This window comes from Rattus norvegicus, chromosome 20 (genome assembly GCF_021556685.1).
Source record: "Rattus norvegicus strain SHRSP/BbbUtx chromosome 20, alternate assembly SHRSP_T2T, whole genome shotgun sequence".
Lineage (NCBI taxonomy): Eukaryota > Metazoa > Chordata > Mammalia > Rodentia > Muridae > Rattus > Rattus norvegicus.
Genome location: NC_141553.1, coordinates 30340001 through 30455537, shown reverse-complemented (window position 1 = coordinate 30455537; position 115537 = coordinate 30340001). Strand labels below are relative to the sequence as shown.

The 115537-nt window shown below is 49.9% G+C and overlaps 3 protein-coding genes across 12 annotated transcripts in view; 1 reads left to right on the top strand and 2 right to left on the bottom strand.

Annotated features, from left to right (window-relative positions):
* The first annotated feature begins 8526 nt into the window (after positions 1-8526).
* Positions 8527-73430, top strand: Pald1 (phosphatase domain containing, paladin 1). Of its 7 annotated transcripts, none has more exons than XR_015644665.1 (21): positions 8527-8631; positions 36016-36232; positions 36829-37045; positions 39878-39980; positions 42038-42217; positions 42768-42932; positions 44614-44774; positions 44929-45004; positions 45745-45896; positions 46141-46240; positions 46434-46538; positions 49130-49225; positions 49572-49677; positions 50102-50218; positions 50302-50457; positions 50726-50908; positions 51872-52012; positions 52236-52307; positions 55387-55527; positions 69498-69653; positions 71639-73154. XR_015644665.1 is itself a non-coding variant. In XM_087597214.1 (21 exons), the coding sequence occupies exons 9-21, from the start codon at positions 45841-45843 to the stop codon at positions 71789-71791; spliced, it is 1605 nt and encodes a 534-aa protein (XP_087453340.1). In that variant the 5' UTR covers positions 8527-8631; positions 36016-36232; positions 36829-37045; positions 39878-39980; positions 42038-42217; positions 42768-42932; positions 44614-44707; positions 44929-45004; positions 45745-45840; the 3' UTR covers positions 71792-73154. The 7 variants fall into 7 exon arrangements, 5 of the variants coding, with proteins under 5 accessions (XP_087453340.1, XP_087453337.1, XP_087453339.1 ...); XM_087597214.1 differs by having other exon boundaries at positions 44614-44707; positions 49549-49677; XM_087597211.1 differs by having other exon boundaries at positions 49549-49677.
* A 17526-nt stretch (positions 73431-90956) lies between these two features.
* Prf1 (perforin 1) lies at positions 90957-97229 on the bottom strand. Of its 4 annotated transcripts, none has more exons than XM_087598249.1 (4): positions 97027-97228; positions 94732-95303; positions 92172-92886; positions 90957-92087 (listed from the first exon to the last, which is right to left on the bottom strand). In XM_087598249.1, the coding sequence occupies exons 2-4, from the start codon at positions 95265-95267 to the stop codon at positions 91758-91760; spliced, it is 1581 nt and encodes a 526-aa protein (XP_087454375.1). In that variant the 5' UTR covers positions 95268-95303; positions 97027-97228; the 3' UTR covers positions 90957-91757. The 4 variants fall into 4 exon arrangements, with proteins under 4 accessions (XP_087454375.1, XP_087454374.1, XP_087454373.1 ...); XM_087598248.1 differs by having other exon boundaries at positions 94732-95423; positions 97027-97148; XM_087598247.1 differs by having other exon boundaries at positions 90957-92886; positions 94732-95423; positions 97027-97229.
* Positions 97230-111200: 13971 nt separating this feature from the next.
* LOC147998632 (glyceraldehyde-3-phosphate dehydrogenase-like) overlaps positions 111201-115537 on the bottom strand; it is a 12390-nt gene continuing 8053 nt past the window's right edge. Inside the window, exons 2-5 of the mRNA XM_087598752.1 lie at positions 111825-112110; positions 111626-111772; positions 111417-111482; positions 111201-111359 (exon numbers count right to left, since the gene is read on the bottom strand). Of these exons, the coding sequence (XP_087454878.1) occupies positions 111201-111359; positions 111417-111482; positions 111626-111772; positions 111825-112110 (658 nt within the window). The remainder of the gene's footprint in view (positions 111360-111416; positions 111483-111625; positions 111773-111824; positions 112111-115537) is intronic.

Below are 115537 nucleotides of genomic sequence, written 5' to 3'. Positions count from 1 at the left end.
TAGTTAGGTTCAGAGGGGCTGGCATCACCTCCATTCCTGCCAGTGATTCCGACTGACACATCACGGGTGGGAGTGGGGCTTGGGGCGTGGAACTAAGTTATATTCGCTGAATATAGTCAGGAGAAGGCTCAGGGCTTTTTGGCCCAGTGGTTCTTAGTCAAACCCAATCCAACCCATCCTGGAAAAGTGTCCATGGCTTCTGCTAGAGGCTGAGGCAGGGGAAGAACTGTCTGTTGCTGCTCCTGCTTGCAACTTCCTGCAGGGTGGAGAGTGGCTGCGGAGGTCTGCTTTGAGAAGGGCTGGAGACAGCTCTCTAACAGAGCCCTGATCCCAGTCAATGGGAATGTCAGGGGGCTGCAGTATAGCTGAGGCTGTTTGGGGATGGACAGGCCTGGGATTTGTCCCTGAATCTGCGAGGTGCAAGCTAACAAGGCAGTAGAAAGCATCCATCCCTTCTAAGGAATTTAGCTTCCAGCCATTGCACTGAAGACATTGGTTTGGGCATATCAGGTATGGGGGTGGGGTGGGGCACACCTTATAGTCCCAGCATTGGAAAGTGGAGGCAGAGGGGGGTCAGGGCTTCATGGGTAAGCTTGGGTTATCTGAGACTCTATTTTAAAAGGAGAGAGAGACACAGAGAGACACAGGGAGACACAGAGAGACAGAAACAGAGACAGAGAGAGAGGGAGAGAGGGAGGGAGAGAGAGAGGGAGAAAGAGAGGGGGAGAGAGAGAGAGGGAGAGAGGGAGGGAGAGAGAGAGGGAGAAAGAGAGGGGGAGAGAGAGTGAGAGAGAGAGTGAGAGAGATATTGATTGATTTCTGATAATGATGGGACAAGCAGAACCAAGCCTAGTCTGGTGGCTGGCAGTGGAAGAACACCCCTTTAATCATAGCACTTGAGAGGTAGAGGCAGGTGGATTTCAGTGAGCTCCAAGCCAGCCTGGTCTACAGAGTGAGTTTCAGGACTGCCAGGAAAACACAGAGAAATTCCTGTCTCTAACCACTGCCTCAAAAAATGTGGGGAGATGTCACCTCTAGTCCAGGGTCAAGGTCAGGTCTGGTGGGACACACTGGCTGTCCTCTTGCACTTTGCTTCTGGAATGCTGGGTGTCATGCCCCTCACAGTCTGGTATGGGGTCTGTGAGCTAGTGTGAGACCTGCGGTTGCTTACAAACACTCCAGCAAAAACCCCAAGTCTATAATCAAGGCAAGCAGATTGCTGCAACTTTGAAGCTACATCATGAAACCTAACTCCAAAAACAGACAGACAGACAGACAAAATTCCCCCGCCACCAAACAACAAAATGAATACTCCAAGCAAATAGGGAGAGAAAAAGAAAAAATGGCAGAAAAAATCATGAGAAACTATATTTTGTGTTTGTTATGTTTTAAGACAGGGTTCTTCTGTATAGCCCCGGCTGTCCTGGAACTTGCTCTGTAGATCAAGGTTGCCTCACACTCAGAGATCTGCCTGCTTCTGCCACACTGAGTGCTGGGATTAAAGGCATGTTTATACCTTTTTTTTTTTTTTTGGTTCTTTTTTTCGGAGCTGGGGACCGAACCCAGGGCCTTGCGCTTCCTAGGTAAGCGCTCTACCACTGAGCTAAATCCCCAGCCCCATGTTTATACCTTTATGATTGTGATTATGCTTTGCTCAGAGATAAAATTAGTATATATTACAATATATAATATATATAATAGTATGGGGATGTATATGTGGCTGAGTGTATATCTGTGCACTCTGAGTGTGCAGGAGACTGCAGAGGTCAAAAGAAAGTGTCCCTTAGGCATGGGGTTAGAGGCAGTTGTGAGCTGTCCTGTGGGTGCTTTAACTACCGAGGCATCTCCCCAGCTCCAGGAGGGGAGGCTTGAGGACCAGCATATCTAGACAATAGGCTGTAGAATTAATTAATTATATTGCTTTGAATATGTGTAGATACAGAAATGGTCAAAATTTAAAATGTCTCAATAATTAGAATTTAGCATAAATCCATGAGGTAAAAATAATCCATCTGCATGAAAAGATGGGAGAAGGTAACCCTCTTCCCTGCCCCCACATGCAGCCCCTTTCTAAGGCTAAACTCTCATGACACCCACTTCCAGAGCCTTCCAAAGGTTGACCTTGTGTATGCCTTTAATTCCAGCCCTCTGTAGGCAGAGGCAGGTGAATCTCTGAGTTCAAGGCCAGCCTGGTCTACAAACTGAGCTCCAGGTCAGCCAGGGTTGTTACATAGAGAAATCTGTCTTGAATAACCAAATTAATTAATTAACTAAAAATAAAAAATAAAAATTATGGAGCAGGGTATGATGGTGTGCGACTACATGTAGCTCCAGTATTTGGAAGGTTAAGGCAGAGAGAAAATTGTAATGCAGGACTTTAAGACCAGGATGGGCAACAAAGTGAGATGTGGATTTAATTTAAAAATTCACACACACACACACACACACACACACACACACGATTCCAGGATAGCATCACAACAGTCCACACCTGGATGTCCTTACCCCTGGTCACCTCCTCCAGGCCTCATCCCCACTGGAGAGATACTTCCTACAAGCCTACATCATACATCTGCCGCCTGTTTTAAAACAGATGCATATGGGCTGGAGAGAAAGCTCAGTGGTTAGGAGTTCTTGTTGCTTTCCCAGAGGTCAGGAGTTTGGTTCCCAGCATCCACATCAGGTGACTCACAGCATCTTGTAACTCCAGTTCCAGGGGATCTGATACCCTTTTCTGGCCTCCTTAGATACCTGAACACACCCCCCCACACACACACACACCACGCTTACATATTCACACATGCATATACACCATATAAACAAACAAACGAACGAACGAACAATCTTAAAATAAAATAGCTGGGCTGGAGAGTGGCAGTGGCTCAGAACTCAGGCTTCTTTTCCAGAGGAACCGAGTTCGATTCCCAGCACCCACAGGGTGGCTCACAACTCTCTGTAACTCAAGTTCCAAGGAATTCAGCACCATCCTCTGGCCTCTGAATGCACCAGGCATGTCCGTGGTGCATGTGCACACATGCACACAAAACGCCGATACACACGGAATAAAATTTTTAAAAAATCAAAGTCAAGTCCCCAGCTCCGAAAAAAAAGAACCAAAAAAAAAAAAAAAAAATCAAAGTCAAACAGCCCCAGAAGCCCTGTGCTCCTTAGCCCATCTGCTCTCTGTCCGCTGATCTTTCTGTTTTCCAAACTTGTACCGTTGAAAACAATGACTGGCCTTGTCCGTGGCAGTTTGCGGCCACTGAGGCACATCTCTGGGACTATTTCTGAGTGGGAGTGTGAGGTCAGAGAGACTCTTCCTGTGTCATTTGTACACATACTGGCAAAAGGCTTTGCAGCATCTCCTCTAACTGGGGTTCTTTGAGACTCAGAGGCAGGCCAGAGGCCCATCCCAGGAGGTACTGAGGCTACATTGCCAGACGCTGAGCCCAGGCAACCTTCCTAAACTCCTACCTGGATTCCTGAGTGTCTGGGTTCCCAATGTCCAGGACCCACCCTGTGGCCTTCTGCCTCTGAGGCATCTTTCGGGTAAACAAGCCATTCCCCATGCCTTGATGCAGGGTGATGCCACCCACCCCAGGAGGTCTGTTTCTAGAGAAGGAGTTTATCACAAGAGGAGGCCCCTGGGAAGCTATGTCAGGCCTCCCTGGCTCTGTGACCTCGTCCAGTTCCCAGCTTCCCCTGGGATACCTTTATAAACAACACCGCCATTCTGAGACATCCTTGGAAGCCTGCAGCGGGCTGCTTGGAGACAACCAGGCAACAGAGCTGGGTTACTTAGGGGAGAGAATGGGTGGGTGGGACGGATGACAGCAGCTTATTCAGGGATGGATGGTCTCCCTGCTGCAGGGCGGTGCCCCCTCCCTGCACCCATTATTCCCAGTGTCCAGGGCCTGGGATTTTGTACTGAGTCCCAGTAGAGAGTCACTTGGAGCCTTGCCTGAGAGCAGCTGGGGCCGGGCACTTTTGCATGTTCCAAAGGACCTTGGGATATATGCTGGCTCGGGAACCCTGGAGGGGATGGGGATGAGGATGAATATCATGTCCGAGAGAGAACCTTCCAGGGCTGAAAGTAACCACCATTCTTTTTCTGTTCACTGGTGCATTGGGACAGCTGTTGCTGAAGGGATTTATACTTTCTTAACCTCAGAATGATATCAGGGTAGGTGTGGCTACTTCACAGGTGTGGAAATGACAAGATAAGCCACTTGCCTGAAGCCACACAGATAAGTGGGAGAAACCGACTGAAAACCCCGACCTGTTTTCCTGCAGACGACTGAACCCTCTCAGACTGCCAGAGCTGGCAGGGCCCTTGCAAATGACTGCTTCAATTCAAGCTGGCCTAGAAAGCTGGGTCTCCTTGCTTGGCCCAGGGCTGTCCTCTTTGCTTTTCCAGTACCCTGGTCCCACCCCTCCCTTGCAGGAACCAGTTGCTTAGGGATGACCAATCAGCTTGCTCATGTCTCTTCCACAGGTGCTGGGGTCAGGCATGAGGAAGGTGCTTGAAGAACAATGCTATAAAGTTGGCAGGGCTGCACCTCAGCTATTTAACATGGCCGGCACTCTAGGCTACAGGCGTGAAACTCTAAATTCCAGGCATGGTGACTCTTGCCTGTAATCCCAGCAATGTGGAAAAAGACTCTGGAGGACCTGGGCTTCAAGGGCATCCTAAGCTACACAGGGAGTTTGAAGCCAGCCAGGCCTCCCTAAGACCCTATCTCAAAAACAAAAGCCAAACTGAAAACAGAAAAGAAAGAGGCAGAAGAAAGTATTTAGTTTGAGTCTTGGTTTTTTGTTTTTTGTTTTTGTTTTTTGTTTTTTCTTTTTTTCGGAGCTGGGGACCGAACCCAGGGCCTTGCATTTGCTAGGCAAGCACTCTACCGCTGAGCTAAATCCCCAACCCGAGTCTTGGTTTTTAAGCGTTCTGAAGGTTTGAGGGTTTGAGTCTTGTCTCAGTTTGGGTTTTATTGCTGTGAAGAGACCATGGCGACTCTTACAAAGGAAAACATTTTCATTGGGGCTGGGTTACAGTCTCGGAGGTTCAGTCCATTATCATCATGTCAGGAAGCATGGCAGTGCGCAGGCAGACATGGTGCTGGAGAAGGAGCGGAGAGCTCTACATCTTAATCCACAGGCAGCAGAAAGAGACTGTGTATCAAATACTGGGTGTAGCTTGAGCATAGGAGACCTCAAAGCCCGCCCCCACAGTGACGCACTCCCTCCAAGGCCACTCCCACTCCAACAAGACCATATTGCCTAATAGTGCCTCACCCTATGGGCCAAGCATTGAAGCACTCAAGTCTATGGGGGTCATACCTATTCAAACCACCACAGGGCTGTACTTTAGTAGTAGGGTCTTGCTACATAAGGCCCCAGGTTCTACCTCCAACACCAGCAAAAGAAAAAAAATGGCTTGAATTTAAACTTTGAACAGTTTGAACTCGGGGGTGGGTTGTGGTGTGAGTGCGAATCCTAGAGATTCTAAGCTGTAAGTTCTTGAAAGTTCCTATGGTCTAGGGGCTGTGCTCGGGTCCCACAGCCTGACAGGGTAGGCATGAGGCAGAATCCAAGGCAGACAGTTCTGGTTAGTGTACTAGAGAGTGACCCGAGGAGAGCTGGGCTTCTAAACTCAGCCAGAGAAGCCCTCTACCCTGGCAGGTTCAGGGCTGGGTCCCCAGTGCTCTGATGGCGGCTGTCACCAGTAAGCATTGGCACCCCTTACATCCTTTAGGTGGTCCGAGGAAGCAAGAACTGCTGGGGACTTGTGGGGACAGGGAGCCACCTCTCCAGGTGGTGTGGCACACAGTAGGACTCACCTAGGGGTGGGATCCTGAGGCAAAGCAATGGGCCTGGGAGGTCAATCCAGGAGCTGGAACCCTCCGGGTTGGGAGTTAATTCTTCCAGAGGTCACCAGGCTCGGGGGAAGCTGTTGACACCCGATCTGGAGTACTGTGACAGTCCTGAAGTCACCAAGAGCAAGGCCAGGCTGTCTGCATCCTCTGTGTCCTGTGACCCCAGACTTGCGGGGCATGATGGGAGCTGAGAGGAGCTGTGAGGCCTGCGTCTTATTCCTTGTCAAGTATCATCTTTGCTTTGGATTCAGTGCCTCTGCCTTCCGGACAGTCGTTTGTGCCTGTCAGAAAATAACTTGTGGCTTGAGTGTTCCCATGAGGGAGGCCGGGTTCCCACAGCTTCTGCTGAAGGACTGGATTTGAGAGGCCTCTCTCAAGAGCACTGAAGCCTGGCTAGGGCTGAGCAGTCCTGGGACCCCACAAGCGACACGGCCAAGATGTATTTGCAGCAACAGCAGCGGCTGCGGCTGGCTAACGCTGTACTGAGGTGGGGGTGCTCTCTTTGTTCTATATGCATTTTTATTTAGGTTCATGTATACACACATACACATGTAGACACACGTGTACACATGCACACACATGCTCTCACAGTACATGCACACACAGAGGCACAGACATGCATGCACACATACCCACACTCGCACTGGAACCTTAGACACACACACAATCCCTTCCTCAGATCCCTGCAGAGGAGAACCACAAGCCTTCACTGTGCAGACATGTTCAACACAAACACATCTGTACAGGGTACCCCATTCCTTAGGCCTGTGTAGGGTACTGAAGGTGTGGGATTGCATCCTGAACACTCTGTTTTCTCAGGTTTTGTTCTGTGACCCTTGGGTCCTTTCTCAGCTGGCACTGTAGAAACTTCTACAGCATTTGAGAGGGTCCAGTCTGGCTCAGCTAGAAAAGTCGCGTCTTGATCCTTGATTTCTACTGAGACAGGGTGTCTGCTCATGGTGCTCTTGGCTGCTCTGTGGCTTCTCTCCCCGTCTCAGAAACAAGCGGGGTGACTCTGGCCCTCAGGGCCTGACATTATTAGTTCTTGTGGCTTGCAGGACTTCCCTGTCCCAGCCCAAAGCCAGGACTGCAGAGCAGGGGCTTATGTGGGCCTGAGATGTGTATCCCTGAGATGTGTATGGGCCTGAGTCTCTGTATCCCTGTTCCTGAGGCCACTTCACTGGCTGTTGGCTAGCGTTAGAAGGAGTGTGATTACAGCTGTTCTTGTGGGCCACCACAGAGGGCTTCTCTGCTGGATTCAACAATGGCAGAGATGTTCGTGAAGAGTGCATCTTCTCTCACTGAAGATGGGCCAGGCATATGCTGGGGACCAGAGACAGGTCACACATGCTCTGACCCTCCAAGCTCTGTCCTTAGTCAGGGATCCCACAGTCAGGGATCTAGTTTCTTCTGAGCAGTGCATGTTTGTGTATGTACATGTTCTGGTTTGTGTATGTGTGCATTCTATATCATGTGTTTGCACGTGCCTGGCTATGCATGCTCTGAGTGAAACCTGTCCTCAGGCCTGCAGGGGACCCATTTGGAACTTGATTGGATGGGACATGGAGCTGTGACAAAGGAGTGAGGAGGACCACTGTGCCCAAGGATAGATCCTGACAACATGCCACACACTGTACTTGGGTCTCAGGTCCCTAGCTCAGTGACTCCTCAAACAAGCCTGCCCAGATCCTGGATCCAGAGCTCCTGAGAGCCCACCACTGGAGGTGTTGGGTAGGGGTAGTAGGGTCGCTCCTCTTTTTTAAAAAAATTTATTAAGATTTATTTATCATATATAAGTACACTGTAGCTGTCTTCAGACCCACTAGAAGAGGGAATCAGTGTGAGCTACCATGTGGTTGCTGGGAATTGACCTCTGGAAGAGCAGTCAATGCTTTTAACCGCTGAGCTATCTCTCCAGGATGGGCCGCTCTCCTTAAAAAGACAGAGAGTTGCAGCTTTCCTAGGCCAAACATCGAGCTGACCACCTGCTCTTTAAGGGGCTCATCCATGGACATCTACCTGGAGAGGCTGAAGTCCGGAGGCTGCAGACCGTCTCTACCTAAGCTCAAGTGGCACAGGAGAAATCAATCCTGTTTCTGGAGTCCAGATATTCCGCTGGATCTGCAGAAGCAGAAAAGGGAAGCCCGGGGCTACAGATTTACAGTGGCCCTGGAGTAGGGGAGGGGGTGTGGCGTTTTTCTCCAGCCAAGGAGGCTGGAAGTCCTCCTAGGGTATTTTCCAGAAGTAGCCTAGCAGACAAGGGAAGGGGAACTTGCTTCTCCCGCAGGTCCCTCTATCCACGAGTTTTCCTCCGGGCGCAGGGCGAGCGGACGCAGGAAGCTGGCCCGGAACCCGGCCCTCCGGGAGCCGCGACTGAGTTGGAGGGTGGGGGTGGGAGGGTTGTGTCTATCTGACCCTGGCCGGGTGAGTGTATCTTTAAGTCCGCGCCCCCTCCCGGTGGGCGGAGGCCGAAGCTGCGGTGGGCCGGACCGGGAACCGAGTAACCGCGCCCGCTCGGGCGTGGGGCGGGGGGAATCCGGACTCGGGGCGGGGCTCCGGGGGTGATCCTGGCCTCGGTGGCCGCGGGCTGGCCGGGTCTGCACCGTCTGGACACCGCGGGAGCTGCCTCCGCCCCCGGATGGGCTGGGAGAGTGGGCGGAGCCATTTGGAGCCCGCGCGAGTCGTGCCCGCAGCCCGCCTCGGCGCCGGCAGTCCCCGGCCGCAGAGCGCGACGCTCCCCTGGAGCTGCGGCTGCCAGGTAAGCACGCGTGGGCCGCGCCGAGGAAGGATCGGGGTCCCTTGGTCTTGGGAGGAGGCGTCTGAGCCACCCAGGCCTGCCCCAGGCCGGCGCCAGCACGCTCTCTCAAAGCCGGAGCTGCGCCCGGGTCGTGCGCAGGTCGATCCCGGACTCAGCTCCTGTACTCTGGCTTCCCTCGGAGTGGGGGACAACGTGGACTGGCGACACCCGCTCTTCATTGCCAGGCCTGAGAGCCCTCCTGGCCAGCTGGGCTTCCAAAGAAGTTAGGAAACATAGCTGGGTTGCGATCCCGGCATGGGGTCCCCAGACTTATCTGAGGGGCCCTTGAGGCCCAGGGGCGAGGGAGCAAACTCAGGGGCCTGGCAGGCACAGGCTTTGATTCGCCGCTCGGTTTGGTCTCATTTGAGGCGGGGTCTCCTTGGTGTGAGCGTGGGTGTGCATGCAGCCTGTGTACATTCATGTGACTGTGGATGTGCGGTGTCTGTGTCCATTTGTCCTCTTATCAAGCTTCAGAGGACCCCCCCCCCAAAAAAAAGACATAGACTTATTAGAAAAGGTAGTGTTCAGGGGACTGACTTCCAGTTTCTTGTCGTGGCTAGGATGCTCATGTTTTGGAAATCAGACCCAACAAAAGCCTGGTTGGGGCAAGCTTGAGGTATCTCTCCTTCCAGCTAGGGCCGGTCCTTGGCTGCCCACAACCAGTGTCAGAGCACCTGTGAGATGTGGGCTCGGGGCCATGCACAGACAGTGTGGGAAGTGGGAAGATTTGGAAAGGCTCTGTCCTCATGTGGCTCCGCCCTGCAAGGGAACACAAGAGAGAAACACTTGGGCCAGTTCTCTGATAGAGAGTTTGATACCAGCCCTGGGCTGGTAGCCGGAGAAGAAAATGCCAGGAGGCTCCTCATGGGAATTGCAAAACACCGGTGTGGCAAGGGTACTGACTGGGGTGACCTGAGACTTTACAGATAGCTGTGTTTCAACGTCCCGGTGCAGGCAACCCCACCCTCCTCATTAGCATTACTAATCCGGACCCCTTTGCATCTCGCGGAGTTGGGGGTGGGGTGGGCAACATGCGTAGGAGGGCTGGCTAGGACTTCCTGCTTCTGTGTGTCCACCCCACTCCCATATTTTGTTTGCTTTGGGGGTGAGGGGAGTCCAAACACCCATTTGTTTTCTCCGGTCAGATGGAGCACAGGTCTGGGGCTGCCGACGTTTGAACTAGCCTTACTGGAGGAAGCCTTACTTCCCTTTTGAAGAGCCTCCATCGTGGGGGCTGGAGGGGAGGGGTGGGAGGCACTGGCCAGACGCGGTTTCCTGTGAGGGCAGACAGGCCTGAGGTAGCCCACTTAGCTCCGGTCACTGGTGTTGGAGTGGACAGCGTGGGGCTACTCTGACCCTACTCTGAGGCTCTGTCGTATTGGGGACTCTGCTCCGTCTCTCTCTATTGTTCCCGATACTTTGGAGGAGTTGGGAGTGTATCTTCCGTCCAAGGTTTTGGGCACTGTTCTAGTGGGAGCTAACCAGGCACAGGAGGGAGCGCCATGTGGGTGGAGCATGAGCTCATATTCAGGTGGGCAGACACAGGGAAGAACTGAACGTATTTACCTGAGAACAGGCACAGAACCGGGTGGGCTGGCATCCCAGGAGGGTAGACATGTGAGGGGACAGGTGTTTGTGAGCCTGTGAAAGAGGACTAGAGCAGCCACAGACACTTATAGACAGGCTTGTGTTCCTGGCATTGCAGTTCGCTTGGGCGGCAGGTGTGTAAGTGGGCAGACAGGTGGACTCACAGAACAGACATGCATATAAACTGACACCGGGTCTCATGGTTCTCAAGTACTAGATAGCCGTGGAGCCAGTTGTGCCCCGCCTCTGGTGGGTGGGGCACAAATACTGGTTAGAGGCACCTGCCAGTCAAGGCTAGGGTCTGGATAGCTGTGGATGCTGAGACACAGTCCCAGGTGAATGTTGCTGTGGTTACCGCAGCTGAGCCAGACACCGTCTTGTTCAGCGTGGAGGGACAGGTACTCGGTATGGCTTCCTTCCTTCCTCATGTATCCCAGGCTAGCTTTGAACTTACTAGGTAGCCAAGGGATAGCCTTAGACTCCCGATGCTCCTGTCTCTACCTCCTGGGTACTAAGGTTACAAGCACGCTCCACCACACCCAGTTTATAGGGTACTGGGGATAGAACCCAGACCTCATGGATGTTGGCAAACACTCTACCAACAGTAGCCCCAGCCCCAATGTATTTCTAGTCCATGTTGGGGATGATTAAGAGGGTCCCAGAGAGCTCGGCGGTCTGTTTTAGTCTGAAGGCATGCAATCTCCTGCCCTCTCTGTTACTGGGCTGAGTGTCTGCCTGGGGCGCCAGCAGAAGCTTCTTCAGCCTTTGATGCCATCCTTTTGTGTCCCCAGGACTTCTGTGAACCCTCATGCCACTTTGTGCCACTGTGCGCACACTGCTCGGCTCTGAAGTTTCCTGCTGAACTTCCCTAAGCCCTTGAGCCTTAGGTACTTGTCTCTGTATACCAGCGGGAGGTATCTGGGATGAGAGCTATCTCCCTCTGGCGTGGACAGAGCAGAGTCTCCCACATTCTGGCTGTGCTCATGTCGCCTCTGCCCAGCCTGGCACCTTTGGAGCCAACCCTGACCCTGATACAGCTTGACACCAAATGCTCTTGTGACCTTCCACAGTCGTCACTGTAGCAGTTACCTCATTCTTAACCCCAGCTCCCTGGAGGGTTAAATGGAAGACAGTTCATATCAAGTTAGTGACTTTCCAACAGTCCGCAGGGCTGCGACCAGGACGGCCCGGAGTCTCTTTGGCAGCCAGGTGTTTGGCTGGGATCCTGGGCAAATCGGAACATGTAGACACCATACATCTCTTTGTTGGGAGTGACAGCCCCCTCTGTCCTCTCTCTCTCTGCCCGGAGCCCCTCCTTGTCCTGGGGTCCTCTGAAAGGGTCAGGAAGTGGCAGGCAGGGCGTGTGGAAGCTTGGGCTTTCTGCCTGCTGGGCCTCTGGGAGGGGAGCCAGTGGTTCGCTAAGAATAGCCCCAAATCATGGCTCTGGCCTCCCGGTGGGCAGCGCTGCCTCTCCCTGCCTCTCCCACAGCAAGGCATTTGGAGACAGGCTTTGCATATTTCCTGTGGCCAGCATGGCATGGGGATGGGCCTGGGACCTGGGAGCTAGCTGCAGGGTCTTGACTGCAGCTGGCTTGGCGACATTGTCCAGTCAGGCCTTTGTCTGGGACTTGGTAAAGAAAAAGTGAGCAGCATCCTTGTTGGAGGAGAGCTTCCCCCATGGCGTGTCCTGACCGCTCCACCCCTGTTCGGCTACTGTAGCAGACCCTCAGATCTGTATTCCTGTCCTAGCTCTGTGACCCTCCTTAACATCTCTGTGCCTTATTTTCCTATGTAACAGGGTAGGGAGAAGGATTCCCCTGTAAGAGTGTCCAAGAACGAAAGGCCAGTGTGTATGGAGATGGCTGGGGACTGTCTAGCTCACAGGATGTTCTAGGGAGACAGTGGGTGCCACAGCCATCTTTAGGATTTCATTCTAGTGATTGTGTTATGTTGAATGGGGACGAGGACCCAATGGCATTTTGATTTGGGTTCTTCTGTGCGGGTTCCATCCAAAGCACAGAGGCTGCAGCAGTCAGATATGTGGCTCAGTTGGTAAAGTTGGGTCTCATGCAAGCACATGCGTGAGTTCCATCACTAAAACCCACCAAAGAGGGGCTGGAGAGATGGCTCAGCGGTTAAGAGCACTGACTGCTCTTCCAAAGGTCCTGAGTTCAATTCCCAGCAACCACATGGTGGCTCACAACCATCTGTAATGAGATCTGGGGTCATCTTCTGGCCTTCAGGCACATATGCAGACAGAAAGCTGTATGATGTATACATAATAAATAAATAAGTTAAAAAAAAACCCACCAAAGAGCTGACACAGTCTTGCGTAGTGCTGGGGAGAAGGAGCCGAGAATTCTGAGGCTCCCTGGTCAGAATGAGAACCAGGTTTAGCGAGACACAGTCTCCCAAAAAAAAAACACAAATAGGAAGTGATTCAGGAAGACACTGGTGTCAACCTCCAGCCTCCACGCCTGGCCATGCATGTATATACACTCACGTGCACACACACCGATGTGCACACACATCAGATAGGAAGCAAGCAAGACACAACCATGAATTACGCTGCACTCCCCCGTGTGCTGCCTGGGGTTGGAGCTGGAGGACTTAAGTAGGCTTGGCAAAGGTTAGGTGATTTATCCCAGCACAGGGGCTGGTGGGGCAGAGGTGGGGTAGCCCCAGATCTTTATATGTTTCCTGTGGACTTTTCTGTGGCACAAGCGTCCAGTCTGGCCTGGAGCTAGGGCAACTCTGCAGCAGACATGTGGTGTCTGGGCTCCCTGTGTGCCTGTGGCCTTTGGGAACTGGGTAGGCCACTGGAGAGACTCTGGGCTTCCAGCAGTTCCTAAAGAAGAGAGGACTGGGGAATGGATGGCCTGGAGTCTTGGAGAAATGGGTCTCTAGAGGCAGAATGGTGAGTGTCCTGAAGTGGCCTGCGACTCGTGTTCTGTTCACCCCGCCCCCCCACCTGCCTCCGCTTCCCTTCCTCAGTAGAGGACAGGGACACCGGGTGTTTTGGAAGATTCTCTTTGGAAAGCGCCGAGGGGAATTTCCTCTATTTTTCCTTTCCCTGGACTTAGAGTCTCCGCTCCCCCACAACTGAGTTAACTCAGTTCTGCTGGTCACTAAGTAGCTCTTAAATTAACACTCGTAGTAGCAGAGCCCTTGGACCGTTCTGCCTCCTTCCCAGGGTTGGTCCCCCACCAGTGCCTTGCTCTGGTGGTGGGACCTGGAAGACCTTCAAACCAGCCATGGTTGGGCTATACGGGCTAGCCTTGGCTTGCTCTGCCTTCCAGGTTCTGTGCCTGTCCTGGTACCCATGGGGTCGGGAGCAGGGGCTCCTGGGTCTTTGCAACTTCCTGTGTGTGTGGCTCAGCCTGACTCCCCCACGGCTTGTCAGTAAACAAGCATCCATGGCAGAGGGCTATCTCGGGACATCAGTTCCTGGGCTGTAGAGAAGTGTAAATCAGACCTCGCCTCGGTGGGCTCTGATGGGCTTCAGCTTGGGTGTGGTCTGGTTGTTTGCCACCTGCACTGTAGAATGAGTGAATCGTTTTTCTCTGCCGGCCAGCACACATACACGCACACACGCATGTGTCACTGTACAGGGGCACGCATGTCGAGTTCAGGAAGTAACCTCGGATGCTGTTCTTGGGGTGTTCTTCCCCAGGCTGCACCCACCTTGGTATTTCTGTTGTTTTTGTTTTTCGAGACAGTGTTTCAGCTGTGGCTGTCTTGGACTCCCTTTGTAGACCACACTGACCTCAAACTCACAGAGATCCACCTGCCTCTGTCTCTCTAGTGCTGGGATTAAAGGCATGCATGGAGTTTCCCAAGACAGGTGACTGGTCAGTGAGCCCCAGGAATCTAGGGGTAAACACCACACACCACCAAGCTCCGCTTTTTACCTGGCTTCTGAGGCTCCAACTCAGTTCCCGTGCTTGTAAGGAAAGAGCTTTACTGGTGAGCTCTCTCTCTCTGTTCTTGCCTTTTGTGTTTATATCTGTAGTCTCCACCCCGCTCACATCACATCGAGTGTGTGCGTGTGCGTGTGCGAGAGAGAGAGAGAGACAGAGACAGAGACAGAGACAGAGACAGAGAGAATGAGAATCAGAGGAAAACCATGGGTGTTGTTGGTCTTTGGATTCTGCTCTGTTTGAGGCAGGGTCTCTTTGTTGAGTAGCAGGTGCCCTCCTCTCAGGAGGGCTGGAATTACAGATACACATTGCTCTGTCTGGCTTTTGCGTGGTTCTGGGGATTCAAACTCAGGCCCTCATGCCTACGGGCCAACCACTTTACCATTTGAGCTATCCCTCTAGCCTCTGTTTCGTCTGTTTGTTTTTGTCTTGTTCATTTGTTTTTGTTTTGTTTGTTTGTTTGTGTTTTTGAGGCAGAGTCTCACTTACTAGTTCCAGCTTGGAACTCAATAGCTGCCCAGACTGACTGTTCCTGCCTGGGCAATCCTCCTGTCTCATTCTTCCAAGTCCTGGGATTATAGGCATTTGCTACCATGCCAGCCAAGTGTGTGTGTGTGTGTGTGTGTGTGTGTGTGTGTGTGTGTGTATGTATGTTTGTGTGTATGTGTGTGTATGTATGTGTGGTGTGTGTGTGTATGTGTGTATGTGTGTGTATGTGTGTATGTGTTTGTATGTGTGTATGTGTATGTGTGTATGTTTATGTGTATGTATATGTTTGTGTGTATGTGTGTGTATGTGTGTGTGTATGTGTGTATGTGTTTGTATGTGTGTATGTGTATCTGTGTATGTTTATGTGTATGTATATGTTTGTGTGTATGTGTGTATGTATATATGTGTGTATGTGTGTATGTTTATGTGTATGTATATGTTTGTATGCTTGTGTGTATGTATTGTGTGTATGTTTGTATATATGTGTGTATGTGTGTATGTTTATGTGTATGTATATGTTTGTATGCTTGTGTGTATGTATTGTGTGTATGTGTGTATGTTTGTGTATATATGTGTGTGTATATGTGTGTGTATGTGTGTATGTTTGTGTGTGTATATATGTGTGTGTGTGTGTATGTGTGTGTGTTATTATTATTTTTTGGTGATAATCGAGATGGCACAGGGGTAAAGGTGCTTGTTTCAAGCCTGACTGAGCATTAGAATATTAGAATAGGGATTGGGGATTTAGCTCAGCGGTAGAGTGCTTGCCTAGCGAGCGCAAGGCCCTGGGTTCGGTCCCCAGCTCCGAAAAAAAGAAAAAAAAAGAATATTAGAATAGAAGCCTGTAAACACTGCTTGGTGGTGAACCCTGCCTGCCCTTTGTCTGTGAAGTATTACTAGAAGGAATACAGCTCTGCAGAGGGCAACTAGTTGGGTATACGGAAGAGCCTTGTGGTCTGCAAGGAGGAAGAGCAGGTGTGGGGTCTGTGAGGAGGAGGAGGAGGAGCAGGTGTGGGGTCTGTGGGGAGGAGGAGCAGGTGTGAGGTCTGTGGGGAGGAGGAGCAGCTGTGGGGTCTGTGGGGAGGAGGAGCAGCTGTGGGGTCTGTGGGGAGGAGGAGCAGGTGTGGGATCTGTGGGGAGGAGGAGCAGGTGTGGGGTCTGCAGGGAGGAGGAGCAGGTGCGGGAGGTTTTCTGGAAACCCCAGAAACTGCTTAGCCAGCTCTTCTAGGAGTGCTTGGTTGGGGCATCCACAGTGCAGGAATGCTCTCTGGCATGTGTGTGGGTGGAGGGCTGGGCCTGCCTGCACCTCTGTAGGAAGGGGCCCTGCTGGCATAGATGTCACTACCAAATCTCTGACAGTCAGTTCTGGGCACTCGGAAGCTCAATGGTCTCTTCCTCCATGATGATATCTTACATAGTAAACACAGCCCTTGCCCTTCCGACTGTGCATGCTTCTCCTAATTTAATAATTCAGTTTAGTGTCTTTTTTTTTTTTTCTTTTCTTTTCTTTTTTTCGGAGCTGGGGACCGAACCCAGCAGTTTAGTGTCTTAATGCTATCGGGTGAAGTACTTTTCAACCCTGATTGGGGGTTTGGAATGACCGTCCAGGTACCGCCACCTGCTTAATCACTGCCTGCTTATATGGGGTTGACTTGTAATTTAGGGACACCAAATGGGAATGGGAGGGAACTGTCACTGAGGAACCCACAGCCTGGCCCTGCTTAACCTACAGTTTTGAGATAGAACCCTTCCTTCCCTCCCTTCTTCCCTTCCTCCTCTGTCTGCCTGTCTGCCTGCCTGCCTGCCTTCCTTCCTTCCTTCCTTCCTTCCCTCCTTCCTTCCTTCCTTCCTTTGTTTCCATAAGCTCAGGCTGGCCCAAAACTTACTGTGACCCTCCTATCTCCAAGTGCTGAGATCCTAGGCATGTGCTGCCACACCGGGCCTGAGGCTGATTCACACAGTTCAGCAGCTTCTGTTTAATATTCCCAGATGGCGTACCTGTCACCGGGGTCTAATCATGTAGCATTTTCATGAACCCTCAAAGACACCCTGTACTATTAATAGTGTCTACAGCCCGGTCCATGAGTCCATTCTCCGTCTTTATAGATCTCCTGATTGTGGACACTTCGTATATCAGCAGACATACCATCTGTGTGTTTTTGTAGATTGATACCCCGTCCCCCCTCAGGACAGAGTCAGGGGCTAGAGAGATGGCTCAGCGGTTAAGATCAAATCCCAGCAACCACTGGTAGCTCACAACCATCTGTAATGGGATCTGATGCCCTCTTCTGGTGTGTCTGAAGACAGCGACAGTGCACTCATTTAAATATAATAATACATAAATCTCTTTAAAAAAGACAGTGTGTATATCAGGCTGGCTTTGGTTTAGTATGTAGCGGAGGGTGACTCCTTATTCTCCAGCCTCAACCTTTCAGGAGCTGGGCTTACAGGCCAGGACCACCTTGTTCAGTTTATGCTGCCCCGGAGACCAACCCGGGGCTTCATGTCTGCAAAGTAAACATTCTACCGACCGAGCTCCAGCAGCCCAGCCCCAGATTTCCTTTCAAAGAGAGAGAAGAGCACTTGCTGGTTAGCGTTACTCATATTAAAGTGTAACTTACTCATGCATAATAAATCTAAACACTTCAGAATCCAGGCCTTTCTTAACCAGGAGGCACACATGAGAAGCTTTGAGTAGGGCTGGTTGGTAGAGCACTTGCATGCACCAAGCCTTGGGTTCCATCCCAAGCACACATCTAAGAAAGCAGGACTCCAAAGGAAGCCAGCCGTGGGCAGCGAGCCCTGATGCTGTGGTGTAGTAGGGTCAGTCCCAGAGGTTCCCCATGCTGGGCGGAGGCAGAGCCCTGGGGTCCTGGCCTCTCCAGCTACACTGCTTCTACCTATACCGTGGGCAGATGGTGTATATCAGTGGCTTGGGGCTGGGTGTATGGATGTGGTATCCAGACCTCCCAGTTAAGCCCGGTTGCCTGTGAGTGAGTCCGCATGTCTGTCTCAGTAGGTCACCCTTGCCTCCTGGCAGGCTGCTTTGTTGGCTTGCCGATAAGGGCAGAAGAAAGGCGCTATTGAAGTTGTGTGTAGTGGCTCTTCAGCCTACTTCTTGTGGGAGTCAGGACTTGGCACGGCAGCAATGGGCTTAGCCCAGGACATACAGATGTTCTCCGCCCCACCGTGGTCCAGTCTGTTTGGAAACTCGACCTTCCCAGTCAGGCACAGCCATGCTCCTGTGGGGGTGTGGTGGCTTAGTTCTCCCTCCTCACTTGGAGCCACAGTCTTCCTTTGTGCTGCGTGCGATGCTGTGGCCTTCCTGGGAAAGGAATTGAGCTGTAAACGTGGGAACAAACCCCAGCCCAGATTCCACATCAGTACAAAGTGGTCTTTTTTTTTTTTTTAAAGATTTAGTTATTTATTGTATATAAATAAGTACACTGTAGCTTCAAAAGAGGGCATCAGATCTCATTACAGACGGTTGTGAGCCACCATGTGGTTGCTAGGATTTGAACTCAGGACCTCTGGAAGAGCAGTCAGTGCTCTTAACCACTGAGCCATCCCTCCAGGGCCTCCCTCTCCTCCCCCCACTTTTTAATGTTTATGAGGGTTTACTATGCACCATGTGAGTTTCTGGAGCTCATCAAGGTCAGAAAGGGCACTGGATCCATGGAACTGTAGGTACAGAAGGTTACGAGCTGCCATGTGAGTGCTGGAAATCAAATCTGAGTCCTCTGAAAGAGTAGCCACAAACTGCGTCCCTGTGTTCCTGGGGTGGACGAGTGCCTTGTGTCTAACCTGTGGACGTTGGGATAAAGGTATCTTCTGCCTTCTAAGGACCAGAAGTGCTCACCTCTCTGTTCTCTCTGTCTGTCTGCCTAGTACCTCAGGCTGGACTCAGACTTACTCTGTAGCAGAGGCTGGCCTTGGATTCCTGATGCTCCTCCTGTCTCTAGCTGCCCAGTTCTGGATGTTACGTGGTGGTAAGAAATGACCGAAGGTTTTGTGCAGGCTAGGCAAACAGTATGCCAACTGTGCCATATCCCCAACCCTGCTGGAACAACCTCATTTTCTTGTCTATTCTTTTTTTTTTCTTTTTTTCGGAACTGGGGACTGAACCCAGGGCCTTGAGTTTGCTAGGCAAGCGCTCTACCACCGAGCTAAATCCCTAACCCCTCAACCTCATTTTCTTTACCGGAAACTCTGTGCCAACCAGACACCCTCTCTTCAGTCCCTGGAAGCCACTGTCCAGCTTCCTGGCTCTGTGATGAACTGCTTTGGGAACGACAGGGGGATGACAAGACGTAGAGCCACACAGTGCCCCTCCTCATGTTTCTGGTTTACTCAAACACCACAGTGTCCAAAGGGTGACATGTGGCAGCACCTGCCAGAATTTCCTTCTTTTCTGGGCCATAATTGTTCTCCTTGTTTTGTTTGTGAGAGAGTCTTGTTACGTAGTTCAGGCTGGCCTTGAACCAAGGACCCTCCTGTCTCCGCTGCCATGGAACTATTCTTTTAATTTTTATTTTATTTATTTATTTTTTTTGGTTCTTTTTTTCGGAGCTGGGGACGGAACCCAGGGCCTTGCGCTTCCTAGGCAAGCGCTCTACCACTGAGCTAAATCCCCAACCCCCTCAAACCCGGGTCTTAACTGCTGAGCCATGTCTCCAGCCCACGTTTCACATTTGAGTCTTTTTTTTTTTTTAAATTAATTTTTATTTACATGAGTACATTGTAGCTGTCTTCAGACACACCAGAAGAGGGCATCAGATCTCATTACAGATGGTTGTGAGCCACCATGTGGTTGCTGGAAATTGAACTCAGGACCTCTGGAAGAGCAGTCAGTGCTCTAACCACTGAGCCATCTCTGCAGCTCCACATTTGAGTCTTGAGTGAGGAGCCAGTACCAGGGAAGAGGGTGACAGCTGCCGTTACTTCCTTCCCTGTGTGCCACCCCTTCCCTGTATGCACTCTCCTGCCAGTGTCACCCAACAGGAGAGAGCCTGGTCAGAGAAGTTCATAACGCAGCCGTGGTCACACCACTGAGCACGGTTGGCCAATGGACCACATAGTTACTGACCCCAAAGCAAGCTTTTAGGTTCCTGCCTGGAGTCCTTTTTGTCACCTCTGCCATCTGTACATGGATCCTTTGGGGACCCAGGCCTGTCTTTCCAGGCCCAGGTACCCCTACTCATGCAGCTGCTGTGGAAATCCCTTCTATGCAGCCGCCTCAGCTCCAGGCAGGGGCCTGCAGGCAGACGGTCCTCAGAGCCCCCCAGCTAGCAGGGAAGCCCAGCCCAGAATGGCTGTAACGCAGGATGTCCCTCTTGGCAGGACTTTCCCTGAACAAACAGTGCCAAGAGCTTCAGGATGGTGAGGACAGATAAACAGGAAGAGGAGAAGAAACCAAATCGCCATCTTCCCATGTTGCCTGGCGCCCCTCCCTGCTGATCTCTTGGCCCAGAGTTAGGAAGGGCAGAGAGAGGCCCTGGGGAGTGGGCTTAGCCTATCAGCTGGGTATCGGTATACCTTGGAATCCTGAAGAAATAGGCTCTTACCAGTCAAAGGATGAGCCTGCCGGCAAGGGTGAGAGGAAGCAGGCAAAATGCCCACGTTTCCTTCTTTATGTCCTGTTATGCAGGCCGCCACTAGAGCGGTGGCCCAGATAGAGGGTGGAATGATCTAGTCAAGAAAACCCTCAGAGGGGTTGGGGATTTAGCTCAGTGGTAGAGCGCTTGCCTAGGAAGCGCAAGGCCCTGGGTTCGGTCCCCAGCTCCGAAAAATAGAACCAAAAAAAAAAAAAAAAAAAAAAGAAAACCCTCAGAGATGTGCCCAGCTGCTGGGGTCTTAGCGAATTCCAGGTGTAGTTAAGTTAACAGCCTGAGATAACCATCCCTGTGCATGGCTGCTTTGCCTGAATGTGTGTCTGTTGGCGGGGGTGGGCGGCCAGAAGAGAACGTGAGATCCCCTGGGACTGGAGTTACAGACTTGAGCTGATATGTGGGTGCTGGGAATCGAATCCTGGTCCCCTGGAAGAGCTGTCAGTGCTCTTAACCTCGGAGCAATCTGTCTAACCCCAGGTAGCATTATTTTTGTCTGAGAGACTCTGACCCAGAAGCACAGAGTGCTTTGGTCCAGGCTGCTAGGTGCTGATGCTGGAGTCTAGGTGCCAGACCTAGCCTAGGCTGCCGTTGCTATGGGAGTTCCTTTCTCTTTTCTTAGAGCTGATGGGGTAGGATCATGAGGGGTCAAGCCTCAGGCTCTCCATTCCAGGGAAATTTCGAATCCTTGTGAGGGCGCCTTTCCACATGCTTCCTTTGCTAACTTAGGCTGTGGCCATGCTTCCATGACACCTCACGTACAGAGTGACAGCTGACATCTTGGGTACAGAGCCCAAGGTACTTGGGGTCCCCATCCAACACCTTCTATTCTAGTCCCAGGTACCATGTGATTCCTGGGAGGTTCTAGACAATGCTGAACGTACGTGTGTGTGTGTGTGTGTGTGTGTGTGTGTGTGTGTGTGTGTGTGTGTGTGTGTGTGGTCTCCTTGGAAACAATATTTCTTTTCAGGCTCAGTTCTCTTGCCTTCTTCAGAAGCCTTCCCTGATGGGTAGTTAACATCTCCTGCAGCTCAGGGTAGCAGGAGACATGCTGGAGTCTTTGGCCCTTCTGAGCCTCTGTTTCCTCATCTGTGAATTGGGATGATTAGGTGTCAGGGAGAGGAGAAAGCCTGAACTTTCTTCCTCCAGCTTGTGTGGAGCTGGCCGGGACTTGGAGAAACTTGGCTTTCTCAGGGTTAAGTCCCTTCCGTACCAGAGACGGAAGCAAAGAGGACAGAGTGTGAAATGAAATCACTTCCCTGCCCAGGGGGCTGCCCTGTGCCTGGCTTTTGCAGTAAACCCTATTTCCTCCTCTGTTTCCATGTGTCCGCACACTCCCAGCTCCCATGACCCCATGGGTCACTAGCAGGTGGGGGCTCCCGATGGAATGCTGGCCCGTCTTTCATCCGGCGAGTTCACTTCCTTTCTGAATAAGCCGTCCACCTTTCCTGCCTGGAATTCCATCAGTGGGGTCCAAGAAGCTGTGTAACTGAGGTCCAGGCCAGTGGTGTGAGGTGAGGAAGCTTCATGGCTGCCGTGTGTCTAGTTTCTTCTGAGAAGCCCGGGCTGCCTTTGTGAACGAGAGTACTGACCTGGACGGGGCAGCGCAGAATGACCCCATTTAACCCTCATTACCCTGCAGGAAATGGGGTGCAGAGAAGTCAGGGCATGGCCAGGCCTCTGGAGCAGGACAGCGCTGGCAGGGAACCCAAATCTTGCTGACTTTCAAGGTCCTGGTTTTTCCTACAGGAAGGTGTTTATGAGCCTGTCCATGGGGTTCAAGGGCGGACCCGCTTCTGGGGGAGGTACCAGCATGTCCTTGGGTATAAAGTTGATAGTGAATTGTGGCTTCTTGTCCCCATGGCCTTACTGGATATGTGGTAGGAGAAATGGAAAAAGTAAGAAAATAAATGAAACAAAACAGAAACGCCGGGGCAGACTTTGCGTTTGAATACATGACGTCAAGTGTTCATTCCCAAGCACCACAAACCCAAACCAAACCAATTCAGCCAACCAAGTAACCCTCAAGAAAAGTCAGACATGATAAGAAGTATTTGGAAAGACGAGAAAACCACCTGGGTATCCCCGCCCCCAGATACTGCGCTCACCACGAGCGAGCATTTGCGAACTGTTTCCTCGCAGACGTGTGCTGTGTGTGTGCTCAGCTGGAGTGGCATTGTTTCAGTTTTCCAAGGCCTTTTTATGTCTGGCCCAGGGGAAGTTGGCCGGGTGTCCATTTCTGGTTTTGCATTCAGTGGGCTGTGATCTGCTGTTTGGTTCAAGTGTGTGGAGAAGGCCCATCGACCCATCAATTCCTGGGTGGAATGAGATGTGTTAGTCCACTGGGGATACTTTTCTTTGATACTAGGATATCACCAGCAGTTGATTCTATTTATTTATTTTAGATCGGGTCTCACTGTGTAGCACTGGTCGCCTGGATACGTAGACCAGCCTACATCGGCTGGAAGTCACAAGCAAGCTATGGCGTGGGCCCAGAGGTTAGAGGGTGAATTTTTGGACTTGGTTCTTTCTACCTTCTGGGTCCTGGGAACCGAACTTAGTTATCAGGTTTGGTGTCAGGTGCCTTTACCCCATGAGACCTTTCGTTGGCCCAGGAGCAGATTTTAGAAGCGAGCAGAGTGTTTGGAAACATTAGTGACCTTTCTTTGTTACTTTTTTTTTTTTTTTTTGGTTCTTTTTTTCAGAGCTGGGGACCGAACCCAGGGCCTTGCGCTTCCTAGGCAAGCGCTCTACCACTGAGCTAAATCCCCAACCCCTCTTTGTTACATTTTGAATGGCCTTTCTGTGAGTGACTTTGTAATATCAGGTGCAGGCCATTGGGGAAATCCTGGCTTTTACTAGGCAAGAAGAGCCCCTAGAAGAGAAGAACCACCCCCAGTCAGGGTTCCTCTGTTGCTTCAAACAAGAGACAGCCACCTGCTGGGATTAAAGGTCAACACTATCACATCTGGCAGATCTTGTAGCCCAGGCTGGCCTTGAATTCCCTGTGTAACCAAGAATGGCCTTGAACTTCTGATCCTCCTGGCCCCACGTTGCAAGTTCCAGACCTGTAACTTGTACCACCGTACACGATTTTCCTGGCACTGGGGATTGAACCCGGGACCTTGTGCATGCTAGGCGAGCGCACTACTGACTGAGCTAGATCCTCGCCTTTTGTATTACTGTTACTGTTGCACTTATCACTTAGATAGTCTTTATGCCTTGAGATTTTGGACCCAAAAAGCCAGTTTGACTGTGACTCCTAACCAGCCTGGTACAGCGTTCCTTCAGACCCCTCTCACACTGGGGTGGGTGGCTGAACTGGGTCGGCACAGATCCCGAAAAGCTGCAGTTCTGGGTAATTTCAGTGCCTCACTGAGGACACTCGTAGATGACTCAGGTGTGTTTTTGTCCCAGTGAGATCATGTCTACGGGGAACACAGGCTAGCCCACGTGGGACACTGCCTCACCACCTGCCATGGCTGTGACATTTTTCCCACCCTGGCTTTTGTACCACAATATACCATTCCAAAAGCATCGTGCGGTCACACGTGTCTCCGACTAGGTGACCTGGGATGAAGATGCTGGAGACCTGGGACCTTGAGCGGCAGTGCCTACAGAACTGCAGTGCTGCGGTAGCTGCAGGCCTCTGCTCAGTGTCTGTGCTATGTCGGGGACTGCAGCACATCACCTGGTCCTTTTTCTCCGCCCTTCAAGTTTACCAGTGTCCATCTCAGTACCAGTGCAGATGTTTCTTGCCTGTGCGGTGTGTCTGTGTGGAAGTCAGAGGTCAGCACTAGGTGACTGTCTTTCTCAACTGTTCTCATGGATTGAGGGCAGTCTGGCTGGCTAGCAAGCCTCAGGGATCTGTGTCTCAGTTTGTGTCCCTGGTGCCAGGATAAAAAGTGCACAGGGTTTTTTATGTGGATGCTGGGCATTGAACTCAGGTCCTCTTTTTTTTTTTTTTAAAGATTTATTTTATTTATTTCATGTATAAGAGTACACTGTCGCTCTCTTCAGACACACTAGAAGAGGACATCAGACACCATTATAGATGGTTGTGAGCCACCATGTGGTTGCTGGGAATTGAACTCAGGACCTCTGGAAGAGCAGTCAGTGCTCTTAACCACTGAGCCATCTCTCCAGTCCCAGGTCCTCTTGAGTGTTGACCCTTGAGCTGTCTCCCCAACTCATCTGTCTTATCTCGTCTCCAGCCCACCCAGCTAGACCACATTATGCTGTCTGGTGTTAAAATTTTGTTATTTGGTTACTTGGGGTGATGCAAAAATGTAATCTCAGCTTGTAGGAGGTGGAGGCAGGAAGATTGGGAGGCTAAGCCCATCTTTGGGTACATAGTATGTTCAAGGATAGCCTGGGCTACACAAGACCTTGTCTTTAAGACAAAACAGATCAGAACAAAACAAACAAACAAAAAGCCCAAAACAAAACCAGGGGCTGGAGAGATGGCTCAGTGGTTAAGAGCACTGACTGCTCTTCCAGAGGTCCTGAGTTCAATTCCCAGCAACCACATGGTGGCTCACAACCATCTGTAGTGGGATCTGATGCCCTCTTCTTGCATGCAGGTGTACATGCAGATAGAGGCTCATTTACATAAAATGAGTAAATGAATCTTAAAAACCAGTCAGGTCAGAGGAGATGATCAGCAGGTAATTAAAAGGTTTGCCATTGTAGATGTGAGGTGAGGATTTTGAGTCCCTGGCACCATTGCACCATTGTTGGGTGGCCAGACTGGCTTTTTGGAAAACAGAGTTATGGAGTCCCTGGGAAAAAATGTTGACTAAGTAGACTGGTCAAATCAAGAGCTCTGGGTTCAACTGACAGATCCTGAGCCAATGAATACACTGGAAGGTAATTGAGGAAAATAACTGATGTCAGTCAGTGTCTGCTTCAGGTCCCTGGATACACACACACACACACACACACACACACACACACACACACACACCGGAAAGATAGACACATCAGAAAAGGACATCAGATCCCATTACAGATGGTTGTGAGCCACCATGTGGTTGCTGGGAATTGAACTCAGGACCTCTGGAAGAGCAGTCAGTGCTCTTAACCGATGAGCCATCTCTCCAGCCCTTGATTGAGCTTTCAAATCCTATTGAGGGCCTCCAACATCTCTGTTGGGTATTGGATGGGGTGTGCAGGTGGAGTGGAGTTTGGGACTTGGCCATTTTTCTGGTCCCTCTGTGTGAGAGAGGGAGAGAGAGAAAGGAGAGGAGAAGAGAAGAGAAGAGAGGGAGGGGGAGGGGGAGGGGGAGGGGGCATGGCTCAGGAGAAGCCTGAGGGTCTCGGGCAAGCTGCTGGGACCCACCCATGGCTGGGGTGTGGTCTCAGAGGGAACACCTATCCCTCTTCTGTCCAGTCTCTGGACTCTGTGATCCTTCCTTTTCTGTGTGGGATCCAGGACTGAGCACACCTCTGCTTGTCCTTCCGTGGATAGTTACTCGAGGTGGGCCTCTAGTATAGGGACTGTGTTTCCCACCCCAGGCTAAAATCGTCTGGTGTTGTCCTGTTAATTCTCACGAGAGGCTCATATGAATCCAACCTTCTGTTCTGTAAAACGTTTTTCCAGCATTGTTCATTTAAGTGACCCCTTTGTGCCAAGCTCTGGTCAGGCCCTGGGATGTATCTGAAGGTCAACTAGCCCTACCCTCTGTCTACAGAGATTTGGGGGACTTTCTTGGGGAGGGCCGTAATCTTCCCTTGGTCTGGATTGGGATAGTGAGGAAGGAGCTGAGCAGGAAGCTGTGGAATGAGTGAAAGCAGGACTAAGAGTGAGGCAGGTTGGTGAGAGGCCCGAGCCTTCCAGACTACCTAGGCCTGCCAGCCGAGAGGCTGCCCACCAGTGACTAGAATTTCCAAGATTCCACTCTGGCTTTGTAGTGAGATGCTCTTCCTCTCCGTATTTCTGTTATCGATGATCCACAAAGGCGCATTGATGTTGCTGTTCCTGGGACAGTGAAGAGCGCAGTGCATTGTGGGTTCTGGGAATCATAGTCTGGAGGAGGCAGCTGGACCGGCTCCGGGACGTTCTTTTTTCTTTTTCTTTTTCTTTTTTTTCCGGAGCTGGGGACCGAACCCAGGGCCTTGTGCTTGCTAGGCAAGCGCTCTACCACTGAGCTAAATCCCCAACGGGAAGTTCTTCCTTGAGTCTCTCCCAAGTCCTTTCGATGGGGATCTGTTCTTATGACATGCCAGAAAGAGATGTGCATCTCATATCAGGGCCTTCCCTGGTCCTGGGCAAGCCAGCAGATAAGCAGAGAGGTGCAAGGGACAGGTGAGACTCTTGGTCCCATCCCAATGCCCACTGTCTGTGAATGCGGGCTGGTCTCTCGTCACCACCAGGCCTCAGTTTCCTCTTCTGTAAACAGACTAGAGTGGAATCTCTAAAGCACCTTTGGCTTCAATTCTAAGGTACATGTTGGTGTCTGGGGGTGGGGTTAGGGGAGTCTAACTCTGCTGAGGGGGCTCGACACACGTGTGTGTTTGTGCCTCTGTTAGGCATTGAGGGGCAAGGCCTGGAGAGGAAGGGTTCAAATCAAGCCCTTGCTCTAGGTATAGACCTGTAGGTATAGACCTGAAAGTGTGTATACATGTGTACACACATGTGCGAGCATGTATACACAAGTGTGAGTATGTGTACGCACGTGTGAGCAAATGTATATGCATGTGTTGTGTGCAGATGTGTGTGTGTGTGTGTGTGTGTGGACTAGAGTCAAATGTGTGTGTGTGTGTGTGTGTGTGTGTATGTGTGTGTGTGTGTGTGAGAGAGAGAGAGAGAGAGGGAGAGAGACAGAGCGAGAGAGATACAGAGAGAGAGATGGGGTGGGGAGGGAGGGACTGAACCATCTTCTCAACACTCCCTCCCCAGCCTTAAAGTTTAATGACTCCACTCCAGCCCCTTGGTCCCCCAGCAGGGGAACCCTGGAGCGTGGTGACTTCCCTGTATTTGTTCTGAAGCTGGGGCAGATGTTTCCTGCAGCTGGCCACTCACTCAGCCACTGTCCTCAAGATGGATCAGCCTATTTTTAGCTCCATTGTTAATGCCTGGGCATCTGCTTCCAGGAGCATGTGGGAGGCTGTGGCCCTGGGAAGGACACGCCCCCAGCCCGACTTGTTCTCTGCCTCCTGGCAGGACAAAGTTTAGGCTTCTCTGTGTCCTGTGAGAAGCTAAATGGCTTTTCAGAAGGGGAACTCTGCACCTCAGTTGTTCTACCCACTGAATGGGACAATAGCCCTCTTCTTCATAGGACTCTGGAGGGGCAAGAAATATGAAATTCACCCATGTCGTTCTGAAACTACATGAATCAGGGGTTCGAATCTGTGGCTGCTGTACTGATAAACAACGAATTGGCTGGGTGGGGGTTGGCTTGGGGGCTTGTTATAGGTACTGGAGTGTGGGCTGAAAGTGGCAAGGCCTTTTTCCCACTGGTGGAAGGAGAGAACCAGTCCCCACAAATTATCTTCTGACCTCCACATGAGCACCATGGCAGGAAAGGTTTTCCCCTCCCCCCAAACACACACACACACACACACACACACACACACACACACACACACACAAATAAATTTTAAAGAAATTTAGTTGGGTGTGATGACACACACTTTTGATTCCAGGTAGAGGTGGGCACAGAGCTTTGTGAGTTCAAGGCCAGCCTTGTCTGCATAGAAATTTACAGGTGAGCCGGGCAGTGGTGGCACATACTTTAATCCCAGCACTGGTGAGGCAGAGGCAGGTGGAGTTCTGAGACATCCTGCAGGACAGCCAGTGCTACACAGACAAACCTCCAAAAAAAAAAAAAAAAAAAAAAGAAAAGAAAAGAAAGAAAGAAAAGAAAAGAAAGGGGAAAAAATTTCCAGGCCGGCCAGGGCTACATAATGGGGCCCTATCTGAATTCAGTCAATCAATATTTAAAAGATAAATAAAAGCAAGTCAAGGCTGAGAAAGAAACTATGGTGCTTCTCCAGTTCTGGGGAAACTCAGTTGAGTGTGGTGTGGTTTTGCCTAGAATCTTGGACATGTATGTGTGTGTGTGTGTGTGTGTGTGTGTGTGTGTGTGTGTGTGTGTTATTACTATTATTTTTATTTATTTTTTTATTTTTGGAGATAGTCGTATGTAGCCCAAGCTGGCTTTGAACTTGGTATGTAGTGAGGATCACCCGGAACTCCTGATGTTCCTCTTAAATGCTGGGATTCCAGATGTGCACCACCACATTACTCTGTGTGGTGCTGAAGATAGAACCCAGGACCCTGGTGTGCCAAGTGGACGCTGCTCACTGGCTCAGTGCTAGAGAAGGGATTGAGGTTAGAGGCTGTGGGGTTGGGGTCCCCGCAGGGTTGGGGTCCCTTCAGGGTTGCTGGAATCGCAAGTAGAGCTTGAGCACTTGTGCAAGTTGCTGCTGGCCTTCTGAGGCCCAGGTAGCCCTCAGGAAAGCATGCAGATGGTACCCTCATGGGTCCCCAAGAGTGTCTGGGTTTCTACTGACCATGAAGAATTTAGACTGTCTTCGTCCTGCTTGCTGAGGTCTCCAACATGTTTGTTCAGGACTCGTGGGGGCTGCAGAGGACAGAAGCCAAGAGAGCAGCTGCCTCTCTGGAGTAGCCGCTGACTCTTCTGGGAAACTGTCCTGCCTACTTGGCTCTCTCTGGAGCAGACCAGCTTGCCTTGGGGCCTCTCTCTCCCTGATGACCACTTCTCGCCTGCTGGGGACTCTCATGACTTACAAGGACTCCTGGAGGGACAGAGAGGCACTTACTCTCTGGGCTCCTCTGCCTTTGGGAGCATTCAGAGGCCCGGTGGGGAAAGTGATACCTGGTTCAGAACTGGCCAGAGCCTGCAGCTGGAGGCAGAGATGATCTAATGGTAGGTTCTTGTCTGTCTTCTCAGTTGCTTGCAAGACCCTGGTGTGAGATGGGGTCGTGTGTTCTGTGACTCCCTCCACTTCATACCCTGAGAACAGACGCCGTGTACAGTGCAGCCTGTCCACCAGGAGGGAAGGTTGACATTGTCCTTACAAGAGAGAAGAAAGTTCATTCCTGTGACCATCTGGTTTGCGGTCACTGAGGGTCCAGCCTAAAAATAACAGGGTGCATTAGTCAGGATTAGATTCGTCTGCAAGTCATCGGAAAAGACAAATAACAGGAGTTTACACAAGATGGAAGTTTATTTCTCTGCCCCATCCGAGCTCTGGGCTTTGTAGATCGGCCTGCCGTGCTGGCGCTATCCCACGGTTTCCCTCAGGAACTTGGATGGCCTCGGTTCCTAGGTTGCGGCTTCACCCACTGTGGCTGCAAAATATCTGCTCTCATATGCGTGTCACAGGCCACGGAATGGGAGAACGGAGGAAAAGCTCTCCTATGGAGGATTCTGGATGTCAGCATACGGAGCTGCTGCCATCCTGTTAGCTAGAATTTAGTCACACGGCCCGAGTGTGTCCAGTAAAGATCTTGGTCCTGGCTAGTGCGTTGTGCTGTGGTGGTCATCCCTGCCCTTTCTGGGGGGAGTAAGTCATTCTGGCATTTTAAGATAATTTAAACATATTGTGTATTTATCAGAGAGGAGGTGGGGAGGAACCAGGGCACACAGAGAGCATACCTGTGGCACTGAAAGGACAACTATGAGTAGGTTCTCTTCTGTGTGGATCCTGGGGCTCAAACCCTGGTCCTCAGGCTGGGCGGCAGGCACTTTATCCATCGAGCCATCTCATTGGCCCCCACTATGGACAGTTTGACTGAACTGAAGGGTGATTCTAGGCCAAGAACCTGGGTGGGAGGGAGCCTTAGGGTCTCCTAGGGATATTTCCCAAGTCGGTCAGTCTTGCTTTTGAGGACTAGCGAGCCACATGCTCTCATGTCCCAGACCAAGAAGGAATGGCCCTCTCTCGCTGACCATGAACTTACAAGGGGTTCTTTTGTTTTGTTTTTTTTTTTTTTTTAGATTTATTTATTTTGTTTTATATATTTTGCATGCACCCCCACCCCCACCCCGCAGAGGTTGGAAGAGGCTGTTAACTCCTTTGAAACTGGAGTTGCAGATGGTCGTGTACCACCATGTGGGTGCTGGGAACTGAACCTGGGTCCTCTGTAAGAACAGCCAGTGCTCTTAACTACTGGTCAGGCTCTCTCTAGCCCCTGACCAAGAACGTTTGATTCCTTCAGCCTCCCCCTACCCCAGGCTTTGGTATCTCAGGTGTGACCCACCGTACTGGGTTTGGAATCCAGAGCTCTCAGAGGCTCTAGGCTCGACCTCAAGATCCATAAAAACACAAAAGGAAAAGACAATTAGGAAGTCGTAAAGGGGCCTCTCTCCTTCCCAACCTTCCTGATGTTTCATTTAGTTTCCTATGGATACCATCTTGGATTTAAAGAAGAAGGGGTGGGGGAAGGGAATTCAAGGGACACATTGGCCAACTCAGGTGCAGGACGGACAGGACCCTCCCTTGGCTAAGCTGAGTCACTTGGGGAGTCCCTCTGCCTGCTCCATTGTTGCTCCGGAAAGTACCTCCTGGGCTCCCATGCTGGATGCTGGAATGACCACTGTACTGTATAGCAGTGGCCTTCCGCAGGGGGATGGTCGCAGAGGGACACAGAGCTGCTAGAACTGGTGTAGTAGGGGAGACGCCATGACCTGTGACCAGACTTGAAATTCGTACTGTAACTAAACTTAAAAAAAAGTTGGGCAGGAGAGATGGCTCAGTGGTTAAGAGCCCTGACTGCTCTTCCAGAGGTCCTGAGTTCAATTCCCAGCAACCACATGGTGGCTCACAACCATCTGTAATGGGATCTGATGCCCTCCTCTGGTGTGTCTGAAGACAGCTACGGTGCACTTATATACAAGAAATAAATAAATAATTCTTTCAGAAAGGAAGTCATTCCCGAAGGGACCACGTTAGGCGTGGGACATTTAGCAGCAGTGAACAAGTATAAAGGAAAACCTGGGCTCCGCCTTCACAGTTGGTGCTGAAGCAAGACTCCAGGCTTCGTGTCTGCTCGTTGCTGAAGGCCAGCCTTGGCCAGGACAGTGCCCGCCTGGCAGGGTGGGCAGCGATGGGGAGACTTTGCCCCGCCGACTATGAGCTCATTCCCTTTGGGGTCAGTGTGGCCTTCTGCTCCTTCGAGGCAAGTAGCTGGTCCAGACTTGGGAAGGCTGCGTGGTGGCCCCTGCGGGTAACAGTGAGTGCAATCAGGGAAGCTTCCTGCAGGAGTTGGGCATCCGTTGGGCGTCTGTGTGTGTGTGTGTGTGTGTGTGTGTGTGTGTGTGTGTGTGTGTGTGTGTGTGTGTGTGTGTGTGTTGGAGCACTTCCTTCCACCTAGGGGAGTCCCTCTTTGCCTGCTCCATTGTTGCTGACCTGGCTCGTTGGACGCTGGCTGCAGGTGCTGGGTGAACGGCGCTCACTGCTTTCGAAAGTTCAGTCTCCTTTGCTAGTGTCTGCTGCCCAGCTACTGTTTTGGACAAGTCAGGGCGGCTCTGTCCTCCAAGGTGCCATGGAGGCCCCGTGCAGCCCCGGCCCCTACACCCATCCGACTTTCTCTAAGATCCTGTTCTTGCCTTTACTAGATGGCCACGTGCTGCTGTGAGGTGACAAGAGTTGGCCTTTGCTTATTTTTTTCCCCGGAGCTGGGGACCGAACCCAGGGCCTTGCGCTTGCTAGGCAAATGCTCTACCACTGAGCTAAATCCCCAACCCCAAGAGTTGGCCTTTGGAACCTGGCTTATTTCCCTTCCTATGATGTTTGTGACTGTGGTATGGGCATGTGCCCTCTGCCATGCTGCTGTTGCTGAGTGTGTCCCATGACGTAGATCCGTCGTGTTCGTTAGAAAGGTTGGTCTCAGACACTGGCCCTGAGCCCTGAGGCTCCTGAAGCTGTATAGGAGCCACGCCCCAGACTTGTTCTCTGGTAGAGCCTTTTAAGTGGAAGTGCTGAGTCATGTGACAGTCACGCACTTACCTTGGTGCAAAGCTTCAGGGCTTCTGGGCTTGGGGTACCTTATGATTATCGCCCCAGGACTTGATGTAGGGGGAGGGGATTGAGGTTACCATGGGTTTGCCTGGACCAGCCACAATACAATAAGTAGATATCAAATTAGATACCAATAAATAGATATTACAGAACAATAAATAGATATCAAACAAACAAAAAATACAGAACTGTTTTTGTTTTTGTTTTTTGACGTAAGCACACAGGGCTTCACTTGACCAGCTGTGAGAGCCTGGTAATCCCAGTCTTTAAAAATTTGTCACTAAAGACATAGTCATCTCAGTGTTGGATGTATACGAGTCCTCATGTGTTACTCATCTTTTTTTTTTTTTTTCTTCTTCTTCTTTTTTCTTTTTTTCGGAGCTGGGGACCGAACCCAGGGCCTTGTGCTTCCTAGGCAAGCGCTCTACCACTGAGCTAAATCCCCAACCCTCCCCCCCCTTTTTTTAAAGATTTATTTTATGAATATGAGAACACTTTATGTCTTCAGACACACCAGAAGGGGGCATCGGATTCCATTACAGATGGTTGTGAGCCACCATGTGGTTGCTGGGACTTGAACTCAGGACCTCTGGAAGAGCAGTTTTATCTGCCTAGCCATCCCTCCAGCCCTCTTCTGGCCCATCATGTGTGCAAACCTCATGACGCATTCCTAGCTGTCTGGAGATCCATGAATTGAATTGGTGTGTCCCTCCACCATTCTGGAAGCTTTTACAGTTCTGATGGCCCAGAAACAATGGCACCAACCCACCATTGGATGAGTCTGTAGACCAGAATGAACCTTTCTTTCCCTTCTCCAGTTGAGTACCCCTTGGGTGTTTTGTTATCCTGTCTTGTTTTGTGTTGTTTTGAGGCAGCATTTCTCTGTGCAGCCCTGGCTGTCCTGGAACTCCGTGTAGACCAGGCTGGCCTTGAACTCACAGAGATCCCCCTGCCTCTGCCTCGAGTGCTGGGACTGGCGAGCACCACCTCTCCAAGTTGTATTTTGTTATCCTAACACACAGTAGGTTGTTTACATATCTAGGCTAATGGACTACCTAAACAGCTAGCTAGCTGTGTTTCATGTCCATGCTCTGGTCCACCTCCATTACGTCCTGTTAGAGCCTCTGGAGCCTGCTCACTGCCCTGCTGCTGTGCTGACCACTACTGTCCACAATGGCATAATTACCAGTACCACCAACCTTAGGAACCTGTAGACCCTCTTGTGTAATAGAAACCCCAAGCAAGAAGCTGTCATGGGAGGAACGACCACTCTCAAGCTACAGGGCACACTGTGGCCAGGTGGAGAGGGGGTTTTGGATGAGGGCTACTCATGAGGGCCCTGGGCTTGCTCCCTTGTCTGCATGTTTTTTTTCGAGGCCCATTCTGTTTTCAAAGGATGCCGCCCACCCCAGGTGCTTGTTCTGCCAGCTGTGCACATCTGTATTGTTTGCTGGGTACCAGTCATGGTCTACGGGGAAGGCAGAGTAGAGGCAAAGGTTGGGTGGAGTGGAGCTGGCTGTGGGAATGGGTCTGGGCTTGGCCTGTGGCAGCTGTGGCCGGCAGTGGACGCATGCCTCTTGTCCCTTTCTTGGAGCTGTTGTTATTCACATTCCTTTGGCCCAGACTTCTGGGAGGAGGCCTGGGAAACCTTGGTGTGGAGCCTGGTAGCTGAAGAGGCTGCTGAAGGAGAGAGAGTGCTCTCTCTTTGGCCCCTCAGCTGAGGAGGCCCATTTTGTGAGCTACCTGCTTTTCTATCTGGGAATGTAAAAGATTCATTCTTTGTACCTCTGAGGGGTGGGAGATCGAGTGGCGAATCAAGAGCCAGGAAGATGCGCTCTTTTACATAGGTGTGGGCAGTTCACCAGGGCTGCCCTGAGGCTCCTAGGGTTTTCCAGGATGGCAAGGCTAAAGAAAAGGGGACCTCTTTCTGGTGGGGTAGGAACCATCAGTGGTTGGAGAAGGTTCTAGAAGGGCAGAGGAGATGGTCAGTTTTTCTCTGAGTGTCCAGTCCAGGAGACAGCTCTGAGGGTGGGTCCTCTGTATTTAGTGTTGGAAGGCATGGGAGAGTCAACTTGAGCGCTGTGAGCTCCAAGTCAGGTCTGGGGACTGCAGACCGACTTGGCCTCTCTTTTTGCTGACCTCATGACCCCACGGCACACATCTCTGGGTGCCACTGCAGTGAGGTGGTGTGGGTTGACAGATGGGAGTGCGTGGTCAGGAGCAGACAGGACCCATTATCCGTGATATACAGCAGGGAGAGTTGCCTTTTTTTTTTTTTTTTTTTTTGGTTCTTTTTTTCGGAGCTGGGGACCGAACCCAGGGCCTTGCTCTTCCTAGGCAAGCGCTCTACCACTGAGCTAAATCCCCAACCCCGAGTTGCTATGTTTTAGAAGGCTCCATAGTGGGCTATCTCCCAAGGGTAAAAGGGTGTGGGGCACCATCAGGATTTGACCTTCATAGTGCCATCTGTGCCGTGTGAGGCCTGTGGCCTCTTGAGTTCCTAGAAACTCCCATGATCCTCGCTGCCATGTCTGCTGCTCTCCATGTGGGACACCCAGCCTTGTTCTTAGCAGACGCCGAAGCTCTAGCAAGATTTCCATCTTCCAGCTCCTCTACTATATCCTGGATATATTCCTTTACTTGCTTTAAACAGGTTTTATCTTTAACCCCAGGCTGGCGAGATCTGTTTCCTTCAAATCCAGGGTGCCTAGTGTTCTTTGGGCAAGGAAGCTCTAACAGTCTCCGGAAGACTCATGACGCTGATCAGATGTCAGCATTGGTTTCTGGGGCAGCTGTTTTCTTTGAACGTTTCATCTGATGGGTGCATACTTAGTTTGAAGGTCTCTGGCCTCGCTGTTGGAAACTCATGGGTAGCGTGTTTTCCTGTGTGTCTGTTTTAGGGGAATGATACAGAGGAGATGACCAGGGCCTCGGTGCAAGGGACACACATGGGTCCTGCAGCCCATTCCCATCCAAGCCCTCTCTACCATGCTCTATGTCTGAGCTGCACCTCTGTCCTTCAGGCCTTCTTCCTTTTTTTTTTTTTTTTAAATATTTTTCAGAGCCTGTTCAGGTTTGTTATTTATTTTATTTTATTTTTTTTTTTGTTCTTTTTTTCGGAGCTGGGGACCGAACCCAGGGCCTTGCGCTTCCTAGGCAAGCGCTCTACCACTGAGCTAAATCCCCAACCCCTGTTATTTTTTTTAAATTTTTATTTAAATTTTTTTCCTATGTGGGTATTTTGCCTACATGCACCGGTCTGTGTACTACATGGGCATGTGGTACCTATAGAAGCCAGAAGAGGGCGTCAGGTCCCCTAGGACTGTAGTTAAACAGTTGTGAGCTGCCATTGAAAGAGCCCGAGTTGGGTCCAATCTGGGGCCAGTGGGAAATTCCCACCACAAACCTCCAAGCACGAGGACCCCTCCCTTCTCGAGATTTGGGCAGAGGGAGGACTCGGGAGCGAGAGGGGAGGAGTCAGGAGGGGAGGAGCCAGGAGGGGGAGGAGTCAGGGGAGAGAAAGGAAAGAAGTGAGGAGAGAGTTGTAGTGGGAGAAGGAGAAGCTGGAGATCTGGCAAATAAAAGGTGCAAGGGATGAGGGATTTGGGAGCTAGGAATAGGACAGTGTAGGATGGATCTGCCCAATCTAGACGCTAGATTGTTTTCATATTAATTGAGTTGCGTTTTCTTTGTACTGGCCGATTCGGGTTGGAGAGGAAACTGCAACAAACTGCAACACCCCTCCCTTCCAGGAAGAATAAAAGCTGGTTTCGTTCCTGGAACAGCTGCAAGCCAAACTGTCACACAAAGCTACCTGACTCCCAACTGAAAGTCCTGAATGGTACACTGAGTCTACACTGAGCGATCTGAAGGTTGTTTCGCTCCACCAAATGCGCACAGTACCCTGCCTGGTTACCATTGTGCAAATTCTGCCACAGTTGTTTGAATTCTGCCCCAGTTGTTTGCAAGGTATATAACTCCCTGTTAGAGTCTGCTCTGGGTCGTCTCCCCTTGAAGTGAGATGACCCCACAACGTTGGAATGATTAAACTCCTTGCTTTTGCATCAATCACTGCCTCTGTGAGTCTCATTCAGGGGACTTCAGGAAGAGGTTCAATTCAGACCTCACACTGTGTAGGTGCTAGAAATTGAACCTGGATCTTCTGGAAGATCAGCCAGTGCTCTTCACCTCTGAGCCTTCTCTCTAGGCCTTAGTGGCAAGCACAGCCTGTTTTCCCCTGCACCATCTTGGGGGTCCTGGCTTGGCTTTACAGGCCTCTTGCCTCCCTCTGCTTGGCTCTAGTCCGCTTCCATGTCCTCCTTAAAGCACACAGGGAACAGAGATAGCCCCAGGAGGCCCTGGGAGAAGCCCCTCTAAGTAGCTAGATCTGGTCCTTGTGTTTCTGTGTAGAGAACTCTCTCATGGTGTCAGCAGGACAAGGCATAAAGACAGGTGCCCTGAGAGTCTCTGTGTGGGAATTGCTTCTTCCTGGGTTCAGTGACCAGAGTCCTCCCACTTGGCTTTTTTTATCTGTCTCTCTGAACTGTGTATCATCTCACCTGCAGGTCTGAGGAACTGAAGCCCCTGGCAGACTATGGGTACAACGGCAAGCACAGCACAGCAGACAGTCTCGGCTGGTACGTCCTTGGAGGGTCTGCAGGGCAGTGGCAGCAGCATGGACGGCCAGCATTCTCTCGGTGTGCAGTCCTTTCATGCCACAAGTTTACACAACAGCAAGGCCAAGTCCATCATCCCCAACAAGGTGGCCCCTGTTGTGATCACGTGAGTATCAGAGGACATGTGATCGTGTTCTCTTTGTGGGGGAACCTGCATGCGATTACTGTGTAGACTGCTTCCAGTTTTGGAGATTAATCCTCCACCCCCAGCCTCACCCAGAAAGTCTAAGCAGTATTTCTGGAATCACACAGTGTCTTAGTTCTTAGTTAGGGTTTCCATTGCTGTGGAGAGGCATCAGGGTCAAGGCAACTCTTATAAAGCACAACATTTAATTGGTGCTGGCTTACAGGTTCAGAGGTTCAGTACATTATCATCATGGCGGGAAGCATGGCAGCATCCAGGCTGACTTAGCGCTGGAAGAGCCAAGATTTCTTTATCTTGATCCAAAGGCAGCTAGGAGCAAACTGTCTCGTCTGCAGGCACCCAGGAGGAGAATCTCTTCTGCACTGGGTGGAGCTTGAGCATGTGACCTCAAAGCCTACTGACACAGTGACACACTTCCTCCACGCATCCTAATAGTGCCACTATCCATGGTTCAATCAAATTCAAAACACCACACACAGCAAGCAGATGGTAGGGCTGGGTGTCTTCTGAGTCTCTGGGCTCATATTGCTTACCCATGTGTGGTAGCTTTAGATGGCCTAGGACTTGGCCATGTAGATGGGGCTACCACAGAGATCCACCTGCTTCTGCCTCCCATGTGCTGGGATCAAAGGTGTGCGTCATGGTACTCCATAGTAGATTTTTTTTTCAGACTGGAGAGCTGGGAGCCCCTCTTCCGTGCTCCGGTTGGGGCCTTTAGGAAACAATCTTTAGGGAGAGAGAGGTTTGTTTTTGTTAGCATCGAGGAGGGCCAGAAGGATGGGCATCTATGTGTGGCTGAAGGAATGGGTGCTTCTGAGAGCTGGAGATGGGAGAATGGAGGGACCCTGGGCCTGCCTCCTGGGGAGCTGGAGCCTTGTTCTCATCTCTGGGCCTCTCGAGAACGCAGGAAGAAGAATATGCTTCAAGCAGGGCTATGAGTTTGGCAGAGACCTGGGAGATAGAAGCCTGAGGGTGGAGTGACCCATCAGGCTGCTAGCCCTGGGACTTGGCAGGCTAGCAGTAATTACCATAAATTACTGTGCTTGGGATAAAGGCAGAAGAGCAATGTCTTGCAGAACTGACTTGACAGACATTGAAAGTCAGTCTGGGTTGCTGGGTCACCACACACTTTTAATCCCAGCACTTAGGAGGAAGTAAGTTTGAGGCCAGCTGGTTAAAAATAGTTAATTCTTGTCTGGCCAGGAATGCATAGTGAGAATGAGAGAGGGGGTGGGGAGGGAGAGAGACAGGGGGAGGGTGTGAGAATGAGAGAGAATGGAAGTTAGCAGTTTGGGCATCAAAGGCAACGTTGGGAAAAGTAGGTCTGGGGCCTGGCTTTGCCTCCTTGCTCTCTCTCTGGGTCTTAGTTTCCTCATAACCATAAGCAGAGATGGCAGGGGAAATGTGGAAGCAGGTAGTGTGACTCAGACAGTTGCTGGCCACCTGAAAATGTATGGCATGAATGGGCTGTGCTTACAGCCCTCCTTGTGTTCCTGAGTGTATGAGGTGGGAAGGACCTTACAGGGCATACAGTCAAGGCACTAGCTTACTGCATCCTGTAGGTCAAATCTGACCCACTACCTGGTGATGTAAATAAAGTTTTATTGGTTCACTGTTAGGCCCACCCACTTTTACACCACCTGTGGATACTGAGTGCTTCAGTGGCAGAATTGCTGGGTGGTAACAGAGTCTGCTTAGCCCCCCAACAAAGCAGGAAGTATTTGCTTTCAAGTCCCTTGAAGGAAAGGTTTGCAAAATGGGTTTCAGGGACAGGAGCCAGGCCCCTTGTTTGCACAGCCTTCTTCCACCCCACCCATTTAGCCTACTATTTTCTTATTGGCAGTTGTTTTGTAGGGTGTCTGAGCTGTGGCAGGTGGGTCTCGTGCATTGGTACAGTGACAGTGTGGCTTTGTGTCTGAGTACATAGCATCCTACTTCAATGATTGTACCTCACCTGGCTTACTGTCGACAGAAACCACCATGGGCTTGTTTAAGCAGCTGGTGTGTGATCAGGACTGTTGTAGTAATAGTAAGGTCTGAGGAATCGGAACACCTGTAAATAGTCAGAGTAGGGGCATACCCTTCACATCTTGTGGGATGAACCAAACTGGACTCTGGAGTTGGAAGTGTGAGGACTGTTCCAGTCACAGCCTGAGAGGTGGGCCATCCACTGGCAATTCTCAATCAGGCTTTGGGCACACAGTCAAGGCACTAGCTTACTGCATCCTGTAGGTCAAATCTGGCCCACTACCTGGTGATGTAAATAAACCATATCAAAGTATTGCCCATACAGAATGCTTGAATCAAGACAGATATTCACCTCTCATTTGGGTGTCCAGGCTGGTGTGGTAGCCCGTGACCCTCCAGGCTTGCCCAGTGTCTTGCCTCAATTCCATCAACATATGCCTCTGTCTTTTGGGATGGCTATTCTACCTCTTCCAGGGGTGGGGGAAGGCAAAAGGCAGACTAGAAGACTTTCCTTTTAAAAGTGGCCCAGAATTTGCCCCTCTTCACTCCCTTTCATATCATTGGCTAGATAGAGCTTAATAACAGGATAACTGCTAGCTGCAAGGGAGTCTGGGAAATGTGCTAGCTGCAAGGGAGGCTGGGAAATGTTCTAGCAGCGAGGGAGACAGGGAAATGTAGTTTGCAGTGGGGTAGCCCAGGTCTCAGTTTCAGCTCTGGTGTTCTAGTTATGAGGATGAAGTAGCAGCTACACGGGTCAGGCTGTGGGTTCTGGTGACAGTGTAAGGGACCAACAGAGGTTGTCTGACTCTAGTTTTCACTATGCAGGTACAACTGCAAGGAAGAGTTCCAGATCCATGATGAGCTGCTCAAGGCCCATTACAGGATGGGCCGGCTCTCAGATGCCACACCTGAGCACTACCTGGTGCAGGTGAGGGCAGTCCCCTTACCCCCGCCTTTTCTGCCTTTTCTCTACTTCCATCTTCTCCCACTCTATCTTTGTCTCTTGGCCCTTCTTTGGGACACAGGGAGTTTTTCATATGCTAGGCAAGTATTCTACACTGAGCCATGACCACAGTCCCTCACTGATGGATCCAGGCAAGCAAGTACTGCTGATCCATACCCCAGCCCCTCAGTTCTTCTTAACTACCCTTGGGTTTCAGAGAGTGTGAGGTGGAAAGGACCTTACAGATCATCCAGTCCAGACACCAGCTTACTGCACCCTGCAGGTCAGATCTGGCCCACCACTTGTTGATGTAAATAAAGTTTTATTGGTCTACTGTTAGGTGCATCCATTTAGAGACATCACTTGGTGATACCGAGTGCTTTGATGGCAGAACCACCAGGCTGTAACAGAGCAGAGCCTGCATGGCCCGCCCACAAAGCAGGACATGTTTGCTGTCAATCCCTTGCAGGAAAAGTTTGCAGATGTATGTGAGAATTGAGTTACACAGAAAAATGGGTTTCAGGGACGCAGAGGCTGGGCCACCATACTATGTATGTCAGCAGGAGCCAGACCCCACATATTCTAGGCTCCCCTCTCTCTTAGGGGTCCTGGCCCCAGATTCTTGCTCCTGTTCTCCATCCCTGCCCTGTCTAGTAGTCTCCATTTTCTTTAAGAGCAGTGGTTCTCAACCTTCCTAACGCTTCGATCCTTTATGTTGTGGTGACCCGCTCCACCAATCATGAAATTAAATTTGTTGCTACCTTTTAACCGTAGTTTTGCTGCGGTTATGAGCCGTAACATAAATTTATTTGGAGGTAGAGATTTGCCAAAGGGGTCGTGACAGGTTGAGAACCACCTGTCTAAAACAGACTCTAAAAGCGTCTAAACCCCCAAATTTTAGAGATTCAGACCTTATTTGGCTTCGCTTCTTTTTGTTTCTTTCCTTCCTTCTCCATGTCTCCTACAGGGTAAAAAGTTCACAGACCCGCTGTTCTTACATCTGTGTTGTTCACCACTGTGGCCTCATGAACAGTGGTGAGTGCCACGTAGGAATGAGAGGCTTGGGATGGCTGACTGACTGGCTGGTTGTGTGACAGTCGTTGTGGGGATTTCTGGCTTGTTTGCGAGTACAGGCCTCACTCCTTGTGTGTCAGGCAAGGGTCACAGGGGATTGATTGCCCAGGGTTATGGTTTGCCTAGGAATGAACTTTTGACCATCTTGTATTCTGGTCCTTCCACCCTCTATGGTCACCGTGTGTCGTCTCACCCAAGTCTGGAGTTATTGGAACTGGTGGGTGTTAAGGGACTTATAAATTCTAGTGATATATAGAGATAAATTCTGTATGGATAAAAGACACACAATCCAGGTGTTTTATTTACAAGGTGGAGGCCTAGGTCGGGCTGGTTTGGATCTGTTCTAACTTACATCCCAGCCATATGTCCTTGGCTGCTTGCTGTTTCTCTTGACCACTTGCTCATGGTCCATCTCCTCACATGGCGGCTTCCTCCTCTCTCCTCCTTTCTTCTCCTTCTCTACCTGTGTTCCCCAACCGAGTAACTGAAAACCCACCTACCTCTATCAATTGCCCAATCTTAGGCTTTTATTGACCAATTAACTTGGGGAGCAAGGTTTCCAAACAAAGGCTGGGTAAGGATCCACTCCATCTTGGAGCAACCAGATTTTGGGGTACATAATTTAGCATTTGATACAAGTAGCACCGGACCAACCCCCTACAGGTGGGGCTCCAGGAAGGAGCTGGCCTAATTATCTTCTAGCTCAATCTAGACATGACCTTCTTTCCAAGAGCCTAGCTTTGGCCACAGTTCCAATATCTGCTCTCTTTAAGGCTGGCTGGCCTGAAGCTTTCTCTGGTTCTCCTGAACCCAACACTGTTGCCTTCAAAGATGGCATCTTGGGGGGTGGGACTGTGCCTCCAGCCCTACCCTTATTCCTGCCTCCCCATTCCCTAGAGCCCAGGACTTAGTTCTGTCTGAGGAGAAACCCCTGAGTCCCTGATTGATTTGCTGTGGTTCTCTGTCAGGGTCGCTACTTTCTGGTGCGTGATGTCACCAAGAAGATGGACCTGCTGGGTACCTTGGAGAGCTGTGGGGCTCCTAACTTCCGACAGGTTCGGGGTGGGCTCCCTGTGTTTGGCATGGGACAGCCCAGCCTCTTGGGGTTCAGGAGGGTCCTGCAGAAACTCCAGAAGGATGCGATCAAGGTGAGCTTCGCCGGGAGTTTGGGCGTCCATGGGAAGATGTGACTTCAAGGGTCTGGGGTGGTTCCCCTTGGGTTGGGGAGGCAAGTCTGACCTGGGCTAGGCCTGGAACAGAACAGACCAGAAACTGGAGAGTGTGTATTGCATTGTCCTGTTGGGAGATGCCCAGGGTTAGAAGCCTGTGGTATACCCCACTCTCGAGAGCCTCAATGGGACGCAGAGGTGACAAGGGAGCTACTTCCCAACTCCAGAGACTGCCACATGATGGGCTAGCTCAGTCTTTAATTAGAGCTACTTTGGGCCTGTGGAAAGGACCAGAATGATTCTGCCTAAGTGATGTGTAGTCCACCAGAGAGAAAAAACAGGCCTTTGACAGATAATACTTGTTAATACGCGTGTTAATATAATACTTGTGAAAATAGTCACTGTGAGAGGAGAGTGGATAGATGCATCCTCTCCCTGGATGAGGGAGGAACTACCTGGGCAAAGACCTAGAGGTTGGACAGGGGACAGGTGTCTGTGTAGGACAGGGATAATGGCTTCTTTTTGCCAGGAGTGCATCATCTTCTGTGTACGGGAGGAGCCTGTGCTGTTCTTGCGCGCTGAGGAGGACTTTGTGTCCTACACACCTCGAGACAAGGAGAGCCTTCATGAGAACCTCAGGGACCCTGGGCCGGGGGTCAAGGCTGAGAATCTGGAGCTGGCCATCCGGAAAGAGGTGAGGGCCTGTGACTGAATGAGAGCACCTATCCCCTAGCTGGCCTCAGATATCTGAGCCAAGACTGCAGTCTGCAGCCCAATTCTCCAGACACGCCCCTAAAACCATTCTGGGTGTGGGAGCTACTCACCCTTCTCTGCCTCACACTCCCTAGCTCTTGTGCCCTGCTGGGGTGAGTAGTTGGTTACAAAGTTGACCCCTTGGTCCCAGCTAACCTATTTCTGTTCCTCTACCACCTTGCTTTTCCTTCGCTCCGCAGTCCTGGGTTAGGGAATGGCAAGAAGAAATCTAGGGTAGGAGACTGTCTTAGTTAGGGTTTCTATTGCTGTCAAGAGACATCATGACCACTGCAAGTCTTAAAAAGGACATTGGATTGGGGCTGGCTTACAGTTGTCGGAGGCTCAGTCTATCATCGGCATGGCAGCATCCAGGCTGACACGGTGTTGGAGGAGCTGAGTTCTACATCCTAATCTGCAAGCAGCGGAGGGAGAGTGTGCCACACTGGGCGAGCATAGCTCGAGCTGTGTGACCTCAAAGCTCACCCTCGCAGTGACACACTTCCTCCAGGGCCATACCTCCTAATAGTGGCCAATTCCTAGGGCCAGGTTGGGCCCTGAGGAGTCAAGTGTGCTGGGCGTGTGAGATTCTGGGCCTTCCTCGTCTCTCCCATGACACAGAGGCTTGGTGGGGGCTCTGAGACAGCGACTCACACACAGATAGGTGTTGTTGTAAAAATATAAAAATAAAAAAGGTATGGTTGTCTTTTAACCCGCTAGGTCCACACCGCGGTGTCCTAAGGTATCTGCTAGATATCTTGGTGGAAACACATCCCAACTCCTCGGCGGCCAAGTGTCTCTTGCTGCCACACATTTTCCTACACTCAAACCGTCACATAAAAGAACACACAACACAATAATCTTTGACCCAACTGGTAAGATATAACTGCTCACTTAAACATACAAAGCCTGGTACCATCCATCGCTTAGGAACATTAACAACAGCCTGTAAATACGCAGAGCAGAATCTTAACATCACCTGCCATGGCTTCTCACCCTCTCCTCTGTCTGTCTCTCTCCTTCTCCTCTAGTCTCCTCCTCTTCCTTCAAACTTCTCTCCCGCCCATCCTTCCTTCTCCTCCAATGACAGGCCTCCTTCTATCCTGTACCTGCCCCTCACCTGTATTTTACAAATTCACTGGGGAGGTTCTGGTGAAGTCACCTGATTCCTGAGTACGTGACTAAGCAGCTGTCCTTGGGGCAGTGGAATTAGCATCAACATACAGATAACTTCCGGGCAAACCACAACAGAGAAGTGTGAATGGAATTTGGGGCCCTAGTGCTTCAGACACAGATGCATGTGGGAAGGTCCAGGCCTTGCTGGGAACCAGGCTCTATCTCTCACCTCACTTCTGCTTCAGCTGGTCGACCCTGGCATTCAGGGGCCTTAGTGCATTTCTGTTACTCACTAGGCAGACCCTTCCCGTTAACTGCCATCTCTGTCCTGGTGGGCCCAGGTCTGGCTGCTCTCAAGTCTGACACCTGTAGGCAGGGCAGAAAACCTCTCAGGAAAAGACGTGCATGTGTAGCCTCTGTGTGGCCGGGTCACCAGAGCTGGTCAGGGACAATCAGGAAGGCCTAGGAAGCTCAGGTGATATGTCACTAATCCTTGCATCTCCCTCTAGATCCATGACTTTGCCCAACTGAGAGAGAACGTGTACCACGTGTATCACAACACAGAGGACCTGCATGGGGAGCCGCACACGGTGGCCATCCGAGGTGAGGATGATGTGCACGTGACCGAGGAGGTGTTTAAGCGGCCGCTGTTCCTGCAGCCCACCTACAGGTACCTGGAGCTGATGTCCTCTCTGGGCTGGCTCTCCAGCTGCTACCTCAGTTTCCCCCATCTGCACATCAGGCCTGCGCTTGGGAATGAGGTCTTGAGTTGCTGCTACTCAGGGCTATTGCCCAGCTCATGGACTGCCATCTTGTCCTGACAGATATTACCGTCTCCCCTTGCCGGAGCAAGGGGCCCCCCCAGAAGCCCAGTTTGATGCCTTTGTCAGTGTTCTTCGGGTAAGTAGGACTGAGGTGGGTTCTGGGAGTGGCAGGTAGGAAGAGGTGCTGCCATGGAGATGCTCAGGATGGGTGTGGCCTCTGGCCATCTGTGGAAAGTTTCATCCATATGGGGTCCAGTGTGTTGGGGTACGGGGTTGTGTCTGTGTCCTTATGTGTCTATATGCACTCTTTTGCAGTGTGTCTTGTGTGTGTACCTGTGCATGTGGGTACACAAGCTGCAATGCTGTCAATGCCAGAGTCCAGCACTAATGCCTGGGGACCCTGTTCTAGCCATGGCATGGCTGCATACTCACTGTGTGGTGTTGGAGACTTTCCCTCCTCTCTAGACTTCTCCTTCCTCCCTTCTTCGGTCAGATTTGAGATTCTTGTCCCAGAGATCTGTTTGCTGCTATTTACTGGGTTTCGGAGGAGGGTGGCTTTCTGTCCCAACCCCTTTCGGGATAGTGTCTCTATTTGTATTAATAATGGGGTAGGGTCAGGTCAGTCAGGGCCTGGGACCCTCTGAGTAGCTTCTACTCCAGACACCATGCCATTCCTGGCCTGTTCTCTGAGTTCCCCTGAGGTTCCTGCCCTGGGTGGGAGCAGATGGGTCAGATCTGGCTGAGTTTGACATCAGAAGCCAGGCTGTTTGTCTGACCCCAGCTTGCTGCAGATGTCATGAGCCTGACTGGGGGGCCTCAACTGCAGGGTTTTCCCATACATGGTCGTCTGATGGTCTCTCATATTCCCTTCTGCAGGAGACCCCCAGCCTTCTGCAACTCAGAGATAACCATGGGCCTCCCCCTGCTCTCCTGTTCAGCGGCCAGTCAGGTGTGGGCAGGACCAACCTAGGCATGGTCCTGGGTACCCTCGTCATGTTCCACTACAGTCGAACCACCTCACAGCTAGAGTGAGTGGCCAGGGGTCCCACCAGCTGAGGGGTTGGAAGGACAGGAGGTGAAGCAGGTGAAGCTGCTTCTGGGATGACGTCATTTGCCACAGATTGGTTTGGTGTGCTAGAGAGGCCACTGCACCCTCCGGTCTCTGTTCCTGCAGAGGAATTCAGGAGTTATCCCGTGGCCTCCTAGTGGCTGATGGGTGACCGGGGGCTGCGTGGTGGTCCCTGATTACATTCCGGATTCTCACCTTGTCAGGGCAGCCTCCCTGCTGAGCAAACCCCTGCCCATGGAGCAGTTTCAAGTGATCCAAGGCTTCATCGGCAGGGTGCCCCAGGGGAAGAAGATGGTGGAGGAGGTGAGTAAGGGGCTGGGCCAGGACATCAGGGGTCAAAATGGGGCTGTTGCTCCTGTTACTGGTGAGTGAGAGAGAGAGAGAGAGAGAGAGAGAGAGAGAGAGAGAGAGAGAGAGTATGTAGGTGTCTTCTCTAGACATCTTCTCTCTGAAAGTCCCTTCTCTCCCATTCCCTGTCGCCCTGCTGTGGTCCTAGGTGGATCGAGCCATCAGTGCCTGTGCAGAGTTACATGACCTGAAGGAAGAGCTCCTCAAAAACCAGAGGAAGCTGGAAGGTTTTAGGCCAGAGAGGCTGGAGCAGGTGAGGCCAGGAGAAGCGTACGGGACTCTTCTTGGGACCATTGTTTCTCAGCCTGATGGCTTCTCTGTCGGTACAGTGGTTTCTGGAGGGGGTGGGGGTGGGGGTGGTTGGGCAGCTGGAGCAGTGGGGAAGGACGAGGAAGAGGGAAGTTTATTTTTTCTGAGCAGGTCCCTTGGCTGCAGAATAAACAGGACGCTCAGAGGGGCCTGCTGAGACCTCTGGATTCACACGTTTCCCAGAACTTCCCATTAGTCAGCTGCACGTTAGGATAAAGAGAGACCTAAGAGTGTGAGAATCAGCTTGTAAAAAAAGGAAAGGCTAGCCAGGGGTGACACAGGCTTTTAAACCCTGCGCTGCTGCAGAGGCAGGGGGACTGAGGGTTCCGGGGCAGCCTGGGCTGGTCGGTGTGTTTCAGGTCGGTGGTGAGAGAAGAGCTAGGAAGAGAGGGAGAGAAGGAGGGAGTAAGGGAGAAGAGAGTCCTGCTCCCCACCCCCACCCCCTGTTGGGAATGCCTATGGTTCTTTCGCACTGTTCTGGTCAGCACATTATTGTGGGCATGCGTTTTGGATGATACTTCTCACATAAGGACAGAGGACAAAAAGTCAGAAAGAGGCAGCTGGCATCCCACAGTTTGGAACGCATCTCCAGTGACCCAAGAGTTCCTACTTCTTAAGGAACCTGTCACCAGGGGTCTTTGGGGGGACTGCCAGGATCCGTACAGGAGCTCTTCCTGAAAAGGAATCTTCCGGAGTTTCCATGGGCAGGGCAGGCTTTGATCATCCCAAAGCTTCAGGAGTGGGGGGCTTGGCTCACAGCCCCTGTTGAGCTCTGGGGAGGAGAGGGAGCTGACAGTGTTTGTGTATGGTGTATGGGAAGAATCAAAGCCCTTACAAACTTTACTTTAACACTTAAAAAACAAGTCCTTGAGAGCTGTGTTCCACGCTGGGAAAACAGAAACGAGAAGCAGGATAAGGCGGTGGCACCTCGTGCGGGCAGCTGCCTGTGCGCATGGCCTTCCCCTCGGCTGTGTGTGATTCTCCGCGTAGCTGCCCGAGCTTCTAGTTTTGGTGTGAACCCTTGGATTTTGTCATTGAGAAGAGTTCTTATTGGCTATGTCACTTAAACCCGGGACCAGGTCAACCTGCATGGGCCTGGTGAGTCAGAGTTGGGGGCTCCCCACCCAGCTGCCTGGTCCCTGTCCTGGTAGTCACGGGGATGAGACTTGGGCATCGGCTGTGTAGACTGCTTCACTGCCCTGTTTGTGAAGTGGGGCAGGCAATGATGAGTGTCTGTAGGATTATTGGGGACCAAGCGAGGAAAGACGGGTGGAACACTTAGAAGAGGGCGGGCTGAGTGTCACCTGCTGCTGCCACTAGACAGGCCCCGGTTGTCGACACAGGAGTTACTTCAGGGTCCTGTACTTAATTGCGTTTGTCTGGAGACGTGTCATCTCGCCTTATCCGGAATCTTCTCTTGCATCTGCAGCCCGCAGAGTCATCAAGGCCCAGGGTTATCCCTTAGTCTTCGCCAGTCAGAGGCCATCAGAGCTTGGCTCAGGGTCCAGGGCTCACACTTGTGGTTGGATCATGTGTCATTGGCAGTGCTGCCATGGCAACGCAGAGGGGCGTGACTGAGACTGTGCCCCACCCCCACCCCCAGCATGCTCACTTCCTGGCTTTGCAGCCCCTGGGGGCAGAGTCCCAAAGGTGGGGGCAGGGTGGGGCCCAGCTTTACCGTAGGCTCTGACCCTTCTCTTGGGCCAGTTCAATTCAGATCTCACTTGCCATCTAGGTTGCTGACCTGGCTGGAGAACTGTGACACTTGAGGGTCAAGGGGTGGGGCATGGGCTCTTTCTGATACTCCACTGCCCCGAGGAGGCTGGGCTAGGGTTGAGAGAGGGGGAATTCTATTGCTTGCTATCTAATTTCTCTCTGTGAATTAGACGTAGTAATAGTCCCCTGGAATATCATCTGTGCGTGCGTGCGTGTGTGTGTGTGTGTGTGTGTGTGTGTGTGTGTGTGTATGTGTGTGTGTGTGTGTGCGCGCGTGTGCATGTGTGTGTATGTGTTCCTGGATCTTAAAGGAGGGTCTCTCTCAAGAAAGAGAAAGGAACCCGGGGGTATTGGCACACACCTTTAATCCCAGCACTAGACACTAGAGAGGCAGAGGCAGGCGGATCTCTGTGAGTTCAAGGCTAGCCTGGTCTACAGAGCTAGTTCCAGGACAGGCAGAGCTAAACAGAGAAGCCCTGTTTCAACAAACAAAGTAAAGATTCAACACAGAAGAAATGGAACAAGACGAGGGGGTAGCTGTCCTGTTTTCTCCCCACTCCTGTCCCCTGTCCCAGGGCTGGGAGCTGGCCTGGAGAGGCAGCATCTGCACTAGGGCCACTCAAGCCCACTGTGGTCACCACAGGGTTCCATATTATGCATGAGCAAGTGGGATAGACACATGGAAGGACTTCAGACTGGCAGAACTGTTTCAGAGCTAGAGAGAGTGACTTCTGGAGCTCTCTATGCTTCTAGAAAAGGCTTGGGGCATGCCATGTTTAACACCCTGTTTCTTTCTCCCTTTCCCTGCCCTGTCCTCAGGAATGTGGTAGTCAGCATTCTGTCCAACAGAGGGCGCTGTGGAGCCTGGAGCTGTACTTCTATCTGATCCTGTTTAACTACTATCTGCATGAGCAGGTGGGGACCCCTCTTACCCCAGCCACAGGGACCCCATGGAACAGGGAATAGAGTGAGATTGTGTGTGTTAGTCCCTGAGAGAGGTTGGGAGGGCCAAGAACAGGTCTAGGTGAGTGTTGTTTCTGCCCCGCCTCCCGTTTCCCCTCTCCCCTCCCAACCCAGACCTAGGCTTTGTATCTTGGTTGGGGCAGAATACATCCTGTTCCTCCCTCTCCCACCCATTCTCCCCTGGGTCACAATGATACCTTTTGGGGCTAGGCAGGGAGGGCTCAGAATGGGCCCACACTCCTCAATGCCCCGTCTCTCTTGGCCTCGGGCTGCAGTACCCCCTGGCCTTTGCCCTCAGTTTCAGTCGATGGCTGTGTACGCATCCTGAGCTGTACCGTCTGCCGGTGGTGCTGAATTCAGTGGGGCCTTTGGTCCCTGGGGACCTCATCGCCCAGGGCTCCCTGGTGAGTAGCTGGGCATTTGTGGAGTGGCTGGGTTGGTTGGCCCCTGGCCCCACGGAGTTCTAGATTCCCACAGGGCTGGGGAAGTATTGTCAGGGGGGCGGCAGACTTCTCGTGTGAGCGGGATATGCTGTGCTCTGGCTGCTGTCCTGGTACCTTCTCCTCAGTCTCAAAGCCCAGAGTTTTGCCACAGAGTCAGACTAGACAGTAGGACATCTGAGCACCCTCTCTGGAGGGTGTGCACCACATCCTTGCCAGAGCATCGATAAGGCTGAAGTGTGTGCCTTGTATGCCCTATACCCAGCAGGACACCGTTTCTCCCCACCCTAACCCCACCCTTCCCACGGAGACCCGATGGGTTAAGATCCCCATCACCGTATATGACGGGTGATCATAGGCTTTAGATATGGTGTCCTCCTCCCTACAGGAAGCAGATGATCTTGTTTCCCTGGATGCGCTCAGCACTGTCAGAGAAATGGATGTAGCCAACTTCCGGCGTGTGCCTCGGATGCCTATCTATGGCACCGCCCAGCCCAGCGCCAAGGTGCCCGCTCTCAGGCCCGGAGTTCAAACGTTGGGGGTAGGGAAAGGAGAGCCCTGACCCTGACGGCCCCTCGTCCCCCCCAGGCCCTAGGCAACATCCTGGCCTACCTGTCTGATGCCAAGAGGAAGCTACGGCAGGTGGTCTGGATCAACCTGAGGGAGGAGGTTGTGCTGGACTGTGACGGTCACACACACAGCCTGTGGCTCCCCGGACCAACCCTGGCCCCCAAGCAGCTGGAGGTAAGGTCTCCGGCCTTTTGCATGGTCTGCATGGGAGGCACTTAGGGGTGAAGGAAGCCAAGGGAGAGATCCAGAAGGCCCTGTGTTCCTGTCGTATGGATGGAGGAGGCGCTGAGGCTTAGGAGGGCATGACTGTCCCCATGTCCCCATACTCCTGTGGCTTTTCTGCCTCTGGGGTGTGATTCTGACCTGAGGCTGGGGCTGTGCCAGGCTCCTGTCTCTCAGTCCTGTTTCAATGGCCTCTGCCCTCTGTCCTGCTCTTACCTAGGATTTGGAGGCCCAGCTGAAAGCCTACCTGAGTGCTCCTGTCCCCAACACCAAGAGCCCTACCACCCCCAGGTTCCAGAAGTGCCTGACCACACAAGAGGTCTTCAGCCAGCACCAGGGGGCCTGCCTTGGCCTTACCTACTGCCGCATTCCTGTGCCAGACTTCTGCGCCCCTCGGGAGGAGGTGAGGGGCCAGGTCTCTGGGCACCAGATCTCTCTTTCTCTTCTCTGGCCTGGGAAAAGCCGCTCAGCTCCATAACGGGGCAAGGGGATTGTCTAATGGGGTTCATATGAGGCCTCGGAAGCACTTTCCCATCCCTTCTATGTATGTGTGCTTATGTGCACGAGCACAGGCCTGGTCATGTGTATTCTATCTTCATAGGCTTGGGTTGTGGGGCCAGTCTGTGTGTCATATGTTGCATGTGCACCATATGTCACCGGGGAGGGCGTGTGCTCATATGGTTGTTGGAGAAACATATGATGCACAGTGCCATGGTGATGTGGGTGTAGTTCCCATTGGGGTTCATGGCATCTGTCTTGTGTTCGTGGGCTACGTGTAAATGTTACATCCACAGAGCCAGGGGTGAGCATGGAGAAAACCCTGTGTGATTGAGGGGGTGTTCATGCGGCCCTTGTAGGTCTGTGACAGCTGTATATTCACAGCCGTCTGTGTGGTTTGACTTTTGGGGTCTTGCTGGTGTATCTGTGGGCTGTGTGTGCTTGGTATCTGTGACTTGGTCACTACCATAGTTGTCAGGGCTGGTGCCTTTTGCATGGCTCTCTGTGGGCTCATAGCCAGTGGAGTGCTGCCCCCTGGTGGCTGTTCAGGCAAGGACACAGCCCCAGACTGGAAAACTTAGATGTGCATGAAGGTTGGCATACCGAGTCCCAGAAGTGTGTGGTATCTGCTTATATGACTGATCCTGGGTGCCTGGGATAGAGACAGTTATGGGTGTACACAAGAACACGGCTGTTCGCACATGCATGGTCTTGTACGTAATCTAGTGAACTGTGCACGCGCATGAACTAGGTCGTGTACACGATGAGGCATGAGGGGACAGAAATCTGGGGTTGCCATTTGGTCCCCACTGTGAGTTTGATCAGCCAGTGGCACTCCTGGATTCAGACTGTGGTCTCATCACCCCAGGACTTTGACCGGCTGCTTGAGGCCCTGCAAGCTGCCCTCACGAAGGACCCAGGCACAGGCGTGGTCTTCAGCTGCCTCAGTGGCCAGGGTCGGACCACAACTGCCATGGTGGTGGCCGTGCTGGCCTGCTGGCACATCAGGGTAGGTGTGGCCTTCTGCATGAGGTCAGAGGTCATTCCCGGCAGGGGTGGGTACTGGCTATGGTGAGTGTAGAGGGGCAGAGGTCATGTCTGATGTCATTGAGGAGATCCTTTTCCATCCATCTTGGCCAACCCTCAGTGGGGGTTCTGGGTGTGGGGGTGTGGGAGTGTGGGGGAGGAAGTAGAATAGGGAAAAGTTCCATCTCAGTTCTGTCATCCCTCAGGGCTGCCCCGAGGTGGGCGAGGAGGAGCTAGTGAGTGTGCCTGACGCCAAGTTCACCAAGGGCGAATTTCAGGTGGGTACACCTCCTCCCTCCCCTCCCCTGGCCTTCCTACCCCCAAACCCCCTCACCCCGCTGGTGCCCTGGGAATGCTGGGCAGATCAGAATTCTTGGATCCTGATGGCAGCTTGATGGGGTAGGGCTGGCTGTCTGCTTCCCGGGTGGGTAAACTGTGGCTCAAAACAGCTTGACTCTTGAGCCTCTGCCATAGTAGATGGGGTCTGGACCCTTTCCTACCAGACTGGATTATCTCAGTATCGATGATAACCACCTTATCGTGGCTTGAGACTCAGCCGTGGTTGGTGCTCTATGGAGTCCTGCAAGCTACTCTGATCTGCCGGTCCCCCTGCTTAAGCCCAGGGGCTCTATCTGGGCAGGCCATTAACATTCAGATCCAGTCCTCTGTCTCCTGTACCTGCCACCCATCATGTGACATCTCAGACCCGTGACACCTCTGCACATGTGGCCTTTAGCTGAGCAGTGGCTGTCTTCACAGTTTCTGGTCACCTGTGCCACATGCTTGCCACTTGCCCTCCTGGCACTCCTGTTTGCTGACTGAGAGGTCAAGGCTGCCAATCACGCGGGGCCTCTGGGTCCCTAGACACGCTCCTCTTTCCACGCCCCTTTTTCCTTTTATGGTTGATGATCACCCTTCTTTTTCTTTATTTAGCATGATGGAAATATGCTAACAGAAATCAAATTCTAGGCCAGCCTGATCTACATTGTAACTTTCAGGCCAGAGAGGGCTACACAGTGAATCTTGTTTCAAATAAATAAATGAATGAGTGTAGCCCAGTGGGGGAGTGTTTGCCTGGTATGTTTAAGGCCCTGGACGGGATCCCTACCGCTGTAATGGATAAGAAGAAAAAAACAAGGCAGAGGCGTGTGGGTGGCTCGGTTCTGTTGCACACACACAGAGCCCTGGGCTCAAGCCCAGCATTGAGCACCCTGAGTAGGAATGGTGGCTCAAACCTGAGATCCACTGTTTGGGTGGGAGAGGCAGGAGGATGGAGTTCAAGGTCATTCTCTACTACCTAGGGAGTTGGAGGACTGCCTGGGGCATATAAGATGTCTCAAAAAAGCTGGGGGTGAGTGGGGCAGTGAGATAGCTGGGTCAGTAAAATGCTTGTCCAACAGTAACAAAATAAGGAGTAAGACGAATCTTTGTAAGGAACCTCGCCTAGGCTTTTAATATGTGCTGAGCATTTCAAACCTGTCGGTGGTTTACTAGCATGATCTCTCTGGCTCTCCCATTGTCTCTGGCTCTCCCCGGTTCTCCTGTTGTCTCCCTGGTTCTCCTTGTCAGCACCATGTCTTCCTTCTGTTGTAGGAGCCTGGCTCTCCCAGACCCACGGTTAATGTAGAAGACTGAGAGCTCCCTTATGGTTTCACTAAACTGTGACCGTGACAGACAGAAGTGACAGCTCATAGGTTTAGTACTTGATACTCACTGTTTTAAACCCCCCCCCCCCCCCCACACACACACAGTATTTCTCTTTGTAGTTCTCACTGTCCTGTAATTCACTCTGTAGACCAGGCTGGCCTTGAACTCAGAGATTTGCCTGCCTTTGCCTCCCGAATACTAAGATTAAAGTTGTCTGCTACTACTCTGCCCAGCAAAAGATTTTGTTTTTAATTATGTGTACCTGTGTGTCTCTGTGAGGCTTATGTCCTTATGAGTGCAATGCCTGTGGAGGCCAGAAGAGGGCACTGGAGTCCCGGGAACTGGACTGTTGTAAGGCATCTGATGCACCAAACTCAGGTCCTCTCCAAAAGCAGTACACAATTACGTGCTTTTCACAACTAAGCTCTCTCTTTAACCTGACATCCTCCTTTTAAAAAGTATTTTTGTGGGGGGTTGGGGATTTAGCTCAGTGGTAGAGCGCTTGAGGCCCTGGGTTCTGTCCCCAGCTCCTAAAAAAAAGAAAAGAAAAAAAAAAGTATTTTTGTGTGCACTGAGGTGTGCAGGTCAGAATCAACCTTTGGGTGTAACCCCCTCAGGTGCTGGTCACCCATTTTTGGTTTGTCTGGTTGCCCCCCCCCCCCCCAGGCATGGTCTCTCTGTGTGTCCTTGGCTGTCCTGAAACTTATTCTGTAGACCAGGCTGGCCTCAAACTCAGAGATCCTCGAGCCTGTGTCCCTTTGAGTGTTGGGATTAAAGGTGTGCGCCACCACTGTCCAGCTGCCCCGTTTTGTTTGCTTGTTTTTGTTTTTATTTTGTTTTACTCTTTTGAGGCAGGGTCTCCTTGCCTGGGCCTCTCTGGTTCCACTAGACTAGGGCTGACTGAGGGGTCTCCTGTCACTGCTCCCTGCCTGGTCTTTCATGTGGGTGCTGGGGAGAGAACTCAGGTCTTCAGCAGCAACTACCCCACCCTGAACTGTCTCCCCAGACCCATGATGTTCTCTTAAGGACAGGAAGTCAATGAAATGACCAAAACAGATGTATAGATGTGGCTTCTTTTTTTTTTTTTTTTTTCTTTTTTTCGGAGCTGGGGACCGAACCCAGGGCCTTGCGCTTGCTAGGCAAGCGCTCTACCACTGAGCTAAATCCCCAACCCCGTAGATGTGGCTTCTTAAGATTCGTTTGTACGTACATGTACATTAAGAGTGGTGAGTCCACGTGCTTGTCCCACGAGACTGCTGAGTTTCAGCAGTCAGACCTACAGAAAAGCTGTGATCTCGTGTGGCCCATGGCTGTGTGACGCAGAGACAAGAGGATCCATGGGGCTTGCTGGAGGCCAGGTTCCTGGTCCCCCTCCACCTCCATATGTGCATGGATGGGTTCGTGCATCTGCACACACACACACACACACACACACACACACACACACACACACACACACACATTCATATGTCACTCATACATTCATACATAGCACACATAATTATACATGTCACAAGTACACACAGTACTTGTGTGTGCCTCGAACTGTGCACGCACAGACACAACACACAAAATCTTGCTGATTGAAAAGTAAACGTGGATGCGTCGCCTGGGCGATACCACACCCCCTTGCTGTCCCAAAGTGGGCAGGGGGGCGCAGGCTGAGGCTCCCCTTGCCTTTCTGTCCACTCACCGCTTATTTGGCCCCAGGTGGTGATGAAGGTGGTACAGCTGCTGCCTGACGGCCACCTCGTGAAGAAGGAGGTGGACGCGGCGTTGGACACTGTCAGCGAGACCATGACACCGATGCACTACCACCTGCGGGAGGTCATCATATCTACCTACCGACAGGCGAGTGCTGGCCCTGCGCCCCCAGCTCTGCAGGCTGGGCTGCTGTTCACGTTGGTGGAGTGGGGATGAGGAGGTCGGTGGTGTGGGCTTCAGGGGCCAGCAGGTCCTGTGGACCCTTTGGAGGTTTTAGAAACCTGCTGTGAAGAGGAAGGATACCTGAGACCTCTGTGGGATGGGATACAATGCTAGTGTGCGATCCTGGGGTCCCAGAGGCCAAGCAGAATCGGGCGGGTGGCGGTGTGTGACTCAGTCGCCAGGGGTTAAAGTCAGTGCTGTGTGGTATGGCTGCTGTACCCCAGGACAGGTTCGTCTGCGCTGTTTGGGGTCTGGGTCTGGTCCTTGTTTTTGTTTGCTCAGATGAATATTACTTTATTTTACATGTATTTACTTACCTGTGTGCGTACAGCATGAGCGTGGGGGTCAGAGACGACTCGTAGGAGCTGGTTCTTTCCTTCTACCATGTGGATTCTGGGGGAATGGATTTGGGGGGTCAGCCTTGAGGGTAGTAGTCACCTTTACCCACCAAGCCAGATTGCCAGTCCTCCAAAGTTATTTTATTCATCCATCTGTCTGTCTGTCCATCCGTCCGTCCGTCCATCCATCCATCCAGCATCTATCTGTCTGTCTGTCTGTCTGTCTGTCTGTCTATCTATCTATCTATTTTTGTTGTTTTGTTTTGTTTTGTTTTTTCTTTTGAGACAGGGTTTCTCTGTGCAGCTCTGACTGTCCTGGAACTTGCTTTGTAGACCAGGCCAGACTTGAACTCACAGAAATCCACTCGCCTCTGCCTCTGCCTCTGTCTTTAGTGTGGGAACTAAAGGCACGTGCCGCCACCACCAAGTTTTTTATTTTTTTTTTCTTTTTCTTTTTCTTTTTTTTTTTCGGAGCTGGGGACTGAACCCAGGGCCTTGCGCTTGCTAGGCAAGTGCTCTACCACTGAGCTAAATCCCCAACCCCCCAAGTTATTTTTTAATAACTCATTAAATTGTAAAAATATGGTCTCCTGAGTGGTTCAGATTTACTATAGCTATTGAGGAAGAGTGTGCCGGCGAGTCTGCCTGGGTCTCCAGTGTTCCCTTCTGCCTGACTTCCGACCTGAGGGCCGGGCAGGTGGTGGAGTTTGCAGCTTTGGGACCCGGGAGTGTGGGGATTGGGTTGGTCGTGGGCACAGAGAGCCCTGTTTCTCATCCTGGTAGCAGGTGTGTAGGGAGCGTGCTGCATGGCATTAAGAGGTGTCAGTGTATGACAGATTGGGTGACTTTCAGGGCAGCTTCTGCTGTATCATGGCAACTTGTCCAGTCTCCAGCTGGGGACACATGACCAGAATGATCCAGAACATTGGCTTGGTGTCTCGGGGTCAGATCCTGACTGGGTCAGAGGGCAGGTCCTCTTTGGAGGCAGACCAGGCATGTGGGATAAGACTGGGGAAAAGTTCAGACTCCAGGCTGCCCTACATGGGGAGGAGATGATGGACCAGGAGCTTCTGAAATGGACTTGGCACACATTGGACGACACAGCGTCCCTGTGTTAGGTTCCCTTCTCCAGGTTCCTTTGAGATTTAAACTGTCTTAGGGACGAAACTGACGAAATGCCATGACCAAAAGCAACTTGGGGAAGAAAGGGAAGCAATTTCAAGGCAGGAACCTGAAAGCAGGATCTGATTCGGAGGCCATGGAGACCTGCTGCTTACTGATTTGCTTCTCGAGGCTTGCTCAGCCTGCTTTCTTATAACAACTCAGGGCCACTTCTTCAGGGGTGTCACCACCCACAGTAGACTGGGCCCTCCCACACCAGTCATCCATCCAAAAACTGTACCACAGTCTTGCCCACGGGCCTATCTGGTGGGGGCATTGTCTCTTCTTAAGTGACATTGTTTGAGTCAAATTGGCATAAAACACGCCCACTGTCACATTTGAAATCCCCGTTCAGAGCGTGAGAGCTGAGACCTCTAGGTTCTGGCAGCTGGAGGCCCAGAGAGTGCTTAGACCTGCTCCAGAGAACATGGTCCAGGCCCTGTTAGAGCCTCCTTCTCTCCATCCCAACTCCAAAATTCACAGGCCCTCAATCCTTGTTCCTGGATGTGTGTTATGAGGAGAGATAGAGAGACAGAGAGATAGACAGAGAGAGAGAGAGCAGGAAGCATAGGGAACCTGCACTGCAGGGAGAAGCTCCAAGTTGGCCTCAAACAGCCCAAGGAGTCACTGCAGGCCTCAGGGGCTTCATGGGCAAAGGACAGGAGGCCTACAGGTTCGTAGTGGGTTTCAAAGCACCAAAGGCCACCTGGCAGCACAGTGTTGTCACCAGAAGTGAGATTGGATGGCTTTACTCCTGAGGAGTGAGGTGGCAGGGATGGGGGAGGAGGAACGGAGCTGTATTTTAGGGGCAGTAGCTCCCAGATGCCAGAAGCTAAATGCATTTACTCATCAGTGTGGCCACCAGGTGACAGTGGTGAGCTAAGTTAGCGTAAATTCCTTCCTATCACTTTCCCGTTAGACCTAGGGCCTCATTGATAATCCATAAATTAGGGGTGTGTGTGTGTGTGTGTGTGTGTGTGTTTTATTTTTTTAAGTAATTTTATTGACATTAGTGTGTGTATGATGGGAGGGCATATGAGTCACAGAGAGCATGTGGAGGTCAAGGTTCTCTCCTCCCACCTTTAATGGGAGCTAGGGATTGAACTTGGATCTCTTGCCTTTACAGCACATGCTGTTACTGACCTTGTTTTGAGATGGGTCCTTTGTTAGCTAGATGGCCCTGGGCTTCAAGACATGCTCCTGTCTCCACCCCTGCATCTTACTGTAGGAATGCTGGAATTACAGGCAAACACTACTATAGCTACCCAGGTTCTGGGATTCAAACTTGGGACCTCACACTCGTGAGCTTCCCATCTGAGCCATCTCCCCAGCCCCTAGGACAAGTTCTTTTAAAGACATATATTTAAATAAATAAACTGTTTTAATTAATATTTATAATTTATTTTATGTGCACTGGTGTTTTCCTGCACGTATGTCTGTGTGAGGGCGTCAGGTCTCCTGGAATTGGAGTTACAGACAGTTGCGAGCTGCCATGTTGAAAATTGAACCTGTGTCCTCTGAAGGAGTAGCCGGTGCTATTAACCACTGAGCGATCTCGCCAGCCCCCCAGGGCAAGTCCTTAAAGGTGCCTTAGAGTAGGAGGTCATGAGTCCCTGCTAGAATCCACCTCAGTTTGCTCTGTGTGTGTGAATCCAGCTTTGAAACTTTGTCTGGGTACATCCAGGGTGTAGTCAAGGCCATCTATAGTGACCAGTGGTCTCCCATCTCAGTACCTCAGATTCCCTTGTGGGTTTGCCAAAATGGAGATCGCTGGGACCGACCCAGAGTTTCCAGAGGCTCCACAGTGCCAAGATGCCAGCTTAGAACTGGAATAACATGGGGTCTGGGCCACCCCAGGCCTTTGCTCTGTTGCAGCCAAGCTTATGGAGATGCAATTCACATACTGCCCGATGGACTGTTTAGAGAACACTTGTCCACGGTTGCCATTGCAGTGGGGGACGTTAGAGCATGGTCAGGACCACAGACAGAAACCTCACACCCTTGGTAATCCGTCCCCGGCCACATGCAGCTCCAGGTTTCCTGTTGAGTCTCATAATAATGGAACAATGTACTTATTTTTGTGTTGTAGATTTTCTTTTATTTTTAGACAGGGACTCTTGAAGTTCTGGATGGCTTGGAAGTCACTCTGTAAACCAGCCCGGCCTTGAACTCGTAGAGATCCACTGCCTCTGCCTCCTGAGTCCTAGGATTAAAGGCCTGAGGCCATGGCACTGGTTCTTGCTTTTCATTTTTGACTCAGGGTTTTCTGTATCCTGGGCTGGCTTGGAATTTGTTGTGTATCTGAATGATGATCTTAAAGTTTGGATGCTCCTGCCTCTACCTCCTGAGTTATAGGGATGGGACCCGGGGTTTTGTGCAAGCCATGTAAGTCCACAACAAAGCCACATGCGCAGGTCCTGACTTCGGCAGTATGCTGCCATTGCGTGCGTGGGAAGCAGGGGGGGAGGAATCAAACCCAGTCTGCTCTCACATCATAACCACCCACAGAGACTATTGTTATCTCAGAAGCTGTAAGGAGAGCCAGGGGATCTCATCCCCCTTCCGTCCTCTGTGGTACCCACACACATAGCACACATGCACACGCTGGAACACACACACACACACACACACACACACACACACACACACACACAAAACTAAATCTTTAAAGAAGAGAAGTAGAAATTTTAGTCTGAACTCTCATCTGAACTGTTAACATTTCATAACAGAAGGGCTAGTTAGTGACCAGGAAGTAGAAAGTCTGTCTGTTCTACTAGAAGGTCAGTGCTGGGAAGATCTGCATTCCTGATTTCTCATGGCCCTGAGGTTTGGGGACAGCAGCTTTTGGAGACTTGGATGTTCCCTCCATTAGCAAGAAGGGCAGTCTCCTTCCTCCAAGGTCTTCTGCATGTCTCGTTGTGGAAAGGCTTGGGCTTCTGTTCTGCCTGAGATCACAGTGGACTGAGATGTCTCCTGAGCTGTTCGAGATGCTCAGCTCAGAAGCCCAGAGCTGAGGCCAGCTCTACACATGCGCAGTAGGGGCTCCAGTCAACTACACATGCGCAGTAGGGGCTCCGGTCAACTACACATGGGTGAGAGTACAGGGTTTCTGCAGAGCATTTCCAGACTGAAAAGTCACACTGTTGCTGCCCTGTGGAAACACCTGTGATCAGAGTGGACAGCGGGATCGGCTCTGTCCAGCGGCTACAGAGAGCCAAGTTCCATGGAAGGGGTGAGGAGCCAGAAGAGATCATCAGGTGGAAGACGGGGTGTAGATGTTGAAGGAGATGATTTTTCTGCCTCTGACCGTTCATGTCTTCATCTCCAGGCTGAATCATGTTCCTCCTGGGGGGCAGTGTTTGGAAGTCTTCACCCGTTATACTCATAGGGCTGGGCTCAGTGTTGGGGTTCAGGAACTCCACACAAAGCATATGAACACTGACCCAGTTGAGCAAAAATAGTTATTGAACGCACACCTCAAGACTGATAGATTAGGACCGTAAAAAGGACTGGGGAGCCTAATATTTGGTACCAGTGTGTTCTCAGGGCAGGCTTATAAATGGGGGGAAACCCCTCAAAAGCCACAATGAGCTCATACGCAGGTGCGGGAAGTGTAGCCCAATGGTCAGCTCTGACTCAGGCCATTTTAGACATAACGGTTCATATTGACCTTTAACTTGATGGGTCCCATGTAAAGCTTTGTGGGATTTCTTTAAGATTAACAAACCTCAGAACATTCAGAACATAACATGTGGTCAGCATGACCCTGCTCTGAGTCAAGTCACTTCTCTGTCTCAGTGACTGGCAGGCATGTTACAGCAACAATAAGAAAAAGCTGTCAGCAAGCATGGGGCAAAATGGCTACAGCTAGGATGGGGATGGGGGATGGAGGGGGTCAGACCTCAGCACACACCCCGCCCCCTAGAATTGATCCAGTGAATCAAATCATTGACTCAACACTTTCTCTGAGGCCAGGGGAGTAGCTAAACAAACTCTTATATTAGCCGTTGTTGGCTTAAACATTTGAAATTGTCATCTCCCTTAACAGGTGCTGTGACTCTCATGCTAGGAGGCCCTGCTGTGGCCAGTTACCGAGAGAGCTAATGTTTTACAGCCCTAATGTAGCATAAAAGTACATACCTTGTCCCCCACAATCAGGGTCTCCATTTGAGAGCCAGACATCTATCTGAAGTGAAGGGTGGCTAAACCATTTTCTGTACTCTGGGTCTGATATACAAAAAGGCCCAGAGAACGAGGCAACATAGATGTTGGCAGTCTTTGGGTGCCTATTCCATTTGGCCCAAACAATTTACCTAAGTCAAAGGTGAGGGTGGGGGAACCTTCCCCAGTAACTGGCGCTTCTATCTCCTGCCCCTAGTCTATATTTGCCTGAGCAGATTTTCACCTGGCTGACAGACTCCGTGTAGGGGTCTCACCTGTGGAGCTGCTACTGTTAATCAGTCCAGCCCATACGATCGCTCCCTGTCTTCCAGTTGGATCAGCTAAGCAGAGGGCATGGAACAAAATGGCTGTAGGCAGCAGACCTGAACACTCAGCAGAAGGGAGAGCCCTGAGGATCCATCTCTGGGACCAGTGTCCTCTAACATTGCTCAGAGTTCAAAACACCCTCAGAGTCCAGTGTGTGGTCACAGACAAGGCCGTGGGCCATGGAATGGGAAGGCAGGCCGCAGGAAGTCCCTAGTGAGTTTGTGGCAGAGCGGGCATGGGACTCATGCCCCTCTCTGGTCTATGTTGAATTTGAGCTCACGACCTCTAGATGGCCCTAGGGGAGGCTTGCTGCGGCTCTAGAATGGGGGCCATCTCTTTTCCAACTCACCCTATGAACTGACTCCTAGGAACTGGCAGTTGGGTCTTACCTTCAGTATCTTAAGGTTTAGTCAAGCCCCTGCCTTCTGGTTTTAAAGTGGAGGTCCGCAGCTGGTCTCTGCCGGCGCCTGCCAAGCTTTGCACCGAGTAAGCCAGTGGGCTCCTCGTGGGGGTCAGAGATGCTACTCAACTCCGGAAGGACATGGGCCCGGGCTCCATGGGGGGGGGATGTACCTCCTCCATCAGACTCACTGCCTGGGAATGTGCCAGTCAGCTTTCTACCCACTTCAAGTTTTCCCTCGACCTTCTGTCCATCTCAGGTTCTCCCAGCAGAACGCAACCTCAAGGCTGTAAAGATCCCAGCAGCGTGTGGCAACTTGGCTTCTGCCCCTCACCCTTCAGAGCTGGTCTTTCCCAGCCCCCTGCCTGCTTCAGCAATCCACTCACACATTAGTCGGAAGGGGTTAAGAACATGTGGTTGGCATTTGGCATTGGGATTGCTTTTGGCAATAAAGTGACCCCAGGGCCACAGAGAAGCAGGAAAATGGGAGGTCACTACTCTCTCATGGGAAGAAGTGGGAAGGAGTGGTCTGTGTGCCGCTGTGCGCCCCCCTTCCCCCCCCCCATGGATAGCTAGGAATTTTGTGCGAGGCTCGCTTGTTAGACGTGGTGTAATATAAATGGTCCAGGGGTGCAGAGCGGCTCCCAGAGTTTGCTGAGCTGGGCTGCAGTGACTTTCATTTTAGCTTCTTCATTCTGACCTTTGTACACGTGCGCTACACTTTCCTCACAGGTGGGGCAGTGTAGGCTCTAAGTACTCAGTGGGCTGTGTCTGAGGCTAGCCTCACTTGGTGTGTGCCGACACTGAGTCAGACCGAGGAGAAGGTTGTGCTAGGCTGTGTTCTAACGAGGTGAAGAGAGGCCCACAAATGCCTCAGCTCCTGAGCAGTTCACGGTGGTGGCTGAGGACAATACCACTGTGATTGGTGTTGTATGAAGTATGCCAAGTGGAAATACCTAAGTCCTTCTGGCTTATCCACATCGACCTCCACTTGCCTTAGTTTCCTGACCTTAGAGACCTAGCCCAGCCATTGTGTGTGTGTGTGTGCGCGCGCGCGTGTGTGTCCCCGTCCGCGCATGACAAGGTCTCTCTGTTAGCTTTTTTTTTTTTTTTTTTTTTTTTTTTCCGGAGCTGGGGACCGAACCCAGGGCCTTGTGCTTCCTAGGCAAGCGCTCTACCACTGAGCTAAATCCCCAACCCCTCACAGAATTTTTTTAAGAACCGCCTTAAGGGCTCAGTGAGTAAGCTCGCTTGCTACCAAGACTGGTATTTTGACTTTTATCTCCTGGACCTGCATGGTGGAAGGAGATGATAGACTCTCTGACCTGACCTCTGTACACATTCACGTGTGCCCACACTGCTCGAGGCTGACATGTTAGACTTGGCATAATATAATGGATCCTAGGGTGCAGAGGGTGCATTAGACTTAGAAAGGTCACAGGGTCAATTCCAACACACAAATAAACATTTTTTAAATACCTACCTGCCTCACACAGAAGTAGAATGGGAGAGATGGTCTCTTGACATGAGCCACTTTGTGGGGTTGGCATGGACATGAGGCAGCGGGGAGCAGTACGAGGAATCTGGGCCCTACTGAGGTATTCCAACATGGCCAGCAGCCCCCAGGTTGATCTAGCTGGTAATCGATTGTTTCCTTTTGGACTTGGAAAGGGGAAAGTATTTATGATAGAAACGTCTAAGGACACTCTGTTAGACACATTAATGCCAGCAGGCACTTTCGGAACCTGGCTTTGGCTGTCGGCAGTCGCTCTTACTCGTCTGTATTTAGAGCAGGCTGTAGCACCCTCTCTCTTCCTTGCAGAATGAGTTTGAGAACAAGCTGAGGCAAAGCTGGCTGCAGACGCCTTTGCTTTCTGAAGAATGCTTTGTGGAGACCATACCGCTTTGCCTCTCTGAGAACTTAGAAGCCTGTCTGTTCCAGATCTCAGTGAGGAGGACAGGAAGTCAGGGCAGGTTCTAGTAGACTCATTTAACTGAAGAAGAAACAGGCCTGAGGGAGATCTGTGGTAGACTGGAAGCAGGGTCAGAGCTTTATCATCCACTTGGCCTTTTACATTCCTTTCCCTCCGGGGTGGCGGACACGGGGGACAATTTCATGGTAACAGTAAGAGGATGGGCTATGGGGGAAGCCACCATAGCTCCTGTGTGCTTGTCATTCTGTGGAATAGGCCTATAGAACCCGAGAGCTGCCCGAGACAGAAAGATGAGCTCAGCGCCCCAGGAACTAAGGCTGTTTCCTAAGAAAAGCTGAAGGTCGGCTGCCTCAGGCGCTGAGCCCCTGGCTGGTCTTTCTCAGCCTCTGACAGCCAATGCTGTCCCCAGAGTCCTCATTCCAGCAGGTAATGGGTCTCCAGGGCTCAGCCACTGCAATTAGAGTAGCCTCGGAACATTGTAAACTGTCATATAAGATGTGACAGGAGGAAGGGCACTTTCCTTAGGGTCTTCATGCCTTCCTGAGGATGGACTCAGTGAATTGGTGCTGCCTACCCCCACCTCCCCCACAGCAGCTGAGTCCTCCTTTCCCTTCTGGCTGGCTGGCCTGGAGCCTTTTGGCCCTACAGGGGACTTTCCTACTGAGTCTGACCTGGTCACAGGGTCAATTCCAGCATCCCCTGGTCCTGGTATCATCTCACTGAGACCCGCCACTCTTGGGAGCAGCTAGCACTCATGTTCATTGCATAGGCCCGTTTCTACAGCCCAGCTCCCAGGACTGTGCCAGACACAGCGGGGGTCTGCAGTGCCTTATACAGTGAGTAGGAGGTGGATAGCAGGTGGAATAAATATTTGCATGAATTGGGAAATCTGCCTGTTTGCTGTCCACACTGGCTTAGTCCACTGGGACTAGTCCTCCAGGACAAGCTGTTCTTCTCTAATGAAGGAAAGGACCCTGGAGCATGGAGGTAGGCCAGGCAGGGACTTTCACTGGTGTGGGGTGGCTGGGAGCACTTGATGAGGGGAAGGGAGCCTCTGGAAACGTGTTGAAGGGGCGCCAGTAGGATTTCCTAATTGAACGTGGATCCAGAGTTTAGCTCCCATAGCTTGGTTGTCGCTCAGATGACACACTTGTAGGTCTAGCAGTTTGGGGATGGTGCTCTCAGGAAACTGTTTGGGTGATGAATGTTGGGGTACCTGAGATAACCACCGGAGTGTCCTGCAGGCACTTATGTGAAAGCGTAGGTGCAGGTTGGTGGGGGGGTCCCAGCATCTTTCTAGAGTCTAGATTTTCTAAGCTACTGGAGACTGCCTCAGGAGGAGACTGCCTGGGAGAGAGTTGCTCACTGCACCCCAAACTCTAATGCAGGTCTTTTGGGGGTGGGAGTGAGGGATAGAGAGGCAGAAAACTGATGTCAAACCCCGCCCCCAGACTTAATAGCTGTTTGGGGAAGGCCTGGCCTACCACAGTGAAGCACACAGAAACTCTGTCTTTTTTTTTTTTTTTTTTTTTTTTGGGGGGGGGGGTTCTTTTTTTCGGAGCTGGGGACTGAACCCAGGGCCTTGAGCTTCCTAGGTAAGCGCTCTACCACTGAGCTAAATCCCCAGCCCCCAGAAACTCTGTCTTAATGAAAAGGCCCAGACTTGAGAGCAGAGGAGGCCAAGGGAGGGGGGATCTTGAGGCCTAGATGCCCAGAGCAAGCTGTGGGGAGTGGGGTTTGTCCTGAGCCTGGAGGGACAAGCTGACTGTAGCCAGGCGCAGAGGAAGGCCTTCAGTGAGGGCACAGAGACTTAGATAATCTCATGTTTACTACTGGGTAGCTCAGCAAAGAGCTTCCAGACATACTGACAGAACAAGGCCTACACCCATGCTAGACGGGCCAGAGGCATGAGAAGCCTGAGGTCCCCACAGCTCCGGTGTCTCTCCTGGGCCCCTTCTATTTCAGGTTTCAGTCCCAAGGGCCCAGGAAGCCTTTGTCACCTTCATGGCAGCCTGGCCTACTGGACCACTTAAAAACAGCCTGGCTATTTCTACATGCAGGAGGTGGCTGGGTGCCCCTCCCGGAACTGTGCCAGCCTGGGATGCTTTTAAGGAAAGTGGATTGTGACAGGCAGATGGGCCATTGTCTCAAATCACAGCCCTGTGGTCAGAGGCAGGATGTGTCCATGGGGACCTCTGGGACTGGTGGGCATAATCTTCACACAGTGTCTGAATTTAGAGATAATTCTACCCTTGAAAGACTCCTCCTGCCTCCCACCGGATGTGCCTCAGACCTCGTCATCCTTGCTGGTGTCTTGGGACAGTGCTGGTGTGGTGTGGTTGTAGCTAGGTGAGAGCTGGCCACTTCTCCCTGGACCTTGGTGGAAGCAGTTTAAAATGGCTTTCCCAAGGAGCACTGGGTGACTCCTGCCCTTCTGAAAACACTCCAAGGCCCAGAAGGAGACAGGAGAGGAGAAGCAGGCTGAGGCTTGGGGGCTACTTGACCCTATAGTCGGACCAGCTCAGTATCCTGTGAGACAGTAGGACCTCACTGTGCTGGCCAAGTGGCCACTATGTGGCCATTTTTAAATTATATATACTTTAATATGCTATATATATTTATGTTATATAACTTATCAATATTAATATATTGCACATTTAAAATATTTTAACATAATATGCATCAATATTAATGACTATATAAATATGTAACATATAATAATGTGTATTTATATAACTAATATATAAAATTTAAAATTTTTTTTATATATATTCTTTTCTTTTTCCTCTTATCCGCTGCCTAGTTTCTAAGCAAAATTGATTTTTTTTTTTTTTGTTTTTTTTTGGTTCTTTTTTTTGGAGCTGGGGACTGAACCCAGGGCCTTGCGCTTCCTAGGCAAGCGCTCTACCACTGAGCTAAATCCCCAACCCCTGATTTTTTTTTGAACACATGATGTTAATTCTTTTTTTTCCGGAGTTGAGGACTGAACCCAGGGCCTTGCGCTTGCTAGGCAAGCGCTCTACCACTGAGCTAAATCCTCAACCCCTGATGTTAATTCTTGAAAGAGTATGCAGTCCTCGAGTGTCCCTGCAGGCAGCAGCCCTGGCCCTCTGTCTGTAGGACCCTCTTGTCTTAGCTTCTCCCAGGCTCTGAGTCCATCCATGCCTTAGCTTCTCTTCCTATTTCTATGATAAGAGACCCAACAAAGGCTCTTCAGGGAGAAAAGTGGCTCGAGGTTCCAGGACACAGTCTACCGCTTCAGGGAGTCAAGGCTGCAGGAATTCAAAGCAACCAGTACCGTCCCACGCACAGTCAAGACCAGAGAGAATGCGTTAATTTACAGCAGGGCTGGGCTGGCTCTCCTCATGCATTTCAGGACGTAGCCTGTGATGTGGTGCCGCTAACATTCAGGGTGGGCTTCCCCACCACCATGAACCCAACTAAGACATTTCCTCACGGGCATGCTCACAGGGCAACCTGATCTAGGCAGCTCCTCACTGAGACTCGTTTCCAGGTGATTTCCATGTTGTACCAATCAAAACTAAGCACCTGTCTTCCCTTGTTTCTAATGCAACTGTCCAACTCTGAGGACACACCCACCTCCTGACTCCAGCCTACCTCCGGTGCCCACTACCTCTTCTTCCTTATCCACCTTGAAGGTCACTTTCTCTCACTGCTTTTGGTAGTCCCTGGAGCCTCCCAGAGGGCAGGGTTGGTAGCTCTCATCTTCGTGGCTTCTGACCTGTTTAGTCAGTACTTGGGGCTGTGTGGCTCATAAGTGCCTTCTCACCAGTTCCTTGAAATGTTGAGGTTCAGAGGCTAACAGCAGAACCGCAGCCAGCTTGTGCGTCTGGCTGTCTCCCAGGGAGTTAGAGTGCTGTCCCTGTCCCCAAGCCCTTTCTGGCACAGCCTGCTGTTGCCTCAAAACCGAATTGGCGCTGTTCAGGATCTCTCCAACTGTGAGTTTTAGGCTCTGGGCCATGTCACGTCTGGGGTGGGGCGACCCTGGAGTTTTCTGAGTATGTAGACCAGCACCGTGTGTGTTCATGGAAGGGCTTCCATCTGCAGCCCAGCTGTTGGGAGAGCAGCTCTCTCTGGCTCCTTGGGGCTCACTGTGCCCTTCCCCGGATAGTGCCTTCACTTGAAGGCTCTTCCTCCCAAACCCCCACTCCCCTGTGCCACACTATTTTTCTGGATCTGGGTGGAGGCCTGAGGGTGGTGAGGGTGGTGAGGGTGGTGAGGTGAGATAGTTCAGGTCTGGGTGTGGGCAGCACATCCATGGTCGGTAGAGGAAGATACCCGGATATGGAGGCAGACCACCCTACAGGAGAGGCTGGCTGAGGGTCCAGATCCTGTGAGTGTCCCTGGCATGTTTCCCTGCCCTGGAGAACCTTGCAAGCATTTCCTCCTAAAGTCCCCTTTCTCTTGAAACACGGATCTCCTGCGGCATCTTCCTCCAACAGGCTGCTCTCACTACCAAACCTTCAATGACTTCCAATGCTGCATCCCACGGTGCCCAGCTTTGGCTCTGAGTAATCCCATTGCCTGCACCCACCCACACCCCAACCCTCTGAGACCCTCATTGGCTGCTCTGAGGTGAACCCAGGCACTTGCATTTTAAGGTGACATTCATGACATCCTTCTTTCTCCCAGGCTAGCAGGCCACAGCTCCCTCATACATTTGTCCTCATTGCTGTCCCAAGTGTGTGCACATTCTCACTGTCAAGTCCACGAGGTCCTTGCTTCCCACTCCTCCCGTCTTCCCTAGGGAGCTTCCCACTTATCAGCTTTGCCATCTTCTATTCTCTGGCATGTGACCTAGTGTGGTACCATTTCCAGAGAAGATGCCCAGGGGGAGCTCTGGTGAGAAAGGATGCCGAGACTGACAGGCCTGGGACTGATGGGCTCAAGCTCCACCCAGGCCTTGTCTTCTCTCTTATTGGTCCCCAAACTTGGGTGGACTAAGTGTCCATCCTTGCCACCTCAGATCCAGGACTATGGAGAAACAGGCAAGGAAGGCAGAGAGTGGGCAGGTTGGGTCAGATACCAAGATGGGCTTTCTCCCTTTCTAGTCAGAAAGGAGCTGGGCTGAGGAGGAGATTGTAGAGGCTGTCTCAAGTCAGAGCTCTATGTCACTGGTCCCCTGCCAGACCATGATCAGATCCTCATATGCCTTCAGAGGAATGCTAGGGGTACTGGGAGAGAGGAGACAGTCCTAGGAGACTGGGGATTATGTTGTTAGGAATTGGCAACAGGCTTCTTTCTAGAGGACCATGAGCTGGGCATCTCACCCTCTATACCTCAGATGCCCCTAGTTTTCCAGCAGACAGCCTGGCTTTGGAGCAGCATTGTCTTCAGAGAGGAAGTAGAGGCCTTTCTTCTCTGTAGGAAGTGGGTTTGAGACCCCCATGCCCTCAGGAACTGGGGGCCCTGTGGGTCTCCTCTGTGTCTAGGCCAGGCAATACCCCAGGCCCTGCCTCTGAAATCACTCTGCTTGGATGCTCAGGCTGCGAGTGAGTATGTTTGTGTTAAACAATGGATCTCCCTGATGATACCATCCTCCTTGTCCTCCAGGCAAAGGCCACCAAAGAAGCACAGGAGGCTCAGAGGTTACAGCTGAGGAGTCTGCAGTACCTGGAACGGTACATCTACCTGATCCTCTTTAATGCCTACCTTCGCCTGGAGAAAGCCAGCTCCTGGCAGAGGCCTTTCAGCACCTGGATGCGGGAGGTGAGAAAGGATGCTGAGACTGACAGGCCTGGGGTGGTGAGCTCATAAGGCCAGCTGTATCTTTTCCCTGGTCACTGAGTATGCTAAGTCCAAGATGACAGGCTCCCATATGGAATCCCCTACTTTCCTTTCCCACTTAGCTATTATGTTCCTTGCCTAGTGTCTCACTAGTTAGACAGCTTATGGCAGCTGAATAAATGAATGATGGGGGTGGGAGAGATGGGGGTGAGATGGACACCTGTAAGAGCTTGCTCTGTGTGTCTCATGGCCTGCACTGCCTGGATACCTACCTGGACACTTTGGTCTGTTATTTTTATTCAACTCCCATCTGTCCCCTATGAAGGGCAAGGTTGTTTGTCATGATCCTATGTCCTTCCAACCACGACTTTAGATATGGACAAGGTGGCCAGCCTTATAAGCAGTAGAATAGTATCAAAGGTGTTGGTGTCAAATGAGAAGGTGGTGGTGACTCTGTGATACATGTGTAATGCCTCTGCCATACCTGTCAAGAGCCAGGTATGTTTTAGGTAAGCAATCTGTGCAGAGGTTCAGGGACTTCTTTACATAGAAACTGGTTGTTGCTTCTCTTTTCTTGGGACCTCTGTGATTCTTCTTTGCTTGGACTTCCAACCCAACCTAGAACCTGCCAGTCAAGAGAAAGGTCTTTTTCCTCTCAGGAAAGTAGCCTGTAATTACCCCTCAGCCAGGAAGCTGCTGACCTCACAGTCCATCTGTTGTAATATGATTTCAGGTCCATAATTAGCTACCAGGATGTGAGTGGGTGGGGGCTGGAGCCAGGGAACTCAGCCCCAGTGGGTATAGAGTAGGTGCAAAGGCTCAGGACTGGATGGAGGCATGTTCAGAACTGCAGTGGGCAGAACCAGGGAGGCAGGAAAGCAGGCTGCTGAGGATGTGCCTTGGCGCTGGTCTCAGATGTCAGTGTGAGGAAACATGTGAAGTGAATCTTTGTGCTTGAGGGTGAGTGTGGAGTCAGAAGATGTGACGAGGGCTCTATTGAGACCACTCTGGTGAGCAGGCCCAGACTTAGCTTCCTCTATGTACCCTGGGGTGGAATGCAGGAAGAGTGTCATGTAGCCCAGGCTGGCCTCAAAGTCACTATGTAGCAGAGGGTGACTTCTGATCTTCCTGCTTCCACTTTGCTGGGATTACAGGGACTTGCTGCCTTGCCCAGTTGGTTTATGTTACTGGGGCTCAAACTCAAGGCCATTGTGCTTGCCAGGCAAACTAACAGCTACATACCCAGCCTAGGGACAAGGACATTTTCTTCTTGAGTTCTGCTTAGATTGTGGGACTCAGGGAGAACCAGGGTTGGGGGCACGCTTGTAATGCTCCATAGCTGCTTCTAGGACTCTCCTCAAGGGAGAGGTGCTGGGGACCTCTAACTCGGGACTTCAGTCCCTCTCCTGGGACAGACAGAGGCAGGGTGATCGTGCCTGGGGACAGCAAGGACAACATTATCTCTTTTTTTCCAGGTGGAATTGTTCCTAGTAAGGTGTAGGGGATGGTTGGAGCTTGGGGCCAAGTCCCAGGCTACTGGGTTACCAGCTCCACGTTGAGGATCCAGAGCAGAGAAAAACCAAACTCCTTGGGTTGAGCTCCTAGCCAAAGGGAAGGGCTACCGTTGGCTCTGCCATCCATACTGCCTCGGCAACCTCCCTGCTCAAATGTGGTTTGCTGGATTGGCCAGGCCAGTGCCGCCGAGTCCTCCCAGGCATGCCCAGGGCCCCGTGTATTTGCACAGCAGTTCCATGCAGTACGAGGAGCGAGGCCTGTCAGGGACCCTGGAGCAAGGTGGTTGTAGATGGACATGCAGGTTTGTCGGAGCTGCTGATCTCGCTGAGGACAGCTCTGGGCCCCAGACCCTCCCAAATGCCTCAGAGCTCAGCAAGGGGAAGTGGTTTGAGGACAGTAGGCCTGATGAGACCTCCACCCCTGAAGCTCTGCCCTATCTCTGCCCTTTCCAGGTGGCAACCAAAGCTGGCATCTATGAGATCCTCAACCAGCTGGGGTTCCCTGAGCTGGAGAGCATGGAGGACCAGCCCCTGTCAAGACTCCGTTACCGGTGGCAAGAGCAGAGCCAAGACCCAGAGCCCTATGATGCTGGGGACTTCCTTTAGGCCTCCTCCTTGCTCCTTGCTAGACAGGTTGGGGGACCTGAGGGTCTCATTGCTTCAGATGGACACTTGCCAGCTTCCTGGTGAGACTTGAGGGGCTGAGAGCCTTTGGAAAGAGGGTTTTTTTTTGTTTGTTTGGGTTTTTTTTTTGTTTTTTGTAGGATGTGTAGATGACGCCACCATTTTCTGTCAACCCTCTGGGTGTGTAATGGCCTCTGCCTGTACCTCACAGACCAGCTGGCAAACAGCAAACAGCTTTCAGGGAGCTCGCTCCCCAAACAGTCAGTCACCACCTCCGTCCCCTTTTCACTGCCTGAGTTGGCAGTGGGCTGGTCGTGTTTGTATGTTCACTTCCTTCCTCTGGCTGGCTTGCTCTTGTCTCTCAGTCTTTCAGATCAAGGAGCTGTCTGAGGTAGGTGAGGAGGATGGTGAGCCGGTCAGGTCCGTGTTAAAGGCAGCTCTGCTTGGTTTCTTCTGGTTCGTGAGTGTCGCGGGCCTGGAAGACTTTCCCCAGTTCCTTCACCTAAGCTGGCAGATGTGTCCAGGGAGTTTAGAAACCAGGGAGACGATCTCAGTGTGGGGAAAGAACTCACAGACACCATTGAGACAGTGAAGAGGCGTGATCATGTGTTGGAACCTGTTAGCAGGATCAAGGTGACTCTTGGAAGAGATTCTCGTGGACTCAGGCCGTGGTGGCTCGTCAGGCCTTAGGGTCCAGGCCACCCCTGCCAGGATCCCTGGGCTTCTTTCACTGGGACACTTGGGACACCGCTGAGTTACTAACAGCTTTGTTTACACAGTAGGAAGAGGGGCATAGAGAGCTGTGCCTCTATGGTGAGCCTCTGGGACTGAAGTTTGCCACGACTAGTGGTTGGACACCTGGGAGGCTGGCTACCTACCTGTCTTACTCCCTGAAGGACAGGGTTGAATCTCTGGGTTCCAGTCCTTTAGGGAGATGGAGTACCTGTCTGTCAGCTGCTGGCTGTGCTTTTTGAAGAGGCCAAAGTTGTTTCCAGCCTCTCAGCTGAATTCTTTTGCAAGCTGCTGTATGTCTGCTCACGGCTTCTCAGGTTTGCTGGTGCCTGCTTTGTGCAAGTCAGTTCTTTTCTGAAAAGGTCTAGCCAAGGAGTCAGAGACCAGAGAGACCCTTCATACTCTCGTGACTGACACTGACTTGGAGATATGCTGGGACCAGTGGCAGATCACTTTACCCCCCTGCCTCAGTTTCCCCGTCTGTAAAATTGGAGAATAATACTTGCCTACCTACCTCACAGGGGTGTTGTGAGGAATCCTTTATGTTTTTTGGGTTTTTGTTTTTTTTTTTTTTTGTACAGAGCTTTTGGCATTAAAAACAGTGTAAACATGAGTGTGCTGCGTTGCTGATTGGTCTTTAGTATGAGACAGACATGGAAGCCAGGTGGATAAATGTGTCTCCCAGAGTAAGGGTGGATGCAGGCGAACGGAATGTCCTTGTTACCAGCACCCGTGATGTTTGGAGGCTGCGGGTGTTCCAGATGTCACTTCCTCCTTGTCATCAGTCACAGCCTACCATCTTATACTGAGGTAGCCGTGCTGACCCCTGCTTGAATAAACACCGTCTACTGTCAGTCAAGAGAACGCACCAGGGCTGGAGAGATAGCTCAGTGGTTAAGAGCACTGACTGCTCTTCCAGAGGACCTGAGTTCAATTCCCAGCAACCACATGGTGGCTCACAACCATCTGTAATGGGATCTGATGCCCTCTTCTGGTGTGTCTCTTCTACAGTGTACTCACATACATAAGATAAATAAATAAACCCTTAAAAATATAATTAAGTAAAAAAAAGACAAAAAGAGAACATACCAGAGGCTAGCCCTCACGCCTCAAGCCAATCTAGTGGAGTGGGCGTGGGGTGTTTCCTCACTTAAGGTTCCTTCTCCCCAAATTCCTCTAGCATCTGTCAAGTTGACATAAAACTAATCACAGCATCTACACACACACACACACACACACACACACACACACACACACACACAGAAAGAGAGAGAGAGAGAGAGAGAGAGAGAGAGAGAGAGAGAGAGAGAGAGAGAAAGTGAGTGTCCCCTGTCTAGCTTTGTGCTGGAGCAGAGCTGAAGATTTTATTACAGCTTTTGAGAAGGAAAGGCAGAGTGCAGTTAGGGCTGCGGGAGGACAGGCCTCAGCTGCTCCTCCTCTGCAGACACCCTGAGCCCTGCCCAGTGCCCCCCAAGCCCCAATCTCATCCCCTTCGCATTTATACCATTTTGGTTTGGATGTCAAACGTCCTCCATTGGCCTGTGTGTTTGAACACTTTGTCCCTAGTGGGTGATGCTGTGGCTGAAGCTTGCAGATGTGCACCCACCACTGGAGGAAGGGTCCTGCTGGGAGCAGCCTCACTTCCCGTTCATTCTCACCTTCTCGGCTTCTAACTCAGTCAAGGCGAGTGGCTTCCACATCTGGACCATATCCCTTTCTTTTTGTTAAAGATTTTGTTTAATTTTATTTATTTATTTATTTATTTTTTGGTTCTTTTTTTCGGAGCTGGGGATCGAACCCAGGGCCTTGCGCTTCCTAGGCAAGCGCTCTACCACTGAGCTAAATCCCCAGCCCCTTATTTATTTTTATATAAGTACACTGCAGCCATACAAAAGGATGGCATCAGATCCCATTACAGATGGTTGTGAGCCACCAGGTGGTTGCTGGGATTTGAACTCAGGACCTCTGGAAGAGCAGTCAGCGCTCTTAACCACTGAGCCATCTCTCCATCCCCATCCCTACATCTCTTCTTCTTCTTTTTTTTTTTTTTTTGGTTCTTTTTTTCGGAGCTGGGGACCGACATCTCTTCTTCTTAAACAACCCTCAAACTGTATTTGGTTAATTAACAGTGCACAGGAGATGAAGGGTTGCCTACAGGATAAAGAGTAACCTCAGATCCCTGCAAAGCAGCTTCATTGGAAAGTTTCACCCCAGCATGAAGGTTGGCTTCCCCACAGCTGCTTAGATGGATTCCCCCACAGCCCCAAGAACACATGCAATTGTGGCAGAACTGCCTTCAGATGGTTGTGAGGAGCGTCTGAAACCACAGGTGAATGTCCAATTAGCCCTCCATACCTTCATCAACAGTCAGCAACCCTGCCCATGGCCGACACTTACAATCAGGTTTGACTTTAAGGCTCCTTAAGTGGCCTGTGATAGTGACCAGTTTCCCATTTACTTATCTGCTGACCCACATACACATCCTGAAACAAATGTCAGAGAAAAGGGGAGTGGGGTAGAGACTTATCAACCTTTGGAGGCATAAACCTGAATCATCGAGGTCCATATGGCTCACGTTGCGACAGGGAGTTGAGACCCTCCCTTGTAGAGCCTTGGGCATGTCTCACTTCTGGTGAGTCTCTCTTGGAGAAGCCACATCTTTGCTCTCAATATGTTCTTATTCCCTCCCTGAGCGCCTTTCTTTCTTGAAGTCTGTAATAAAACCTCCAACTCTTCTTTGTCATAAGGCTCGCCCTAACATTCTTTCTGTATGAGTGGATCTTGTGCTGGCTAGTTTTGTGCCACAAGCTAGAGTCATTGGAAGAGGGAACCTCAAGTAAGGACAATTCCACACTAGGTTGGCCTGAGGGGCAGCCTGGGGTACGTCTTCTCCATTGATGATTACTGTGGGAGGGCCCAGCTTACTGTGGGTGATCTCACGCTGGGCTGGTGGCCAGTAAGAGCACACACTGAGGTAACATGGGAAGCAAGTCATCAAGCAGAACCTTCCATGGCCTCTGTATCCGTTCCTGCCTCCAGGTTCCTGCTTCAAGATCCTGACCTGAGTTCTCCAGATGATGAACTGGAAAACAGTCTTACCAAGCTTATTTATAAACCCTTTCCTCCCCAGATGGCTTTTGATCATGTTGTTTTAGCACAGCGATAGAAACCCTGCCTACAACAGATGCATTTGAGCTGTGTGCACATGTATGAAGATGCGTGTGTGTACGTGTACCTGTTCTTATGAAGCAGGGTCTCTTGCTGAATCTGGAGCTTGACTCAAAGTAGGCGGGGCAGCAAGCCAGCCCCCATGATTCTCTTGTCCCTGCCCATCCCCTTCTGTGCTGGTTTTACAGGTGCCCATGAGACTATGCCCAACTTTTCTATGGTTTTTAAAAGATGATTTTTAAAAATCTTTTATCTTCGTGTGTGTGTGGGGGGGGAAGTATGTGGGTGTCCATGTGCTACACAGCACGTATGTGGTCAACAAGGGTAACTTAGAAATTAGTTCTCACCTTCCATAATGCGAGTCCTAGGCTTGAACTCAGGTCCCCAGGCTTGGCAGCAAGCACTTTAACCCAATGAGCCCTCTCAGAATCTCAGAACCCAGAAAGTTTTATGGTTTCCTCATTTACATGTCCTTTCCTCAGCACCTTTGTGACTAAATTTTTTGTTGTGTAGCTAGTTACTAACTTCTCAAAATCCTTTGTTCTTGGGTATTGGGGTGGGGCATCATCGATTCGTTTGCTGAGGTTTTTAAAATTTGTTTTAAATGCTTTTTAGCCCAGGATAGCCTTCAGCAGATTCCCTTCCCTTTCCCTCCCGAGTGTTAGGATGACAGGTATGTACCACCAGACTGTTCAATGTCTTGTGGATACATATTCCAATGGGGGCACAAGCCTAGGGAGAGAGATATCTTAAATGGAGTTAATCTTTAAAGTTAAAAATCCTATACACGGTATGCTCTTGCCTAACCCCTTGAGGACCCAGCTTTAATTCCCCAGAAGCACCAGAAAACAAACAAAAACCCAGTCCTTGAAACAGCCTTATAAACAGTCCCTCCCAGACTATCTTTTATGGGGACAATAATTAGAACCTGCTGAATTGAGTCTCCGAGGAAAGGCTCCCGTTAGCTTAAGTCCAAAGAAGATTATCCAAAGTGTGGCCAGGAGGGGGACTCTGGGAGCTGAGTAGCAGGACCTTGGGGTGATGGGAGTATGGTCTAGAAGGTGTCAGGGAGCTTGAAGCTTCTTCTGTCCTGCCAGGGTGCTGTTAATCTCCAAGGACAATCTGCCATGCGGAGCCAGTGACCTGTGTGATCATCCTCCCTGCAACCCTAGGCCTGGTTCAAGCTCCTGCCCTTTCCTATCCAGCTCTGTCCACCATGGGCTGCTCTGAGAGGATATATGCAGCTGGGCTACCTCTGTCTCCTGGCTGGGCCACCTATCTATCACACAAGCTGAACTGTGGCCTGAGCTAAGACAACAGCATGTGGCTCCCCCTTTCCTCTCTCCATGAAGGTGCCAGAGTAGCATCTCACCCCGGGCCCCCTCCCTGACCTTGTTGCGGCTCTGAGAGCCAGAGTGACATCCTTCTGCTGATTCAGCACCTCTGAATGTCTGCCGCGCTCTTGCTACCAAGGTGACTGCTTGGTGGGCGTCCAACTTCATATATTATCATGCAGTCAGCTGGAGCCCCTCCCCCCAATCTCAAGTGAGGAACCAGCACTCCCGTCGACCCCCAAGGGGCAGGGAATGGTTATCTTGTGGCAGGGCAGGGACCCTGGAGAGCCCTTTAGCAGTCCGGGTTTACAACCAGGTTGTCAAATGCCAAGTGGGCAGTGCCAACTCTGGTTTACTTATCAGATAAGTGGATGCCTACTTTCAGGGACTTCCATAACCATCTTCGTTGCTGACCCCCCTTCAGCAATGGCCTCTGAACAATCTCAACAGCAGTGAGTGGTGTTTGTAATTCTTGCCAGGGTTTAGAGAGGTGGCTCAGTGGTTAAGAGCACTGGCTGCCCTTCCAGAGGTCCTGAGTTCAATTCCCAGCACCCACATGTGGCTCACAGCTATCTGTAATGGGATCTGCTGCCCTCTTCTGGTTATATATGCATACACGCATACAACACTATACACAAAATAAATCTTTAAAAAAAATGTTCTTGGGGCTGGAGAGATGGCTCAGTGGTTAAGAGCACTGACTGCGGGCTTGGGGATTTAGCTCAGCGGTAGAGCGCTTGCCTAGCGAGCGCAAGGCCCTGGGTTCGGTCCCCAGCTCCGAAAAAAAAAAAAAAAAAAAAAAAGAAAGAAAGAAAAAAAGAGCACTGACTGCCCTTCCAGAGGTCCTGAGTTCAGTTCCCAGCAACCACACGGTGCCTCACAACCATCTGTAATGGAATCCGATGCCCTCTTCTGGTGTGTCTGAAACAGTGTACTCACATACATTAGATATATAAATACATAAATAAATAAATAAATCTTAAAAAAATGTTCTTGTCAGGGACTGGGGATGCAGTTCAGTGTAGTATTTGCAGTATTTAGGAATTCCAGCACCAAATAAGACAAAACAAATCAGTAATACCAGAACTCCAGAAGCAGAGAGAGGAAGATCAGGAGTTTGGGGTACATAGTGAGACTTTACACTAAAGAAGGAAAAAAGAGATTTTAAACCCTGTGGTAAGCTGGGGTGACAGGATGAGAACTGAGGGGGAACTAACTTAGAAAAGCCCCCGTCTGGTTCCTGAGATTCTGACCAGATGCTGGTTGAAACCCTATGTATTTTCAAGTGGTGCCCTTCACACCCAAGGTGCTTTGCTTTTTTTATTCAGAGCCATACTGATGCAGTGTCCTTTGTACTGCCGCTCAGTAGATTCTTGCCTCCTCCCACTGCAGCCACAGTGAACACACCTGAGCTGGCCCAACCACTCTCCTACCCGGAAGTGACGTCATGCTTGCTCTGGGCTCATTGGCGCAAGTCTCTGGGCCCTGTCCTGCACCAGCCACTTAGGAAGCGCTGCTTCCCTACTCGCAGACCGGGAGCCAAGGCCATCGTCTTTAATTGCTGTCAGTCTGATAAGGAAACAGCAACAACAGAGCCTAAAACCAAGGGCTCTTATTTTGTCTTTGTAACTTTCCCAGAGTGCTATCGAGAATGGGACCTTCTCTCTTGTATTTATGTATCCGCCATTCGAACTGATGCTTAGGGAGTCGCCCAGTTTCCATCTTTGTGTCTTGATCCCCGGTATCCATTACTTATGCTAGGCAAACTGAGCCATGTTTCTATTCTGTTTTGATTTTGGGTTTCGAGATGGCCTTAATTAAACTCCACAGTAGCCCCCAGGCTGTTCTTGGGCTCACGTTCTTCAGACCTCAGTTTCCCTGTGCAAGATGAAAGGGGTATCTCAGCATGTCCTGCGAGTGGTTTTTTTTTTTTTGTTTTTTTTTTTTTTTTTTCAAGTTCTCATTTTTCTTCTTGCTTTTTGCCCCCACCCCCAACACAACTTCCTTCCTTTCTTTTGGGATAAGTTCTCATGTGTCCCAGGCTGGCCTTGAACTTGCTATGAAGTTGAAGCTGGCCTTGGGCTCTTGAACCCCTTGCCACCATTTCCCAAACGCTGGGATTACAGGCATGGGCCATCATACCTAGTTTTCTTTTAATGTGGTTATATTGGAATATACATGAACAGGGTTTTCAGTGTCGATCATTGTTATGATACTTGGTGTTTTAATGTTTTATTCTATTTAGAAGTTTTATGTCATTTTTTTTAAAGGTTTATTCATTTAATATGTATAAGTACACTGTAGCTGTCTTCAGATACATCAGAAGAGGGCATCAGATCTCTTTACAGATGGTTGTGAGCCACCATGTGGTTGCTGGGAATTGAACTCAGGACCTCTGGAAGAGCAGTCGGAGCTCTTAACCGCTGAGCCATCTCTCCAGCCCTTATGTCTATTTTTTAAGATGTATTCATTTATTTTATGTGTATAAGTACACACTGTAGCTGTCTTCAGACACACCAGAATCCCATGACACACATTATACAATCGGATCCCATTGCAGATGGTTGTGAGCCACCATGTGGTTGCTGGGAATTGAACTCAGGGCCTCTGGAAGGGCAGTCAGTGCTCTTAACCGCTGAGCCATCTGCGCCAATGTCTATGTTTTTTTTTTTTTCTTTTTTTTGGAGCTGGGGACCGAACCCAGGGCCTTGCGCTTCCTAGGTAAGCGCTCTACCACTGAGCTAAATCCCCAGCCCCGCCAATGTCTATGTTTTTAAGCATTTCCTTCTTGCCATTGCTTTCAGTTTGTTGTAGGGTTATGCCAGCACTGTAAGTGTGTGAGATACCACAGACAGTTTCAGCTTTTAAAACAGTTCAGATAATCATGATCTTATCTGCTGCTAGGAGGTTTCCTGGGAGCCCTCTACTTGACCTTGTGTTGTTATTGTTATTAGTAGTATTATTAGTATTAGTATTATTAATCTCATGTTTGTGGGTATTATTATTAATATTTTTAATTAATTTATTTATTTCACGTACACAGTCACTGACTTCAGACACACCAGAAGAGGACATCAGACTCCATTACAGATGGTTGTGAGCCCCCATGTGGTTGCTGGGAATTGAACTCAGGACCTCTGGAAGGGCAGTCAGTGCTCTTAACTCCTGAGCCATCTCTCCAGCCCCATATTATTTTTGTATATATTTTTTCACAGACTTTTCATTCATTCATTTTATATATTGACCTTTTGCTTTCCTTGGGTCAGTTTTCCTAAAATGCTAACCATGAAGCCATGAATGAGAGAGACGACGGCTCTCCTCAGAGTCCTCCCTCCTGTTCACCAGAGGCTGTCGTACCAAGGATGATCCTTGTCTGGGGAGCAGAACAAAAAACACAAACAAACAAACAAAAACCCCAAACAACAAAGAAAAGGCCAGAGAAGATTAAAAGTCCCATCTAATCAGCCCCTGTCGTGTACCAAGCTTTAGGCATAGCCTAGCACTCCTTAGCCTGCGCTGCCTTTGAATGGATTCTGTCATTCAGGTTAGTTTTCTAAATGGGGGTCTGTTGGAGCTTGGCTTGGTGCTGCTATGCATTCAAATGCTAAATTCTGTACCCCAAGATCTGACGGCCCAAGATGAGTGAATTTCCATGTCTACTCAGCCTTTGCTCCCCAACCTAGAAGTATCGGTTAAATAAACTACAAGTTAAATAGCCAGTTACGGGGGGGGGGGGGGGGGGCAGGGCTTGGGTGGCCTGGCTGAGGGTCACAGGTAGGGACCATGAGGAGCAGGAGAAAGGAGAGGGAGAGAGGAGGAGTGTGGAGGAGGAAGTAAAGGGAGAAGACAGGTCTCTATCGGATGTGATGGAACAGGAACACGTGACCAAGTAAAGTGCCCCGCCCCCTGCCCCCCCCCCCAACAGACGTAACCGGGAAAGATGCAAACAGGAAGTATTTGGGGAGCGCAGTTGGGGGACGTAGCCAGTCTAGCCAATAGAAAATACTGATCAGAATAGGGTAATTCCCCAGTAGTTGTGCAAATAAATCACAGTCCGAGTCTCGTTCATTTGAAGCTAGCCAGGGATAGAAATAGTTAAATAAGTTACAGGGGTCTCTGCAAATGCCATGGCCAGCAGAATGTCAATCTGAGAGAGGCAAGAAGGAAGTCTGGGACACGACTGGCCAGGGTTGGTTCAACACCAAGAGTCCCACACCAAGGTGCTGATTCCAAGCATATGTAAGCAGAGAACAGTGTGGCAAAAAAAAAAAAAAAAAAAAAAAAAAAAAAAAAAAAAAAGTTTCCTGGTGATAATTAACTCCTGTGCACAGCAAAGCTCGAGACAGGATTACATCGAAACTCTTGGTAAAGTCCAAGCGACATCTTCCCTAAAGATGGGTTCTATAGATTAACTGAGAAAACAGGACCAAGGCAAACAGTGCTTGTGGTAGGGACTCAGGGAGGGTAGTGTTATAGACTGGCCAGGTAAACATGAGTCTGGGGTGTGGCCTGGCCAGCCAGCGTAGAAATCACTGGGCTACTAACCACATTCATTCCCAGCCGTCTGGGCAGAAAACAGGTTATACATCTCTCCTTTTGAAGAGAGGACCATGGATGTTTAACTTTGCTGTGTTCCCTAGTGCTTGCCTGGGAGCACAAGGACCTACCTGCTTCCCGCAGTTCTTTTCTGTTCTTTCGAGATGGGGTCCAGCCTGGCCTAGGTCTTCTCATACATATAGCCTAGGCTGTCTCTGAATTGATGACCATCTTCTGAAGACAATGTTTTCGTCTCAGCTTCCAGAGGGCTGGAATTATAAGCGTATGCCAGATGGAATCTTGTCCAGTGTCCTTAGTTCAAGAAGGGCAGGCAGTGAGTGGCACTTTTAGAAGTAGTCGGCACATGCCCTAAGTCAGGAAGGAATCATTCAAGCCTTTCAAACGAAGCCTTTCTAGAATGTCCACATACACTGCGGAAGGTGACAAAGTGTAACCTCTCATAGCCCCAGCAGGGCCACAGACCTGGAAAGCACAGGAAGGTGGTATTTTTACTGCTCCTGGATCAGGGGACAATTTCCATGTTTTGCTTAATAAATAAGAGTAGTCGGAATGACTTTAGTCATTTTGGAAGCATTTTGGTTTGTTTATTTGTCTTTCTTTTTTCATTTTGTTTTTCTGAGCCCTGGCTGTCCTGGAGCTCTCTCTGTTGACCAGGCTGGCCTCAAACTCAGAGATCCACCTGCCTCTGCCTCCTAAGGCATGAGGGTGTTTTTTCCCCCAATAATTTATTTTTATTTTATGTACATTCTGCCTGCATGTATGTTTGTATGAGGGTGTCAGATCCCCTGAAAACGGAATTACAGAAAGGAATGAACTGCTATGTGGGGTGCTGGGAATTGAACCCCAGGTTCTTTGGAAGAATAACCAGTGTTCTTAACTGCTGACCCTCATTTTGATTTCTTAACAAAGTCATGTAGGGCTGACAAGATGGCCTAGCAGATAAAGGACCTTGCCACAAATCCTAATGACCGGAATTTGATTCCCCGGGACTGGATAAGGTGAAGAGAAACAGTCCCTGAAAGTTCTTCTATGACCTTCACATGTAAAGCCATTTTAAAAACAGAAAGTTGTGTAATTTCCTACCAACCAGTTAGCCCTCTCAACTGGTTCCACAGACCTTGTTTTTGTTGTGTTTTTAAGATTATAAACAGATGTGTATTTATGCTGCCAGTTACCGTGTAACCCAGGCTGTTCTGCTCTGCCTGGTTTCCTAGGCTTGTGGTGGGGGAGGGGAACCCAGGCTGGACACCTGTCCCAGGGCCACTCAGGGGCTGCCTTTGGCTGTCACATGTGGAGAGGACCCTCTTAGCAGCCACCATGAGTCTAGGGCATTATTGGATGAAAGGGAGGGGCTAACTGTTGAGGAAGGGCCTCTGGCCAGTCTGTGTAAACTAGAGTGAGCTGACCTCCTTCCTGTCAGACCCCAGGGTCTTCACCAGAGCTGAGTGCTCAGTGTCAGAGGAGGTGGCTTCTCAGACAGAATCGTCTCTAGAGACCTGGACTCACTATTGTGGGGAAAGTATAGGGGGAATGATGGGGGAAGGAGCTGGTGTTTCCAAGCATCTGTGGCAAGTCTGCATCTGACAGGTGGGATTGTGGCTGAGGGAAGCCGTCTAGTGGTTTTATCAAAAGTTCACACAGAAGAACTCCCACAGGAGCTGCAATCCCGCTTTGAGGCAGGAATCTAAGAGCAGGGAGCTTCGACGCTTTAAACACCAATGTTCATCGCGTTCCTCAGGCACAAATGGAATGTCGTTTTGGTCCAACACAGCCGGACAGCGACCAAAGCCAGACGGAGAATGTAAGAGTTTGGAATTCTTCAAGCACACCCAGTACCCAGCGCAGAGCGAAGGACAGACTGTCAGAGGATAGGACAGACCTTTCCAGAGCTGGGGGTTATACTGTTGTTTAGTGGGCTCTTGTGAGTGATTGTTGCCTGGGTCAAGCAACCGACATCTTGGGGAGTTCAGCAGTGCCCCTTACAAAATGATTGCCCCAGTTGGGTTTGTTAAGAGACCCTCATCTGAGTATCCAGCAGTTCCCTAATGCCCATTGTACACAACTCTGCCTTAATTGCGTGTGGGCTGGGGAGGGGCTAGGATATCTAGGTGGGAGAAGCAGGGAGGTGAACTCCTACTGTGCAGCTACAGAGAAGCCAGCATCTTTGTTGGGGTAAGGCTTTTCAGGTGAGGTCTCTTAGGTGGGGACACACCTCTCCCTCCTCTTCCCCTCTGAAAGTGTCTTAGGGTTTTACTGCTGTGAACAGACACCATGACCAAAGCAACTCTTATAAGGACAACATTTAATTGGGGCTGGCTTACAGGTTTAGAGGTCCAGTCCATTATCATCAAGTCAGGAGCATGGTAGCATCTAGACCGACATGGTTCAGGAGGAGAAACTGAGAGTTCTACATCTTCATCTGAAGGCTGCCAGCAGAATGCTGCTTCTAGGCAGTTAGGGTGAGGGTCATAAAGTCCTGATCCACAGTGACACACCCATTCCAACAGGGCCACATATTCTAATAGTGCCACTCCCTGGGCCAAGCAACTACAAACCATGACAGTGAGTAATTCCTCATCTATGCCGATAAACTCGGTTTCCCAGAGTGAACCTTGGAGGAATTGTGCCTCTATGTGTCATTGATCCCTTAGAAAAGGGTGTAGATGTGGCTTGCACTGCCCTCTACCCCCCCCCCCCACCATGAAGGAATTTTAGCCTCATGGGCAGGTATAGCATTGTTTTGAGGAGGATGAACATTTGGGGGGGGGGTCTGCTTGTCAGTGAAGGCTATGAAATATTGTGCACTTAGTGCCCTTATATGTGCTTTGTCATGTTTTTAGGAAATTGGAATGGCAGGGTGGCATGGGCTATGTCTTTTGGTGGGTCTGTTACAGCCACAGATGGCATGATGGGAGACACTTTCCTAAGTCCAATCCTGCATCTTCAGGTGTTTCACGCCTGTCTGTTGCCAGTAAACAATGCAAAGAGGGAAGATGCTGCAATCCTGTTTTCTAATCTAAGGCACACCAGTCATGAATGTGACGCCTCTCTTGACTTGGCTGCTTGTAGCTTGTTCCCATATCATTCTGACCAGAGTCCAGGAGGGAACCTGACTGCAGAAGCTGACTCAAGGACCCTGTAAGCAGGTGGCCCGGTAAGGCCCAGTCACCAACGTTAACTTCCTTGCTTAACCCCTGTGTCAAAATATGATTGGTCAATGCAACAGCCCACCCCCACCCCCACCCCCCAGCCCTTGCTTTGTGTCCATCCTATAAAAATGTAAATCTCTCTTTGGGGACTTGGTTCAGAACCCAAACTGGCCACCCCCTGTGTGTGTGCGCGCGCGCGCGCAGTAAATAAAGTTGTTTTTTTTTAAACTTCTGTCTCTGAAGTGAGCTTTCTTGACTTCCATCCTCAACCTAACAGCACTAGGAGTGTACGGAGTGCATGAAGGAGAGCCCTAGGGGTGCTGTGTATAGATAACTATAGGTATCCTTCTGAGGTCTTATGATGTCTGTAAAATGGAGGGGGAACGCTGTGGCCCCATTTCTTTGATGGGGAGACCTGTATCTACCTTACTAGGCTATTGAGAGGGTCAGAGAAGTTAAGACCTACCCAAAGCCTAAAGCGTTACAGCCCTCAGGAGAGGCCCCTAGGAAGGGAAGGGGCGGGGAAGGCAGCGAGGGCTCTCTTCCTATTCTCCCACTTGGAAAAACATTTTATAAAATGAATTCATATGGTGCCCTAGAACCTACCCTGGGGAAGGACACACATGGGCGGTGACGATGTCCTTGGTTGCTCTATTACTGCCTTCTGCCCTTTGCAGGACCCGGAGGAAACTTCTTGGAGCTAAGTGGGACTGAATCTTGAGGGCAGGGAGGGAGGGAGGTGAGGCTGTTCTCCTTGGGGTCAGCTTTATTTCATGATCACAGGGAGCCTGGGGTTCCCAGAGAAATGCCCAAGGTCAGAAAGAGTCAGAAAGCTGACATCACTGCTCTTTTTAAGACCAAACCGAGAACCAGATGTTGGGGAGGTTAACAGTGAGTCCAGATGAGCCTGCAGAACAACAGCAGCTGTTCTGGTCAGGCTATCTGGAATGGAGGACTAGCCTGTGGATGGAGATGATGCAGAAGGATTCGGGTGTCTTCTAGGCCCAGGGATGGCAGTGCCTCATGATACCTGCCCTGCAGACTGATGGGGTGACATTACGCACTCTCAGGGTGGGACAATTCTGGAATCACAGTTGAGACCCCCTGAGCTCCAAGGCTGTATAGAGATCTCTGTACTGGCCCTGTCACATCACAGCTGGGGACACCTGGGGATGGAGGAGCAGTTTCATGTGGTTTCAGTGTGTCTAAGAGAGTCGATAGAGCCTAGGTGTCAGACCACAGGCTGGGCCTGGGTAGCATCTTGGAGGAGAGAATGGAGGTCTCTTTATTTGTGAAAGTCCCTCCTTGATTGCTTTTCAGGGTCCTTCCTGTGGCTGAGGCTTGTCTCTGTGTAAGTAGGCCAAATCCTAACCTCCAGTGAGATTTTGAAATGCAGGACCTTGGTCTCCAGCAGCTCTGGACACTGCTCATCACTGACACCTGCCTGATGCCAGGACTGCCCTGACCCTGGGGAGGTATGACATCTTTAAGTGGAAGTCAATTCCCAAAGGAACTTTTCAGACAGCTAGCCCACTGAAGGGGATCAAGAACAAACTGGAGTTGATCTCCCCACTCTGGGTAAGGTGTACCTTGGCTTGGTACACCCACATGGTGTTCACGACCATCTGTAACTCCAGTTTCAAAGGATCTAATACCCTTTTCTGACCTCTCTGGGCATCAGGCACACATGCGATGCACAGACTTACATGTGGGCAAGACGCACATACACATAAAAATGAAGTGTGTGTTTGTGTGTATCCATATGTGTGCATATGCATGTGTATGTGCATATGTGCATGTATGCATGTCTATGCGCATGTGTGTGTATGTGTATATGTATGCTTGCATGTTTTCTTTGTGTATGTGTGTGGTATGCGTGCACACAAGCATATATGCCTGTATGTGTATATGTATATGCATGTATGTGATGTGTGGTGTGTATGTATGTCTGAGCATGGGTGTATGTATGTATGTATGTGTGTGTGTGTAAGCTTGTGTGTATGCATATGCATGGGTGTATGCATGCAAGTGTGCTTGTGTTTATGTATGAGTGTTTGTGGTATGTGTGTATCCATGTGTATATGTATGTATATGTTTTTGTGTGTGCGTATGCACGTGTGCTTATTTGTGTATGCATACATGTGGTGTGGATCTGTGCATATGTGTGTGTATAGGCATATGCATGTCTCTGTGTGCATGTGAGTGGTGTTTATGCATGTATGTATGCATGTGTATATATGTGAATGTTTTATGTCTCCATGTATGTGTATGTGTACATTGTATATGTGTATGAGTATGTGTGCATGGCACATGTATGTATGTATGTATGTGTGTGGTATATGTGTCTATGTATGCATATGTGTGTATGCATATGTAGAGGCCAGAGGAAAATGTTTGCTGTCATCCTAAGAAACAAGGTCCACTTCCTTCAGAGTAAACTGCCCTAAAGTTCACCGATTAGGCTGAAATGGCTGGCCAGTGAGACTCGGGATCCTCCTGCCTTTGCCTCCCCAGCTCTGGACTTTCTTACAGGGTCAGCACTTTTTGTGGTTTCTGGGATCCGATCACAGGGCCTCATGCTTTTCAGGCATACACTCTAGTAACAGACATACCTGTCCCAGCCTGAAGGAAGGGTTTTAAGTATAGCAATGACTTGGCCAGTGTGTGCCCTAGCTGTTTTCCCCAGAGGCAGATCCAATAAGAGGCCCTTGAAAGCAGGCGGCACCTGTGGGAGGTACCTCCAGGGAAAGCCAGCAGGAGTGGGGAAGGTGGAGGGGGCAGAGCCAAGTGGAGGAAGCAAGCATGGTACCTCAGGTCAACACTGATGGCTGCACAGAATTGGGTAGGGTGCTGCCTGCCTGGAATCCTGAAGGCATGGGGTCAGAGTTCATGGTCATCATTGGCTAAAAATCAAGTTTGAGGCCAGACTGGACTGCAGGAGGCCCTGTCTCAAAATACAAATAAACACGGGTCTGGGGAGAAGCCTCACTGGTTAAAAGTACCTAACTGCCTCTGTAGAGGACCCAAGTTCAGCTCCCAACATCCACATGGTGGCTCACAACTGTCCTTAACTCTAGTTCTCTGTGATCTGACACCCTCCTCTCGCCTCCATGCATATCTGGTCAAAGCACTTGTACACATAAAAACAACAAATCTTTTTAAAAAATGCAACTCTCTCCTATGTTCTTGGTTCCTCAACACTGTGCCCAGGGTAGCATGCCAGGAATCAGAGACCTGGTTGTCTTATGTCTGCCATTAATATCTTTGACCACAGTTGGACAACAAAACAAAACAAAACAAAACAAACCTCTCCCCCACACACAAGAAAAAAAAAACCTCTATTCAAACATCGGCCTTCCATTCCCGCTGACCTCGGTTTGTCTATATGTGAAATTAGGAGGGGCTGCAGGATGACCTTTCAGGGTTAATGACCTCTCCTAGGATCCCTTCTTTTATCCCACAGAGGCTGGCAACCCTCTTCAAGCAGTCCTGAGAAAGGAGAGCACAGAATAGCCTTTGAGAGAAACTGAGGCACAGTAAGGGCCTGCTCAGTGAGTCCTGTCCCACTCCTGCAGATCTGTTTTCTCAATAGGATTTGGCTCACAACCACCTCTCTTTTCTCCCAAGCCACAGGTAGTGTCACGTGTTGAGCTGACAAGCACGGTCACTGAAGCTTTTGTTTGTGTGGCTGAGACAGGAAATGTGTAAGAACAGTGGTTTCCACAGGCTTCTAGACCCTTCTCATCCTCCTGCTTGCTGGGGAACTTAGGGTTGCTGCAACATCAGGGATTGGGGTTTGGGCCTCCGCTTCTTACCTGGACCTCACAGCCTATTTTGTTGGAACTTTCAAACCCTTGAGGGTTTGCGTGGCTCCTCTGAGCGACTAAAAACAGCCATGCACAGCCGTGTCCTGCCACAAATGTTGCCTGCACTCTGTGGCCTCTCTCTGTGATATCAGATCCTGATGTGCTGGCTGAGCAGGCTGAACTGAGAGGCTCTCGGACCACTTTGCTAGAACCACTGCTTCCCTAAGTTGTAAAGTAGAGGAGAACTTAGCAACCCATGCAGATGCTTTCTCTAGGGAATTGAGTCTTTCAGATGGGCAGCCCTGGGCTGACTACAGCCTGCACGCATGCACGCACACACACACACACACACACACACACAGAGAGACTGACACAGAGAGAGAGAGAGACACACACACACACACAGAGAGAGAGAGAGAGACACACACACACACACGAGAGAGAGAGAGAGACACACACACAGAGAGAGAGAGACACACACACACACACACACAGAGAGAGAGACTGACACACACACACAGAGAGAGAGAGACTGACACACACACACACACAGAGAGAGAGACACACACACACACACAGAGAGACTGACACAGAGAGAGAGAGAGAGAGAGAGAGAAAGAGACTGACACACACACACAGAGAGAGAGAGACAGAGAGAGAGAGAGAGACTGACACACACACACACAGAGAGAGAGAGAGACTGACACACACACACACACACAGAGAGAGAGAGAGACTGACACACACACACACACACACAGAGAGAGAGAGGGACTGACACACATGCACACATACACACACAGAGAGAGAGAGAGAGAGAGAGAGACTGACACACACACACACACACGAGAGAGAGAGAGAGAGAGAGAGACTGACACACATGCACACAGACACACGTGCACCCATATATACACACAAGCTCACATGCACACATACTCTCCTCTCTCTGTCTCTCTATGTCTGTCTCTGTCTCTCTCTTGTCTTATACTGTGTCTGTTTAGGATTTTATTTCTGTGAAGTAAAATGGAAGGCAGGTTGGGGCTCCTGGTTACTTTAAGAACTGAGAAGAGGACTGGGGAGATGGCTCAGTGGTTAAGAGCACTGACTGCTCTTCCAGAGGTCCTGAGTTCAATTCCCAGCAACCACATGGTGGCTCACAACCATCTGAAGTGAGATCTCATGCCCTCTTCTGGTATGTCTGAAGACAGCTACAGTGTACTTATATATAATAAATAAATCTTAAAAAAAAAAAAAAGAACTGAGAAGAAGGGGCCAGCTCAGTGGTAATGGGCACTTGCTGCTCTCCAGGAAGACTGGGGTTTGGTTCCCAGCATCCACTTGCTGGCTTACAACCATCTGCAGCCCCAGTCCAGAGGAGCCGATGCCTCTTCTGACTTCCTCAGGCACCAGGCACACACACCGACTTGCAGGCTAAACACTCATACACATAAAATAAAAACAAATCTTGAGAAGAGGTAGAGGAGGGCCGAGAAGGGGCCGGAGATGCCTCAGTGGGTTTAGGGGCTTGCTGAAGTTTCACGACTTGAGTTACATCCTTGTGTTTGCTAAGTGGAATCCACATGATGGGGTGGAGACAACTAACTCCTGCATGTTGTTCTCTGACTTCCATGTTTGCTCTGTGACATACATATGCACATGCATGTGCATGCACTCATACACATACATAATATACATATATGCACACATGCATACATATACATACACATATATAAACATAAATACATGTACAGACATACCTATACACACATACATATACATACATATGCACACACATAAATATACAGAAATGCAAACACACATACATATACACACATGAATACATATACATATATACACACAGTTATACATACACACATACATTCATGTACACACATACATATGCACACACATACATACATACACACATACATGCATACATACGCACATACATATATACAAACATACATATATACACATACACATATACACACATACATACAAATACATATATACACACATATATGCACAGAGATATACTTATACACACATACATACACACATACACATATACCATACATACATATACACACATACACATATACATACATACCTATATATACACATATACATACATACATACACACATACATACTTATACACACACACACAAATAGATAAATGTAAATAAAAGAAGTGAGAAGACCCTGTGTCCTGGGCTCAAATTCTCCGGGGTTGGGGATTTAGCTCAGTGGTAGAGCGCTTGCCTAGCAAGCGCAAGGCCCTGGGTTCGGTCCCCAGCTCCGAAAAAAAAAAATTCTCCAAGTAAAGCTGCAGTCACTTCAGGATGCCCCTGCCAGTTCACTGCAGTCCCCAGCGTCCCACATTGTCTTTCAGCCAGAAATGGAATGCTTATCATCATTTATTGCCACCTCTGTGCTATTATTTCATGACTCAGAGGGTAAGGGATTGGGGTCTCACATTACCAACAGAATTAGAAAAACCAGTTCACTTACAGTTTCTGACTGTCCACTTTATAACACTGCATTGTAGAACATAAATGTCTATCTCTGGGGCATCATTTGTTCCTCTTCTCTGCCACCAGGCCAGCAGCGTGCTTACCATTACATCGTATAGTCCTCTGTCAAGCCATGTGCTCAGTGACACAGGCCTTCACTCATCAGGAGCAGAATGAGGGACAAAGGGGTACAGGAATCGGGACACAGGCATAGTCTCTAACAGACGGGCTTGCTATGCCAAGGAGAGAGGGAGGAGCTAAAGCTGGGTGGGGGCGGCTGTGGCCTTCTGCTGGGCTCCTGGACTTTGCTTATGCCTCCAAGCTTGGGGACATTGGAGGGCTGAGGCAGTGTAGACAGGGGAGCTCTATTGTAAAAACTCGGCCACTCCAGGGAGAGGCTCCGGTCACACTCTCTACTGCATACTGCAGACCCATCGGGAGAAGTCAGCTGTACACTCCAGTTTTGTTGTTTGCTTTTATTGAGATAGGTCTCACTATGTAGACCAGGCTGGCCTCGAACTCCTAGAGCTCCACCTGTGTTTGCCTCCCAAAAGCTGGGATTGAAGGCATGTGCTACTACACCCAACTCTCAGGCATGGTTTTTGTTTGTTTTTTGGGTTTTTTTGTTTTGTTTTGTTTTTTGTTTTGTTTTTTTTTTTTTGTTTTTTATGTCTTTTTTGTTTGTTTTTACCACACAGCCCCACTGCGGTTTCCTGGTGGATCTCCTAGAAGCCCCTGGGGGGCATACTCCAGGCAGGTCTCTCCAGTGAGATGGGGCAAGCAATTGGCCTGGTAGATGAATTTTATACTGCCGTGGTTCAGGGGACAATTCACCTCATGGAAACCAGACTTGGGAGACTTGTCACAAGTACCAAGAAGGTCATCATCCCAGCCATTGTCAGCATCCCAGACCTGCACCCTGAGGGGTCCCCCTGTGGACAGGAGCACATTCCCAAAGTCCATCTTGTCACTCCACGAGGGATGGTTATTGTTCCACACTACACCGGTCCTGATCTCCTGGCCACCAAAGAAGACCTTCAGATAAGCATCCGTAGATGTGATGTAGTCCCCCCACAGACCCTTGGCCTGGAAATTCCTTACCATCAACTTGGCCAAGCCCCTCTGGCGTGGGCAGCAGTCCTGGTTGGTGACCTTCGAATCCTGGCACACACACTGGCATGAATCACGACTACTCTTATGCTGGCCTGCCCTGCAGGGCCGGTTACAGTCTCGCCAGCGAGCCCTGCTCATCACATAATGGCTGATAGCCTGTCTCAGTGCCTCTCGCTTCGGGTCCGAGTCTTCCAGTAGTATGTGCAGGGGCTCCAGGCTGTAGTCCACCACATCAGGCCTGGTGGGCAATGAGGCTATCCAGGTAGAGAAGTGCTCAGGGGTAGCTTGGTTCCCGAAGAGCAGGTCATTCGAGGAGTCAAGGGGGCCACCGAGCACTTCGACATGACGCTCACGGTAGGTCTGGTGGAAAGAGGTGGCGATTTTGTGTTGTTTCTTCTTCTCCTCGCAAGCTTTGTATTCGCTTGAGACACTGGCTTGGGCACCGATGCTGACCTGGGCTTCCACGCTCAAGCAGTCTCCTACCTCATCAGCTGTGAGCCCATCCAGGGTCAGCTGACAGGTACGCAGAGCCGTGAGGACCGAGACGCGGCCACCTAGGTCCACAGCCGTAATAAAATGAGTCCCATAGGAAGAGATGAGTCTACGGTAAGCATGCTCTGTGGAGCTGTTAAAGTTGTGGGGAAGGTTCTTGAGTGCCTTTCTGAAGTCAGGGTGGAGTGGAGGCTTTTGTGCCAGGCGAAAACTGTGGAGAGGGCAGAGCATTAGAGGAGCCTAGTGTGTGGTATTTCTCTGATTCAGTAGCACCTTCAAGACCCCGCTCCCCCACATATACACACACACATGAAAGGACACCGGGGCTATCTGGTAAAAAGGAAGGGGTTAGCAGGAGTTGGAATAAAAAGATTGCGGTCAAAATATATACATGTAGTGAAACCCATTGTTAAAATTTAGAATTAAAAATGTAAATGTAAATAAATGAAAATGTAAAGTGTGTGAATATGGAGGAGTAAAGGTTGCCGCTAAGCCTGCTAACCCGAGTTCGATCCCCACTTAGTAGAAGCAGAAGACACCTGCAGGTCGTCCTTGATCTCCTCACACCTGCTGTGACACACACACACACACACACACACACACACACACACACACACACACACTACATTAAAAAGTAAAGACATATTTTTTAGATGCCGGGCAGTGGTAGTGCATGCCTTTAATCCCAGCGCTTGGGAGGTAGAGGCAGGCGGATCTCTTTGAGTTCCAGGCCAGCCTGGTCTACAGAGCGAGTTCTATCTAGGACAGCCAGGGATACAGTGATGAGGGAGGATGCAGTCAGGTCTCCTGTCTCTGTCCCTACTCAGGAAGAATCCATGGGAGACTGGCAATGCCTGGGAGAGAGGATTTGGGTCCTCACTGCCTGTATTTAAATGTCACCAAGCTAGGACTCAGAAGCAATCTTGATTCCATACCCCTTTCTCCAGATGTAGGTGCTCATGGATAGAGGAGGACTATCGTGGATAATGATAGACAGACAGACAGACAGACAGACAGATAGACAGATATAGAGATATAGAGATAGATGGTTACATACTACATAGATGATAGATAGATACATAGATACAGAGTACATGCATACATACATAGTTACAGATACATAGTTACATAGATACATATATATAGGTGAAACATAATACAGTTAAATACATGGATAGATAGATAATTACCTATATACATAGTTACATAGATAGACAGATATATAGATACATAGATGATAGGTAGATAGGAAGAAAGAAAAAAGAAAGAAAGAAAAAAGATGGATGGATGGATGGGTGGATAGATAGATAGATAGGGCTATAGGGTCTGGCATCTAAAGACCAGTGCCCTAGTTAGTTTCATTGTCTCCTTGATACAACCTAAAATCACTTGGAGAGAGTGTCTTAGGGAGGAATTTTCTAGATCAGATCAGCTTGTGGTCTTGCCTGTAGAGGATTGTCTTGATTGCTTTAATTGATGTGGGAAGACCGAGCCTGAACGTGGGTAGCACCATTTCCTGTTTTGCACCCTGGACTGCAGAACAGTAGAGAAGGCTCAGCACGAACGCATTCATTTCTCCCTGCTTTTGACTGTGGGTATGGCATGACCAGCTTCGTCAAGTTCCTGCTGCCTTGGCGTCAAGCCATGATCGACTGTGACCTGGAACTGTGACTACAATAAGCCCTCTCTCCTTAGCTGCCTTTTGGTCAGGACATTTTATTACAGCAACAGAAACTAATCCAGAGCAGTGGTTCCTAACCCGTGGGTCAAGACAACCCCCCCCCCCACACACACACACAGGGATTACATATCAGATATCCTGGATATTAGATCTTTCCATTATGGTTATGAAGTAGCAACAAAATCATTTTGTGGTTGGAGTCACCACCTTAGGAACTGTATAAGAGAGTCACAGCGTTAGGGACGTTGAGAACTACTGATTCTAGAGTGACCAGGATTTGGTATCCTCCTGTGAAACAGTAAACTCCACTCCGCTAGACCACTTAGAGTGTCCCACCATTCTATCTGTTCCTCTCTCCCTTGCCTCAGTTCTTACCTGTACATGCGACACTCCACTGTGTCAGTATTAAAGTTGTATTGGTCCTGATGGGCCTTCTCGGCTGCAAAATTGGCTATCTTGGAATGGGAGCCAGCCACGGACACATGCACGTTTGCTTCCGGTTTAGGGTTCACATCCAGCCCCGCACGCCAGTCGTTATTGATATTAGCAGCCGCCTCCCGCGCCACACCCTCCGTGGAGCTGACCTTGGTTGTGGCCACATTACGCTGGCAGTGTGAGCCGTGAGGCCGCCAGTGGGCGATTGCCACGGGTAGGCGCTGTATAGCGTCATTCATCAGGGCGTTTTTACAGAGGGTGCAGGTGCGGTCAGGCCTCAGGAACTTCCCTGTGTTCACTGGGAAGGAGCTGGAGCGGCGGAGGGTGGTCACATCCACACCTTCCCCAGCCGCCCACACACCAGGCACGAATTTGTGCTTCTGCTTGCATTCTGACCGAGTGGCAGTGTAGCAGGGAGCAGGGACAGGTCGTGGCAGCAGCAGGAAAAGGCCCAGGAGGAACAGGTACGCGGCCATGATGCTGCGGGCACAGTAGTCATAAACTCCAGAAAGCTGTGGGAACAGGGATGAAGGATGCTCACCTCTCGCTCGCTCGCGACTGGGGAGCATCAGGAGAGAGAGTGTGGGCCTCTCTTAAGTTATTGCGTGCCAGAGCTGGACTGGCTTCATCCACTGTGCAGAGAAACCCAGAGAGATTAAACATATAGCCCAAAGTCACACAGCCAAGAGGAGCCCCATGCTGCGATTTTACTCTCAGACCTAGCAGGAATCAAGGTGGAAGGCTATGAGCCTGGACAAGAGCATCTGTAATAGGTTTAGGCTCCATGTGCCATTTCCTACTCAGAGTGGAATACTTTTCCTCCCCTCCCCCATTCTGGGGATGGACCCCAGAGTCTTATGCGTGGCAGGCAAATGTTCTACCACTGAGCCACACCCTACCTCTTATTTTTGTTTGTTGTTTGTTTGTTTGTTTATAGATGAGGTATCATAGCTCCGGATAGCTTTGAAGTCGTTCTGTTGCCTGGGCTAACCTTGTCAAGCCTGTGGCACCAGGCATGGCTCCTAGCTGATTCCTACTTTCTCTCCTTCTCTTATTCCAACGGTGACTTCTGTCTTTCCCTTACAGTTACGGAGAGACAGCGAGCTCCCCGCACATCCCGTGACTGCTCTGAGCCTTCGGCAAGGGCACCAGCCTCAGCTCTACAATGGACGAAGGCTGCCCTGTATCTATACCCTTGGCTGTAGTGTGGGAGACCTGTAAGTGTACCCTTGCAAGCCCTTCTGCCGCTCAGGTTTTCTGTCTCGGCCTAGGACTTCACACTTCTACCGGGTGCCTACTGGGTAGCAAATCCATTAGAAGGCTCTTCCTTGCTTTGAGGAACTGCAGGGGGCTGTTTTCTAATTTCCCGCTAGCTCCTCTCTGTCTCAGCGTTTCTCTACCTGTGGATCTTGACTACAGGAAAACACATTTCCAATGGTCCTGGGAACCCCCAACCATAAATTTATTTTCATTACTTCATAACTGTAATTTTGTTGTTTTGCGGTTTCTAAGACCATTGGAAATATGTGTTTTCCAGCGGACATGACCCACAGATGGAGAACTGGCTTCTTCCAAGGCCCTCGGAGGTCTTTTTTTTTTCTCCTCTGCCTGGCAGGGTCCTACATGAGGGATCGAGGTGAGCAGAGGCCTCCATCAATCTAGCTGCAGCCTTCTGTGATCTACCTAAAGCAGTGACTTGGAGGCAGAATTCAGGCAGGGTAGGGAGATAAACAAGCAATCGAGAATCCCAACAAGCTTTCTGGTCATCCTGCTTACGAGACCAGCATACTCGTGACTTTGACCAAAGGGCATTAGCCTCCTTCTGGTCTTCTTTGTATCATCAGGAATCTATTTAACAGGTTTTGGCTTCTTTCTCCTTTCCTCTCTCATCCATTCCTTCTCTCTTTTCCCCTCCCCTTCCTTGTGTCTCTCAAGATGGGATTTCATCATGTCCCCGGATGGCAGACGTAAGTGTGTTCCCTACATGGTCCATTTGCATCACTTACAAACTCTAACTGGCCAGAACTGGTGGAATAACCTTTGAGACTTTGGACAGTCATTTACACATGAACTCCAGAGTAGCCACAAACCCGATGAAGGAATTAGAGATGAGCTTGAAGGCTGGCTACTAGTACTTCTGGTTCCTAGCACTTCTGGTTCCTTCTGGCTGTACCTCCTCACTCTCTTTCCCAGGGTACCCCAACCTTCCTGCTTCCCACCCTCCCTCCTCCTTACCTGAAGTCCCACAGAGATGCCACTGCTGCTCAGGGGGACACTTGCGTTGCTAGCGGAGGCTTTTTAAAATACTGCCATTAATTCCCAGGCAGGCCCACCCTAGCCGACGTCATATCGTTAGTACTTCCTGCCCTGCCCCCAGATTGTGGTCACAGGTCCCCACCAGCACCCACCCTGTTTGTCACCTTCTCATCCGGCTTGTGACAGCCTTCAGGAAGTCAGCTGTGAAGGCCAGGGGCTCATCTGTGAAACAGAGCTGTCAGGTGTGGGACTCTGGTGTGGACCACAGGACAACTGACTGCTCCCTGCTTCCGAGTTGAGTGTTTAGGATGGGATAAGCTGTCAGGAAGGGTTGCTGAAGAGTGGCCTGGGCTTGCGTGGCTGGGCAAGGGGCTTCAGCCTCTTCACGTCTCAGCTCCTTATCCAAAAGTGTGGCTAATCACAATGTCCCATGGGAGGGGACGTGAAGATATGGTGCAGTGCTTAGGATTAGACTTGACCTTTATTCATTCTCAATTCATGTGACTGTACTTTCCTCTCTGGGGAGTAGGGAGAGATACTCAAAGCTGGTGCCCACTTCCTGTCCATACCTTCATCCCAGCCATGCCTCAGGTTTGAGCAAGCTAGTACTGTGGAAAGACAGTTGCCCACTCTGCTCTGCCTGAGGTTACTGTGGGGAGGTTTCCATGGGTGGAGTGACTCATGAGCACCTTCTGGGGGCAACAAAAAAATCATGCTGGTTATGAGGTGGGTAAAAGCGGACAGGGTGGGGGTAGTTTTCAACACCCCTAAGTATGAATTTGATGGGAACAAGTAGTCACAGGCCCAGGCCACACGGTCACAGACCAAGTAGCCGCAGGCCCCAGGCCTCACGGTCACATCTCACCCTGCCTTATGCTGCCTTTCTCAGAACTCGGCCTCATTAGTTACTCTCCCAGAAATTGCAGCTGCCCTGTGGTCCCAGGTGCCCAGGTGACCTGACTGAGGTGCCAAAGCTCAGAAACATTCAGTCCCTAACCATGTTGGACGGACAGCCAGCATGTAAGGTGCAGAAACCTGCAAAAAGCCTGCGGGAAGAGAGTCGAGAATCTAAACAGGTTCCAGTCCAACTGCACCAGAAATCCACTCTTAGCAGTTTTTTTTAAGTCCCAAATTTGATGTATGAAGTCAAAGGGAGGCGACTGCAGACGTCGCTCAGGGTATCCCACTTGCCTAGCATGGGAAAGGTCCTGTGGTTCATCATGTTCTGATTCCTGTCGGGGTCGCCACCATCATCACCATTTTATCGCCGTGATCATCATCACATCGCCGGCATCCCCACCAATCTGCCCCATCTTCCTCGGTATCTTCACCGTCATCATGTTGTTGACATCGCCATCCCATAATACCGGCACCTCTATCACTATCAGATCACAATCACCCGACATCATTATCACCATCTCTACCACTCCCCACCACCACCATCACGAGTAAACCTTTGTCTTCTTCAGACCCCTTCTAGCAGGGGCTGGAGAGATGGCTCCGTGGTTAAGAACACTGACTGCTCTTCCAAAGGACCTGGAACTCACACAGCAGCTCACACCTGTCTGCAACTCTAGTTCCAGACCTTCTGACACCCTCACACAGACATACACGCAGGCGAAACACCGATGAGCATAAAATAAGAGTAAGATTTTATATACATATATACACATATACACATGCACACATGCACACATGCACACATGTACACATATACATTACACACACACACACACACACACACACACACACAGAATTCTTCTAGCAAATGACAAGACATGTATTCCTCAGGTTCCCACTGGGTGTACCCAGTAGAGAACCATGATGAGGCCCATGTTTCTGACAGCTCTGGGCTTATCTCTTTGATGAAAGTTGCCTTGTCGGTTGAAACTCAGAGTCGAAGTGTGCCGCAGACTGGTTTATCCTCAGAGATAAACACCTGCCCTACACACACCCATTGAAAGTGTTTGACCCCGCGGGTTTTGCTCTGTTCGGAGAGCTGTCCATCCGCCACTACAGCTGACTTTAGAATATTTCTACTCTCATAAGGAAACCATGGGTTGGAGATTTAGCTCAGTGGGGATTGGGGGTTTAGCTCAGTGGTAGAGCGCTTGCCTAGGAAGCACAAGGCCCTGGGTTCGGTCCCCAGCTCCGCAGCACTCCTCCCTGGGCTCTGCTTCAATGCCTGCTGCCAGGTTCCTCCCTTGACTTCTTGCCTTGATTTCCCCCCAGGGCACTGTGACTCAGGATACATAAGCTAAATATACCCTTTCTTCCCCACGCTGCCTTTGCCCATGGTCTTTTATCGCAGCCCTAGAAACCTAACTAAAACATTTATTTTCACGTAAATGAAGTCACGCAATAGCACCGTTTCTGTCTGCCTTGTTTTTGACCAGGAGTTTTAAGGTTCTTGAGTGTTGTAGCACGTGCCAGCTTTTCTATGGCTGAATCGTATAGGATCCTGTGGCCGTACCACATTTGTTTACATATGTATCCGTTGATGGTCATATCAAGAACAACTCTGCTAGGAACATTCTCATACAAATTTCTTATGTGAAGAGATGTCTTCATTCCGTTCGGTTTATAGCTAGAAGTGAAACTGCAGGGTTATGTGATAACTTCTGTTTTATTGATTGATTGATTGATTGATTGATTGATTGAGACAGGGTCTCCCTATGTATCCCTGGCTGTCATGGAACTGTGGTAACTTTCTTTCTTTCCTTCTTTCTTTCTTTCTTTCTTTCTTTCTTTCTTTCTTATTTATTTATTTATTTATTTATCTATTGAGACAGGGTCTCACTTTGTATCCCTGGCTGTCCTGGAACTTGCTCTGTGTACCAGGCTGGCCTTGAACTCACAGAGATCCAGCAGCTTCTGCCTCCCAAGCACTGGGACTAAAGATGTGTGCCAACAACACCCAGCTCCGTTTTGTTCTTATAGGAACTGTTTTCCCAAGTGGCTGAAACATTTTACATCTCCACCAGCAGTGTGTGAGGCTCCAGCTTTTCCACACTGTTTCCCACCTGTTATGGCTTGTGTATGCTTGGCCCAGGGAGTGGCACTATTAGAAGGTGTAGAGTACGTGTGTCACTGTGAGCGTGGGCTTTAAGACCCTCATTCTAGCTGCCTGGAAGCTTGTATTCTGCTAGCAGCCTTCAGATGAAGATGTAGAACTCTCAGCTCCTGCACCATGCCTGCCTGGATGCTGCCATGCTCCCGCCTTGATGATAATGGACTGAACCTCTGAACCTGTAAGCCAACCCCAATTAAATGTTGTCCTTGTAAGACTTGCCTTGGTCATGGTGTCTGTGCACAGCAGTAAAACCCTTGCGATTGTCTGACTGTGCTACCTTCTCAGGTATGCAGAGACTGTTTACCACACTTTGTATTCAGATTTCCCTAATAGTTAAAGTTAGGTCTCAGCCTCTGCCCTCCTACCCACCCCACCCCTGACGAATCCTATTTAACACACCAAAGCAGACCTGGTGGCCAGGTTTTCCCAGCATGCCTCCATCCCTACCTGTGACAGAGCCCTCCTGGCTGGCAGACCACAGTGCCCACTACTCTGAATTCTTCATTCAGGGGCTGGGCTGCCCTTCCCCCAGCCAACCTTCTCTATATAAGCCAACCATTTTGGTTATCTGGCTAATCTTTTGGATCTTCAGGCTGCTGCCCTCCCCCCACCACAGATTCACCTGTCCCATCACTGTTCCCCTCTCCTTCTCACTGTGTGGCCCAGCTCAGTCTGGTCATGTCAATTCCGGATGTGTCCGCCTCTGACTCTGCTCTCCCTTTTAGCTACAATAAACCTTCTCCACCATACCTAGGAGCAGTCATGCCTTTTTCCTTTTGTATTTTTTTCATTCATTTAAGAGATGTATCCTTTTGCATGTGTTCACGGACCCTTTGCTTATATTCTTTGGAAAACTCTCTTTCAAATCCTTTGCCCGGTTTCGAACTGAGGTGTTATTGTTATTATTATTATTATTATTATTATTATTATTATTATTATTATTATTATTATTATTATTTAGTTCCTTGTATGTTTGGATTCTAGACTATTCTCAGACACATAGTGAGCCAGGATCACAGCTTGTTCTTCAGTGACAGGTTCCTGAGGGGTAAGGACCAGGGGATCAGAAAATGAAGAAGATAGCAGAGTTTGGGGTCAGGAGGTCTTGGTTTTGTTTTGTTTTCCTGTTTTTTGAGATAGGGTTTCTCTGTGTAGCCCTGGCTATCCTGGAACTCACTGCGTTTGACCAAGCTGGCCTTGGACTCAGAGATCTGCTTGCCCCTGCCTCCTGAGCGCTGGGATTAAAGGCATGCGCTACAGGAGGTCTTGCATAAGCTATGCCTTGTGCCAAGTAAGTTTATTCACAAGCACAGCATCTTCTATATGGTTTGCAGGGGGAAATGAGAAGTGTCAGCTTAAAGCTATCACACACTGGGATGATGTCAGCAAGAAACTAATCGATGCTGCCCAAGGGGACACAGGACATCTCAAGTCCACTACGCACGGAGCACAATGATAGCCCCGGGTCACTTCTAGGAGGAAAAGCCAGTTTGCCAGGAACCAAAATATTAATTCCTTTGCAGTTCTGCTCCAGCCTCAGGCTGGCCTTGCCAGGTCTGTCCCTGGGCAAGGACCTAGAAGGAGTACTCCTTTTCTTCTTCCACCCGTTTCTCTGAGGAGGGCTTGGAACCCGCCCGGCTCCCAGCACATGGTTTGCAGATATTTCTATTCTGAGTCATCTTTTCATTGGCTTCTCTTCTGTCTTCTCCTCCTTCCTCCTTTCCTCTTTGCAGTACTAGGAGTCGAAGCCAGGGCTTCTCCTGTGCTGAGCAAGAGCTCTTCCCCAAGGCTCCGTCCTCAGCCTCCTCTTCGATCTTTCATTCCTTTAAACAAGCGTGTGAGGCTGCAGGTGCTGTAAGCCCACAGCACACAGACATATGGGCAGGCCAAACAGCCATACATGTAGAGTAGAAAAAGAATGTGAGGGGCTGGAGAGGTGGCTCAGTGGTTAGGAGCACTGACTGCTCTTCCAGAAGTCCTGAGCTCAATTCCCAGCAACCACATGGTGGCTCACAACCATCTGTAATGAGATCCAATGCTCTTTTCTAGTGTGTCTGAAAACAGCTACAGTGTACTAAAATAAAAATAAATAAATAAATAAATAAATAAAAGAATGTGAATATAATTTTTGAGATTTATTAATTTTTTAAAAAATTCTTTTTATTTATTTGTTATTCATATATTACATCCAGACTTCAGTTTCCCCTCCCTTCCCTTTCCTCAGTCTCCCTCCCCCATTTTCTCTTCCCCCTTCCCTGACCCATCCACCCTTCACCTTCCCTTAGAAAAGAGGTCTTCCAGGGATATCAACCAAATACGGCATAACAAGTTATAGGCATATATTCTCATTTCAAGGCTGGACCTGGCAATCCAGTGGGAGGAAAAGGGCCATAAAAGCAGTCAATAGAGTCAGAGACAGCCTGTGCTCCCACTGTTAGGAGTCCCATAAGAACACCGAGTTAACTCAACTGTAACATGTGCAGAGGACCTAAGTCAAACCCATCCAGGCTCTGTGATCTCTCTGGGCTACTTGAGTCCCAGTCGGTTGATTCTGGGTCCTGTTCTGTGATGTCCTTGATCCCTCTGGCTGTTTCAATCCTTCCCCCCTTCCTTGGCAGGACTCTCAAGCTCTGCCTGATCTTCGGGCCGTGGACTCTGCATCTGAGTCAGGTGGTGGAGGTGCAGGCCTTTAATCCCAGTGTGTGGAAAACTGGCAGGTGGACCTCTGAGTTCTAGGCCAGCCTGGTCTACATAGTAAGTTCCAGGATAGCCAGGGCTACACAGAGAAAACCTATATTGAAAAACTTTTTTAAAAAGATGTCTTATGTGTATGGGTCTTTTGCTTGTATGTGTCTGTGCACCATTTGCAAGCAGTGACTATAGAGGCCAGAAAGATGGCCTCAGATCCCCTGGAACTGGAGTTACAGCTGTAACTTGCCATGTGGGTGCTGGGAATGGAACCCAGGTCCTTTGGAAGAGAAGCCAGAGATCTCAGCCCCTGAACCATCTTTCCAGCTCCTAAGCTGGCTTTGAACTCACGCACGCTATAGCTCAGGCACGCCTTGTACTTTTGGCTCTCCTGCCCCCGATTCACGAGCAGCTGGAACTACAGGTCTGCACCATCACGACCATTCTCTTGCTGCTTCCTGATGTTGTCCTTTTAAAGTACAGGTGTGCTCAATTTTGACGAAGTATAATTTATTACTTTAATCCCATTGCTAATAGCTCTGATTTTCTGGCTCTCAAGGGCCAAAGGTCATGAAAATTCTTCTGATCATCAGTCCAGCTCCTACACTTAGACCTCTGGTCTTGGGGGTAACTTCTGTGTGAGAGTGTGAGAAAGATGCTGACCATGTGTGCGTGTGCATGTGTGTGTGTGTGTGTGTGTGTGTGTGTCTGACAGAGAGAGAGAGAGAGAGAGAGAGAGAGAGAATTCCTCTCGATTAAACAAAGAGAGAAACAAACAAAAACCCTCCACAGATACTAGCTATGATCTGAAGGTTTGTGTCCCTCTAAAGCTCCCGCTAATGCTTACTTCCTAGTTCAGTGGTGGTCGGTGGTGGGACTGTAGGAGGAATACAGGATTAGAGTTCTTCTGAAAGGGCTTTTGAGGGGTCCGTTGTGTCCTTTTATCCTTCTGGTCTCTTGCTGTGCAAAGACACCACGACAATGTGCTTTCTACAAAACAAAGAGTTAAACCCTTACCAGTCACTGACTCTTGGATGTCCCAGTCCAAGTAACCATGGGAAATACATGGCATTATTTATAAATTACCGGGTTGCTACAGTTTCCCAGGATCCATGAGTTAAAAACCTAGTCTTCAAAGTCGTATGCTAATAGTATTTAGGAGTGGAGCTTTTGGGGAGAATTAGAATTAAATAAGATCATCAAGGTAAGACCTCCCCCCCCATAATGGCATCAATATCATTAGAAGAAAATTGGGGAGGGGCTGCAAATGTGTTCAGTGGTTAGAGCTCTCTCCTAACACACGCAAAGGTGCAGTACAAACTACAACACTACGTACACAGGTCACGGAATATCTACAGTCCCAGCATTTGGGAGGTAGAGGCAGGAGGTCTAGAAGATCAAGGTCACCTTCAGCTAGATAGTACATTTAAGGCCAGTGTGGGCAATGTGCCTAAAAGAGAAAGGGAGAGATCAGACAACTGAAGTTCTTTTTTTTTTTTCTTTTTTTTCCTTTTTTTTTTTTTTTTTTCGGAGCTGGGGACCGAACCCAGGGCCTTACGCTTGCTAGGCAAGCGCTCTACCACTGAGCTAAATCCCCAACCCCGAGACAACTGAAGTTCTATGCCTTCCTGTGGGACACCTTCTACTAGGTTATGTCGCAGCAAAAGGCATTCATGGACATCAACACCGTGGCTTTAGAACAGCGAGCTGAATGAACCTCCATTCTTTATAAATTACCTGGTGTCGGGTACTGTGCTATAGCAATGGAGAAAATGGCCTAAGACACCGGTCAGAGGCCTTCTGTTGCAGCCTAAGGTAGTGTCTATATAGAATGTGTGAGGGAACATCTGAGGCTGCTTGCAGCTTTTTATAGATACCAAGGAGTAAATCACAGCTATGAAGAATAACAATGTATCCCTTCCACAAACTCTATCTGAAAGTTCCGTGTGATGGTTGTGGTTTACCCTGTAGTTCTTTCTCTCTGACTCCTTTTCTGTCAGGGGCTGTGAAGTTTAGATGCCCCTTCTCTGCCTTTCACTGTGCAATCCACACTTCTGCTCTGTCTCCCTGGCTCCTGTAAAGAAGCTGGAGAATCATTTCCCCCTTTCTGTTCCCCAGAGAAGCCTAGGATTCTATTCTTACAGATGAGTCCAGACTTTCAATGGTTGTAGCACACTTAGGCTTTCTTTCCCACCCTCTTTTCTTTTCTCCTCCATCCCTCCCTTCCCTCCCTCTCTCCTTCCTTCCTTTCTTCCTTCCTTCCTTCCTTTCTTTCTTTCTTTCTTTCTTTCTTTCTTTCTTTCTTTCTTTCTTTCTTTCTTTCTTTCTTTCTTTCTTTCTTGTCTTTTGCTTTTCTTCATTTTCACCCCCCAGTATCAGTTTTGGCAAATGACATTTCTTGTAGAAAATTTCAGACTTGCGGCCTTGAAGTTATTCATAGTATGGTACCTTCTATCTTTAAAGCAGAGCTGTCTGAGTTGGTAGGACGCTATTTTATTTTATTTTATTTTTAGAAGGAGTCTCTCTGTGTAATGCTGGCTGGCCTGGGACTGGCTTTGCAGAGCAGGCTGGCCTCAGACTCCCGTAGATCACCTGCCTCTGCGTCCAAGCACTAAGACTAAGGGTGTGCGTCATCGCGCCTGGCTTGATCCTGGTTTTTTTTTTTTTTTTTTTTTTTTTTGTTCTTTTTTTCGGAGCTGGGGACCGAACCCAGGGCCTTGCGCTTCCTAGGTATTGATCCTGTTTTTTAGAAGGATTTTTTTTCCCTAAAGAATTTTAGATATTGTGCGATATTTTTAAAGACACCATTCTTGGATTATTGACCACCTCTGTGTAGAGGCATTTTTTCTACTTTGTTAATTGTTTTCCTATCTTTTTCATTTTTCTCTATGATTTGGGCTTCTGTTGTTCGTTTTCCTAACTTTTTTTTTTTTTCGGAGCTGGGGACCGAACCCAGGGCCTTGCGCTTGCTAGGCAAGTGCTCTACCACTGAGCTAAATCCCCAACCCCCTAACTTTTTTTAGAGACACTCATCAATTTTCAGTCTTCTTTTAGGAAAACTAAGGTTACTAAACTACCTATTCCTTACATATTTTTGAAAAAGATTTATTTATTTATTTATTTATTTATTTATTTATTTGACTACATTGTAGCTGTCTTTAGACACACCAGAAGAGGGCTTTGGATCCCATTACAGATGGTTGTGAGCCACCATGTGGTTGCTGGGAATTGAACTCAGGACCTCTGGAAGAGCAGTCAGTGCTCTTAACAACTGAGCCATCTCTCCAGTCCCCCTTACATATGTTTTAATTAATTAGTTAATTAATTTTGAGTATAGGTATTTGGCCTGAATGCATGTGTTCCACTTATATTCCTGGCACCCACAGAGACCAGAAGAGGGGATCAGAGTCCCTGGACCTGGGGTTACAGATGGTTGTGAACCACCATGTGGGTGCTGAGACTGAAGCCAGGTCCTCTAGGAGAGCCAAGCAGCCAGTGCTCTTAACAACTGAGCCATTACTGCAGCCCTATAGCTGTATTTCTTTTCAACTGTTTCTCCTGAGTTTTTGTTATGTGGTCTTTTCATTAAGGCCTTGATGTCTCCTCTGTCTGTTTTCTGTCCCTTTTTTGCATATACATAGCTCAAATGTAATTTAAAAAGAATAGATATAGGGTGGAGAGATGGCTTAGCAGTTAAGAGCACTGACTGCTCTTCCAGAGGTCCTGAGTTCAAATCCCAGCAACCACATGGCAGCTCACAACTGTCTGTAACTCCAGTTCCAGGGAATCTGACACCTTCACACAGACATTTAGGCCATATATGTAGGCAAAACACCAATGCATGTAAAATAAAAATAAATACATCATTTAAAATGAGTATGTAGGAGCAGAGATGGCGTTGAGCACTTGCACCACTAAATACGAAAACTTGTTACAGCCATGCATCAGTGGGTGTTAGCATCAGGAGGGAAAGATGGCTCTGTCACCAGGACTCTGTCACACATGATGCTGACATAGAATGGCAAAAGGAATTGGATACCCACAGAGGAAAGACCTTAAACTCACCGTCGCCTGTATTGAAAAATTACCAAGTTTCTAGAAGATAACATAAGACATTCTCTTTACAATGTTGGTAAATCAAAGACTAATTAAACAGAATTTTTAAAAAGATTTATTTTATTTCGGTGTGTGTGTGTGTGTATGTGAGTGTGTATGTGTATAAGGGTATGTGTATGTGTGTGCATGTATGAGTGTATGTGTATGAGCATGTATGCCTGCATGTATGAGTGTATATGTGTTTATGAATGTGTGTGTATGTGTATGAATGTGTGTATGTGTATTAGTGTGTGTGTATGTGTATGAGTGTGTGTGTGTATGTGAGTGTGTATGTATATAAGGGTGTGTGTATGTGTGTGCATGTATGAGTGTATGTGTATGAGCATGTGTGTATACATGTATGAGTGTATGTGTATGAGCATGTGTACATGCATGTATGAGTGTATATATGTGTATATATATGAATGTGTGTATGTGAGTGTGTACGTGTATAAGGGTGTGTGTATGTGTGTGCATGTATGAGTGTATGTGTATGAGCATGTGTGCATGCATGTATGAGTGTATATATGTGTATGTGTATGAATGTGTGTATGTGTATTAGTATGTGCATATGTGTATTAGTGTGTGTGTCTGTCTGTCTGTGTGCGTGCTCACGCGCGCGCGCGCACGCATGGGTGTCTATGGAGGTCAGAAGAGGGTATCAGACCCCCTGGTGTTGGAGTAACAGGCAGCTGTGAGCTGCCCTACAAGGGTTGAGAACCAAACCCCAGTTCCCTACAAGAACAGAAAGCAATTTCAAGTGCAGATCCATCTCTCCAGCCTCCTAATCAAACTTTTCAAAAAGATCTTTATATAAAGGGAAAATGGTTAACTTGAATCTTATGAAGATTCTGAGAGAGAAGCCTTTGAACTGAGTTTAAACCCTGAACTAAGACGTTAGACATAACGGCTTGAGGGCGAGTTCTCACAGTATTAGGATAGCATTTTCCTGGTTCAGCCGCAAGGGCACCCAGAGGTCGCTGCTGTAAGGAAAGGACCCCAGGCTACATCTTGACCAGTAAGGGAACATGATGTCATTCAAAGAGCACTTGTGTCTCTGGCATGCAAAACACGGGAGTCACAGGCTCATGTAGGCTTGCACTAAGGTGCCAGAGAGCCAGTGAGACTGAGTAACTCGTACCGTGCCCCGATTCCTCGAACCCATCTCTTGAGTAAGCGGTGTGTGAAACTGTGAACAGGTAGCCTGAGTTGCCACCGATCCTTCAGGATGTTGTAGAAGGCGGTACATCTGCTGAGGGACTGAGTAGAGCCAGTTTAAGACAGAGCATATGGAGACCAGGGACAGAATGTCATAGATTAAATTTAAATGTTCTGGGTAAGCTCGTGTGTTTGAACCCTTCATCCCTGGCTAGTGGCACTGTTGCAGGGGCCGGCAGTCGTAAGACTGTAGGGGTGCAGCTCACATGTTAGGAGAGTCTGATTCTGCCTGGCACGATGTGAGGAGCTCTAGCCACATCCGGGCCGCCATGCAGCCCTGCCGTGCCTTCCTGGTCTTCAAACCGGGAGCCAAAAGAAATCCCTTCTCTCTTAATACACTGTTCCTGGGTTTGCAGTCTGTGTCAGAGTTGTCAGCTGTGTCAGAGTCAGAGTTGGCAGCTCCCAACTCTGCAACAGCCTATCACAGGTCCTACTCTGTGCTCGGACCCGCCCCCCTGTCTCCAAGCTATGAGGCAGGAGATGGGGTGGAAGCCACCTGCTCAAATGTCACGTTGCCCCCCCCCCCCTTTTTTAAAGATAGGGACTCACTATGTAGCCCTGGCTAGCCTGGAACTTTCAGAGATCCACCTGCCTCAGCCTCTGTGTGCTGGGATTAAAGGGGTGAACCGCCACACGGAGCCACCTCATTTGTTCTTTACTCTCTCACAAGCAGACACGGCGGTGGACGGGGGTGGGGGTGGGGGGGACGTATACATGAGCACAGTACACGTGTATCTTAGTGAGCGCAAAGCTGAAGGCTCATTCGGGAGCTAGTGGGACTAGGTTTATCACTTGCAGCAAGTAAAAGAGTGTGCGGAGTTATTTACAGAGCCATGCCCCTGGGAAGAAGGGGAAATACCAGGGATTCTATACATGCCCATGTAAGACAGCAAATGCAGGGGCAGGCAGACTTCTGAGCATGCTCAGTTTAAAGTCCCAGAGGTCCATGTTCCAACAGGAGAGATGGCTGACACATTCCTGGGCGTGCTGGGTTGCGAGTCCTAGACCATGCGTGCAGAAAGGAAATAGGGTGGCTATGAATGCCTCTGGGCATGCTCAGTTCAGTACTGGAATAAGTCAAGTTTATTTCAGGTTGCCTAAAAAGAATGAGTCATAGTGACTTTAGTGACCTTGGTGGTTCCTTGTAAGTTTTTCCAAAGAGTCTTTAGCTGAAACAGAAAAGCCTTTCCCAGCCATTGAAAGGGTAGCAGCTTACTCCCCTCAAGTCAGCGGAGGAATTTGCCTCACTTAGCAGTGAACACCAGAGCTGATGGAGAGAGCTCAGGACTGTTCGGACTGAGCACAGGTAGTCAGAGGGCTGCTGAACCCCCAAAGCAGGGTGATAACCCTCCCAGAGATTGCTCAATTTCAGATCTCAATTACAGACATTTCATCCTGAGACTCGAAACCCAAACTGAGTCTTAGGTTTCGGTTTTGAACATTTATATCATGAACCATTTGCTACTCAAGACGGTCTCCGGGAATGGAATGTGTGAGCCTACTTTCTTCACCTGGTTGGTGTAAAGAATGAGATCATGGTTTGCTTGGCCTACAGAGAGGCAACATCTCTAGCTGCACCCTGGTCAATGGGGCTGGATGCCCTACCCATCTATTTTGGAAAACTCAGTTGAGGTCAGCCCTTCTGAGCTAGAGGAAGCTCCTCTTGGCCAGTTGCAGTGGGCTGCGTGACTGCTTAGCTCAGGTCGCCAGCTTTGCTTCTTGTAACATACAATCTAGAAGTCATTTTTAGCTCCATCCAGATTTGGGTCTTCACAGTGTATTTTGATTCTCCGATGTACTTTGCTACCCGACGACCTCATCTTCTTGGGGCTCTGAGCAGAGAGCTCCGCCCAGGGCGCCTGCTCAGCTCCACTGGCCCTAAATGAGCCAGCTGGTGACTGACTCAGGGGCCCTGGGAGGAACTTATGACCCGGTTCCCACCCCATCACCTCCCAGCTTCCCAATGCTGACTTGGCTGAATGACCTGGAGATCTTGCCAAAAAAGCAGCCCTGAGGCCTGGCAGCCAAACAGCGGGGCTGCTGGAGGGCCCAGCTGGGCTCAGCTGCTTGGACTTCTTAAAGAGCAGTGGCACCATGGCCGGTGGGTGACTAATAGTGGCTGCTCCGGGTGTCGTGTTAGCTGTCAGGGAAGCCAATGGATCCCTTGCCGTGACCATGGTGACCTCTGAAATCCAACTGCTGTGTAGTCCAGATCAGGCACGGTGGTAGATGGTCATGCACCCTAAGAATGAACTTCTCTCCCTGCAGGGTGGAGAAGCTCAGTTTGATGAGGATTGGCAAGTTGAATGCTTGGCATCTGAGAAGCAGCCTCCGAGCCCCAGCACTGCCACCGTCTGTCTGTGGGCCCTTACATTGGGTCTGTAAGCTTCTCCAGACCTCAGGTGGCCTTGTTTCTGAAATGAGAAACCATGAAAAAGACAGCAATATCATTTTTAAAGGATTTATTTATTTTATGTATATGAGTACATTGTAGCTGTCTTCGGACACACCAGAAGAAGGCGTTGGATTCCATTACAGATGGTTGTGAGCCACCATGTGGTTGCTGGGAATTGAACTCAGGACCTCTGGAAGAGCAGTCAGTGCTCTTAACCACTGAGCCATCTCCCCAGCTCCATGCAACATCATTTTTAACCCTTCATCGGATGACATTACCCTTGGCTGATTCACAGCATGTTTAGAATAGACTCTTTTAAGAAAAATAAATACATAAACTGCAAATAATAAATTTTTATTATTTCAAAATTTTTTAGATTGGATTTTGTTAGAAGCCTGGTATAGCCTTGAACTTTATTGATGGCATTCAAGAGAGTAGGGCTCACTGGGGTTGGGGATTTACCTCAGTGGTAGAGCACTTGCCTAGCAAGCGCAAGGCCCTGGATTCAGTCCCCAGCTCCGGGGGGAAAAAAAAGAGAGAGTAGGGCTCCCTAGGCCCCTCCTGTCATTATGGGGGATCTGGGATGGTAACTGTGAGGGAGATTGCTCAGTGTTAGGGGCTGAGTTGGAATGGGGATTCTTGCTCTCAGTATCCTTGCTGGGCTGGGGTGGGTGGTCCAGGGTCTTACTCCTTGGAGGCCATGTAGGCCATTATGTCCATCATCCTGTTACTGTAGCCGTATTCATTGTCATACCAGGAAATGAGTTTTACAAAGTTGTCATGGAGAACAATGCCAGCCCCAGCGGAAGAGTGGGAGTTGCTGTTGAAGTCGCAGGAGACAACCTAATCCTCAGTGTAGCTCAGGATGCCCTTTAGTGGGCCCTCAGATGCCTGCTTCACCCCCTTCTTGATGTCATCATGCTTGTCAGGTTTCTCCAAGCAGATGTCATATCCACAATGGATACACTGGGGGTAGGAACATGGAAGGCCATGCCAGTGAGCTTCCCGTTCAGCTCTGGGATGACCTTGCCCACAGCTTTGGCAGCACCAGTGAATGTTCTGGGCTACCCACGGCCATTACACCACAGCTTTCCAGAGGGGCCAGCCACAGTCTTCTGAGTGGCAGTGATGACAAGAGCTGTGGTCATGAGCCCTTTCACGATGCCAAAGTTGTCACAGATGACCTTGGCCAGGGCGGCTAAGCAGTTGGTGGTGCAGGATGCATTGCTGACAATCTTGAGGGAGTTGTCATATTTCTTGTGGTTCATACCCATCACAAACATGGGGGCTGACCCTTTTGGCCCCAACCTTCAAGTGCTCCTCAGCCTTCTCCATGGTGGTGAAGACGCCAGTAGACTCCATGACATACTCAGCACCATCATCACCCCATTTGATGTTAGCGGGATCTCGCTCCTGGAAGATGGTGATGGATTTCCTGTTGATGACAAGCTTCCCATTCTCAGCCTTGACTGTGCCATTGAATTTGCCATGGGTAGAGTCATACTGGAACATGTAGACCATGTGGTTGAGGTCAATGAAGGGGTCGTTGATGGCATCAATCTCCACTTTGCTAGCTGCAGAGCAGAAGGAAGCCCTGGTAACCAGGCACCCAATATGGCCAAATCCGTCACTCCTACCTTTACTACCTTGGCTACAGGACAAGGTTGGCACTGCACGAGAAGATGCGGCTGTCTCTGGAATAGGGAGGAGCAGAGAGCCAGCCTTGAACTCTTAATCCTCCTGCCTCTGTCTCCCAAGTGCTGGGATCACTGGCACCCGACCCAACTGAGCCCAGTCTCTCCCAGCAGCCTCCCCTTCCAGCAAGGCAGTTATCATTGTTACAATGCTGTGCATCAATGTTCTTGCTGCTGGGACGAATGGCTGACAAGAAGCCACTCCCAGGAGGAAGGCCTTTTTTTTTTTTTAAGATTTATTTTATTTATATAAGTACACTGTTGCTGTCTGCAGACACACCAGAAGAGGGCATCAGATCCCATTACAGATGGTTGTGAGCCACCATGTGGTTGCTGGGATTTGAACTCAGGACCTCTGGAAGAGCAGTCGGTGCTCTTAACCACTGAGCCACCTCTCCAGCCCCAGGAGGAAGGCCTTAATGGGAACCTTATTAGCTCACAGTTCGAGGACCACGTTCATCATATCAGGGAATGTAAGGAGAGAGAACACGGAACACCACACCCATTTTTCACATCACTGGGGACCAGGAAGCAGGTACAAGACAAGGAGTGAGTAGGGCTATAGACCTCCTGGTCAGCCCTGTAGGGATCCCCTTCCTACACCTAGATTCTAACTCCTTAAAGGTCCTATATCCTCCCAAAGCGATGTCACCAACTGGGGACCAAATGTTCAAACACACGAAACTGCCAAGGACATTTTACATTGAAGTCATGCCACAGGTCTCTCCTGGGAACCTTCTCAAGTCTGGGGCCACCAGCATTGACATTGGTGGCTTTCTTGGGAATGCGGTTAGGTATCCCTGCCATTGGCCTGGCCTTCAGGGCCCCGCCCTAGTGCAGATGGAGTTGTTTTCTATTCTAACTTAATTCAGTTCCTTACCCATGTGGCACTGAGTTCTCAGTCTCTGGGAATTTCTCAGACCCCTGGAGAGCCTGCTCTGCCAATCTGCTGAGGGCAGAGGGGGTGGCAGTGTGGTACACATTTATTGAGTGCCTCGTGTGTGCCAAGGCCTAATGAGGCTGAGTGTAAGCAAAGAATTGGCTTCACCCTTAAGAAATGTATAGGAGATGGTGTGGAGAGAGGCTCAGTGGGTAAAGGAGCTTGCTGCTAAGATTGAAGACCTGAGTTCAATCTCCAGGACCCACATTGTGCATAGAAGAAGAGCTCTGACTCCTGCAAGGTGTCCGTTGTCCTCTGACCTCCCCACATGCACTGTGGTACCCTCGCATATGTAAAGAACTGTAAAGTAATAATAATATAATAATAACAAATGCAATAATACAAAATAACAGAATATATTTATATTAATATAAAGAGATAACAGTAATAAAAGTTAAAATAATAAATAAGTAAAAGGGGAAGGGGGCTGGGGATAGCACAGTGCTTACTTAGTGTAGGCAAAGCTCTGGGCTCATTCTGCAGGGGAAAAAATGAATATCATACGTAATAAAGAAACATATACCAAGGAAACAGCAACAAGAAAACAGATCAGAAGTGTGTAAGAGAGGTGCATGTGGTGGGGCTCTGCCTGTGGTTCCAGCTTCCCAGGAAGCTGAGGCAGGAGGTTGTCAGGAAGAGCCCCGGAGTCTCCAAGTCTGCCTAGATGAGAAGGGAAGAGGGAAGAAAAACATAAGAAACTGGGCTTTGAGCTAGGCGAGCTCTGCATGTCTGTTATCCCAGGCTGAGCTAGCAAGAGCTTAAATTCTAGGCCAACCTGGGCTACACAGGGAGACCCTGTCTCAAAAACAAATAAAAACAAAAACAAACAAACAAAAAACAGACAAAGCCAAGAGCTGGGAGAAGTATGTGTCTCCCCAAACCACAATAGGAATCTGCTAACATTCAGGGAGCTTAATTAGAGAAAGGATTGAAAGAGTTGAAGGAGCTTGCAACCCCATTAAGAACAACAATGCCAACCAACCAGAGCTTCCAGGGACTAAACCACTACCCAAAGACTATATACATGGACTGACCCTGGGCTCCAACTGCATATGTAGCAGAAAATAGCCTTGTTGGGGCACCAGTGGAAGGAGAAGCCCTTGGTCCTGCCAAGGCTGGACCCCCCCAGGGAAATGTGGGGGTGGGTAAAGGAAAGAGAGTAGATGGGGGAACACCCTTATGGGGGAGGGGAGAGGATAGGGGGCTTATGGACAGGAAACCGGGAAAGGGAATAACATTTGAAATGTAGATAAAGAAATATATCCAATAAAAAATTATATCCAAAAAGAAACAAACAAACAAACAAACAAAGTAGCAATCATTCAGACACATCAACCTTCAGAAAGCTCAGTGAGGGTTCAGTCTGAGTGGCAGGATGTGGAGATGAAATGAGAACTCTGGTTTGCAAGTGTTAAAGTTCAGTACAAGGAGGTGCTGAAGAGATGGCTCAAGTGTTAAATCTTCCACAGGACCCAGGTTCGATTCCCAGCACCCACATGAAGAAAGGCATCCCAGGGGACTGCACCATGGTTGTCATGGTGGGTAGAGGTGACCTTACCCACCCACTGCTGCTCCCCTTCCCCATGAGGATGCAGACTAAGTACCTAGCTACTTAGAAACAGTCTTTTTTTTTTTTTTTTTTTCCGGAGCTGGGGACTGAACCCAGGGCCTTGCGCTTGCTAGGCAAGCACTCTACCGCTGAGCTAAATCCCCAACCCCTAGAAACAGTCTTGACTGGAACTTGGCCTTCTCACTCCTAGCAGAACTTTTCCTTGCTGGGAAAATTCTAGGTATCATGCACAAGGCAATTTGCTTCTGGGTATCATACACAATGCTATCTGCCTCTTGCTATGTCCCAAGCAGGAACACATTCAAGTCATCAGAACTGTCTGTAAATGGGGAGCAGAGAGGGAAGGGCTATTCAGGGGATCCTGTAGGACTTTACAAGGTGCCAGGCACATAGTAGGTGCTCAATAAACATCTCTGTCCTCTTTTATGGATAGGGGTTGGGTAGAGGTACTTGCCCCTGAAAGGATATATAGATGACAACTCGGGACTTCTGAGGTTTTGAGATGAGGTTTACAAATGCTCTGACCAAACTGAAAGCAAGAATTTCCAGGTCACTGTGTGACTCAGCTTGACAGGGGCAGGATCCTGGAAGTGACCAAATATCACCTCCAGCCTGGCTGCCTCTGAGTGGTTGCCGCAAGGAGGGCTTCTCAGTCATTTAGAGCTTTTGGTTTCTAAGACTAAAGAGGAAATCGAAACCCCAGTGTCAATCCATCTGATGGCTTCTGTTCCCAGGTCGTCACAGAGCTTCAGGACAGACTGTTGGTGGACTTCTACTCTTTCTTTTCCACCCTCCCTTTTCTTCATTTAAAAATACA

Bases quoted from the DNA above. Each gene is read 5' to 3' on its own strand.
- Pald1 (NM_001034128.2), top strand. From the start codon at position 36,858: ATGGGTACAACGGCAAGCACAGCACAGCAGACAGTCTCGGCTGGTACG. The intron at 39,981-42,037 runs GTGAGGGCAGTC...GTTCTCTGTCAG, and splicing joins CTGAGCACTACCTGGTGCAG to GGTCGCTACTTTCTGGTGCG. The intron at 49,226-49,548 runs GTGGGGACCCCT...CTCGGGCTGCAG, and splicing joins ACTACTATCTGCATGAGCAG to TACCCCCTGGCCTTTGCCCT.
- Prf1 (XM_087598247.1), bottom strand. From the start codon at position 95,360: ATGCTCCCCAGTCGCGAGCGAGCGAGAGGTGAGCATCCTTCATCCCTG. The intron at 92,887-94,731 runs GTAAGAACTGAG...CCCTCTCCACAG, and splicing joins GTGGAGTGTCGCATGTACAG to TTTTCGCCTGGCACAAAAGC.